Consider the following 133,493-nt stretch of genomic DNA (forward strand, 5'->3'; position numbering starts at 1 on the left):
ATCACCAGAGCTGAAAAATATTCTTATAGTAAAAATGAAAGCAAACTTAAATGTTCACAACTACATTTCTTTAATTTTTTTTTATTGATACATTGTAGTCATACTTCTTAATGGGGTACAAGATGGTAGAGGCATACATGTATAATATAATCATACTAGAAATAAAAAATAACAAATTTCCCAAAATGTTAAACACAGTATTTAAGGCTATCCCTTCAGTCAGAGGAGAGAGATAGAGGTAAGGAATAGTAAGCCAAACACAAACTGAATTCTTTGCAGGTGTTTTTATAATGGTATGGTTAAACCAATTCTGGAATTAATAAGTATAATAATGTAAATATTTTGATATTGCTCAATACCAGAATTCTGACTATAAAAGAAGAGAGATATAAACAGAATGGGGGAAGGCAAGAAAAACTCCCTGTAGGTTGATTTGATTTGGAAGTATCAGTAACAACTCAAGATTTCTTATCACTTCAAGATAGATAATTAGGGACTTCCGGGAAGATGGCGACGGAGGAAAGCGGCACTTACAAGTCCCGCTAACAATCCAACTCTACTACCTCAAAACCAGCGCCTTTCAGAGCCAGAAAACACCACAGCAAAGAAATAAAAACGGTAAATACAAGGGACAGAGAAAAAGGGCTGGAAAAGCAAGACACCGGAAAAAAACCAGCCCGAAGTGCCGCGCCCACGCGGCGCGGAGTGGCCGGAGCAGCCGGAGCGGCCAGAGCCGCAGCGCATATTGGGGGGAGCTACGGAGCGGAGCAGCCTGAGCAGCCGGAGCAGCCAGAGCCGCGGCGCGGAACGGCCGGAGCGGCCAGAGTGGCCAGACCCGCGGTACAGAGCAGCTGGAGTCGCGGTTCCGAGCAGCTGAGCAGAGCGGCCAGAACAGCTGAGCGGAGTGACCAGAGCAGCTGGAGCGGCGAGGCCAGAACAGGCGGAGCAGCCAGATCCGTGTCGCGGAACGGCCGGAGCGGCCGGAGTGGCCAGACCCACGGTGCAGAGCAGCCAGAGCTGCGGTGCAGAGCGGCCGGAGCAGCCGGAGCGGCCAGAACCGTGGTGCGGAGCAGCCAGAGCCGCGGCGCAGAGCGGCCGGAGCGGCGCGGCCTACATCTCCCCTAGCAACACCAGGCTCCAGAGAGGAGGGAGACTCAAAACAGAGCTCAAATCCAGAGAGGAGGTACTCTGGCCTCGCGGCCTAGGATGCAGAAGCAGCGTCTTACTGCTGGCGGCAGCGGCGAGTTCACCGGATGGCCCTAGACCAACCCACTCAACCAGCCACCAGGTGCCTGAGAGGAGGGGTGGACAGCGAGCCGAGGTGAGCAGGTGCTGAACAGCCGGGCTGCAGTCAGCAGTTTTGTTGGTGCAGGGAACATCTAAAGCTCCCAAGGGCTGGGCGCAGCACAACTGGCAAGGACTCAGAGCAGAGTTCAAAACCAGAGAAGAAATACGCCGCATCACGGCCAAGGGTGTGGCAGTGGTGCCATATTGCCAGTGGCGGCAGCAGCGAATCCACCGAGTTCACTACAGCTCCATCAGCGCACTCAACAACCGTGAGTCAAATTGCGGCCCCTAGGGGAGAAATCCCAGTACTGCACTCCCAGGGACTTGCACAGATAGTCTCCCTGGGTCGGAGATTTTAGCAGTGCAGCCCAGTGAGGGAGTGGCAGTGGCAGAGATATCATACCATAGTCACAACTCCCCACTGGAGAACGCCCAACTTGGCACCCCCCCACAGTCTAAGCAGCCTTGATTGACTCCCTGGGTCTGAGACTTTGTGATACAACACAGTAAAGGAGTAGTGGTGACTGAGATACCATAGACTAGAGATCCAGAGCATCTTAAGTGAACTCATAGTGACTCAGGGAAGAACCCAGAGAAGGCACAAACTTCCAAAATCATGGGAAAGAGAAATAACAATGGAGCAGTGAATGCCAACAACACCACAACATCAGAATCTGATAACACAGAAACCCAAAGATCTCTAGAAGATCAAATTAGGAAAATAACTTAAGAAATAATAGAGGACTTTCGAAAAGAATTTAGAGAGAGTCAAAAAGAGATAAAGGATGCAATTAATGAAGTAAAGGCCTCAATTCAAAGTATAAACAACAGATTAGACCACATGGAGAATAGAATCTCGCTTCTTGAAGATGATCATTCTAAAAATGAACGCATAGTTTCTAATTTAGAAAAAAAAACCCGACAGCAGGAATCTGACATTGAAGAAATATGGGCCCATTTCAAGAGAGCTAACCTAAGAATAATTGGAATAGAGGAGGGAAAAGAAGGTGAAACCAAAGGGATCAACAATCTCTTCAAGGAAGTAATAGCAGAAAATTTTCCAAACACAGAGCAAGAGGTCGATACACAGGTCCAGGAAACTTATAGAACTCCCTTTAGACAGGATCAGAGAAGAGGATCCCCACGCCACATAATTGTCAAAATGATTAATGTGGAAGCCAAGGAGAGAATCTTAAAGGCAACAAAAACAAAAGGCCATGTGACATACAGAGGCAAACCAATTAGAATCACTCCAGACTTCCCAAACCAAGTTATGAAAGCCAGAAGGGCTTGGAGTAACATATTCCAAACTCTGAAAGAAAACAACTTCCAGCCAAAAATTTCCTACCAAGCAAAACTATCCATCAAATTAGATGGGGAAATAAGAAGCTTCCATGACAAACAGCAACTGAAGGAATTTATGTCTTCAAAACCAGCGCTAGAGAAAATACTCAAGGAGATTAACTGCAAAGAGGAAATGGGTAATTCACGCCAGAACCAAAGAAACAAGAATTCCCATCCAGCAGACAACTAAGAAAAGAAGAATAAACAGTACCTCAAACAGAAATAAGATCTTAACATGTTGGGAATTAAAAATTATCTCTCTATAATCACACTGAATGTAAACGGCCTCAACTCCCCAATAAAAGGACATAAAGTGGCAAAATGGATTAAAAGCCAGAATCCATCCATCTGCTGCTTACAAGAAACACACCTCACAAGTAAAGATAGGAACAAACTCAAGGTAAAGGGCTGGAGCAAGGTAATCCATGCTAATGGTACTCGAAGACAAGCAGGAGTAGCAACTATGATATCAGACAAGTTAGACTTCAAACCCAAACTTATTAGAAGAGACAAAGAAGGTCACATTTTACTGGTAAAAGGAATAGTCCAGCAAGAGGAAATAACAATAATCAACATCTATGCCCCAAACATAGGGGCAGCTACTTTCATAAATCAAACTCTTTGTGACATGAAGCCACACATAAATCCCAACACAATAATACTGGGAGACTTCAACACACCTCTCACAATACTAGACCGATCTTCCAGACAAAGGGTCAGTAAAGATGTCTCAGAACTAAAGAACACCATTAACCAAATGGACCTTTTGGACACATATAGAATATTTCACCCAACTACAGCAGAGTTTACATTTTTCTCAGCTGCTCATGGAACCTTCTCCAAAATAAATCACATCCTGGGACACAAAATGAGCACTAGCAAATTTAAAAAATGTTACATACTTCCCTGTGTCATTTCAGACCATAATGGAATGAAACTAGAAATCAACTATAAGAAGACCCAGAGAAACAACATAAACATGTGGAGACTGAACACCACACTTCTGAATGAAGAATGGGTCATAGAAGATGTAAGAGGTGAAATCAAGAAATTTCTAGAAACAAATGAAAATAAAGAAACAACATATCAAAACCTCTGGGACACTTTGAAGGCAGTATTAAGAGGAAAATTTATAGCACTGAGTGCTTACATAAGAAAAACAGAAAATCTTCAAATAAATAGCCTTATGACACACCTCAAAGCCCTTGAAAAGCAGGAACAATTGAACCCCAAAGCCAGCAGAAGACGGGAAATTATTAAAATTAGAGCAGAAATTAACGAAATAGAGAATTAAAAAAAAAATACAGAAAATCAACAAAACCAAAAGCTGGTTTCTTGAAAAAATTAACAAGATTAATAAACCACTAGCCAACCTAACTAAAAAAAAGAGAGAATCAACCCAAATTATGAAGATAAGGGATGAAAAAGGAGACATTACTACTGACAGCGTAGAAATCCAGAGGATTATCAGAAACTACTTTGAAAAACTATACTCCAACAAAATGGAAAATCTGGAGGAAATCGACAACTTCCTAGATAAATACAACCTTCCCAAACTGAGTCAAGAAGATATAGAACACTTAAACCAACCAATAACAATCAAAGAGATTGAAATAGCAATAAAGAGCTTACCATCAAAGAAAAGCCCAGGACCAGATGGTTTCCCAAGTGAATTCTATAAAACCTTTATAGGAGAACTAATCCCAATACTACTCAAACTATTTTGGGAAATAGAAAAAACCGGGACTCTCCCAAATACATTCTATGAAGCCAACATCACACTAATACCCAAACCGAATAAAGACAGTTCAAGGAAGGAAAACTACAGGCCTATATCTCTGATGAACTTGGATGCAAAACTATTAAACAAAATACTAGCAACACGCATTCAAAACCACATCAAGAAAATCATTCACCATGACCAGGTAGGGTTCATCCCAGGGATGCAAGGCTGGTTCAATATACGAAAAACAATCCATGTAATTCATCATATAAACAGAATCAAAGACAAAAACCACATGATCATCTCAATAGATGCTGAAAAAGCATTTGATAAAATTCAACATCCATTTATGATAAAAACACTGCAGAGAATTGGAATAGAAGGAACATATCTCAACATTATTAAGGCAATCTACAATAAGCCCACTGCCAACATCATATTAAATGGGGAAAAACTGCAAGAATTTCCCCTAAAAACTGGAACGAGACAAGGATGTCCACTATCACCACTTCTCTTCAATATAGTACTAGAGACTCTAGCCAGAGCAATAAGGCAAGAAAAGGAAATCAAAGGAGTACAAATAGGAAAAGAAGAACTTAAGCTTTCACTATTTGCAGGTGACATGATACTATATTTAGAAAACCCAACAAACTCAACCAAAAGGCTTATAGAACTGATCAACAAATTCAGCAAGGTATCTGGATACAAAATCAATCTTAAAAAATCAGAAGCTTTCCTGTACACCAACCATAAATCCACTGAAAAAGAAATTCAGAAAACACTTCCACTCAGGATCTCCCACAAAAAAATAAAATACCTAGGAATAAACTTGACCAAGGAAGTAAAAGATCTCTACAAAGAAAATTATAAAACACTGAAAAAAGAAATCGAAGAAGATCTTAGAAGATGGAAAGACCTTCCATGTTCATGGATTGGCAGAATTAATATCATTAAAATGGCCATCCTCCCAAAAGTGATCTACAGATTTAATGCAATGCCCATTAAACTACCAAGATCATTCCTCACAGACATAGAAAAATCAGTCCTTAAATTTATCTGGAATAACAAAAAGCCCAGAATAGCCAAGGTAGTTCTCAGCAACAAAAACCACGCAGGAGGAATCACAATACCTGACTTTAAACTATACTACAAAGCCATTGTAATAAAAACAGCATGGTACTGGCAAAAGAACAGATATATAGACCAATGGAGCAGAATAGAAGACCCAGAAACAAGTCCACACACTTTCAGCCAATTGATTTTTGACAAAGGGGCCAAAAACATACACTGGAAAAAAGATAGCCTCTTCAACAAATGGTGTTGGCAAAACTGGTTAACCATATGCAGAAAATTGGATGTTAATCCCACTTTTTCACCCTGTACAAAAGTCAACTCATGATGGATCAAAGACTTGGAAATTAAACCAGAGACCTTGAAGCTCCTTGAAGAGGGCATAGGTCCAACACTACAACACATAGGCACAGACAAACATTTCCTCAACAAGACCCCAAAGGCACAACAAATTAAAAGGAGAGTCAATACATGGGATTGCATGAAACTGAAGAGCTTCTGTTCAGCAAAGGAAACTATCAAGAACCTCAATCGAGAGCCAACAGAATGGGAGAAGATTTTTGCCACCTACACCACTGATAGAGGACTAATATCTAGAATATACAGAGAACTCAAGAAACTCAACACTAAGAAAACAAAGCATCCAATAACAAAATGGGCAAATGAACTAAATAGACACTTCACAAAAGAAGAAATTCAAATGGCCAATAAATGCATGAAAAAATGCTCAACATCACTGGCAATCAGAGAGATGCAAATCAAAACTACCCTGAGATTTCACCTAACTCCAACTAGAATGGCCATCATTCAAAACACAAACAACAACAGATGCTGGCGAGGATGTGGAGAAGTGGGAACTCCAAGACATTGTTGGTGGGATTGCAAATTAGTGCAACCACTTTGGAAAACAGTATGGAGAATCCTCAGAAGAATGGGAACAAATCTTCCATTTGATCCAGCAATACCACTGTTGGGTATCTACCCAAAAGAAAAGAAACCAAACTACCAAACTAATGCATGTGTATCTATGTTCATAGCTGCACAATTCACCATAGCCAAACTATGGAACCAGCCAAGATGTCCATCAACAGATGAATGGATTACAAAACTGTGGGATATGTACACAATGGAATTTTACTCAGCCATCAAAAAAAACTCAATTACATCATTTTCAGGGAAATGGATGGAACTGGAGGACATTATGCTAAGTGAGATTAGTCAGGCACAAAAAATAAGAAATCAGATGCTTTCCCTAATATGTGAGAGTTAGGGAGAAATGGGTCATAGGAGGAACTCTTGGAAGAGGATCAGTAACTTTTAACTCTGTTTACATTGTCTTTGGATATACAATATTTTTTTTTATTTTTTAGGGAGTTTATTTACTCTTTTGTTGCCTGTGCCATTGAAATCATATCCAAGAAATCACTTCCAATTTCAATGTTGTGAGGTTTTATGACCCAGATTTTCTTCTAAAAGCTTATAGTATTAAGATTTATATTTAGGTCTTTTATCTATTTTGAGTTAATATTTGTATATGTGTTAGGTAAGGGTCCAATTTTATTCTTTTTCATTTATTATTATTTTTCAACAATATTTAGTTAAAAGACTAGTATTTCCTCCACCAAAAGTTCATGGAAACCTTGTCAAAAATAACTTGACAATGTATGGAAGAATTTATCTCTAGGCTTTTATTTAGCTCCAATGGTTTATATATCTGCCTTTAGAACAGTACTACACTGTTTCAATTATTGTAGCTTTATATGGTTTGAAATCAGAAAATATACATCTTCTAGCTTCATTCTTCTTTGAGACTGTTTTGGGTATCTAGAGTCCATATTCCATATCAGGATAGATTTTTTCTGAAAAATAAATAAATAAATGTATGATAGTTTCACCTAAAAAAAAAAAAGAAAAAAATATTCTCTGGTAAGAAAGCAAAAAGAAATATTGAAATGTTATCTTTAAGTCATCAAAAGTTTGGTACCAGACAAATGAAACTGTTATGTGAGATTATCAATGTTAAAATTGTATAAATTGCTATAATACTAGATGTCAACCAGTAAGCCAAGCGTGGGAAGGAGGGATGGGGAGGGAATGAGGTGGGGATCGTGGTAGGGGCTAACCGGGCGAGATGTGCATGTATGTCTACAAAAGTATTTTCTTTATACCACTATGATGTATGAATACATTGCACCAATAAAAAATAAATTAAAAAAAAGATAGATAATTAGATTCTACAATACATTATACATACATATTATACAGGTCTTATATGTATAATAGAGTAATACATGCACATATATGAGGCATGTTAAAATGACAAAACACTAAGTAGGGATTCAAGCCCAGCATCAGCAACTTAGTGAGACCTTCAAAATAAAAAAGTAGAAAATAGGACTGGGGTGTAGCTCAGAGGAAGAACACCCTTGGTATTCAACCCAGTACCCTCCCTCCCCAAGAAAAACGGGAAAGACTAAAATGAGAAAATAGCAGCTACACAGTAAATATATTAAACAACAGTGTTCAAAATTAATTTCAATTATGAGGGGCAGATATACCAGAGGCTTTCAAAAGTGATATCCTCAGAAAGACAGAGTATCACTAAAGGATGTTTCAACCAGTGATTGTTAAATTAAATAGAACCATAAAGAAGCTTTAGACTAACCAAAATGAAGATTACGCTATTTCATAAAGGGCCTGTATATTTCACAATGTCAAAGTCATAAAAAAAACTAAGAAAGCTGAAGAACCATTCTAGAAGAAAATAAACTAGAGACATGAAAACTAAATGTAATGCATGGTCCTGAACAGAAGGGAAAACATGCTATAAATATTTATATTTACTGAATTTATTAAGCTTGTATATTCATTTATTCTTCATATTTCCTGATGAACTGACAAAGTAGAAAAGGTATTAAACTCTTATACTAATATTAAGTGGCTTTTCTGTTGTTGTTTTATTTTGTTGATATCGAGAACCCAAGGGTATTTTAACTACAAGCCACAACCTCAGCACTATTTTATTTTGAAGTGGGGTCTTATATTGCAGAGGATCTTGCTAAACTGCTGAGGTTGGCCTTGAACCTGCAATCCTCCTGTCTCAATCTCCTAAGTACTAAGATTACAGGCATTCAACACTATCCTCAGCTTAATGTAAAGTTTTCTGAAGGTGATAATGATACTATGTTAATGTAAAATATCCTTGTTCTTAATAAATACACCCTGAGTATTTAGGGACAAAGCAGTATGATTTGTGCAAATTATTCTCCAATGGTTCAGAAAATTAGATGGATAGATGATGGATAGATAGATAGATAGATAGATAGATAGATAAGGTTAAATTAGATAGAAGAAGCAAACAGTACAAAATATTGGAAAATTTCTCTATGATTGATCCATTTGTGTAAGTAGGAAAAAAGAATATAAGATAAAACAGAAAATCAAATAAACATAGAAGCATATTAAAATATATAAGGAGGGTGTATTCATTCGAGTCATCCCTCCATGCCAGTCTGGTATGGAGCTATACCTATCCTCTGTATTTCTATCTTTTAATAAACTTCTTTAAATCTTCAAAAAAATAAAATAAAATATGCAAGGAGAAACATTAGAACAGGTAACATGATTAAAATTAAGTTGTGGGGGAAAGTAAGGAATAGAAGAGGAATTAACCATCTTGAATGGAAGCATAATTTAACTTCAATTTTTATCAACTAAATTTACTTTTAACTGATACATAAAAATGTATGTATCAATAGGGTACCAACTGGTGAATGTTTAAATCAAGTTAGACATATCTCTTTAAACAATTATAATTTTTTATGGTGAAAACTCTCAAAGTTGTTTCTTCTAACTGAGATATAAAGGACATTACTGTTTTCTATAGTCACCTTACTGTGCTCACCACAACTTCTTATTCCTGTCCCTGACTTCATATCTATTGATCAATCTCTCTCCCTTCCCCTACTACTATAATCTACAGCCTCTGGGAATCACCATCATACTCTCAGACTCAAAGAAATGAGAGCAACCTTTTAGATTTCACATATGAGTAGATCATGCAGTACTTGTCTTTCTGTGCCTATATCATTTTGCTTATAATGATCTTTAGTTCTATCCATGTTTTTTGCAAATCATAGTATTTAGTTCTTGTTTAAGGATGACTAGTATTCAGCTATGTATATGTAGCACCTTTTCTTTATCAATTCATTAGGTGATAGACACTTTGGTTGTTTCCATTTCTTGGCTATTGTGAATAGACCTTTAAAATTTTAAATCATTATTCTTCAAAAGTAGTTCTCATAATCATTTCCTTATATACACTAATGGTAAAACTTGAAAAAAACACCTGTGTATATTTCTATGGTTATAGCATTCATTAAAGATTTTTTTTACCAAAACTTTACTTCAAAGTTTCTTATATTGAACTTTTCAAATAATTATTGTATTTATAAATAAACTGATTCTTTCTTTTCTCCATGGACAATAATCAATATTTGGGAAGGGGGATGAGAAGTATATGTGATAGAATAAGATTTGGCTGAGGACCAAAGTCAACTAATAGTAACTATCTGGAAATAAGTAGGGTTTTTATGCTGTTTCCCCTGATGGATTTTATGTTTTCTTTATTGTATGATTTGCCACTTGTTTGGTCATACTCCTCCTTTTAGTCACTTGCGAGCTCAATGTCCTCAATATCATCAACAAGCACATATAGTATAATTTAAAAATTAATAGATAATCATTTTTACCTTTCATGTATTACATATTTAAACTTAATATTGTAGTTTCTTTATTTAAATTCAACTATACAATTGCTATTTATCTTTTTTTTTTTTTTTTTTTTGGTGGTGCTAGGGTTCCTGGAAACCCTTCTATCTCTGGGCTACACTCCCAGACCTATTTTATATTTTTATTTGGAAACAGGGTCTCTTAAGCCAGCGAGGCTGGCCTCGAACCTGCGCAATCCTCCTGTCTCTGCCTCCCAAGTGCGGGGATTACAAGCGTGTGACACCACGCCCGGCAGCTATTTATCTTTTTATCACTATCACAACGATGTACTATTTCTGGTGTTTAATATAGAAAAGACAAAGCTATTTAATATGCCAGATGTTCTAATTTATTTTATCAAAATTACAGAATAGCATCAGAATAGCATTATATTTCTTTCTATCTTCCTAGATAAATTTGAAATTTATATGATTATCACAAAGGTTAAGATAAATAAGTGGCATAAATGATGCCAAAGATTGGATTGCAGAATGTAACAAAAAAAAAATCTTCTGTTTTTTTTTTTCAATTTTTTTTTCAATTTTTTTTTCAATTTTTTTTTCAATTTTTTTTTTTTTTTTGTGTGTGTGGTGCTAGAGATTGATCTCAGGGGCATTCTACTTTCGGGTACACCTCCATCCATTTTTACTATTTTTTGCTTTGAAACAGGGTTTTTCTGAGAGTCTCACTATATTGCTGAGACTGTTCTAAAACATTTGATCCTTCTGTTTCAGCCTCCCAAGTACTAGGGTCATAGGCATATATCACCATGCCTGGCTTCTTCCTGGTTCTTGATTTTCATGCTCCTTCCCAATGTATCTTTCCTCTTAAAAGCACAAGATTTATGGCTCTTATTAAGCATATCAATTATAGATTAACTATGAAAAATTTTTATCTTCAGTACTTATATTTGACAATTTTTCCACATCCTAAAATAGTCCAGACAGATACAGACTTACTTTAGGGGAAAACACTATACAATAAAGAATTGAAATATTTCAAAATTAAAATAGAAGCTAGATCTATTTAAGTATATATAGTCTGAAGGACACAAAAACGTAACAAATTAACTTATGTGTAAGCTCTGAATAACTATACACTAAACTATAGAACCATATAAATGAGAGCCATAGCCAACAGTAAGTAACTAGTGCTATAGTTGAAGAGTACTTCAAGGTACATAGACGGATATCTCAAGTTGATAGTCATTGCATAATATTGTCAAAAGTAGAATCACCAGTATGCATTTAGTATGAAAAATAAGTAGGATAAATGTATAAAATACTATATTTCCAAAATAAGTGGGCAATTAAATACATCCCTACATTAGGATGAATTTCTTTCTCAATATTATTTATTTATTTATTTATTTATTTATTTATTTATTTATTTATTTATTTATTTGTGGTACTTGGGTTCCTGGAAGCCCTTCTACCTCTGGGATACACTCCCAGCCACCTATTTTTTATATTTTTATTTGGAAACAGGGTCTCTTAAGCCAGCAAGCTGGCTTCAAACCTGTGCAATCCTCCTGTCTCCGCCTCCCAAGCGCAGGTATTACAAGCGTGCACCACCACACCCAGCTCTTTCTCAATTTAGATTAAGTGTTATGTAGAGAAATAAGACTTTGTTATAATGTCAGATGCTGCTAAACTATCAGTGTCCATCTTCCTACTCCTATTCCTTTCTTGTTGCACCCCACTATTTCATTCACATATTTTCATAAGTGTCAAATTTTTGAGAATTTTTATGCAATATGATTATACATCATAGTAATATTCAAAGTGATACATTCATATATGCACACAACATCTCATGGTGTGATTCCCTCCTAACTCCACCCCACTACCCCCTTCCCACCTACTCCTACATGCCAGTAAGGTTGTTAGTGATGCCTCTATATATGAACATAGTACTATTTAGCCAGTTTCCTTTCTCAGGCCTTTTTAACATTTTGGTAGCACAGTATACAGAGAGGTGGACACAGCTACAGAAAATGAATCATAGTTAATTCTAATCAAATTCTTTGAGTAACTCTTTAGTGGTGGGTCTATGACTCTTCTAGCCAACAATTATTGATAGGAAGTTAGTGGGATATGAATCTGGATAAGATTTTCTTTCCTAATTAAAAAAAAGCCAACAAAACTCTCTTTATTCTTAATTTGTGATTAGGTTACTTGAAACTCTGATACCTGGTACACTGGCAGTCATATTTAGACACTAGAAGATAAGAAAAAAAACCAAACCTCTGAAGCTAGATGATTGAAAAGAAGGGGAATGAAGAACCTTGGAACATGAACCATCAGTTAACCAGCAGGAGTGCTGCTTGCCTCCAGACCTCTTGACATGTAAGATAGCTGACCATCTATTACATGAGTCACTGTTTGTTGAGAACCCCATTACTTGGAACCAAAATATCTCCTACTACTTGGTATTAAAAACAAGTATACTTTAGGGGATAGTTATACCAAATCAACTGGTATCAAAACAGATCTACTTTTGGAGATAGTGAGTGTACCCATGGAGGGGCTTGAATAACCTAAAAGTCATACAGGGTGCTGGACTCAGCCAGGAATGTCAGGGAACTTTCACCTACAATTATCCCTTTGCAAATAAGTAACAGTTGCCTCAATCTAGAATGACAGATATCAAGTCTATTTCTCAAAGTTTTTGAAAAATAAAAATCACTTTAATTAAATTACAAATCTGGGTGGCCCAACATGCCTTCCTGAATGTGTTCATATTTCTGTGTCCTCAGATCAAATAAAAGTTTCTATGGTATTCCATGACAAAGGGCACTTATGAAAACCCTAAAGTGACATCATACTTAATGTTAAAAGAATAAATGTTTCCCCTTGCTATCGGGAAATTGGCAAGGATGCACACCCATATATCTCTAATTAAAAAGTTAATTGTTACTAACACTAGAACTGTTTAACATAAAATATATATATTAGGTATAATTATGAAACAATCTCCAAAATTCCCACATCCTGTTGTACATTATTTATATAAATACCTCCCATTGAGTGATAAGACTGCCAATATCACAGATTACCTGCTGTGATTGTTACATTTGTGGCAAAAGGAAATTTGCAGATTATGAAAATCCCAAATCAGTTTATTCTAAGTAAAATGGAGTTTATCTAGGTAGGTCTGACTTAGGCAGAACTCTTAAAAAGCATGAGTAAAAAATCTCTCCTATCAATGTCTAAGATAGAAACCACATGAGTTCTACAGCTACAAGGAATTGAATATTGTTGACAAGCTGAATAAGCTTAGAAAATCATTCCAAGCCTCTGAGGGGAAGACAATCTTGACTGTAGCCATGTAAGCCTCCAAGCAGTACATCTCACTTATGCCTGGACTCCTGACCAGTGAAAACTGTGAGATAAAATCTTAAGTCACTAAGCGTATGGTACTTTGTTATTCAGCAATAGAAAATTAATATACACACAATTAACAAGACCATCAAAAATAGGAAACAACTGGGCATGGGGGTCCATACACACAATCCCATTACTTAGGAGGCTCAGACAGGAAGATTGCAAGTTCAAGGCCAACCTCCACAACTTATCAAGACCCTCTTTCAAAATAAAGGGCTGGAGTGTAGATCAGTGGTATAGCATCCCTGAGTTCAACCCTTAGTACCATGCACACACAAAATTAAAGTCTTGGAGATAAAAAGGGCAAAGTTTGACCATGCCAACAAAAGCTCCAGTGAAAGCTCCAGCCCAGCACCACCCTCAAGGACTCAACCAGCTTTGATAAACTCCCTGGGTCTGAGATCTAGCAGTTCAACGCAGTGCAGGAGTAGGGGTGGCAGAGATTACTACACCCTAGTCACAGTTCCCTGAAGGAAAGCCCCCAGCCTGGTGCCCTCAGTGTCTGGCACAGCTGCGACTAACTCCCTGGGTCTGAGACTTTGCAGTACAACTCAGGGAAGGAGCGGTGGTGGCAGAGATTACCACACAACCCAGAGACCCAGAGCACAATAAGTGAAGTTGTGGTGAACTGCAGAAGAACCCAGAGAAGGTGGAAGTGGGATCTGCTATTGATCATATCAGAAGCTTAGACAGACTCAGGCTCAGATCAGTGGAAAGTGTGGGGGGACTCTTACACTTAACTCTAAACCCAGTGAGTAGGATTGATGGGAATACCACAGGCATTTCAATTGAGGTGAACAGGGAGGAGTCAGACTAGCCCAGCTCTAGCTGTGTAGAACTGAGACTCCTACATTGAGTTTGGTCTCAGAGGCATACACTACCAACAGAGGCAGGAAGAGACCTAGATTCCAAGTTTGTGGAAAGTTTGAAGGGTGACCTTCACTCAATATTAAATCCAACCCCATTGATATCACCAGCCTGCCTAGACTGAGAAGACTCAGAGAACCAGACTCACAGAGGGAAAGGTGCCGGTAGCACTCGGTATTACACAGAGAGAGAGAATGCTGAATTTAATTGTAGTCGCATCAATTCATCGTTGGGATTGTTTGGGTTTTTTCGTTCTTGTGTGTGTGTGTGTGTGTGTGTGTGTGTGTGTGTGTGTACTCGATTGCTTTTTTTTTTCTTCTTTTTTTGGAGGAGGTTTGTGGGTTTTTTGTGTTTTGTTCTTATGATTTTTGTTTTGCTTTGTTTGCTTGTTTTTTAACCCTCATATCTCTCCCAAGCTTCTTCCCTTGTACAAATATACACTCTCCTCTCTATCCCTCTTCTATCTTTTCTCTTCTTTTTATCACTCCCTAGTCCTATATTGAATCCAATTCATATCACTATGCCAGAAACTATACATTGGTTACTAGAATTCTACTACATTGGTACTATCTCTAATCTCTAGTATATATTACCTTAACAAACTCATACACTCATACTATTCGACCCTATCTGAGACCTTACCCTATTCTTCCATTTACTCTTTCACTTCCCTCCTTACTTAACCTTCACTGTTGAATACAACTTGCCCTTGAATATACCAGCTGAATCTAGAGACTGAGAGAAATCTACCAAAAGCAACAGGTACAAACTTCTGAAATCAAGGGAAGGAGGAACAACAATGGAGCAATGAGCTCTCACAACCCCACAACAACAGAACCTAGTAACAGAGAAATGCAGAGATTTCCAGAAGATCAAATCAGGAATGTATCTGTAGAAATAATTCAGAATTTTAGAAAAGAATTTAGAAAGACTCTGAAAGAAATAAAGGATGTAATCATTGAAGTAAAGGCATCAATTCAAACAATAAACAATTGATTAGACCACATGGAGAATAGAATCTCACTCCTAGAAGATGATCACTCCAAAAATGAACACATAGTTTATAACTTAGAAAAAACAATTCATCAACATGAATTGGACATTGAAGAAATATGGGCCTATCTTAAGAGAGCTAACCTAAGAATTATCGGTATAAAAGAGGGAAAAGAAGGTGAAACCAAAGGGATCAAAAATCTCTTCAAAGAAGTAATAGCAGAAAATTTTCCAAACACAGAGCAAGAGGTCGATAAACAAGTTCATGAAACGTATAGAACTCCCTTTAGACAAGATCCAAAAAAAAAGGTTCCACACATCACATAATAGTCAAAATGACCAATGTAGAAGCCAAGGAGAGAATCTTAAAGGCAACAAAAACAAAAGGTCAAGTGACATTCAGAGGCAAACCAATTAGAATCACTCCAGACTTCCCAAATCAAGTCATGAAAGCCAGAAGGGCCTAGAGTAACACATTCCAAACTCTGAAAGAAAACAACTTTCAGCCAAAAATTTCCTACCCAGCAAAACTATCTTTCAAATTAGATGGGGAAATAAGAAGCTTCCATGACAAACAGAAGCTGAAGGAATTTATGTCTTCAAAACCAGCACTAGAGAAAATACTCAAAAAGATTAACTACAAAGAAGAAACAAGTAATACACACTAGAACCAGAGAAATAAGAATTTCTTTCCAGCAGACAACTAAGCAAAAAAGAAGAAAACGGTATTTCAAACAGAAATAAAATCTCAACATGTTAGGAATTAAAAAACATCTCTCAATAATCAAACTGAATATAAATGGCCTCAATTCCTCAATAAAAAGACATAAATTGGCAAAATGGATTATAAAACAGAACCCATCTATCTGCTGCTTGCAAGAAACACACCTTACAAGTAAAGATAGAAATAAACTTAAGGTAAAGGAGCAAGGTAATCCATGGCAACAAAACTCAAAGACAAGCAGGAGTAGCAACTATGATATCATACAAATTAGACTTCAAGCCCCAGCTTATTAGAAGAGACAAAAAAGATCATTTTTTTTTTTACTGGTAAAAGGAACAATTCAACAAGATGAAATAACAATAATCAACATTTATGCCCCAAACATAGGTGCAACTACTTTCATAAAACAAACTCTCTGTGACATTAAACCACACATAAATCCCAATAAAAGAATACTGGGAGACTTCTACACCCCTCTCACATCATTAAACCAATCTTCTAGACAAAAGGCCAGTAAAGATGTCTCAGAACTAAAGAACACCACTAATCAAATGGATCTGTTGGACACATATAGAATATTTCACACAACTACAGCGGAATTCACATTTTTCTCAGCTGCTCACAGAACCTTCTCCAAAATCGATCACATCCTGGGCCACAAATTGAACAATAGCAAATTCAAAAAGTGTGACATACTTCCTTGTGTCTTTTTAGACCATAATGGAATGAAATTAGAAATCAACTATAAAAAGACCCAGAGAAACCACATGAACATGTGGAGGCTGAACACCACACTACTGAGTGAAGAATGAGTCATAGAAGATGTAAGAGGTGAAATCAAGAAATTTCTAGAAATAAGTGAAAATTAAGATACCTCTGACAAGGTAACAGGGTCCATTTCTGGTGAAGGCCTGCACTCCAGTTTATAAAAGGAGCAAACAACTCTCTATGACCTAATAGCCTCCCAATGGCCACACCTCCCAAGATCATCACAGTGGAAACTGGGTATGAAGTATTGTGAAGAGCATTCAGACCATAAAACCCATTACTTTATTCAGTTGTTTCATTTCTAAGTATGTACCTAGGAGAAATAAAAATATATGTCTATGCAAAAACTTGTACAAATATTTTATAGTAGCTTTATTATAACATCAAAAAATTGAGAACCATCAAAATATTCAGTTATAAAAGGCTCATATGTTGAAGGCTTGGTCCCTGATATAGCAGTGTTCATATGTGGGAAGACTGGGAATTGATTGATCATGAGAATCCTGACATCAGTAAGTTAACCCATTGATGTATTAATAATTTGAAAGCATTCTTGGGAAGTAATGGAAACTGTAAGAGGTATGGCCTTGTTGGAGATGTGTCTTTGGAGGCATGCTTGTAAAAAAAATATTTTGCTCCCTAGGGAGTTTCTCCTCTCTCTGCTTCTCAGCCGCAAGGAGTAGTTTTCTTCCTCCACACCCTCCGCCATGATGTCCTGCTTCACCTCAGGCTCAAAGCAATGGAGCCCACCGGCAGAGCACAGGCTGAAACCTTGAATCCTTTTTTCTCTTAAAATGTTTTTCTCAGGTATTTTAGGTTAAACCTAAAATAGTGATGGTTCAACCCCAAGTGATGAAAAGCTGGCTAACATATTCATCAACTGGTATATGGATAATAAGCCATGGTATATCCATTCAATTGATTACTACTCAGCAATAAAAATGGGAAGTATTGATACATGATACAATTCAAAATAATTGTGCTGACTTAAAGAAACAAGATTAACAAAAGCATTCATTTTATATAACAGTGTTACATAAAATTCTAGGAAATAAGCCAGGCGTGGTGCTGCATGTTTGTAATCCCAGCATTGGGGAAGTTGAGACAGGAAGATCACGGTTCAAGAATAATCTCAACTACTTAATGAGGCCCTTCCCAACTCAGGGAGACCCTGTTTCAAAATAAAGAATAAATAATAAGGCTGGAGGAAACCAGAAACCCAGAAGTAGAATGTCCCTGGGTTCCATCACCACTACCACAAAAAAAAGTTATAAGAAATAAAACCTAATGCAGAATATGTTTAGTGCCCAGATATTCATTTATAACTCCATTTATCAATTTAAAAATCAAACTTCATGGGAAGAATTGGTGACTCTAGGACAGAGATGATACATTAATCAGCTTTCCATCACTGTGACAAACTACCTGAGATAATCAAGTTAAAAGGAGAGAAGATTATTTTGGCTCACAGTTTCAGTGATTTCAGACCTTTGTATTTGGATCCACTGCTTATAGGTCTGAGGTGAGGCAGAATATAATGTTGGAAAGGCTGTAGCAGAGCAAAGCTATTTTCCTCATGGCAGAGAGGAAACCGAGAGGATGTATCCCCGTGGCTGACTTCTTCCAATGAGGCTCTACCTCTTAAAGTTTCTACTGCCTCCCCAAAGAATCATCAGCTGGATGCCACACCTTCAGCACATGAGCTTGGGGTGACATTAAAGATCCAAACTGTAACATTCTTCCAAGAGCCCTCAAAGGTTCATGCCTATCCCACAATGTGAAATACATTCAGTCTATCTCTAAGAGTTCCCGTATGCATAAGTTCCCAAAACTTATTTGGCATATTTCTTCCTTTTCAGAAAAAAAAAAAAATCAGCACCCTCCCACTGGAAATCTACCCTGTTAAGTGAATAAACAGAAAGATGGAGTGACAATTTCACATTTTTAGGCATCTATAATTCATTTCAGTTCCTCTTGGGGAGAATGATTGAGTTTGTGATCCTATGCATAGTCTTAAGAGATTTAGAACTGCTGAGAAGTCCAAGTCCAAAATCTCCTCTGAGACTCAAGGCAAAATCTTAGCTATAAGCCTCTGTAATAAAAAATAAAGTAAAATAATAAAAAAGTTATGTGACTAAAACCCAGCAGACAAACATTAGATTCCATAACTCCATGTTCAGCATCCAGTTCATGCAGTGTTATGATGTGAGCTCCATCCAAATGGCTTGAGCACCCTCGCTCCCCAGTGGCCCTGCTGGCCACAGTTCACATGGTCTTTCTCTTGAGCTGGCTGTGCTTGATGCTTGCATCTTCCTTCAGCAGACACTTCACATCCCTAGCATCTCTAATTTCCAGGGATCTTCACTGTCAACTTCACTCTCAACTTAATTTATCACCTTGTCAGGGGGATGTCTGCAGGTACTCTAGCTTTACAACATACTGCCTGTTCTCCAAGGCTTTCCTTTGAAATCTTGATGGCTGTCTCCACAATCCCACAATTTTTACATTCTGTATGCCTGTAAAGCCAGCACCACATGGATGTTTCCAGGGTCTGCCACCTGCTTGAGACATAACAAGGCCCACTTGAATATGACTGTAGTGACATCTGATACCCCAGATGGCTGAACACAGGAAAAGGAATCCTGTGGAAATAATTTTCTGGTGTCCCTCCCCAAGCATCATATGCAAGAGCTCTTTTTTCAAAACAAAATCTTTATACTTTTATGCTCTAGAACCTGAGATGGTTGATGTATTGCTTATTACTAAGATGCTTCCAAAGCATTTTTTCTATTGTCTCCAGTACAAAGTCTTTTTTTTTTTAATTGAACCAATCTCTTTAGCAATCACACCCTCCTTGGCTTTCTTCTTTTCTGGCTGAGCTGCAAGTTTTTCAATACTTTTGGCTCTGTTTTTTCTTCCTGATTCTCACTGTAAATCTAGATAAATGATGCTAGTAATACCCATGCCATTGTTTGAATATCATGCAGCCTTGAAATTTACTTTGCCAGATTAATTAATCTGTCACCTATTAAATTTGGCCTCCTAAAAAGTCTTGGGGCATGGAAAAATGTAGACAAGCTATCTGCAAGACTATAACATGAGTGAGATGGCCAGTAGCATCCTCATTTACACCTGAGGCCTCATAAGACTGGCTTTACTCTTTGAATTCCTAACAGCATTCTGGTCTCCTGAACCTCTATCAAATTCACCCATTAAGCTCTGATTACAGCTCTGTACATTTTTTATAGCCTGTCTCTCCAACCCTTTCTAAGTTACTCCCACAAACCAACTTTCAGGGTTTCTGAAGAACATTATCAGGTATAGTCACAGCAACAACCTTTCTTCTCAGTTCCAATTTTCTATATTAGTTAGCTTTCCAACACTTTGATAAAATACCTGAGATAATTAACATAAAAGGAGGAAGGAGGATCACAGTTTCAGAGGTTTCAGTCCATGGACAGTTGGCTCCATTGTCTTGGGACCTGTGGTGAGACAGAACATCAGAGTGCAAGACATGTGGTGAAACAAAGTTGTTCATCTCTTGGTGGCCAGAAATCAAAGAGAGGGAAAGGGGCCACAGTCCCAAGAGATACTTCTAGGGTATACCCCAATGACCTACTTTACCCATCTAGGCCCCACATCCTACTTCCTCCCCCAAAGTGCCATCAATTGGGGACCAAGTCTTCAACACCTGAGCTTTGGGGAACATTTAAGATCTAAACCATTCCAAGCAAGAAATACATGAGTCCAGAGCATCTTTTAATATCAGAAAACAAGGAAGCATTCAAAACACACTAACTCATATACACAATAATGGGAGTATGTCGAGATGGGAAACAAATCAAAGGGCTCCCAATACTCAAAGCTGAAACATCTGAAGCAGTTAAAAGAATCCACAAATCCAAATTTGACTTTGATTTGATTTATGCCAGTAAATATTTGATGCTGACATAAATCAAACACTGAATAAAACAGTAAACAAGGAGAAAAGGTAAATCTTTCATGAATAAAATGAAATGCATTATGTAGATACTCCACCCTAAAGGATAAGGAGCACAAATCCCTACTTCCCTGCACTCCCTTAAGTGACTCATAGTGACTTCCTTTCAAAAAGCACAGTATGGAAAGAAGAAAAAAGAATAACTCCAGTAGAGTAACTTGACAAACATTAGTTCAGCCAGGTGGTTAAGGTCAACATCAATAGTTATAAATCATATTGACTATAGGTACCCATGTGATGATGCAATGAATATTGTACTTTATCTCTTTAATTTTCCTCCCCCAAACCCAGGAACCCAGTATACTTAGAGTGTCATCCTACAACACTTAGGACTGGCATGGTAATGAAATATAAGGAAAGTCTGAGAAACTTTCATAACTAAGAGGAGCATAAGAAGTCATGACAGCAATGGAATGTCATGTCCTGGGGGGGGGGGATCCTGGAAAGAAAAATGGACATTAAGTAGAAACCAAGGAAATATGAATAATGTACCAACATCAGTTCACTAATCATAACACATGTACTCTGTTACTTCAAGATGCTAATAATAGGAGGAACTACAAAGAATCTTTGGGCACTCTCTACTGTTGGCTCAAATATTTCTATAAATCTAAAACTGTTCTGAAAATTAAAGTATATTAATAGCAAATTCAAAGTAAACACTTAGATCTTGAAAATGCATACATATGCATATATAGATGTATATACATAAATATATAATTTATTATAATGTTTATTAAATAAGATATGAATCTTGAAAAAAAACTAATAGTGGCAGAAAGTAGATCGGTGGTTGCTTGGGGATCAGCCAAATAGAGGAAATAGGAAAGAGCAGCGTGACAGGACTAAAACAGTGTGTGAACACAGTTTTGTAGGCAAAGGTTGAGCTTACCATCCTGCTCATGGCAATGGCATAATAGATAAATAAATATATATCTGTGTGTGTATATATATGTATATATGCATATATCTATATATTTAGAATATATTTATTCCAAAACTTAACAATTTGTATAGTATTTTGGGGGTATGGGGAATTGAACCCAGAGAAATTCTACCACTGAGATACACCCCAGTCTTTTTTTTTTTTTAAATAGGGTCTTGCTAAGTTTCTGTGTACTGGCCTCAGATCTGTGATCCTTCTGTCTAGCCTCCCAAGTACTGGGATTACAGGTGCACCATCACACCTGAATCAGATTGTAAAATTTAGATATATGCAGCTTATGTATATCTTAATAAAACCTTTTTTAAACTATAGGATAATACTTTTGATTTTAAATTTTCTTCTTTAAAATTTGTCCTCAGGAATCTTTGGTATTACCTCATCACCCTTGATAACCAGTGAAGTTGGTTTCATTAAAGATTAATATATTTGGAAAGTTCCTGTGCTAACAATGTTAATCATCCAATGCCAAATTTTATGGAGTAATGGTGTATTAGGATACACTGAATATTATTATTATATTCTCTCACTTAAAGATTTTCATTTTTATGGAAACAACCTAGAAAGTATGGGTCCAGAGAGTTTTTATAACCAACTAAAATTAAGCCAAATATAGTTTGTCAGATTGAAAACGAGGCCAACTTAATTTTATGGCAGCAAACTAGAAACCAAAGTCTAAGCCATGTGACACTTAAAAGTACATTCATACAAAAGCTAGCATTTGATTGTTTAGGTTCAAATCTGGTGCTACTACTTACTATCTTTATAATATTAGATAACTATGTGTTTCACATTTTTTGTGTGTGGTACTAGGGATTAAACACAGGGGCATTCTACCTTGGAGCTACACCACAGCCCTATTTTTAGTGTGTGTGTGTGTGTGTGTGTGTGTGTGTGTGTGTGTGTGTGTGTTACTGGGGGTGGAACCCAGAGCGTTTTCTACCTTCAGGCTAAACTCCCAGACCTAGTATTTTATACTTTATTTGGAAACAGGGTCTCACTAAGTTGCTGAGAGCCTCACTAGTAGCTGAGGCTGGCTTCGAACCTGTGCGATCCTCCTGACTCAGACTCCCAAATTCTGGGATTACAAGCGTGTGCCACCACGCCTGGCTTATTCTTTATTTTTTTTTAACAATTTTTTATTGAACATAAGTAGTATACATTTATACTATATTTGGTGCCCTCTCCCCCCCGCCCCCTTCCCCCCCCCACCAATGGTTGTCCAGGTTAACCATGTCTTATTCATAATTTTACACATATTCAGGTGTAGACCCTCATTAATCCAGATCGGCCTTTCTCCTCTCCTATCTTTCCATTAAAACTTAGCTGGTATTTCCCCTCTAATATCTGGGGTCCTACTGGTATCCTTTGTGTTTTCTAGTTTGGGCATATTAGAGGAAACATGTGTATCTTCTCCTTCTGTGCTTGGCTGATCTCACTTAACATGATGCTCTCCAGGGCTTTCCATCTTCTTGCAAATGATATAATTTTGTTCTTCTTTATGGCTGAATAGAATTCCATTGTGTGTATTTCCCACAGTTTTGCTATCCATTCATCTGTTGATGGTGATCTGGGTTGGTTCCATATTTTGGCTATTACAAATTGTGCTGCTATGAACATAGGTATGCATATGTTGCTGTATTTCTCTGAATTCAACCCCTTTGGAAAGATACCTAGGAGTGGTATAGCTGGATCATATGGTGGATCTATTCCCAACTTTCTCAGGAATCTCCACACAGATCTCCATAGTGGCTGAACTAGTTTGCACTCCCACCAACAGTGTAAAAGAGTTCCTCTTTCCCCACATCCTCGCCAGCATTTGTTGTTGTTTGATTTCTTTATGCTTGCTACTCTGACTGGGGTTAGATGGAATCTCAGTGTAGTTTTGATTTGCATCTCCCTGATGGCCAGTGATGAAGAACATCTTTTCATGTATCTATTAGCCCTTTGTATCTCTTCTTTTGTGAAGTGTCTATTTAGTTCATTTGCCCATTTCTTGATTGGGTTGTTTGTTTTGCTAGTGTAGAGCCTTTTGAGCTCTTTGTATACTCTGGATATTAGCCCCCTATCAGAATGGTGGCTGGTAAAGATCCTTTCCCATTCTGTAGGCTTCCTCTTTAGGTTATTGATAGTTTCCTTTGATGAGAAGAAACTTTTTAGTTTGATGTTGTCCCACTTGTTTATTCTTGCTTTAATTTCCTGAGCTTTGGAGGTTTTGTTGAGAAAGTTACTGCCTGTGCCAATATGTTGTAGTGTTGAACCTATGTTCTCCTCTACTAACTTCACCGTCTCAGGTCTAATTTCTAAGTCTTTAATCCATCTTGAGTTGATTCCTGTGTTAGGTGAGATATAGGGGTTTAGATTCATCTTTTTACAAATGGTTAGCCAGTTCTCCCAGCACCACTTGTTGAAAAGGCTGTCTTTTCTCTAGCGTATGTGTTTGGCCCCTTTGTCAAAGATTAATTGACTAAAGATGTGTGGGTTTGTTTCTGTATCTTCTATTCTAATCCACTGGTCAGTATATCTGTTTTATTCTTTATTTTGAAACAGGGTTTCACTTAAGTTGCAGAGGGCCTCACAAGTTGCTGAGTCTGCCCTTGAATGTGTGATCCTCCTCCTGTCTTAGCCTCCCAAGTACTGGGACTATAAGCATGCACCATCAGCCTAGCTCACTTTTCTCAACAACAAAATAAGATAATAGCACCCATTTTGTGGTGTATTGAAGGATTAAATAAACCAATACATGTAAAGGGCTTAGTAGATTACCTGGTGATGCTGGCTAGATTCTACAAATTCTACAGCTATTGTGGCATTAGCATTAGGGAAATATAAACTAAACCCACAGCATGATGCCACTTCACATATTAGAAGAGCTATAATAAAAAAAAAAAAAAAGACAGATGCCTAGGATGTGGAGCAACTGGAACCCCCATACACTGCTGGTAGGGATGTAAAATGTAGTCACTTTGAAAATCAGTCTAGTAGTTCCTCAAAAGGTTAAGCCAGAGCTGGGCATGGTGGCACAAGCTTGTAATCCCAGCATTTGGGAGGCTGAGATAGGAGGATCGCAGTTCGCAGACAGCCTCAGCTACCTTTTGCAAAGAGGTAGAATGTCCCTGGGCTCCATCCCCCAGTACCACAAAAAAAAAAAAAGTTAAGCCAAGGGCAACCACATGACCCAGTAATTACAGTACTGGTTATACATTCAAGAGAAATGAAAACACATGTTTGCACAATAACTAGTAAATGAATATGCATTGTAGCTATTTTTCATGATAGTTAAAAAATGGAAACACACAAAAAGTTCAAGAAACAATAAACACATAAAATATGATATATCTATAAAATGAGATATTGATTGGCAATAAAAAGCAACAAAGTATAGATATGGGTGCAACTGGAATGCATCTTGAAAACAATATACCAAATAAAACAGTCAAAAAGACCACATGCAGTAGATTCCATTTATATGAAATGTCCAAAACAGGCTAACCCAAAGACGTGTACAGTAGATTAGTGACTGCTAGGAGATATGGGGGAAAATAAGAGGAACTGCTAGTGGATACAAAATATCTTTTTAAAGTTATTTAAATGCTCTAAAACTGATAATGGTTATGGTCTCACAACTACAAATATATTAAACACCATTGAATTATACACTCCAAGTGGGAGAGCCTGAATTACAGCTCAATAAAGCATGCCATGTGTTTTAAGATGGCCTAGAAAGAAGAGTCTGAAAACAGCAACACTATGAAGGATAAAATTATATCACCTCTGTAGCTGCTTCTACATCCTTCCCACACTTACTCCACCCTCTATCCATAACACCTCCTTGTAGTTTCCATATTGTATTTTCCTATTTGAAACTTTATGAACATACTATTTCTGCTTCCTGGAGTTCTCTTTACCCTTCTTCTGCCTCCTAATTCTTATGTATCTGAAATTGGTCAGAGTTAACTAATTGCTGGAATAATCATGTCCCAAATCCAGTGGTCTAACATGATAAAGGTTTATTTATCACTTACGTAATGACTGAGGGATCCAGGCTTCTTACCTCTAGTGACCTCACCCATCCTGGAGTCTGGGAGTCTCCAGTGTATCCTCTATACCTAGGTGTGAGAAACCAGGAGACATCAGCACAGATAAGTTCTATGATTAACTCTGATTTGAACAGGGTGCATTTAGATGATGTCAAGATGCATAAATGACCTTGAGTTTAGACCAGAGATTGTTAGATTATAACTCTATACCTGAAATACGTATTATAATACTATCCCCTTTCTTTATAGTTTCTTCATTTAAAGATGATGGGTTGTTTTATTGTTGTTGTTGTTTTTTTTTTTTTTTTTTTTTTTTTACAGTGCTGGGAATGGAACCCAGGGGCATTCTACCTCCGAGGGTCACCCCCAGCCCAATTTTTTTATTATTATTTTTTTAAAGTTACACATCTTTTTATTTTTTTTAAATTTGTTATTGAACATAAATGGTATACATTTAAACTATACTTGGTGCCCTCTTCCCCCACCCTGCCCCAGTTTTCCCTTCACCCTCCCACCAATGATTGTCCAGGGTAACCATGCCATATTCATAATTTTATACATATTCGGATGTAGACCCTCATTAATCAGGTTCAATCTTCCTCCTCCCCTATCTTTCCATTCAAGCTTTGCTGGTATTTCCCCTCCATTACCTGGAGTACCACTGATATCCTTTACGTTCCCTAGTTTGGACATATGAGAGGGAACATATGTACCTTCTCCTTCTGTACTTGGCTGATCTCACTTAACATAATGCTCTCCAGGACTTTCCATCTTCTTGCAAATGGTATTATTTTGTTCTTCTTTATGGCTGGGTAGAATTCCATTGTGTATATTTCCCAGAGTTTTGCAATCCATTCATCTGTTGATGGAGACCTGGGTTGGTTCCATATTTTGGCTATTACAAATTGTGCTGCCATGAACATAGGCATGCATATGTTGCTATTTTTTATTTTTTTAAACAGGGTTTCACTGAGTTGTAGAGGGCTTCACTAAGTAGCTGAGGTGTCTTCAAACTGTGATCCTCCTTTCTCGGCCTCCCAAATGCTGGGATTACAAGTGTGAGCCACCATGCCCGGCTTTAAAGATGATATGTTTTTAAAACTAAAAAATAATTATTTGTGCCAGGTGTGGTGGTGCACGCTTATAATCCCTGCACTTGGGAGGCAGAGACAGGAGGATCTCGAAGGTTCGAAGCCAGCCTTGCTGGCTTAAGAGACCCTGTTTCCAAAAATAAAAAAAAAAGTATAAAATAGGTCTGGGAGTGTAGCCCAGAAACAGAAGGGCTTCCAGGAACCCCAGTACCACCACCAAAAAAAAAAAAAAATAGTATTTGTCTGTGTGTGGTACTGGGGATGGAACCCACTGGCATTCTACCTGTAAGCAACACCCCTAGCCATATTTTATTATTCTATTTTGAAACAAGGTTTCACTAAGTTGCAGAAGACCTCTACACAGTTGCCAAGGTTGGCCTGCAAACCTCCTATCTTACCCTCCCAAGTACTGAGATTACAAGTGTGTGCCATTACACCTAGCTAAAAGTATATTTTTGTGTGTGGTACTGGGGTTTCTGGAAGCCCTTCTGCCTCCAGGCTACACTCCCAGACCTATTTTATATTTTTATTTGGAAACAGGGCCTCTTAAGCCAGCGCAGCTGGCTTTGAACCTGCACAATCGTCCTGTCCCCGCCTCCCAAGCGCGGGGATTACAAGAGTGTGCCACCACGCCCGGCTAAAAGTAATTATTTTTAGGGCTAAAAATAAACCATGTGTTATGGTGAACACCTGTAATCCCAGTACTTGGAAGACTAAGACAGGAGATTGCAGGCTTGAGACTAGCCTCAGCAATTTAACAAGTCTTTGTTTCAAAATAAAAACTAAAAAATACTGGGTTCAGTCCCCAGTAGTTCTCCCAAAAGAATAAAAATATTAAGGTGAGAAAATACTGTTAAACATTTCTACTGGGAATCTTTTACGAGATAGTACAGGGTATAAGCTAGAGCTAAAGGAAACTCCCCTTATTTTCTATTGGTGCATTGTAGCCATACATCTTAATGGGGTACAGGATGGTAAGAGACATACATACACACATCACTCATTTAGCCCTTCTTCAATTCCCTTAAATTGATATTTAAAAATTAAAAAAAAATTGGTAACATTCCTTAATATAAAGGATGATACACGATATCCTGACGTCTTTCACAGGTAAAGAGGAGTTACCAATTATCACATCCAAACTGTTAAGTCACATTTGGGACCGTTCAAGAGGAGCATAGCATAGCATGCTGGCTGTAGGAAGAAAAATTCCAAAGCATTCATTTTTCTGGAACGCAAAGGGAGAAAATCTCTTTAAAATTTAGGGCCATCTTTGATACACCTCTTCTGAACCATCATGTAGCCAAGTATCTTCCTCCACGTTCAATCTTTACAAAACTGAAATCCTGAAATGGCTACGGAATCTTGCTTCTGTTTGAAAGTATCCGTTTTTCCACTTAGATTAGTATAATTCTGCATTGGCGGTACAAAATCTAATGTGCTTATGAAATAGCATCCCAAGCACCTGGAATTCAGGCTACTGGGTGGAATTCCAACTGGAGTTCAGATCTGGTCGGTAATTGGGTAAGGAGGGGCTTTGGGCGGGCCTCCCTAGAGGGAGGAGGCGAGGCGAGGCGTTGTTAGAAAGCTGTGGAGCCAGCCTACAGCTGTCATACTCCGTTAAGCCTTGTAGTATTTGAGAGTGTGAGAATTCTGACGTGTGGATGGCGTTCGCGAGGAGCACCAGCCTCACCTGCCACTGAGTGGAATCCGCAACCAAAGGCGGCTTGTCCTCCCGGACTGCCCAGAACTGGGATGCTGCAGAGCAGATAGCCACCTGGTGTGGACAACCCGGAGGCGAGCCTGAGAGCGCACTGTCCGAAGGGTCCAGCACCCTCCGGGTTTCAGGGAGGAGGGCCATGGGAAGAATTCAGGGATTGGCTGCTCTCCGGCATGCCGGTGTTTGAAGCCCGAGGAAAAGTCGGGAGATAGAACCTGGAGTAACTGAATTGCTTGAAATAGAACTTCGCGTAACTGAATTGCTTTTCGCAGCTGCAGCCGCCCGATGCTGGACTTGTGAGTACCCTGAGTTCCCCCGTCCACCGACCCAAGCCGAAGCCGAAGCCGAAGCCTGGGAACTTTCTCGGAGAACTCTCGCAGTTAGGAGACCGGATCCCTGCTACTACCTTTCCTCTCCTCCTCCTTCGCTGCAGGGACAGAACGACTGCCACCCTCGGTCTGACTGACCACGGGATGGAGGGCAAGGGCCGGAGCTGACCAGCACCGCCCCTCGCGACTCGGGAGGTGGAGACCCCCCCCACCCCCGCGGTCCAGCCAAACTCAACACCCTTTCTCTCCTCCCTCTGCCCCTATATTACCAACACCCCCTCCGCCTGCCCCTCTCCCTCCTCCCTAAACGCAGGGGAGGAGAAAAGGGGAGTTCAGGTCGTCATGACTGAGCTGAAGGCAAAGGATCCCCGGGCTCCCCAGGCAGCGGGCGTCGCGCCCTCCCCCACCCAGGTGGGATCCCCCCTGCTCGGTCGCCGGGACCCTGGCCCCTTCCAGGGGAGCCAGGCCTCGGACATCTCGCCGGTGGTCTCGGCCCTACCCATCTCCCTGGACGGGCTGCTCTTCTCCCGGTCTTGCCAGGGGCAGGACCCCCCAGACAGCAAGACCCCGGAGCCGCAGTCGCTGTCCGACGTGGAGGGCGCGTATTCCGGAGTGGAAAGCACAGGAGGTGCAGGAGCCGGCGGCTCTAGACTCCCGGAGAAGGACAGCGGGCTGCTGGACAGCGTTCTGGACACGCTCCTGGCGCCCGCGGAGCCCGGGCAGAGCCACGCCAGCCCTCCCGCCTGCGAGGCCATCAGCCCCTGGTGCCTGTTTGGCCCCGAGCTTCCCGAGGACCCCCGGGGCGCCCCCGCCTCCAAGGGGGTGCCGGCCCCGCTCATGAGCCGGCCCGAGGGCAAGGCCGGCGACGCGGGCGCCAAGCTCCTGCCGCGGGGCCTGTCTCCGTCCCGGCAGCTGATGCTGCCCAGCCCGGCGCCGCCCTGGGCCCGGCCGGCGGCGGAGCTGGGGCCCGAGGACGGCCCCGAGCCCGAGGGCTGCGCGGGGCCGCCGCTCAAGGGCCGCGCCCGGGCGCCCGGTGGCCCGGCGGGCGGCGCGGGAGCACCCGCCGCGCTCCCGCCCAAGGAGGACCCGCGCTTCCCCGCGCCGCGGGAGCCGGAGGCGGCGGCGGCCGGGCGCGCCCCGCTGGCCGCCGCGGTGGTGGACTTCATCCACGTGCCGCTGCTGCCGCTCAACCATGCCTTCCTGGCCGCGCGCACGCGGCAGCTGCTGGAGGGCGAGGGCGGCGAGGGCGCGGCCGCCCCGGGCGCCGTGGCGCCCCCGCGGGGCTCGCCGGCCGGCGACTTCGCCGACTGCGCCTACCCGGCCGACGCCGAGCCGCGGGACGACGCCTTCGCGCTGCTCGCCGACTTCCAGCCGCCCGCGCTCAAGATCAAGGAGGAGGCGGAGGGCGGCGAGGCCGGCGCGCGCTCCCCGCGCCCGCGCCCGCTCCCGGGCGCCCTGGCCGACTTCGCGCCCGCGCCGCGAGCGCCGCCCTCCCGGCCGGCCGAGCCCGCGCCCGCCGCGCCCGCCGCGCCTGCCGCGCCGCCCGGCTCCGCGCTGGAGGGCGCGCTGTTCCGCGCCGAGCCCGCGCCGCCCGCGCAGGGCCCCTTCGCGCCGCTGCCCTGCAAGCCCGCCGCGCCCGGCGCCTGCCTGCTGCCGCCCGCCGCGCCCGCGCCCGCGCCCGCGCTCTACCCGCAGCTCGGCCTCCCGCAGCTCGGCCTGCCCGCCGCCGCGCTCAAGGACGGGCTGCCGCAGGTCTACCCGCCCTTCCTCAACTACCTGAGGTGAGCCCCGGGGCGCGAGATGCCCTCTTTGGAGCGCGCTGTCTTGCCCCCAAAGCATATTTTAAAGAAACTTGCCCATTCCGATTTAAAATGTGCGTCACATCACACAGAGCAAAAAGGCCCGGAGAGTTAGGGGCTCTTATAAAATGCTTCTTTTCTTGGAAGACAGACGTTTACGGGGAAAATCCTTGGGAGAGTTAGGAAGGTGTTCCTGGGAGGGCCAGCTGGCCGGGACCCATGGCAGGAAACCTTAGGGATTTGGACACTTAAGAGGCCCAGTAGTCATAGAACCTCAAGATTAATATGAATTTTAAGCGTGACCTGTTTAAATTGTGAATTTAAACATCAGGCCTCACTGTGTGCAGCATCCTAATATTGTTTCAGGTTCCCTGTAACTTTTTTTCATACATATTTTCAAGAACATTTTAATTTGCATGCCGAAGTAATGGAATGTAAAAAGAAGAAAAAATACTCTGGGTTTGTAGTCTTTTCTTGCTGCGAATAGGCAAAACGGTGTTTGTGTATCAAACAAACACTGTATATGTATATACCAACAGTGTGTCTGTATGTGTGTATAGGTATATATGCAGTTGGTTGTGGAAATAGGGTTCTCCACATTTATATAAAATTATATATGCACATATATACATATGTATGCATGCACAGTTGTTGACATAAACAATCATTACAGAGTTGAGTTTTCACAACTTAAAACAAAAGCATTGCTAAGTGCAGTTGAACTCGTGTGTGTGTGTGTGTGTGTGTGTGTGTGTGCGTCTTAGATGTTAGACACTTATTTCTTAAAATTTTGGAGGCTAGGAAGTCTAAGATCAAAGGTAATCAAACTCTTTATTGTTTCCCATTCTACAGGAATAGCATAACATTCCACTTATTGATTCCATATAAGGAGTTCTGTAGAAAAATTTATATTTAGATGATAAACTTTAGCATTCCTGATCATAATAAGGTGATACACTAATTATTATTTTTTATGTTGATACTTCTGATGAATGACTATTAATTCACAAGTACAATTAATGTACTTATAGGCAATTTATCATATCAGGTTTATTTTGCATGTGTTTTAAGTGTATAATACAGTGCGACTCTCCTTTTTAAATCTTCTCTTACTTTGTTAGTGCTGGTTTAAGAAACCTTTAGTATCCTATAGTGGTGCACCTAAAAGTAAATAGAGTACTTTGTTTTGCACTTCCAGGCAAGATTCAGAAGCCAGCCAGAGCCCACAGTACAGCTTCGAGTCATTACCACAGAAGATTTGTTTAATCTGTGGGGATGAAGCTTCAGGCTGTCATTATGGTGTCCTTACCTGTGGGAGCTGCAAGGTCTTCTTCAAAAGGGCGATGGAAGGTAGGCTCCTTTCCCTGATTCTTTACTTTGATTTAACTGTCAATAGAGACCACCTAACAGGTTATAGATTTAAACTGTAACTTGCTTCCTCTAGCAGTAGTATTTCTATGTCCTATAAAATGTATGGTTACATTTGAACATTATGTTTTTACTGTAATGCTCTACAGTGAAGGTGGTTGGATAATATAACTTTAATAATCTGACACTGTACCACTTTGAATAGTAGATACAAGTCACAATAATTTTGAGGACAATGCTGCTCTATTATTGAGTAACTATTTAGCTTACAAGAAACATCTTTGTGGAGCGGAGAGTATATTTCAGTGGTAGCACATGTGTTGGCATGCATGAGGCCCTGGTTCAATCCCCAGCACCAAGAACAAAACAAAACAAAACACTGCTTTGTTTTAATGGTATTTTAACATATCTATTATTTATACAAAGCACTTTAAAATTTTGATCAAGAGAAAAATGATTTTAGTTGAAATTGTATGTGTATAAATGTATATGTGTATGTACACATTTAAATACAAATATAACATGTTGCAAGTTACAAATATATAATACACACATATATATACATAGGTGTACATACATATTATGTGATTTTAATCTTTTCCTTATGTGCATATTTATGTAATACATATGGCAATTCCAAACATTTTTATTTACCCTTCTGTTTCATATATGTATATATTTAAGTGTAGAACAGGATAGGAGCCATTTGTTTGGAACAAATGAAAAATTTGGACAGCATAATAATAGTTTCTAAAGAATATTTTGCTTTAAGTAAAACTTGCAGATTTTAAAAATCATTCTAATGATTTTGGATTGGCTTTCGAAGTATCTTTCATAGAAAGCAGTTTTAATTTCTTTTTCTACCTACACTCTAAGCAGCCAGACACATCTTGAGGAGATAAAACTACACTTAAATATCATTTCACATTTTTGCAATAGCAATAAGTGTATTTTACAGCAAGGTGAAAAGAGTTCTTCCTTTGGCTGAGGAACCAAAGATGTGAATGAAAGATTTTTTTTGTTTACTGTTTCTGAAATTTTCTAAATTCAAGAGTGTTCCACTTATAAGCAGCAAAGAAGGGAAGAGAGGGTTTTCATTTGAAGGGGCTTTCAAAGTTCTTCATAAAAATGTTTGTTTTGTATATTTTGGAATGTATTTTTCATAAAATATGAGTGTATTAAACTGATATAGAACATATTCCACTTCAGAAAATTTCAATTGCCTTTTAGATTAATTGAGGCACTGTTAAAAGTGGGTGCTTGAGCACACAGGGCAGGTGAGAGTGGCCTTCACTCTCCTGTGGACATGATGTAGTCCACTACAGATGCAAGTTCTGTGTGGAAAAGTTATTTCTCCAGTGAGTAATTGGGGTTACCATTCTTGTCTTAATTTGGCACTGGTTTTGTGAACATTCCTTTGTATGTTATGATGTTCTTAGTGGTTAGAGTCTACTTATAATAATTTAATTTTATAAGTGAATGACCCTTGAGAGTCCTCAAAAAGTCAGTTTATTCTAGCCTCACCATTTTTTTTAATAGATAAGCAAATCTTAAAGACATAAATCTGAGCTTTTGAAACGTACACAACTGGTTAGTAGCTTATTTTTAGTAAACATAGGTTATGTGTTTGTTTGTTTGTTTGTTTGTTTGTTTGTTTTTGGTGGTACTGGGGGTGGAACCCAGAGGCTTTCTACTTCTGGGCTATACTCCCAGACCCATTTTATATTTTATTTGGAAACAGGGTCTCACTAAGTTGCTGAGAGCCTCACTAAGTAGCTGAGGCTGGCTTAGAACCCGTGCGATCCTCCTGTCCCAGCCTCTCAAGCACGGAGATTACAAGTGTGTGCCACCATGCCCAGCAGGTTATGTGTTTTTATATTGTAATGCTTATTAAGTTAGAGATAGGGGGCACCGAGAGCATGTGCATATATGTCATTGTCAACATGATTTACATTATGATGTGAGGCTATAATGCATCAGTGAAAGCACAAAAATAAGTCAGAGATAAAATGCATAATTAGATATGTACTCTCTTAGAAGTTTCTTCATTAAGTGCACATATAAAATGAAAAGCACTCTTAACTGTAAAATATACGTTCACATCATTATTATCAGAATAGTATCCAAAACCATAAAAAATGCTTTTCTAATGTACTCTTAGAAGGCACTTGTTAGACTACTATTGTTGGCCTAGTCCTGGTTTAGTCTTGAGTGATAGAAATGAAGCACTCTTATTTAGCAATATTTATGAAGAGGGACTTAAGATGGATATTGATAAATCATTCATAAAGCTAGAGCAAGGTCATAATACCTTATAAGTAAGTTCATTCATTCAACAAGTCTTATATACCTAAGAGGTATGTATTTAGAGGTATATCTGGATTTCTATCAAGGATATTCTTTTCCTGACTGAATCTTCCTTAAATATTAAATGAGCAAAGCAATGGTGGATATTTTTTAGGCTTACTGTAAAGATTAAGTGAGTTAATACATACAAGGTACTTAAAAGAATACCTAACATATTGTCAGATTCCACTGTTGGTGTCTTTTACCTTTGAGAAACTTATATTTTAGGAGATAATATATATGCATGTGAAACATTAAAGCATCTTCATTAAATGTCCAGAGAATCAGTTCTGTAGTGTAAGAGATTTGTGTTTTGTGTGTTTGGGCAGAGGGGAAGTGGCTATGGACTGGAATATGTATGTTTTAGAATGAGAGAAGACATTGTGGAAGATATGAACCTTGCTTTGTTATTAAAAGGCAAATATGACCTCCAGGCATTGAGAAGAGCTTTAATTGTACACATTTGAAGAAGAGTGAAGAGACTAGGATTACACTGACTAAGATTTGGAGGCTCATATAGGAAAGTGTGAGAGTTATAGATTGGGAAGTAAAGTTGCTAATGTTAGGGAGCATTGGAAGAGAATTAGTGGTAGAAGGCAAGAGATAAGACAAAGGGTTCCAGGGGCTTTCAGAATGACAAAGAAGAAAGGGAGGACTCTCATTTGTAGTTGGAAAGAAATGCCAGGTTTGAATTAGAGTAAAGCTGAGCTGTGCAGTGAGCTGGTGCAGGTTCCACTCTGTGTGGATGTCAGTGCAGCCAGAAGTTTCAAGTCAGTAGGCAACAATTTGCATATTCATGTTACCAAGGATAATAATGGCATTATAAAGTGCTTTCTGTGTGTTGGTGACTGTTGAAGTGTTTTATAGGTCTCAACTCATTTAATCCTTATAGCATAGGCATTATCATTCTTCCCACTTGAATGAGGAGGACACTAAGCTAGTTGCCTTAATCACAGGAAGTAGTAGAGTTGTCTCATAATAGGAGAGGTGGTCAAACATGTTTCCAAAGTGATGATCACCTAGAGAGGTAAATCCTGAGGGAGGCTGCGAGCCTGGGGTGATGAGAAGTGGTGATCTGATGGCTAGATCACATTTACTTCGCATTTAGGGCTGCAATAAGAAGACAGAGCATTCCCCACCTCTCTTCCAGGCTACGAGTCAGTGATAGGAAAGCCTATAAAGTCACCCAGGAAAACTTAATTTTGTTTTATAAGAATGACTCAGAAGAGATAAGAAATAGAGAAAAGAGTACCATTCGGGAAATAGGGAGATGGGAGTGGGAAGAAAATATTTCTCTTAATCGAAATGAAGTGTTTAAAATATATTAGCCTAAACAGAGTTGGTTGAATAGCCCACTGCTTTCATTTACCAAGACTTGGAGGGTTGGGGTGAATTGGGCAGTGGTCAGGAATTGCTCAGTGCCTTCAAAGGCGATGAAGTTGTAATGACCTTCCATCCCCAGAGATGCAGGCTAGTGACCTGGTACTATGAAGGAAAGAGCCATTTCTCACTGGCTTACCTCTGTATACTATGACCAGCTCAGTGCTAGAAAAATACTAGACTTTGAATAAATTACTATTTTTCTACAAGTACTAATCATCATGACTAAGAACACCTCACTCTTCTTTGGATGCTATGCTCTGTGACAGCATTTGTAGTGAACACATTAGACATAATATGGTTAAACAAGTGTTATAAAATATACTTTGAAATGTATTAGTTAGAAGACATGAGGCTATGTAGTCATTGATGGATTTTAATTGTATTGTTATCCTTCTTATAGTTGTGTATTAATTTCTCATGAAATATCTTAGTTACATTAGTTTGTGTATTAATTTGTTGAGCACCTGCTATGCTTAGGAACTATACTAAGTGCTAGTTAAAGAGCAATAAATAAAACAGGATAGATTACTTAGCACCAGCTAGCCACTGTTCTAGCAAACAAAGTGGTGTAAAAAGAGACATTTTACCAATTTGCATGCATACAATTAATTGCAGATACATAGGTGATTAGTTTGTGTGGTGCTTATAAGACTAGAAATTTGACCCTTTACTCGAGATTGAGGATAGTGCACAACGTCTTTCCGAATTAGACATCATCATAAATAGCCACAGAGGAAACTGGACAGAAATGAAAAACTTATATGAGCAAGGTTGAGTATAATTGGTGTCATAGGCATACAGTGAAAATGGATTTAGTAACATAATTCCCCTTGATATGGCTTTAGGAGGAGAAATATTAAACATTCATATTTTCATTATCAGATTGTATGAGTTTATTTCTTGTCTCTAGAGCTCTTCAATGCTTTATCTTTTATGGTCCACCAAATTATACAGTAATCCCTTCCACTACCATTTATTTATTAGTATTTGGCTTCTTGAGAAGACATTTTACCAATCATCATACTTAATTGAATTTACTCTCCAGTAGAATTTGCCATAGAATTGGCAATTTTCGATTGCCCTAAAAATAAGTACAGTAATTCACTAGACTTCATTTCAGAACTCTTCAGCCAATTTCTTCTCAGGCCTCAGGTCTCTTACCTTAATATTTAATATGATTGAACAATATGACACTATGACTCATTGGAATAGCCTTTGCTATACTGAAAAAGTAATCACAAAGGGGGCATTTGGTGTCTGTTCAATATTTGGTTATGAAGGGATCCCAGATTATTAATGCTCTTTTAGAACCTGTATATTAGTACCACTGCAAGGATTGGAGAGGAGAGAGTGGTTTGAGAGATCAGGCTAGTGCTGATAACATTGTTCTTGGTTTTAATTACCTTGTATTTTAATTACTCAAGTAACACAACAATACATTGTTCTTTAAAAAATTAAAATATTAAAAGTAGAGCTTAAGTCCTCTTTAATCAGTACTACTAATCTTTTCCCTTCCTGATGATTCCTTTGTACTGTTATCTCTATTTTTGCATGTGTATATGTGCATATGTAATATATTGTTTGGGATATGTTGATACATACATAGTATTGTATATTGTCATATATGTATAATTCTTTACTTTTTCATGCAATTTTTGAAGGCCTGTGTATGTTTACATAAGTGTATGTGTGTGTGTGGTTCTCACTTCTTTTAATCAATACATAATACTTTGGAGAATTAAAAAACTCTTATCTAGGCATTACCTGGATAACACTTCCTGAATAAGCACCTCTTGCACCTGTCTCTTTGGTATATACTATGTTCTTCTTTCTAGGATATATTGAATTATTTTCATACAGCTTTAAATGAACTAGATGAATAACTTCTATCCTGCTACCAAAATGATTTGATTCATTTATTTATTAACTCGTGTATATATTATGTATATTTATCCACATACATATAGATTTTGTATATGACAATGTAGGTAGGTAGGTAGGTAGGTAGATAGACAGCCAGACAGACACCACATTTAAAAGTTACATTGGCTGGGCGTGGTGGCGCATGTTTATAATCTCAGTACTTTGGAGGGTGAGACAGAAAGATCCAGGTTTGCATACAGCCTCACCTATTTAGTGAGGCCCTTTGCAACTCAGTGAGACCCTGTTTCAAGATAAAGAATAAAAAATAGGGCTGCAGCATAGCTCAGAGGTAGAATGCCCCTGGGTTCAATCCCCAGTATTGCAAAAAAAAGTTGCTCACATTGGTACTAAAAACATATATATAACTGGGCATGGTGACTCATGCTTGTAATCCCCGTGCTTGGGAGGCAGAGACAGGAGAATTGTGCAGGTTCGAAGGCAGCCAGCCTCGCTGGCTTAAGGAGACCCTGTTTCATATATATATATATATATATATATATATATATATATATATATATATATATATGCCTGGGAGTATAGCCTGGAGGTATAAGGGTTTCCAGGAACCCCAGTACCAATATATATATATATATATATATATATATATATATATATATATATATATATGATTTTATATATATGAGAAGACCTTTACTTTGACAGGCACAAAATCAGGGAGAAGAAAATAAAATGAAAATTTTGTTATATTACTAGTGAACAGTAGAATATTTTGATATGAGTTATGTCAAAGCTCTAGCAGACATGCAGTAGTATTCCATTGGGCAGATCCAGGGCAGTTTGTCCTGCTGACATATCCTGATGTTGTGCAAGAGGCTTACGCACTTCACAGGCACTTAACTGGCCTTGACTATGACCCAGGCACTGTCCCAACTGCTTCACTCTGTTAACACACTTAATCCTTGTAGAAATTCTATGAAGTAGAGGTTCTATTCTATCTGAATGTTACAGAGGGCATACAGACAGGCTGCTTAATCTCATTCCTTTTTCCACCTACATAAGCTCTGTATTCATCCATTTATTTGATTTGTACTTCCACTCAAGATTCTATTGAAATATAGGATTCTCAGGCAGCATTTTAAAACCACCCCTTGATAATAGGGAAGCCTTAAGTATCAATCAAAATCCTGTTCAGGTACTAGAACAAACCAGAGCAGTTTTTATTTTATTTGTTGGTACATCATGGAAAGACAAGATGACCATTTGGTCAAGATTTAATGTCAAGCTACTCCATATTTTAATAGAGTATCAACATTATCCCTGAAAATCACATCTGAGATAATGGATCACTTTTGTCAGCAAGACAAAGTATCTCAAGGACTCTTTCAATAGTAACTTCTTTAAAGGACAGACTGAATTGGTTGACTTAAGGTAGAAACTCCAGAATAGACACACTGATCACTTGTTACTCTTGGTTTTAAAACTTTATCTTCATTTACAGTCTTAGAAACTCATACTTTCTATGCCTCTTCCATATCTGCCTAGTTTATGGAAGGGTATATGTACACAATATCCTTGTTGCTGGATGGCCTTCATATAATTGTGTAATGCATACTTCATATAATTTACTATCAGGAGTTTTTCGCCTCTGGTGAACTGTTGGCTACCTGAAATGACTATGTTATAAAACATATTATATTTCTATTTTACTTTAACTCCTACAAATCAAAGAAACAATTTCTCATGCTCAGTTTTTCAAAAATGTTACTAATGAAGCTTTTTTATTTTATTCTCAACTGTTGTTATATTTCTATGATGCCTTTTGGTAACATTTTAAGGAATCATATACTTTACTTTTTCTTGAAGCATACATAATACTTAATTACTTTCTATTTTTTTTACTCTTTGGTGATCATGTGGTTTATTAATGAAATTGAACAAATACATAGTGAATATGGACCATGAATGCAAAACTATGCTGTAGCACTTATAGAAAACATAAACATAAAAGTATAAGAATAATGATTATCATTTATTGTTTACTAAACTCAGGGACTCTGCTAATCTCTCTACATGGACAAAACTATTTAGCCCACAAAACAACCCTGTGAGGCAGCTTCTATTTTCCTCATTTTATGACAGAGGTTCATTCAGTTGGTGAACAGTAGAGCAGAACTCTGCTCCTGGAGCCAGTGCCCTTCACATCTGCAGGATATTGCCTCTGCAGCAGAAATACACTGTTGGTTTCCAGGATCTTGGAGTACATGGGAGAGTGACTGGTTAACAGATACTGGTGCAGTACAGTGCTGGATTGCATTGTGTGATGTACACTTGGTGTCCAGTAGGTTGAACAAGGAAAAAAGTACCATAGTTGTCATCACTGACTACCTGTGTATACAAGAAATCATGCTAAATGCTTTATGTTTATTTCTGCTATTCTTTCCAACTGTTATTAACAGTAGAACTTATCTCTTCTTAGGTAAGCAAAGACTCAGATATTAATTAACTTATCCAAAATATAGGTAGCATTGGCAGAGATAGTTTTGACCTACAACACTTAGTAGTTTATGAATCTAATAGGATTTTTCATAACCTGTTAAAAAAAGAGAAGAGGGTAAAGAAGACTTTGTTTTTAGATGAATCATTCAATAAATGGTCTTGCATGTCCTGTCTTATTATACAGACAAATTTCAGGCAGGTCAACTATATAAGTGTAAATACTATATAAGTGCAAACACACCTAAAAACTCAGAAAGAATAGATGGAGGTATGTGCTTACCATCTTGGGGTGGCATACTTTTTAATATTGACATGAAATCCAGAATTCAAAGCCAAATTTGCTCAATTTTCTACATATATTTAAATTTTATTTAATTTCAAACAAAATTCATAAAATAAAAACAGATTTAGAAACTATTTGTTACATTATGAGTAAAAAAGTTGTAACTAATATGCAAAATATCCTTATATGCATTACCAATAAAGAAAAATAGCAACAAAAATGAGCAAAAGATATTAAGACAGTTCACAAAGTACGATGTCTAGAAAAGTATGAAAAATGCTCCACTCACCAATAATCAATAATGATTAAAATAATAATGATTATTCCAGCAGTCAGATTGATAAAATAGTAAGTGATGGTCACTGGGGAGTCTGAAGATGATTTGCCATTACTTATTAAAAGTATTTGACATTAGCTATTAAAAGTATTTTTTTGCCCCCCAAATTTTGCTTATAGGAACTTGGCATTAGAAAAACTCCAGAACTGATTAGAGGTATCTTTAGGAGGATGTTTATTGCTACAGTATTTGTGACACAGTACAGAGAAATTCAAAACAGCCCAGATATTTGTTAAAAATGGTTAATAAATTATGGCACATTCATGTAATGAAAAACCTCTTGTGTTATTTAAAGAATGAGCTAAGTCAGGCATGGTATGGTCACACCTGTAATCCCAGTACTGGGGAGGTTAAGACAGAAAGATTGAGGGATCAAGGACAGTCTCAGCAACCTAGCAAGACCTTGTTTCAAAACAAAAAAATAAATAAAAAGGGTTTGGGGTATATGTAGCTCAGAGATAAAATGCATCTATGTTTAATCCCCAAAACCACAAAAAAATAAATAAGTAAACAAGCAAAAAAATAAGAGTAAGATAGTTGTCTATATTACAAATGTGAAAAGCTCTAAAATACATGATCTTATGAAAAATAAGCAATGTTATTATTCTAGGAGAAATACTCTCACCCATAGAGTATACTCTATATAGAAAAATATGTGAAAAATAAAAGAAAAATATAAAACTTCTTATTGTCAGGATAGTGAGGGACTTAGTTTCTAGTAATGGACTTTATTTTTTTAAACAAGTAGTCTGCTGTCTATATTCACAGGTTCTATATCTGAGCATTTTACCATGAGCAGATTGAATACACTTTTCTTAAAATTTATAACTTTATTGAGCATATGTAGATTTTTTGTCATTGTACCTTAAACAATGCAGGACAATAATTACATAGCATTTACATTATATTATGCATTATAAGTAATCTAGAGATGATTTAACATATACAGGGATATGTGTGTAGGTTATAGTAAACACTACACCATTTTATTTCAGGGATTTGAAATTCTACAGATTTTGGTATCTGTAGGGGGTCCTGGAACCACTCCCCAACAAATATAAAAAAGACAACTTTGTTTACTAAGGAGAGGCTGTTGCACATCTACCCAGATCTTGACTTTTCTCCACAGTGGCTCTGCCTACTTCAGGTAGCCTCTGCTTTCTAGCACTAATGGTCGTATGTGCCTCCTGACTTTAGATACCCTAGGATGTCAAAAGAGACCAACAGAGAATGAAACTTGTGATGGACAACTGAGGAAGAAAGCTTGAAATGACCCTGCATCAAGGAATCCAGCCAAACTAGGTGGAACCAAGAACAGGCACCTTCCTACACTTCCTCTCTCACCATCTCAGTGTCCAAAAGCTCTTCAAACACCGACTTCTGTTACAGCCACTTAACAACACCTGGCCTGACATTCATCTGGCAGCAAACCCTGATCTTATCTCATAGGAAGGCTTTCAGTAGTCTATGTGAACAGTGGCATATTTTGCTGCATAAATATACTGTGTTCTGTTATGAAATGCTGCTATATTTTATATTTTTAAAGCACAAACAATTATTTTTAACCATATCTGGCCCCAAAAGGAAAATGTTTAGGAACTGAGGACTGAACCCTCATGAATGCAATTAGTGCCCTTACAACAAAGAGCCTAGAGAGCTAGTTCATCCCTTCTATGAAGCGAGGACATAACAAGAATATGCCATGTATAAACCAGGAAACAGGCCTTTAAAAAATGCCAAATTTTCCAGTTTCTTGTTCTTGGGCTTTCCAGCTTTCAGAGTAGTGAGAATAGATTTTTACTATTTATAAGCCACTTCATTTATTGTATTTTGTTATAGCAGACCTAATGGGTATGACAGGTTGGTACTCAAACCTCAACACAAACCCTGTAATCTTTTCTATAACGGTTAACTCATGTGATACACAGTTTAATTGTCCACAAAATTCATTTAACCAAATGAAAACCGTAGCTTCCTTTGAAACTTCCTAAGTAATAATGACAGATAAAAATCCATGTACTTGATTTCTCGCTCTTCCTACCACAGTAAAAAATGGCTGAAATAATACATGTAGAACAAGTAGGTGGCAAGCTAAATGCATTCAGCAAACATTTCTGGATGACACCTAGGAAATGCTGGAAACTATACAAAGAAGTAATTATTAGGGAGAATTATAGTCTGGAAGGCTTACTAGACAGATTAAAAAACAGTTTCATGTGTTTTGATTTCGATTGTAGTAAATTATTGCCACAAGGCCATCATTGAAAAAAATCAATTCAAGCCAGGTGTGGTGGCACACACTTGTAATTCCAGCATTGGGAGGCTGAGACAGGAGAATCACAGTTCGCAGACTACTTAGTTAGACCCTCACTACTTAGTGAGACCCTTTGCAACTCAGTGAGACCCTGTTTCAAAATAAAGAATAAAAAATAGGGCTGTGCGTATAGCTTGGAGATAGACTACCCCTGGGTTCCATCCCCAGGACTGAAAAAAAAATTAATTCTGTAAAATGTGAGGCTATATTACTCTGAGGTTAATAGAATGGTTAGGCATGTTTTTGCATCGTAGTTGCTGGACATTCAGGGTCCATGGTGCATTCCAGATCCACCTGGTCCCAGCTAAAGCTTTAGATCATGCTTCAATGCAGTAGAAAATATTCTAGCCACCTGGGTGGAGAGTCTAGAAAATCTCCTGCTTATTTTGTACAAATTTTGCCAGCTCATCTGGGGAGACTGATGCAGATTAAGACTGTTAGGGAGCTAGGTGTGGAGGCTGAGACAGGAGGATTACAGGTTTGGGGCCATAACACAGTAATTTATGGAGATATTGTTTCAAAATAAAAGATGAAAAGGGTAAGGGCTAATTGGGTGATGTGTGCATGTATGCCTCCACTATCTTGTACTCCATTAAGATATATGACTACAATGCACCAATAAAAATAAAAAAAAGAAAAAAATATGAAAAGGTCTAGCAGTGTAGATCAGAGGTAGAATGCATCTTGGTTCAATCCCAGTACCAAAAAAAAAAAAAAAAAAAAAAAAAGACTGCTAGGGCTTGCCCTGCTTTTTGTCTGCTCAGCCTCTCCCACCTTTCCACTTTTGAGAATAAACCTTAGCTAGAGAACAACAGATATTAAGGGGTTGGTTATTATATTTTATCTCAGTTACCATGACCACAGAATGCTTTATATAGAGTTTTGCTGGTTGCTAGTTTCTGTTTGAATGATGAAATATATATATAAAAAAATACTGGTTTTGATGAACCAATAAAGGAAAAATGTATGGAAAAGATACAATCTCAATAGTAATTGCTTTCTGTATTATAAAAAAAGTTTTATGGAAACACCGCAGAAGGTTGATAGTATTGTAAAAGATGTTAAATTAAGGTTATCGGGAACATCACATGCAAGATCCCTTTTCTGCTTCCCTCACAGGCAAATTATGTGTCATAGTAGATAAGTTGAATCCTTACGTGAACAAAAAACTCTGCAAAGTCTCATTACTGTGGTTAAATTTTAATATGAAGCTTGGGAAATATGGTAGAAGTTTAGTGACACATCGCAACATGAGGAGGCATGATCATGAATAATCTTTTACCACATACTAGTTTTACTCACTGCACAGGACTTAGAAGAATATTTATTTATTTATTTATTTATTTATTTATTTATTTTTAATTGGTGCATTGTAGTCATATATCAATCACATTGGAGTACAAGACTTGAGAGGATATACAAGCACACATCATCCAATCAGTCCTCATCCAGCCCCCATTCCATTCCCTTCCCCTCCCTCGATCCCATGCTTGTTTGGTGATTAACTTTGATACATTTGTTTATGTACCTCCTGCATTTTAAAGAGGCTCTGTCCTCCACTATTCCATACCCTCTGATTGGTCACGTTAGTTGCTTCACTATAGGGCCCTTTCTATAGCTCAACCTCTTCCTGTTGCCCCTTTCCTCCTAGTTATTGCTGATTAGGGGAAGCATCTGATTTATATTTTCTGTGATATTTCTCTGTGCATGCCGCATTGCAAGTACCGATCCCACTCTTGACGGCCCCAGCAGTGGCCTGGCTACCCGGTGGACTGATCCAGACCTCGCTGGCTCAAGCAGCGGCCTTGCCTCATGGGAGGCCCCGATTCTGGTCTCGCTGGCCCTGACACCAGCCTAACCCCTCAGCTGGCTCCGATCCCGGCCTTGCTGGCCCCAGCACCGGCCTAACCCCTTGGCAGTCTCCGGTCCCGGCCTCAGAGGCCCCAGCACCGGCCTTGCCTCATGGCAGGCTCTGATGACGGCCTCGTTGGCCCCAGCCCCGGTCTAACCCCTCGGCAGGCTCTGCTCCGGCCTCGGAGGCCTCAGTAGCAGCCTTGCCTCACTGAATACTCCGATGCCGGCTGCTGCTCTCAGCACCGGCGTAACCCCTCGGGCAGGCTCCAATCCCGACCTCGGAGGCCAACTTAGAAGAATTTTTAAAGATGAGATACATGTTTTTCTTTTTATGTGTTCTAAATTGTGAACCTCTTCTTGTGATGGACAGGTATCTTAGTTAAATGCTACTTAGAGGACATTTAAAAGATGGGACACTTACTCTGACCCTTCAAGCCATTGACAATATTCTTGATATTGAAAAAAAGATAGAAAAAAGAATGTAACTCCCTTTTGAAAGACATCTTTGTTAATTAGAGCATTTTGAAAAACAAGTGTTTGGAGATGATTCTATTATTATTTACTTTTTCTTGAAAAAGCATTATATTAAAATGAAAAGTTTTATAGCAACATACTTAGTGGGAAATATGATTTTCTAAACTTGGAAAAAATCTAGTTTCATTAGTTAAAATTCTAAACATATTTAATAATAATAATAGCATCATTTTATTTTCTATTGGTGCATTGTAGTCATATATCTTAATGAGGTACAATATGGTAGAGGCATGCATGCACACATCACTCATTTAGCCCTTCCTCAATTACTGCCCCATTCCCTCCCCCTCCCTTCTTCTCATGTTTGGCTTAGTGATTGACTTTGATATTTTTGTGAATGTGCATCATGTACATTAGGGAATTTCCCTCTTCCCCTCTCCATCCCCCTCAGTTAGGTCACCTTATTTGCTCATCTGTAGTTCCACCTTCTTTATCTAGAGTTCCTCCTATGACCCATTTTCTGCCTAGCTTCCACATATTTGGGAGAGCATCTGATTTCTTACTTTTTGTGACTGACTAATCTCACTTAGCATAATGTTCTTTAGTTCCATCCAATTCCCTGTAAATGATGTAATTTTGTTCTTCTTTATGGTTGAATAAATTCCACTGTGTACATATTCCATAGTTTTGTCATCCATTCATCTGTTGATGGACATCTTGGCTGGTTCCATAGTTTGAAAATTGTGAATTATGTGACTATGAAGATAGATATGCATGAATTAGCTTGGCAGTTTGGTTTCCATTCTTTTGGGTAGATACCCAGAACTGGTATTACTGGATCATATGGTAGGTTCGTTTCCATTCTTATGGGGATCGTCCATACTGTTTTCCAAAGTTGTTGCTATAATTTGCAATCCCACCAACAATGTATTGGAGTTCCCAATTCTCCACATCCTTGTCAGCATTTGTTCTTGTGTTTTTAATGATTGCCATTCTAGTTGGAGTTAGGTAAAATCTTAAGGATAGTTTTAATTTGCATCTCTCTGGGAAATTCTTGCAGTTTTTCCCCATTTAGTATGATGTTGACTGTGGGCTTATTGTAGATTGTCTTTATGTTATTGAGGTATGCTTCTATTCTTATTCTCTTTAGTGCTTTTTACATGAATGGGTGTTGGTTTTTGCCAGATTCTTTTTAGTATCTATTGAAATGATCATGTAATTTTTGTCTTTGGTTTTGTTAATGTGATGAATTACATGGATTGATTTTTGTATGTTGAACTACCCTTGCATCCCTGAGATGAACCCCACTTAGTCATGGTGTATTATTTTCTTGATGTGGTTTTGAATGTGTGTTGCTAGTATTTTGTTAGGCAGTTTTGTGTCTTAGTTCATCAAAAATATAGGCCTGTAGTTTCTTTACTTGAGTTGTCTTTATTTGATTTGGTATTAATGTGATGTTGGCTTCATAGAATGTATTTGAGATAGTTCCATTTCTTTTTATTTCATTAAATATATTGAGGAGTATTGGGATTAGCTCTTCTATAAAGGTTTTATAAAATTTACTTGGGAAATCATCTGGTCCTGGAGTTTTCTTTGATGGTAGGCTCTTTGTTGCTGCTTCAATATCTTTGATTGCTATTGGTTGTCTTAAATTTTCTATATCTTCTTGACTCCATTTAGGAAGGTTGTATTTATCTAGAAAGTTGTCAGTTTCTTCCAGATTTTCCATTTTGTTGGAGTGCAGTTTTTCAAAGTAGTTTCTGATAATCCTCTGGATTTCTCTACTATTGGTGAAAATATCTCCTCTTTTATCCCTTATCTTCATAATTTGGATTGATTCTCTCTTATTTTTGGTTAAGTTGGATAGTGGTTTATTTATCTTGTTACTATTTTTTGAAAAACCAACTTTTGGTTTTGTTGATATTCTGTATTTTTTATCTCCACTTCATTGATTTGTGCTTTGATTTTAATAATTTCCTGTCTTCTACTGGCTTTGAGGTTAGACTGTTCCTGTTTGTCAAGGGCTTTGAAGTGTGTCATTATGTTATTTTTTTGGTGATTTTCTGTTCTTATGTGATCACTCAGTGCTATGAATTTTTCTCTTATTGCCTTCAAGGTGTCCCAGAAGTTTTGATATGTTTTATTTATATTTTTGTTTGTTTCTAGGAGTTTCTTGCTTTCACTTCTTACTTCTATGACCCATTTTTCATTCAGCAGTGTGGTGTTAAGTCTCCACAAGTTTATGTGGTTTTTCTGGGTCTTTTTAGAGTTGATATCTAGTTTCATTCCACTGTGGTCTAAAAAGACACAGGGAAGTGTCTCACATATTTTAAATTTGTTAGTGCTCACTTAGTGGTCCAGGATGTGATCTATTTTGGAGAATGTTCGTGAGCAGTTGATAAAAATGTGGACTCTGCTATAATTGGGTGGAATATTCTATATGTGTCTAATAGGTCCATTTGGTTTATGTTTTTTTTTTTATGTCTGAGGCCTTTTTACTGACCTTTTGCTAGAAGATGGATTTAGTGGTGTGAGAGTGGTATTGAAGTCTCAGTATTATTATATTGGGATTTATGTGTGACTTAATGTCACAAAAAGTTTATTTTATGAGTGTTGCTGCACCTATGTTTGGGGAATAAATGTTCACTATCATTATTTTCTCTTGCTGGATTGTTCCTTTTACCAATAAAAAATGACCTTCTTTGTTTCTTCTAATAAGCTTGGGCTTGAAGTCTAACTTGTCTAATATCATAGTTGCTACTCCTGCTGATCTTCCAGTTCCATTGGCATGGATTACCTTGCTCAGCTCTTTACCTTTAGTTTGTTACTATCTCTATTTGTAAGGTGTGTTTCTTGCAGGCAGTAGATAGATGGATTCTGGTTTTTAATCCATTTTACTATCTTATGTCTTTTTTTTTTTGGTGGTGGTGGTATTGGGGTTCCTGGAAACCCTTCTACCTCGGGCTACACTCTCAGACCTACTTTTTATATTTTTATTTGGAAACAGGGTCTCTTAAGCCAGCAAGACTGGCTTTAAGCCTGTGCGATCCTCCTGTGTCTGCCTCCCAAGCGCAGGGATTACAAGCGTGCGCCACCATACCTGGCACCTTATGTCTTTTTATTGGGGAATTGAGGCCATTTATGTTCAGTGTGATTAGTGAGAGATGATTTTTAATTCCTAACGTTTTCAGTTTTAACTTCTGTTTGACGTAGTTAGTGGTTATTCTTTTTGCTTACTTACTTGGTTGATGAAAATTATTGTTTCTTTAGTTCTGGCATGTATTACTTATTTAATATTTACAATTAATCTATTTGAGTATTTTCTCTAGTGCTGGTTTATAAGACATAAATTCTTTCAGCTTCTGTTTGTTATGGGAATTTTTTATTTCCCCTTTTAATTTGAGAGAGTTTTGCTGGGTAGGAAATTTGGGGTTGTAAGTTGTTTTCTTTCAGATTTTGGAATATGTTACTCCAGGCCCTTTTGGCTTTCCAGACTTGTTTTGGGAAGTTTGGAGTGATTCTAATTGGTTTGCCTCCGAATGTCACTTGTTCTTCTCTTTTTGTTTCTTTTAAGATTCTCTTCCTGGCTTCTACATTGATTATTTTGACTATTATGTGCCATGGTTTAGTAAAACCTTTCTCTGATCTTGTCTAAAGGGGATTATATACATTTTCTTTACCTGTGCATTGATGTCTTTTACTATGTTTGGAAAATTTTCTGATATTACTTCTTTGAAAAGATTGTTGCTCCCTTTGGTTTCACCTTCTAAAATTCCTTCTTATAGGCCTATTATTCTTAGGTTATCTCTTTAACATAGACCCATATTTCTTCAATGTTCAATTCATGCTGTTGAATTGTTTTTTTCTCTAAATTATATACTATGTGTTCATTTTTGGAGTGATCATCATCTTCTAAGAGCAATATTCTGTTCTTCTCATGGTCTAATCTGTTGTTTATAGTTTGTATAGACACCTTCACTTCAATGATTGCATCCTTTATTTCTCTCAGGCTCTCTCTAAATTCTAAATTCTAATTCTAAATGTATAGAATCCCCTTTAGACAATTTGGAAATCCTGTATCATTTCTACTGTTAAATTTCTAATTTTTACTTTTAACAATCTCTACAATTCTGTGTTATCAGGTTCTGTAGGTCTGCCTCCATGCTTTTCACTGATACTGAGCCCATGTCTCTCCCTGCCTGTGTAGGTGGCAGACGCCTCTGAGACCAAACCCAGTGTATAAGAGTTGCTGTTCTCCACAGCTAGAGCTGGGTTGGTCTGATTCTCCTAGGTCATCATGATTGGGTGGTTTGTGGTGATCTTGGAGGTCCTACTAGGGCTTTGAGCCCTGGAACTGAAGGTCTTTTGGCCTGATTGTCCCTAGGTGCTGTCTTCTAATCTGATCCTCTGCTATGTCCAACAGCGGACTACTCCCACCTTCACTGAGTTGAACCGCAAAATCTCAGACCCTGAGAGTTTATTGCTTCTTGTGCAAGTCCCTGAAACCTCACTGGGAAGTCTTTAGTGGGGACAGTGGGTTCACTTGTAGTGTTTTGAGTGCTGCTTCTCTGGATCTCTGGAGGGCATGGTGAGTTCGGCCGCCACTGCTGCAAGTCATAGCTTTTGTTCGTGCAGGAGGAACTGACAGCTTACAATTCTGATGAGCAGCAGTGTCTTACTTTGTTTCAAGTCATTGGATTTTTTTCTTGTGGGTCTCTGGCACTCTGGTGGGGTGAGACAATATGGTGCTGCTGTAGTGCCCAAGGCTACAGCTTTTAGAGGTGGGCGAGGTCCTTTTCTGCTCTCTGATCTTCCTTCTAGCCATTTTTCTGTCTCCTTTCACTTGTCGTGCTCTTTTTAAATTTATGTTGTTTTCTTTCTTTTGTCAGAATGCTGTTTTATGGCAATAGAGACCAAGTGTCAGCAGGACCAATATGTGCTGCTTCCCTTGGTCTTCATCTTCCCGGAAGTCCTCAATAATAGTGGCATCTATTGAACACTTATTACACGACAGGAACTTAGCTTTGAAGCACAAAGAGATTAAATCACTTGCAGAGGCAAACAGCAAATAAATGGCTGAGAGTAGAGAGCTGAGAGTAGAGCCCAGAAAAACTTCTTTTTTAATCATTGCATTGTGTCTCATCCATTATCTAATGACCCTTTGTATCAATTGTTTGTAATGAAAATTGTTTGAGATCTGGGAGGGTAGAAATTTTCTAGCTTAGTATCTCAGAGAAAGAAACTGCCCAGCTGGGAGGTGAGATTAAGAAAATGATTATCATGACTAAACAACCTGCCCTGCAAACACTCTGGTTTTCAGTCTTCCTCCATGGATTCTGGATGCCCCCTCCAGCTTTTCTTCTCAGCCGTCCAGCACTCTCCTGCCTTACTTTCAGATGATGACCTTGCTTCCTAATTTTTTGAGAAAATTTTCTAATTCTAGAATGAACTCTTGTTCTCTTTTGGTATCTAATGCACACTCACATTTCATTCTGTACTAGAGATCCATGCGCTTCTTCCAAACAAGCCTTCCCTCCTTGGGCACCAATTCTAGGCTCCCCCTATCTATTCAAGGTCAAGTGCCTGAAATGACTCCTTCCCCCAAATCATTTTTCCTCCTTTATAATGGATCATTCCCATCAGCATACAAACATGCTGTCTGTCTTAAAATATGACCAGAATATTCCTGTTGATTTTATTCACCCTTCAGCCATTAACCTTTGCTTTTTTCTTTGCTTTTTGCAGCAAACTTCTAAATTTTCTTCTCCTATTCTGTCTTAAATCTAACCCAATCAGCTTAGCTCCCCCACCCACGCCACCATAACTTCTCTTCTCAAGGGGACTTCAGTGCTAATACTAGGTATTTTCAGTCTCATGCACTGGAAATCTGACAGTCCATCAAGTGTGCCAGTGGGAGTACTTTTACTAGAAATACTTTCTTCACTTGATTTTCAGGACACTACACTCTGTTAATTCCTCACTGGCTTCCTTTCAGACTCCTCCTCTAGCATTTAACATCTGAGGACCCAGTGCTCAGTCATTCCAGGGAGGCTGCAGCTAAGATTACTTAAAATATTCTGTGATAGAGTGGGAAGGAGCCTTCAGTACTTAGCTGAGAAAAACAAAACAAAACTACTTTTTTTTCCTAAAGCAGTGAAGTGTCAAAGGCAGGTTACCTATTGCCCTACAAAGAATGCTCCTCATCCAAAATAATTATAAAAAATATGAAAGGATATGGGGAGGATGGGGAATAATAATTTTGTGTCCTTATTATATATCAAGCACTATAGATCTATTGTGATATATTCATTGTCTCCTTGAATTCTCAGGAGTTATGTTAGGAGTTACTACTATTTTCTCTTTTCAAATTAAGAATTGAAACAGAGAAGGAAGATATTGTCCCTAATGTCACAGGAACGAAGCTGATAACCAAACTCAGTTTCTCCCAACACCAAATACTAAACTATCCTTACTGTGTTGTGTTTGAAGAAGACATTGGCACTGTATTTGAAGCAAGATCTGGTAATAACAGCCATTTAAATGATTTATTAGAGCTGGGCATGGTTGAGACAGGAGGATCACAGGTTTGAGGATAGTCTCAGCAAGTATCAAGACTCATCAATGTAGTGAGACCCTGTTTCCAAATAAAAATAAAATAGGGTTACAGGTATAGCTCAGAGGTAGAATGCCCCTGGGTTCAATTCCAAGTGCCACAAAAAATAAATTAAAAAATTAGAAAGGACTTAAAAAATCTCTTAGTAATTCAGTCTTATATGTTTGGAGGCCCAGACCTAAATGACAATTAGAAAACTGACAATTAATTATACATATAATTTTACTTTTGTACAAGGCCAATTTCAAGTGAAGCTAGGAGACTGTAGAATTATAATGGAATCTTAAGACATCTCAAACACTTGAGCAAAGTTTGATGGAACAATGAGGGTGAATATGGGTAAGTTCAAGTTTTCTATGCTAAGGAAGAAAGCATAAATTGCATGAGTATGAGAGAAAGAATTGACTATTTAGATGTGTGTAAATGGTTTTACTCCTCCATCAGAGTAGCACAATGATTTAAGCTGCCTTGTGGATGCATAGTTTTGTAAGTTGATCATATTTTTATATAGATGACTTAAATTTCTTTCTCACTGGTACTATGGTCAACAACTCTCGTGTGTGTGTGTGTGTGTGTGTGTGTGTGTGTAATAAGTACTTCTTAGCATTTTCTAAATGCCTGCTGATTAGCTAAATATATAATTATAGGTGTTGGGTATAACTAATTTGATTTTACATATGATATGGTCTTTTCAAAGTATATATATATATACATATATATATATATATATATATATATATATATATATGAATAATTAGGAGAAAATTTGGAAGAGTGGAAAAGGGATTGTTAGGCTTAGAAAAAGAAGAGTGAAGCTAGCTTCCGGAAGGATGGATGAGAAGCTGTTCTACAGACAGGAAGAAAGAAATTTAAGAAATATTCAAGGAAAAAAGAACAAAAAATTTGGAATGATACTATGGAAGGTTTAATTCATAAAAAAAGAAATATTGCAATGTGTCATTATGTAGATTTTTATAAACTTCTTGTCTTGTTCTTAAGAATATGTCCTAAATAGGACTCCTCATCACCATCTCCACAGATTACTTTGTTTGAAGCTACAGTTACTCCCTTTTGGATTTATCACAGTAGTCTCTTGAGATGGTCTCATTTCTACTCTTTCCTTCTAGATTTGATCCTCATCTTAGGTCTGAGCCCTGTTGAGGTTTGATTTTTACTTTCTCCTACTATTCTCCCTGGCTCAGTCAACTGTAACCTTACTAGCCAAACAGTTCAAGCCATCTCTCAGCATCTTGGCAATTGGATCTTTCTTCCCAAATTCTTTTTCTGGCCCTCTCCACTCATTTGGGCTCATTCTAAATTTATCTCCAGTCAGTATTCTAAAACTCATCCTATTTTGGTGGTTGCCAATCTCTCATTTAACAGTCATATGTGTCCACTTGAGTTCTTCCCAGTTCTTTACTTTAACACTTCTATCAGTAATAAGTGCATTTGATGTTAAGAAAAGCATATTTAAAATGTATTTGTTAAAAGTAACAGAAGGAGGCCCCTGGAGAAACCAGGCCCAGTAAGACGCTGGGTTCTGGGCGGGGGTCGCGCGCGGCACACAAAAGCCAGGGCCCGGGTCGCGGGACCCTGGGCCCTGGGCCGAACTGCGTGTAGCACGCCAGACCCCTGGAGAAACCGGGCCCAGTAAGACGCTGGGTTCTGGGCGGGGGTCGAGCGCAGGGCACACCAGCTTGGCCCCGGGTCGCGGGACTCTGGGCCCCGGGCCAAACTGCGAGTAGCACACCAGACCCCTGGAGAAACCGGGCCCAGAACAGAAAAAGATAAAGAAAAATATCGGAGAGGAGGTAAGAAAGCCGTTATGAATGCCAGGACACTGGAGATGCAGACAAAACTTATCTAAATGCACTGGAACTTATGGAAAAATTCGCCGTGAAAGAGGACTGCTATTTCTCTATATTGTTAAGAATCTCAGACATCACATATAAGGAGAGAGTTTAGCGGAGACCAAGGAAAAATGCAGTGTTGAAAGAGTTCTCCGCGATGGTGGTGGAGACTTGTATTCAGGAGAAGCAGAAACCGGATCTTACCAACTTTATTTTTTTGGAGAAATTACACCAAATGTCGAATGCTACCATCACGCATGCTTAGGAACACTGGACAGCATTCAGAGTGGAAAAAGAGCCTGGGAAGGATTTGAAACGGTGGAGGCAGTGGCAATGCCAGTGGCCAATATTCGGGGGAGGCAGAGATCTGATACATTACAACTGGAACCTTTGAAATAATAACCACAGAGACAGTGATCGGAACCTGCTGAGGGGTTAGGCGGGCGCCGGGGCCAGTGGCCGACATCGGAGCTTGCTGTGAGGCAAGGCCAATACTGAGGCCTCCGTGGCCGGGATTGGAACCTGCAGAGGGGTTAGACCGATGCTGGGGCCAGCGAGGCTGGCATTGGAGCCTGCCATGAGGCAAAGCTTGTGCTAGGGCCTCCGAGGTCGGGTCCGGAACTTGCTGAGGGGTTAGACCGGTGCTGGGGTCAGCAAGGCTGGCATCGGAGCCTGCCGTGAGGCAAGGCCAGTGTTGGGGCCCCCGAGGACGGGACCGGAGCCTGCTGAGGGGTTAGGCCAAGTGCTGGGGCCAGCGAGGCTGGCATCAGAGCCTGCCATGAGGCAAGGCCTGTACTGGGGCCTCCGAGGCCAGGATAAGAGCCTGCCGAGGGGTTAGGCCGGTGCTGGGGCCGGTGAGGCCGGCATCGGAACCTGCCGTGAGGTTTGACCAGTGCTGGGGCCTCCGAGGCCGGGATCGGAGCCTGCCGAGGGGTTAGGCCGGTGCTGGAGCCAGTGAGGCCGGCATCGGAGCCTGCCTTGAGGCAAGGCCGGTACTGGGGCCTCGAGGCCAGGATAAGAGCCTGCCGAGGGGTTAGGCCGGTGCTGGGGCCAGTGAGGCCGGCATCGGAGCCTGCCTTGAGGCAAGGCCGGTACTGGGGCCTCAAGGCCAGGATAAGAGCCTGCCGAGGGGTTAGGCCGGTGCTGGGGCCAGCGAGGCCGGCATCGGAGCCTGCCTTGAGGCAAGGCCGGTACTGGGGCCTCCGAGGCCAGGATAAGAGCCTGCCGAGGGGTTAGGCCGGTGCTGGGGCCAGCAAGGCCGGCATCAGATCCTGCCGTGAGGCAAGGCCGGTACTGGGGCCTCCGAGGCCAGGATAAGAGCCTGCCGAGGGGTTAGGCCGGTGCTGGGGCCAGCGAGGCCGGCATCGGAGCCTGCCGTGAGGCAAGGCCGGTACTGGGGCCTCGAGGCCAGGATAAGAGCCTGCCGAGGGGTTAGGCCGGTGCTGGGGCCAGTGAGGCTGGCATCGGAGCCTGCCTTGATGCATGACCAGTGCTGGGGCCTCCAAATCCGGATTGTAGCCTGCCAAGGGGTTAGGCCGGTGCTGGGGCCAGTGAGGCCAGCATTGGAGCCTGCCTTGAGGCAAGGCCGGTACTGGGCCTCCGAGGCCAGGATTGGAGCCTGCCGAGGGGTTAGGCCGCTGCTGGGGCCAGTGAGGCCGGCATAGGAGCCTGCCGTGAGGCAAGGCCAGTACTGGGGCCTCCGAGGTCAGGATAAGAGCCTGCCGAGGGGTTAGGCCGGTGCTGGGGCCAGCGAGGCCGGCATTGGAGCCTGCCTTGAGGCATGACCAGTGCTGGGGCCTCCGAGGCCGGGATCGGAGCCTGCCGAGGGGTTAGGCTGGTGCTGGGGCCAACGAGGCCGGCATTGGAGCCTGCCATGAGGCTAGGCCGATGCTGGGGCCTCCGAGGCCGGGATTGGAATCCTGCCAAGGGGTTAGACCGGTGCAGGGGCCAATGGCCAGCATCGGAGCCTGGCGTGAGGCAAGTTCACTCCTGCGGCCTCCAACGCCGGGACCAAAGCCAGCTTAGGGGTTAGACCGGTTCAGGGGCCAGCGAGACCAGAACTGGGGCCTCCCATGAGGCATGGCCGCTGCTTGAGCCAGCGAGGTCTGGATCAGTCCACTGAGTAGCTAGACCACTACTGGGACCATCAAGAGTGGGATTGGTACTTGCAACGCAGCATGCACAGAGAAATATCGCAGAAAATATAAATCAGACGCTTCTCTTAATCAGCAATAACTAGGAGGAAAAGGGCAACAGGAAGAGGTTGAGCTATAGAAAGGGCCCTATAGTGAAGCAACGAATGTGACCAATCAGAGGGTATGTATTACTGGAGGATGGAGCCTCTTTAAAACGCAGGAGGTACATAAACAAATGTATCAAAGTAAATCACCAAAAAAGTGTGGGATGGAGGGAGGGGGAGGGAATGGGATGGGGGCTGGAGGAGGGCTAATTGGATGATGTGTGCTTGTATATCCTCTCAAGTCTTGTACTCCAATGTGATTGATATATGACTACAATGCACCAATTTAAAAAATAAATTAATTAAAAAAATAATAAAAAATAATAAAAAATAAATAAAATTCAAATTTTATTTACAAAAAAAATAAAAGTAACAGAAGAAAAATGTGAACTATAATTTACTTTGAGTTATTATAAAAGATAACACACACACATGGGAAATAATGAATATCTTAAAGAAAGATGAGATGAAAATATTGGCTGGATAAGACAAGGAAATATGACAGTAAGATCCAAAACTGCAATGATGAAGTTAAAATACATACTGGAGGCTAAAAGAGCAGAAAATAAAAACAGTTATATAGAACTTTTATTTTAAAAATTACTCCATGAATGGGGAAGGCAAACTGATAAAAATTACAAGCTCTGACTTATTGTTTTCATTATATACCAATCACTGTAATAACTATTCTCTAATTTAGCCCCTTTAATCAATATAGCAGCCTTATATAACATTTATCTTTACTTGTATATTATAGGAAAGCAGACAGATAAGGTAATTTTTTTCTGATGGAACATAATTTGAATGAAAGTCTATTTGACAGTAAAGCATGTGCTACCACTTTTTAGTTGGAAAACAAATATGATTAATAAAGAGCAGATATCTAACCCATTAAAGTCAGTGTACCTGAAGAAAAAAACTAAAAACAAATCCAGTAAAAGTATTTATTAGTTATGAAATGTGTTCACTTGTATTCATATTTACAGACGATAGAATATAGACTGCTCATTTTATAGGTACTCTTTTTCTAGTTTATATTGAAAAGGTTTTATTTCAATTGAAATGGAATTTTATTTGTCAAGTACATAAAATTTTAAGTGACTAGGCAATTATATAATCACATTTTAATTGAGATTTTACTTTCACATTATTATCTTTTTAATAATAACTCTTGGAAGTTACATATACAGAGCAATTAGAAATAAAATATAGCTGGGAGCAGTGTCACACACCTATAATCCCAATACTTGAAAGACTGAGTTAGGATTGTACATTTAAGACCAGCCTCAGCATAATAAGAACACAGATTAGGGCAGAAATAAATGAAATAAAGACTAAAAAAGCAATATAATGGATCAATGGAACATGAATTGGGTTTTTGAAAAGACAAACAATTGACAGACCTTTAGCTAAACTCTAAAAAAGAAAAAAAGACACAAATAAAATAAAATTAGAGGTAAAAGGGAGAATATTACAACAGATACCATGAAAATTTATAAGATTATTAGGGAATATTTTGAAAAACTATATACAAATAAACTGAAAAATATAGAAGAAACGGACAAATTTCTCTATGCATTTGACCTACCAAAACTGAATTAAGAAGATATAAAAAACCTAAGTAGATCAGTAATAATAAATTAGATTGAAGCAGTAATAATTCTTTCAATTAAGAAGTGCCTAGGACTAGACAGATTCACTGCTTTATCAGAATTTTAATGAACACTTTATAACTTATTCCTTAAATTATCATAAAATAGAAAGGAAAGGAACTCTTCCAAACTCATTTAACCAAGCCAGTATTACCCTCTACCAAAACCCAATAAAATACAACAAATAAAGAAACCAACATCCGTCATGAACACAGATGCAAATATTCTCAATAAAAGATTTGTGTAGTATCTGGCTGTCTTGGAACATGGCTGTAATTCCAGTACTTGGGAGGGTCAGACAGGAGGATCGAAGGTTCAAGATCAGCCTCACCAACTTAGCAAGACTCTTAACAACCAAATGAGACCATGTTTCAAGAAAAGGGGGAAAGTTATCTTAGAGGTAGAATGCCCCAGGGTTCAATTCATAGTAACACACACACACACACACACACACACACACACTCACTCACACACACCCCAAATACATAAGTACATTAAAAAGGTCATGTATCACAGCCAAGTCAGTTTCCTTCCAGGGATACAAGGATGGTTCAACAAATACAAATGAATGAACAGTAAACATCACATAAATAGAATCAATGATAAAAATGACACAATCATCTCTATAAATGCAGTAAAGCCTTCATCAAAATTAAACTTCCTTTCTTAATAAGGTCCCTGAATAAACTAGATATATCATACTGAATGTGGAAAAACTGATAGCATTCTCTCTAAAATTAGGAACACATTTGTCCACTCTTACCATTCTTAGTCAATATAGTAGTTGAAATTTTGGCCAGAGCAATTAAGCAAGAGAAGGAAATAAACGTATATAAATAGAAAAGGAAGAAATAAAATTATCCCCCTTCATAAATTATATAATCCCATACTTAGGAACTCTAAACACTCCACAAAAAGAACCTTAGAATTCACTTAAAAAAAAATTAGTAAAGTAGCAGCATGCAAATTCAACATACAAAAATAAGTTTCTTTTTATATACCTATAATCAAGTCACTGAGAAAGAAATCAGGAAAACAATCTCACTCCCAATAGCTTAAAAAATATTGGAATAAACCTAACCAGGAGGTGAAAGACCTCTACAATAAAAATTACAAAATACTGATAAAAGAAAATGAATATGACACTACAAGAAAACAAGACTTCTCATGTTCATAGATTAGGAGACTTAATATTATAATTGCCATACTGCTGGCAGTAATGTAAAGAGTTAATGCGATCCCAATCAAAATACTAATGATATTCTTCACAGAACTATGTAGAAGCACAAAAGACTCAGGATAGCCAAAGCAATTCTGAGTGAAACAATGCTATAGACATCACAATATCTGATTTCAAAATATACTACAGAGCCATAGTAACCAAATAACATATATTAGTGTAAAAATAGATTTGTAGGCCAATGGTTTAGAACAGAGAACCTGGAAATAAACACACACACACACACACACACACACACACACACACACACACAAACACACACACACCTATAGCCAACTAATTCTCAACAAGGGTACCAAAAACATAGCTTGGAGAAAAGACATTCTCTTCAACAACTGACACTGGGAAAACTGGATATCCATGTGTAGAAGATCGAAATTAGAGCCCTGGCTCTCTCCCTGTATAAAAATTTTCTCAAAAATGGATCAAAGATCTCAGTGTAAGACCTGAAACTTTGTAAGTACTCGAGCAATAGGGGAAACTTTTCAAGATATTGATACAAACAATAATTTTCTGAATAGGATGTGAATACCTCAGGAAACAAAAGCAAGACCTGGCAAATGGGATTATATCAAATTAGAAATTATCTGTACAGCAAGGTAAACCATTGCAAAGTGAAGAGAAAACCTAAAGAATGGGAGAGAATCTTTGCCAGCTATTTATTTGATAAAGAATTAATATCCAGAATATATGAAGAACTAAAAAACTTAGCAATAAAAGGAAATCAGATCAAAAAGAGAAAACGCAAGTGAGCTGAACAGATACTTCTCCAAAGAAATACAAATGGCCAATAAATTCATGAAAAAATATTCAGTAACTTAAGCCATCAGGAAAATACACATCAAAACTGCATTGAGATTCCATCTTACCCCAGTGAGAATGGCTGTTATCAAAATAAACAAAAACAACCTGAAGTAGCAGCAGAGATGATGCTGGATACACAACCACCAAAGTTTAATATTTTGTCTATTTCCAGGATAATGTTTTCAAAATGTCAGTGCACTTGTGCCTTAACATTCTTCACCTAAATATACAATGGAATGACACATGTAATGAGGTGGCCCTTTATGTGCACCTTTCATATATGGTAGCTCTAAGTCCTGGCCAAGAATCATGGCACTGAGGCAGTGCCTAGGCTCTGGGACAAGTTATTTTAGCCATAGTCGGAGCTGCCTATCTGTAACATTTCTTTGGCCAAATTTACATTGAAAAGAATAGCCTAACTATACTCCTTACATGTTGCTTGTGTGACAATCTATCTAGTTTGCAGTTTCGATGGCCCAACTTTTAGTGTTAAAGATGACCATAACTTAGCAGGGACTGAACCTCGGTCTCTTGCAGCCATTCTACTCTGTTGCAGGCATTCCGCAGTGATAGTTGTGCCAACCTCTCAAGGTGGTGAGAGACTACCGGAAATTTCCTTTTCAGCTCAAACATTACATGTTTGATGACTAAGCTCTTTATTCCCCTCAAGACTTAGAAGAATTGCATTCTATTTGGTAACTATAATTTTCTTATTTATATTAAATTTCCTTGTTTATAGTAAATGTATTTAGTACTTCTCCTTGCTTAAATTTATTTAGTACTTCTCCTTGCTTCATTCTGGCCCCTTAGCCATCAGGAAAATGCAAATCAAAACTGCATTGAGAGTCCATCTCACCCCAGTGAGAAGGGCTGTTATTAAAATTAACAAAAACAACCTGAAGTAGCAGCAGAGATGATGCTGGATATACAACCACTAAAGTTTAATATTTTGTCTATTTCCAGGATAATGTTTTCAAAATGTCAATGCATTTGTGCCTTAACATTCTTCATGTTTGGTAGAGTTCTGAGCAGGTTTGTAGCATCACCAACACTGAGTGACACTGAGAGTCAGACTTGCCGATGCGCATCTATCCTTTAAGTTTAAGTTGTTTTGCGTAGAATTTCCAGTCTTTCTACACTATTGTAAATAATTTCTACTCTTTTCATTCTGTAGGACAGCATAACTATTTGTGTGCTGGAAGAAATGACTGCATTGTTGATAAAATCCGCAGAAAAAACTGCCCAGCGTGTCGTCTTAGAAAGTGCTGTCAGGCTGGCATGGTCCTTGGAGGTAATCTTGATGTTGTCCTCAGTAATGTTTTGTCTTGCATGCATACTATAACACTGTGTCAGAAATTTTCTTATTCACTTTTGTTTTATTTTTCTATCTTGGTGATGGTGACTCTTCACACTTGAATATATGAATGAAACAACCAGTATTGTCACATTAAACTTACAGCTTTCCAGCAGGTTGAAGTCTGTTGTGAGAAGTAGGAAAACTCCATTCATCTGTGTTGCCTATGCACAGGTGTTATATGTAGTGCACTGACCTGTCATAAGTAACATGGTGGAGGCTCTGCCACTCACTCTTGTGTGGCCTTGAGTAAGGCACAAACCCCTTCTATGCAGCAGTCTCTTATCTGTAAAATGAGAGCAGAGGTTCCTTTTGCCTAAAAATCCAATTCTGAAATTGGTCAAGAACATTGCTTCCCAACTATGAAAAGCAACTAACAGAATCAAGATTACTGATACCAGAGCCAGATGTGGTGGTGCACACCTATAATTACAGTACTTGGGAAGCAGAGGCAGGAAGATTGCATATTCAAATCCAGCCTCAGCAACTTATGACGCCGTGTCTTGAAATAACAAATTAATTAGTTAATTAATAGAATTGGGATGTATTTCAGAAGTAGAGTACTCTTGGGTTCAGTCCTTAGTACAAAAAAAATTGGCATTGGGATGAAAAGCCATTTGAAGGATAATTATATTAGTGATTCCCTTCCCATATCTTTGTTATTAGAAACTCTGAAGCATTTATTAATATGGTACAAGTTGAAAAAATCAAATTCATATTTTAATAAACGATTTGAATGAAAATAAAACAGAGTAAAGGTAATCAAAGAAGCCAGGGCGTTGAGAGGCAATGCTACTCTTTTACTGTCTTTTCTTTTTTTTTTTTAACTTAGCCATGTACTATACAGTAGAGTCTGGGAATCCGGGAACCATGGCTTTTATAGAGATAATGTTTCAAAAATATAATGAAGTCTGCACATACTCGTTGAAACCAAAAAGCTGTTTCTTCTTCAGTGCATCATTAAAAATGCCTTGTGTTCCCTCAGTATTATATTTATACCAGTATTTGTCAAATTTAAAGCCTACTTAGGTGTTTGCTTCTTCCTATAGTTTTTGCAAACATGCTTGGACAAAATTAATCACCCAGGCAACATGCTGAGTACTTTATAGTAACTCAATTATATCACTAATGGCATTTTATAACTTCTTGATTAGACATTTGTTTTTCCTAAATAAAGGGTGGTTCCTAGGTTATCAAATATACATCATCTTCATCAATGCCTAGCTTAGGGAGGTGTGAGTAAGCACTTACTAACTGATTACATTCTTTCTCTCAGCTAATTGAAGGTTTTTGCATCCTACATCTCAGTTTCCTCCTTTTTATGTTGCTCTCAGAAGTCTTTACTAACTCGTAAACTTAAGAAATTAGAACTTTCTCACAAATTACAAATCTAGTTCCTGTTGGAGCTGGAGAAAGACCTGGAGGTTCTCTGACTCTGGACACAGGCATTGCTTTTGCCACAGCATGCTTGCCTAAGAAAATAACAGAATCTCTAATGCTGAGACTTCGATTTCATCAGGACATTTCATCTTGAATGTTCTCCCAAAGGCTTTAAAAGATTCTTAAGTTTTATCACAAAACAGAAATGGCAGAGTTTGGTACAAAATCTTCAGAATATTCTTGGAGATCAGTGATGTAACCTAAAAAATTCTGTGTTGTCTCATAATATTGCAGGGCTTTCACCTATCTCCCAAGTTTCTATAATCTTTCATTATCTTCATTATCTATACTCTTTATTTCTTTTGTTTACTATGCCAGAGCTTCCCCAACCACACTCAACCATCTTCACAATCATTGCCAAATTTTCTTTTCTTTTCTTTACTTTTTTTTGGTGGGGCTGGGGCTGGAACCCAGAAGCATTTGACCTCCGCGCTACAACCCCTACCCAATATTTTATTCTTTTGAAATGGGGTCTCACTGAGTTGCGAAGGGCCTCACTAAGTAACTGAGACTGTCCGCGAACCATGATCCTCCAGTTTCAGCCTCCCGAATGCTGGGATTACAAGCGTGTGCCACCACGCCCGGCTAAATTTTCATCTTTTATGTTATCACTTATTTCATGTTTCTTCCTTCCTTCCTTCCTTCCTTCTTTCCTTCCTTCCTTCCTTCCTTCCTTCCTTCCTTCCTTCCTTCCTTCCTCTTTCTCTTTCTCCCTCATTTCCTCTTTTCCTCCTTCTCTCCCCCAATCTTTTTCAATAACTATATGCTAAGTACTAACTATTAAGCAGGTACTCTTCTAAGTTCTGTGAGTATAGCAGCAAATAAAATAGAGTATATTAATAACATCATGGGGTGTATCTCTGATTCAATTTTATCACAGAAGTGGCAGCGTTTGCTCTGGAATGGGGAAGAAAGGAGTGACATATATGTCAAATGATGATAGTGCTATTAAAAAATATTAAACAGGGTCTATTTATAGGGAGTTTCAAGTAGAGAAACCATCCCTGATCTCTTTATACTGGTTAATGTTTCCATTTCAGTTAGACATTTTCTATGCAGTAATAATGCTGAAATCTTGGTTATAATGTGCCAGTTAAAATTTTCATAAAACATTAAAATACGTTCATAATTATTTAAATATATATTTAATGTAGTTCATGAAAAAAACTCATATACTATAAATAGTATGTGTTCCACTAAGGAAAGAATGTATCCCACAATATTTGTGTCCACTCTGGTAAGCACCCTATTTAGTGTGTTTATTGCTATATTTGAGTACAGTAGTCTAATATTTTCTCTTTTTTGTGGTAATGGGGATTGAAGTCAGAAATTCTACCTCTGAGATATACCCCCAGGCCTATTTTATTTGCTTTTATTTTTTATAGGGTCTCACTAAGTTGTTGAGATTCTCATTAAGTTGCTGAGTCTGGCTGTGAACCTTCAGTCCTTCTGTTTCATTCTCCTAAGTACTGGCATTACAGGAATATGCCACCATGCTCAGCCAGTCTAATATTTAATAAAATAATTATAAAACAAAAAATAAGTGACCAAAGAGAGGTACCATGCCTTTGCCAAGAGAAAAAAGGAAAAAATAAATTCTGAGAGAGCTGACATAAATGGTATGTCATAAATTTCTTCAGAGAGGAGATGCTCCAAATGTGAATAGGTGCTTTGTAAGTGGAAAGGGGGGTATTTATAATGAAAATAGTGTCTGAAAAGTTATTTTACATTCTAGTGATGATTTTTCTGCAGAGTAAGTTATGTAGTCGGAACATAAAGAAGTGAAGCTTGAAAGTTAGCTTGGGCCAGCTGAAATGTGGAGTTTGAACTCTGTTTGGTAGAAGCAGTAAGCCATCCTTGATCTCCTTGCACATGAAGACCACACTTGCAGGCACAGCACTGGGGCCTTCATCACCTGAGAACTGCTCCCCCTTCGTGGATCTGGCTCTGGGTCACTTACTCTCACCTATCTTTGCCTGTGTCTTACTTTGCCCCCACTCTCTTTTACCTATTGATGAACTTGGACTTATCCTTCATACCAAGTCTCTGTGTGGCAATCTTGGTGAAATATCTCATCTCTCAACTCACTGCAGGGGTGGGTGTTCAGCAGGGACCTAGTCTAATACAGTGTTTTCCCATCTGAGGAGGCTGATGGCTTTTGAGCCAATGTGGATGGGAGCTTGCCCTCATTGTTTTTATTTTAGCACTCCTGTTCTTGTAATGGAAGATTGAGTAAATGAGCCACAGTGGTAATGTTGAGGGATGCATGGAACCTATCCTTGACCCATACACACACACACACACACACTCTCTCTCTCTCTCTCTCTCTCTCTCTTCCCATTTGTTCTATACAATCTGATTTTAGTCTTTACTTAATTGCTTTGTAACTACTTATTTACTAGTACCCAATTTGAGGATTTTTCTCTTTATCAAAGACTGAATTATTTGCAAGCAAAAAAATCATTTTAGTCTTCTCACCATCAAAGTACATAATTTAAGAAGTGTTCTATCTCTCTTTGTGATTTTCATTCAAAATCATTTTAAGTACAAGTCTCTGTATATTCCTGAACATAAAGTCCATCATAAAGTAGTGATTTCCAGGATACACAAAGAAATAGGATATGGTCTAATGTACTGTTTTTCATTTTGTAGAAAAGTGATAACCCTTGAGGCAACCTTGTATCTATCATTATGTTTCTTTTAATGTTCTTACATTTCTAATGGAAGAGTGACCAAAATGGCCAAGATGAAAGTGATGAGACATGTATCCATAAAGAAACGAGGGTTATTTTAGAAGAGCAACTTGAGTTCCAGCCAGTTATAACAGATACTTAGTAAAAATTAGCGTATCAAAAGACAGTGAGCCAGGCATGGTGGCACATGCTTGTAATCCCAGCATTCGGGAGGCTGAGACAGGAGGATCACAAATTTAAGGCCAGCCTGAGCAACATAGCAAGACCTTGTCTCAAAATTAAACATAAAAAGATAGAAAGAGCTGGGAAAGTGGATTGTTGGATGAACAACCCTGTGTTTAATCCCTAGTTCTAAACCCCTCTCCTCAATACAGAGAAGACCCAGGACTTGGATGAAAAGGAAAGATTCCATTCCATGATCAGAGCCAGCAGCAAGATCAACTGGGTGCAAAGGTGTTGTTGACGTCAGCTTCTTTCTATTTCTTCTGCTTAGGGGCAGGCTAAGTTCCATGGTACTAATAAAAATTGACTGAGAATGGAATGTCCCCAGCTGCAGAGGTGAGATGAATGATAGGCATTGCTATGAGCAGGGCTGGCCTTGTTGTCCAGGTATCACTGGCCCTGGTTTGGTTTTCTTTCTGTCACTTTATCATGTTTCCCCTATTGCCATCTTGTGCCTCCATTCTCCTGAAATCTTAGTGATTTTCCTCCCTTCCTATAACCTGTCTCAATCTACTTTATATGTCTGATAATCATAAAATTTGTTGTTCAAATCAGGATACTTCTGAGAATAAAAAGAAGCACTATTGATAATTAAACTAGGACAACAGTGTAAGAGAGGTATTTTTAGGCCAACTGGCTTATGGGCAAGGCCCCCATTTTCCTAATTAAAAGATGCAAAGTGTCTAAAACAAATATATAATCTTCTGGGGATGATGTGAAGGAAATAATCAAATGCTTACTTATACACTATTTAATATGTTAATTCAGTTAAATATAAATATTTAAATTGAATATGAAGATATACTGATTTAGAAGTATTACTTTTCAAGTCTCACATTTTATGAACAGTTGTATTCATAATAATTTCATGCATCTTCTTTATAAGGGCCTTGATTTCACAAGAGTCACCTTTTAAACTGGCTAATCAGTTTAAGAGTTCATCATTGTTTTATCAAAAATATTTGTTATGCAGCACTTTTTGAATCCATGTATATAACTGGAAATTTACCATATGGCAAAATATCCAATGTTTTGGGGGGTTTTGTTGTATTTTTTGTTTTTGTTTTTGTTTTGTTTTGTTTTGTTTTTGGTCCTGGGGATTGAAACCAGGGGCTTTCTACCTCTGAGCTGCACCCTAGCCCTATTTTATTATTTTATTTTATTTTAATTAATTAATTTTTTTTTGCGGGTCTGGGGGTGGACCCCAGGGGCATTCAACCTCTGAGCCACAACCCCTGCCCTATTTTTTATTCTTTATTTTTAAACTGGGTCTCACTGAGTTCCAGAGGGCCTCACTAAGTAGCTGAGGCTATCCGTGAACCATGATCCTCCGGTCTCAGCCTCCCAAATGCTGGGATTACAAGCGTGCGCCACCACGCCCAGCTTATTTTTTTTTATTTTAAAACAAAGTCTCACTCAGTTGTGGGAATGCCTCCCCTATTATCCAACATCTTCATACTTGGACTTCATGGGCACGAATCCTGAAGTAATCTAGAATACTTTGAATATTTTAAACTGTATATACATATCTCTCTTACATGTACTTCTTCAACTTGCTTTTTTCACTCAGTGTTGTCTATTTAGATGTATTCATATTTGTACACTTAGATAGGATCTCATTTTTATAACTTTGTGACATTTTATTTTGTGAATATACCACAGTGACTTTTTTATTCTTGTTTTAATTGTTATTTATAATTCTTCACAATTATAAAATGTGCTGCAGTAATTTTTTTTTGTGTGTGTGTGTGTGTGTATGTGTGGTACCGGCGATTAAACCCGGAGGCATTGTATCATCGAGCTACACCACCAGCTATTTTTAGTTTTTTGGTTTGAAACAAGGTCTTGCTAGCTTGCTGAGAGAATCACTGTTTGCTGGTTTGTCATGTTGCATATTTTTTCACCATTGTCATACCATCTTAAATGCTATAGTTTTACACATCTTGACAACTAGTAGAATAAGTCTCCACATATTACACATTTTCAAAATTGTTACCTCTTCTTGGCCATCTGAATTGTTCTTGCAAGGTGATATTTAAAGGCTTATTCACAATGATCTTTAATATTTAAAGCTATGTATCCATTTTTAGTCCCAGGAATAATTGAATATATATTAAACTTCTTTGCCTCTTTTATCAGTCTGATAGTCTTACTAACAATAGCCCAAACTACAACTAATTGATGTTATTTCATTTTAATTTGTCTTCCTCACAACATACTGACATTCAAGATAATTCAGAGAGTTTCATAATATGTCGTACAGGGACTAACATATAATGCAATATCTTATTTTGAGTGATAATTCTAATATTTTTTATAAAAACTTATTATATCTTAAGTTTATTTGATAGAAAGATATATCCAAATCTAATAATGTACTGTGGCCACTATCACAAACTGAGAAATATAGTAATGGTTTGTTTATTTTATAAGTGGATCTTCACAGTTTTATTATGAGAAAGTGAACAGCATGCCTTGATATACTGTGGTTGTAATATTGTTTTGCCTGGGAGAGTCAGTGTCAGGAGTCTGTGGAGTAAATAATACAACTTTTATAAATTAGGAAGAAGTCAGTCGATTTATCAGATTAGATTCAAATTGTCAGTGCCACATTTGATTTCTGGAGTAAAAAGGATTGCACATGTGTCTGTTGAAAATGTGAATCCTCTTTTGAGTGATAATCTTGGTTACTCATGTTTGGATACTTCCACAATTAAGAAGAAAGTATCAAAGCCGGGCCTGGTGGCGCACGCTTGTAATCCCCGCGCTTGGGAGGCGGAGACAGGAGGATCGCGCAGGTTCGAAGCCAGCCATGCTGGCATAAGATACCCTGCTTCAAAAATATAAAAATAGGTCTGGGAGTGTAGCCCGGAGGTAGAAGGGCTTCCAGGAACCCCAGTACCACAGAAGAAGAAAGAAGAAGAAGGAAGAAGAAGGAAGAAGAAGAAGAAGAAGAAGAAGAAGAAGAAGAAGAAGAAGAAGAAGAAGAAGAAGGGAGGAAGGAGGAAGGAGGAAGGAGGAAGGAGGAAGGAGGAAGGAGGAAGGAGGAAGGAGAAGGAGAAGGAGAAGGAGAAGGAGAAGGAGAAGAAGAAGAAGAAGAAGAAGAAGAAGAAGAAGAAGAAACAATCAGAGAAGATTATAATAGTGGCTAGCATTCTACTGAAAATGGACCCTTTGTCCCATCCCTTCCCTCCCTCATTCATTCATTTACTCTTATTACTCTTTCTTGAACTTTCTTGTTTCTGATATACAGACCATTTGAATATATAAAACATAGGAAAACACTGGAAAAAAATTTTAGAGATTGAATAAAATCTTGTGGTAGAATATCAGAAGCAAGAAATATGATTTTGACATGCTATGACATAGACTTTGTGAATGGGCTGTTTTTTTTTCCTATCTGCCTCAGTGGACATGTTCTAGTTACAAGTCATTTGGTCTTTTCATTGCATATGATTCTTATTTTTAATGAATCACTTCCCTTACAGGTCACAGTGAACTTCTGCATTTAGTTCATTGGTGTGTAGTCCTGAGTAGGATGATGGTTACACCCTTAATAATGGTAATATATCTTCTAATTTAGGTGTTCTGCTTCTAACTTCTTGCCTTTGTAAAACCTTTCTGCCTAATGACTCACACACACACACACACACACACACACACACAAATTTTGAAATGAATACAGCTCTATATTGGGCATTTGTAGTAAGAATGCTGAATTATTACAAAAGTAATCAGCTTATTTCAAAAATAAATAGCTTCCTTTGTAAATGAATAATTAAATTAACAATCATGGTTGCATTTTTTAAAAAGCCAAAGACTTTTTATGGGATTTTATTGTGTTGGATAGACAGTTTCTCTCCTACTCATCCTGCTGCCTCCTCCACAGTCACCTCACTTCTCTTAGCAAAGAGAACAGCTTCCTGAGTGAGACAGTATGAGTTGTAGCAATTTTTTAAGTTTTTTATTTTTCTCCTTTACACTTCACAACCAAAAAAGCTTCAATACTTTAAAAAAAATACCAAAACTTTTTTTTTTTTTTTTTGGTGGTACTGGGGATGGAACCCAGGGGCTTCTACCTCCGGGCTACACTCCCAGACCTATTTTATATTTTTTATTTGGAAACAGAGTCTCTTAAGCCAGCTGAGGCTGGCTTTGAATCTGCACAATCCTCCTATCTCAGCCTCCCAAGTGCGGGGATTACAAGTGTGCACCACTACGCCCGGCATACCAAAACTTTTAAATTTGTGAGACAGCAGTACTATCTCTGAAAGCATAGAGACCTGTTCCGTTCATTTGATTACTATAAAAATTGGAGCCAGGCGCCCTCTCATTAAAGGAAGAATTGCTGTGGGTAACGGCTGCCACATACCTCTTTAGACATCACAGTCTTCCTCATATGAGCCTCTTCTTTCTACCCAAACCTTGGCATTCAACACTTCCGACACTGTTCCCCAGTTCTCTGCACTGAAGCCTGCAACCACATGATGTCTCTGATGACTGGGGACAGTTCTTATTCATTCTCCCTTCTTTGCTTAAAAAATTTCTGTTTAAATGCAGTTGCTTTTATGGCTGCCAGCTACAACTGTTACTAGTACCAACCAGCATCTACTATTTTCTAGGGCTAATATAAATGCAGATTGAGGGGTTCAAATTCCTCTTTCATTTGCAGTTTACTTTTATTTTAAAGACTGAGACAGACACATACCTTTAAAAACCCATTGCAGTATAATTTTTAGCAAATACTTTCACATTATATATTTCATTATCTATCATCTATATTTTCTTTGACACATACGTTCAGGCATACTCTGTTTTGATCTGGGCATTGCATATGAAGGCTGAAAAAGAGAAACAATCTATGTTGGTTCAGAAGAGATCTGTAGAGCCCCGTCCCCTGGTCGAGGCTCTGGTCCCAACATTGCACCATGGTTATCATCCTCTTGTTAATCTGAAGTAATAAAGTGTATATAAACATTATTTTATAATTCTGTGGGTGCTGTAGAGATAATTACCTATAAACCAACCAAAACTAAAGCAATGTCTCTTATGACCCTCATCATGTCAAAGGATTTATACCAGTCATTAATTGCCTGCTGATCTTTATCCTCTCTTTCCTTGTCTGTTTCCCAGAAAGCTTCTGGCTACCATCAAACTTACATTTTAATATTCAATATAATACTCTTCCTTTTTTTTCCACACAACAAATTGAGCGCCATCACATAAGTGTCTTCTGTCCTTTATTCAGTGTAAACTATTTTTACTAGAAATAAAGACAAATAGCAAAAGGAGGAGACAGCAAACAACATTAATTTCAGTACAAGATATAGAATTAACTATCATTTTTATTCAGTCTATTTACCCACATTTGAGGATCACAACCATCCCCATGTTCTTCAAATATTACTTTCTTCCTTGTTCCTTTTCTACCTTCAGAACAATTATACATTGAATTATCCCATTCTATGCTCAATATCTTCTCTTTTCACTTTGTTTTAATCTTTAATATACTTTTACTGGTGCATCGCAATCACAGATCACAATGAAGTTCAGAGTGAGAGGGACACACATGCACACAGCACCTGCTGAGCTTCCCCGGATCCCACCCCGTAGTGGTTTGGTGGTAGAGTCCTCCATATCACTTGATCCTTTTGACTATTTCCCATAGCATCATTTGCTATCATCTCCATAATTTATTCAGTTCTGTTTTTCAGGTTTACCATTCTTTCTTGTGCTATGTCCTTTAATATTTTTTCATTTTACTGACAGTATTTTTAATATTATACATTCTACTGGTTTCTTTTAGAGAAGCTTTTTCATTCTTCTGTTTTCATTTCTTTAATAAATATACCCATACTTATTGTAAATCCTAATTTTCAAGTCTCAAAATCTAGTATCCAGTTATGTCATTGTAGCATATTGGAAAGCCAGATATCTTTCAAAATTAATAAAGTAGAAATATCTTGAATATTTGTAGTATTCCCAATGATAGTGGTGTAAATATTCCCATCTGATTTCCAGTGGTTACCAATAGTTTTAACAATGGACTCTGAAAATTCTGAATACTTGTAAGTTCTCATAGGCCAATATGAGCCAAATCCTACACGCAGCTTCTCACTCATTGAACCTTTTGAAATTTTTGTATTATGAGCTTGTATTTCATAGAGTTTAATTTAAAAAAAAATTCTATGTGAACTGGGCATAATGGCACTCACTTGGCAATCACAGTACTTGGGAAGCTGAGACAGGAAGATTGCAGGTTCACATTCAGCTTTAGATACTTAGTGAGGCCCTCCACAGTGAGACCTGGTTTCAGATGTAAAGAATAAAATAAACAGTTGGGGTGTAGATGGGAGTAGAATGCCCCTGGATTCAATCCCCAGTACTGCAAAAAAAAATTCTTATATGGCCCTAATTGAGGGTATTTATTTCCAACAAAAGTGTGCATTTTATTATCTAGGCACCTTAGGGATTTTACAAGTGAAGAATTACCTTTACACTTTTTTCTAGATTTTCCAGACCCTGCATGTCTGGTAAGGAAGTCTATGATCAGAGGAGATCTGAAAATTAATTTCAATTCTAAGATGTCTGCATTGATTTTAAGTGTTCCTACAAATAAATAATTAAAAAAAACTTTAGGACACAAAAGTGTGCTTTGTGTTAAAGTTAAATCTTTGTTTTGCCCGTGGTAATGTTTGTTTAAATTGATTCAAAACATAAAAGATGTGAAGTCACCATTTGTTACATCTCTCTGCTCACCAATTGCTATATTATAGATATATTATTTCATTTACCATCACATTAACTCTCAATATAAATGCTTAATAGAAAAAGAATAGAGATGATAGGTTCTGGTGCATACTTGAAACTCCATAGTTATTAAATGTAGAATGAGAAACTAAACGTCAAAATTTCTCACTCTCTATTCTTATTCTTTATTACAATGCTTCACCATAGCCTTCAAGGGTGTTCTGAAAATCCTTTTACATCTTACAGATAAAACTTCAACTTTTTTTTGTGTGTGTGTGGTTCTGGGGGGTGGAACCCAGAGGCTTTTCTACCTTCAGGCTACACTCCCAGACCTATTTTTCTACTTTATTTGGAAACAGGGTCTCACCAAGTTGCTGAGAGCCTCACTAAGTAGCTGAGGCTGGCTTCAAACCTGTATGATCCTCCTGTCTCAGCCTCCCAAGCGCTGGGATTACAAGCCTGCGCTACCACACCCGGCTTAAAACTTAAACTTTTAAGGATAGAGTTAATATATTTGCTTAAACAAGACATGAAATTCTATATAAACAGTTGCTGGCAATATAGATGATTAGGTATTTATAAATGTTCTCCAGAACATCTAAAATTATAGATAAAACGTGATGTTTTTAAGTGCATATCTAAGCTCTTCAAAGTCAACAAGATATCAAGGGATCCAAAAAGGAAAGAACGCCTCTACCCACTAACACTGGGACATAGGAAGGAAGCATGTCTGTTTCACCTTGGCTGAGGGAGTGGAAAAGGAGTCTCCTCGGATCATCCTTAGTCATACCTCCTTTACCCAGCCAAGCAGTGAGCAATTAGCCTACTTGCAGGATGTAGAAAACCTAAAGGGAAGCGTAAAGATAATCCTTCCCTTGTAAAACCCCAAGGTGCCTGGAATATAAAATGCAGAGAGTGAGAAAATTTGGAGTTTAATTTCACACTTCACACTTAATAGCTGTGGAGTTTCAAGCACATACCAGAACCTTTTACTCTCTTACACTATTAAGACTACACATAAAGAGTTAATGTGATGGTAAATGAAATAACATAACATATATTGAAAGTATATAGCTTAGCAATTGGTTTGCAAAGAAATTTAATAAATGGTGGCTTCACATATCTTTCATGTTCTGAATCAATTTAAACAAATATTACCACTGGAAAAACAAAGATTTAACTTTAACACAAAGCACATTTTTGTATCCTCAAAAAATTTAAATTATTTATTTATAGAAGCTTTGAAAAATCAAGGCAGACATCTTGAAATTATGACTTTAGAGTTATTTAATTAAACTAATTGTTGGATATTGGTACTATATATTATTTATTATTGTATTTATATTATGTTGATGGTACTGTTATATATATTTTATACTATATATATATTGCCTATAGAATCAAATTCTGCAGTACAATGTGTACATTTTCACATAAGAGAAAAAATCTTCTAAATGTATGAACATATTTATCAGTTGAAAATTTTCCCATAGAGAACATCTAATTTGTTGTAATTTTAGAAGAGCCTTTGATAAGTGGTATGAGGCAGAATCTATGACTACAGGAACATGATGAAGTTAGAAAGAAAAAGTTAATTAAATTTATTGGAGACAAAAGAAAAGGTGAATTTACATAGTTTAAGATGGGATAGAGGGAAGTAGAAATGAGGTGAAGAAGAGATGGGAGAGTGAGATGCCTACAGAATGTATGACTTCCTTGACCTCCCAAATCTTCATTGAAGTTTTATGAAAACAAAGAAAATGTATATAATGGGCCCTTTCCTGATGTCTTTAGGCATCTGATACAACCTACAGCCGAACAGAAACCTGAGAATCTACTCCCCCTTTGACTGATGACTTGCTTCTTCTAGTTAAATGTCTTTTAATCCTTAAAGTTCAGTAACTTCATCAGGACTTTGCTCTATCTTATTCTATTAATTTTTCTTTAAACAGAGTAAGCTACTTTTTAACTAAAAATTCAAGTCTTCATATACACAAGAAAAATATTCCTTAATATTTGCCTTTACATATTTTTCTTTCCATAATTTCTTTCCATCTTCATGACCCCAATAATAATCTGTATGTTGGCTCTCTATTGTCATCTTTTTCTGCTAACTTTACTTTTATTCCTTTAATATTTCATTTGGTGTTTTATTATCTAAACTTCATGTTACTGGTTTAGCTTTTTACACTGATACCTCTTCTCTTTTAGTTGTTTGTTTGTTTGTTTGTTTTGTTTTTGGTGCTACTTGGGATGGAACCCGGGGTCTTCTACCTCTGTGCTACACTCCCAGACCTATTTTATATTTTATTTGGAAACAGGGTCTCACTCAGTTTCTGAGGCTGGCTTCAAACCTGTGTGATCCTCCTGTCTCAGCCTACCAGTGCGGGGATTATAAGCATGTGCCACCATGCCCAGCTTCTCTTTTAGTTTTTTAATAAAGTTTTTAATTTATAATGGCTTCATATTTCTCTCCATCATCTCATTTTGTCTTATTTTGTTTTCTAGTTTTATCTGATACTTTGTTTCTCTTTGATTTCTTGAATTGTAGTTGCTAGTTTATCTTTGACATGCAGTGAAATTCTTGCATAAGTCCATTTCTCTACAACTCTTTCAATGTGTATTCATTTGATTTTTGCTTTTACATTCCCAAAAATATTTTTGCCTAGATTCCATATTATATGGCAACTTATATATTGCACATTTACATCTGGGTCATTCTCTCTTGACCTGTTATTTGACTTAGTAATCATTAGTTTGTTTTCCTTGGGCCTTTTCTTGTTTTCCCAAGCCTTATTTTGATTATCTCCTTAAAGCTTAAAATCTCAGCTATTTGGTTAAATATGGACAAGAAGGAAATAGTGACTGGGGAAGATGTGTAGCTCTGATAGAAAGGTACCAATCGCTGAAGTTTACAGAAGCCTGTGAAATATGTGAAATATGCTAAGCTGACTTTCCTAGATTGTGGCTTTGACTGAAGGAAAATTCCCCTTGGATTTCTTCCCGGACTTCAGGGAGAAGAAATTATATGGCAAGAAGCCAGATTATTTTGGAGCCCTTGCGGCAGACAGGATTTTTCTTGTTGTACAGTTACTAATTTATTCAGCAGAGTTGTTGGATATATATATATATATATATCATGAATGAGGTTATACAACATAATCAAAAGTTATGTTTACTTAGGATAGAGATAGTGCCAAAATAAATATGTAACACAAAATATCATTGCCTGATAAAATGGTTGACAAGTTCCAAGAACAATATCATGTCAATTTGGATGAGACAAGGAAAAGAATATGAGAGACTGTCTATTCACAATTTTGTTGGGCTTTATAGAGCTCTATAAAGAATTTGAAGTTCATTCTTAATAAGACTGGAAGTCATGGAGAGTATTGAGCAAGGAGTGGCATAGTCTCATTTGAGTTTTTTGTTTGTTTGTTTGTTGTTGTTGTTTGGTGGTACTAGGAGTGGAACCTAGAGGCTTTCTACCTCTGAGCTATCCTCCCACACCTATTTTATATTTTATTTAGAAACAGGGTCTCACTAAGCTGCCGAGAGCCTAAGTAGCTGAGGTTGGCTTCGAACCTGTGTGATCCTCCTGTCTCAGCCTCCCAAGCGCAGGGATTACAAGCATGCGCCACCACGCCCGGCCTCACTTGAGTTTTTAAAGGATCACTCAGTTGTGCAGAGAATAGACTGTAGAAGGTGAAAGCTGGCAAACCAGACGGCCTGTGTTGTGGAGGTTCATCTATGATACTGGCGACCTACATCATTTTGGAGGCAGTGGAAATGAGGAAAAGGTTTTGACTCTTCATTTTCATGGTGATATTCATGATACACTGATGAAGTAGATAGGAGATTAAAAAATAAGTAAGGTATCAATAATGTCTCTAGAGTTTGGGGCCAGAGCAAGTGAATAAATAGAGTCCCCAAACTGGAAGTTGCAATTTAGAGCCAGCTCATCAAAGTCCTAAATTTATTAATACATTAAATTTATTTAATGTATTAATAAATTTATTAATACATATTAACAAATATATGTTAATACATTTATTAAATATATTAAACTTCAGAGGTGTTTTCACAGAAACACATATGGAGATGCTAAATGTACAGCTGAATAGTGCATTAACTCTCAGAAAAAGAGTCTAGAATTCTCAAAAAGTTAGAGCTGGAGTTATAAATTTGACAATCATTAATTTCTACATGGTAGTAAATATAAAGGACTAGAGGCAAACACCCTGAAGGAAAATATAGATATCTAAGAGAAGTTTGATATCTGAGGTCTGTACACATCAAAATTTATAAATTGATTAAAAGATTAAAAGAGCCAGCGGGAAATATTGAAGGAGTGGTCACAAGAGTGAGATATGTGGAAGCCAAGTGAGAGGAAAGTTACAAGATGGAAATGATCAACCGTGTCTAGTATTTCTGATAAGTGGACTGAGACAAGTACTAAGAGCTGACCATTGTTTTGTTTTGATACTGGAGATTGAACCAGGGGTGATATATCTCTGATTTAGATTCCCAGCCTTATTATTTTTTAATTTTTTAATTTTGAAACTTAATCTCACTAAGTTGCTGAGGACTTCGATAAGTTGATGAGACTGTCCTTGAACCTATGATCCTCTTGCCTGAGCCTCCCAAGTATTGAGATTACAGGCATTCCCCACCACGCCTGACTCATTTTTGTTTTTTGACAAGTGGAATCATTGGTGACCTTCCTGAGAACAATGGTGTTGGATTATAGAGAAGCACCTGATTGGAGCTGGTTCAAGGGATAAGGGGTGGAGAGAATGCACACCTCTCCATGCAATAGAGGATGATTAAGATGGACTATTAGACGACACAGATGAGAGGCCAGACAGACCTAAAGAGAAATCCTTGAACAGGTAAGAAGGAATGAGAACTGTGCTAGAATGACAGTAACACAGATAGCTCATATACTATAACAGGGACCTTCTTAGCCTCTATAAATCATTTCCTCTGCTTCTAATTCCACTCTTCAAAACATCATCTGTTAGGTTGGATAACAGACAACTCCTAACCCTTTCTCTCCTTTCTTATCCCTTCTTGCCTACCCTTAACATCTAATCCCATATTTCCTCTATCCAGCAAAACTATGGAAATATATATATATATATATATATATATATATATATATATATATATATATAATTTCCTGATGATGGATTAGACGGAAAGTAGGAAATTACTGGCTCTTCATGCTTAGTCTTGATTGTACACCCCAATGCACAAGGCACTATTATTTTTCAGAAGTCTAGCTAGGTGTAGTGTCCCACACTTGCTTGTTATATTCATACTTGTGAAGCAGGGACAGAAGGATTACAGAGTCAAGGATATCCTCAGAAAATATTAAGACTATCAACCTAGCAAGACCCTGTTTTAAAATAAAAGAAAATAAAATAGGTCTTGGGGTGTAGCTCAGAGGCAGAATGCCCCTGTGTTCAATCCCCAGTAACACACAAAAAAAAGGAAATACAGGCTGTATTGAAATCCATCCAAAGTAATTCTAAAATGTTATTCAGTTCTGAGTACTTTTGCCATTTTCTATTTTTTCAATCAACAAATGCTAAAATTGCAATTAAGTGTTCTATGATTTGTTTGTTGTATTGTTTGACAGTGATCCTTAAACCTGAAGACTAGCAATCACTTCATTGAAAGAATAGCCTATATAAAAATGTTTTAAGTCAATAAAAATGTCACATTGCTGCTCATCTTCCCTTTTAAGTGCTCTTGCTGTGGTAATCTTATGGCAAGCTCTTAAGCTGGGTCAAAACAACAACTTCAGTAACTAACTAAATATGTATTTGGTGTTCCCTGTATGGTTGGCAATTTGTAAATCTTCAGATTTACATTGGTGAATAAAATAGACCTGGATCCTATCCCCTGGGCAGCAACCCTAGTGGAGGAGGCTGTGTGCTGTGAAGAAAATAAATATAGCAAGAGAGAGGAATGTTGGGGAGGTGGCTCAGAGTAGGAGGTGAAGAAGACATAACGATGCATGCATGCATTTCTATAGCAGACATTTATTTATCGAGGCACTACAGGACACTGAAGAAGACCTGTAAAAATGATAGAAAAGTGGCACTTCTAATGAAGTTCACATTTAAGGACAAGGAAACTATAACCATTTTCATCTCTTAATATTATCATCGCTGGGGTGTCTGAATTATGTTTTAACTTTGTATGTGACTCCTAAAATTATGTATCAAATTTCTGGAGAATATTATGCTAAGTGAGATTAGTCAGTCACAAAGAGTAAAAAATCAGATGCCCTCCCTAATATGCAGAAGCTAGGGAGAAAATGGGTCATAGGAAGAACTCTAGACAAAGAAAAAATTTAAGCACAATTCTCTTAGTGTGCAAAGCTCTCCTTTGAAATATACCACTTGATTAGATACCAAGGAATCATTAGCCTGCAAATTTTAAGATGCAGTAATTGAAAAGGCAGCATAAGATTTTGTGCGACGAGTACATGCTTTGAGATTACTGAATCTTTCCCTGACCATAGTTTTTTTAAAATACTTTTATTGGTGCTTTATGTTCTCACATCACAATGTAAGTCACAGTGGCATATATGCAAACAGAACTTGGTGGGCTTTCCCCCAGCTCCCACTCCATTCCCCCCTTTCCCCATACAGGATATTGAAATTGACATTTTTATATACATAATGTCAACGAGAGTGATTCCTTCACTGATTCTCTCTCTCCCAACACATTTCCCCTAGACCATCTTCCTGGCTCCACTGGTCTTTCTCCTCCATTATCTAAAGTTCCTTTGGTATCCCCATTACTTCCTAGCTTTTGCATATGAGAGAAAATATTTCACTCTTCACTTTCTGTAACTGGCTAACCTCACTTAATACAATATTCTCTAAGTCCATCAATTTTTTTCTTCAGACAACATAATTTTCTTCTTTCTTGCCAAGAAAAGTTCCTTTTGTGTGTGTATCACATAATTTTGCATTCCATTCATGTATTAATGGACACCTAGGTCGGCTCCATATTTTGGCTATTGTGGATTGTGCTGCTATAAACATAAGCAAAGTAGCAGGATACAAAAGCAATCTAAAAAAAAAACCCCAAACAATAGCTTTTCTATATGCCAGTCATGAATCCACTGAAAAAGAAATCTGAAAACGACTACATTCAAAATAGCCTCATAAATAATAAAATACCTAGGACGAAATCTAACCAAGAAGGTAAAAAGACCTCTACAATGGAAATTACAGAACACTAAAAAATGAAATGGAAGAAGCTCTTAGAAGACGAAAAGATTTCCCATGCTCTTGGATAGGCAGAATGAATATTAAAATGGCCATACTACCAAGTCATGTACGTTTGGTAGTATGAGTCAATGCAGTTCCTATTAAAATACCAATGTCATTCTTCAAACACCTAGAAAGATCAGTCAAAAGACCTAGAATAACCAAATAAATTTTCAGCAATAAGACTATGCATGAGGTATGAGGTATCAAAATTTTTGCTTCAAATATACTACAGAGCTACAGAAAGTAAAACAGCATGGTATCTGCACAAAACAGACACATAGATCAGTGGCATAGAACAGATACAGAAACAAATTCACACACTTATAACCTATTTATTTTTTACAAAGGTGCCAAACACATTGAAAAAAATACAGCCTTTCAACACATGGTATCAGGAAAACAAATTGTCCATTTATAGCAAAATGAAATAAAACTCCTACCTCTCATCCTCCATAGAAATCAACTGGATGGAGCAAAGACCTGAAAATTAGACCAGAAACTTTTAAATTACTAGAGGAGGTCATAGGTTCAACACTCCAACATATAGGAACAGGTAGAAACTTCCTCAATAAGACCTCCAGAGCTCAGGAAATTAAAACAAGAATTAATTACTAGGATGACATTCAGTTTATAAGTTTTGTTCATCAAAGTAAACCATCAAGAATCTCAAGAGAGAGCCTGCAAAATAGAAGATCCTTGCCAGCTATTTCTCTGATAGTGGACTAATATCTAGAATATAGAGCATACTTAAAAGGTTTAACACTAAAAAATCAAATATCCCAATCAAGAAAAGGGGAATTGAAATAAAAAGACATTTCACAAAAGAATAAATACAAATGGCCAATAAATGGGAAAAAATGTTCAACGTCATTAGCAATCAGAGATATAAATCAAAACTACACTGAAAGTCCATCTAACTCCAATCAAATTAGCAAGCATAAAGAAGTCAAACAACAGTAAGTGCTGGAAAATTTATGGGTAAATAGGGACTTTTATACCCTGTGGGTGGGATTGCAAATTAGTAAAAACACTAGGGATATTAGTGTAAAAATTCCTCAGAAAATTGGGAACAGATCTACCATACGATCTAGTTATACCACTCCTAGGTATCTTTCCAAAGGGACTAAAATCAGAATATTATAATAATATGTGAATAACATATATTTGGTAAAATATATATATATATATAGTATAGCATACATAATATAGTATATATTTATAGTAATATATTCATAGCAGTACAATTTACAATAGCTAAATTATAGAACCAACCAAGGTGTCCATCCACAGATGAATAGAGTACAAAATTACGAAATTTACACATAATGGGATTCTCCTCAGCAATAAAGAAGCATTTGCAGAAAAATGGATGTTATGTGAGATTAGCCAGTCACAGAAAGTGAAAGGTCATGTTTTCTCTCATATGTGGAAGCTAGGAAGTAGTTGTGATTCCAGAAGAACTTCAAATAATGGAGAAGAAACTCCAGCGGAGGGAGGTAAGTGGTGTAGGGGAAAAAGGGAGATGGAGAATCAATGAAGGAATCATCTCCATTGACATTATATCCACATGTGAGAATACCAATGTCAATCTCAATATCCTGTATGGGAAGGGGGTTGTAGTGGGGATGGGGCCAGAGGAAAGCTCATCAAGTATGTCATTATCACTATGAATACATTATGACATGAGACTATAATGCACCAATAAAAGTATTGAAAAAATGATCTTTTTACCAAAGTGATCAAGAGAATCAATGCAATCCCCATGAAAATATAAGTCATTCTTTTTAGATATAGAAAAATCAGTCCTAAGTTTCATGTGGAGAAACAAAATCACTAATCACACTTTGAACCCTGTTTCCCTCAAGTCACCCTCCATTACTACACATGTATTTGATTAATAACACATACCGTTAGTAATAGCTCACTCTTTTATTAAAGGCCTGCTCCATCTTCTACCCTTTACCATCAGAATGTAGATTCCACAAAAGGAGACACTTTATGGTTCCCTACTATACTCTTTTTCAAAGGGTTGATCAATAAAATAAAATACTTAGCTCAATATTAGCCTACTTTTTTACTTTTCTTTTATTGTGTGTTACCCCCTTGTCCCTGGCACTCATGAAAAGGCTGGGTCATGGGCAGAACTGCAGATACTTCCTAAATTGACTCAAATAACATTTTATATAATCCACATGTTAGGAAGTTGTCTGGGAATTTTATTTTGGATAGAATACTTGCTAAAGTCTGATCAATGTGTCAAGTATTTGCTTTGGTTTTGAAAGAGACTCCAGCATTTCATAATATAATCAACTCCTGATGGAAATGGAACCAAAAAGGTACGAAAAAGAAAAGAAGTTAAAGCAAATTGGAGTAAAAAAAAAAAAAAAGCAAGGGAGGAATTTCCCTGAAAGGCAGGACAGTTTTCTTTAGAGAGGAGATATGGTTCAAGAGCGTCTTCTTGCACCTTTCTACCTCCTGGTCTGGGTATTTGCTTCATAATGATATGTAGCTATACATATTCAATTGAGTTTTGTTATAAATCACAATAAAGTTTTTTCTTAATAGAAAAGTTTTAAAATGGTTATGTGAAGAATATGCTTATAGGAAAACTAGATGGGTATGACTCTCTTAATCTTAAGCTCCTTTCTAGATTTTTTTTACTATATAGTTTATTACATTTAATATTTTCAGTTTGAATTACTATACCAGTAAACAATAATTCAGTTATCTACTTGAATTAGATTACTTCCAGAAATTTTGATTTTATATATTCGATTTATATAGCCTTCCAGAAGATAGAAAGACTTGAGACTTGTTTTAAGTTCAAAAATATGTCTTAAGTATAAATACTGATTTTTCTTTATTTTTTTAAATTTTTTATTGGTGCATTATAGTCATACACCTTAATGGGATAAAAGATGGTGGAGACATACATGCACACATAATTCAGTTAGCCTTTACCCAATGCCTGCCCTCTTCCCTCCCTACCCCATCCTTCCCCTGCTTGGCTCAGGGATTGACTTTGATATGTTTGTTTAAATACATCATGTGATTTAGAGAATTTCTGTCTCCCCCCCTCCCATCTCCTCAGTTAGGTCGCCTTATTTGCTTATCTATAGAATCTCCTTCTTCATCTAGAGTTCCTTCTGTTACCCATTTCTCTCTAGCTTGATTTTTCTTTAGAATCCAACATTCTGTTTAAAGTTTCACTTTGAAGCCCTGCTAGTTGGCTTAGGTAATTAAATATTAAGCATTAATTATTATAAATAAAATAAAAATAAATTGGAAGGAAAGCCATCTTGGATTTATTATTTGGGGTGGGAAGGGTATTCTGTCTTTTCTTTTAATCATAGTATTTAGGAATTGGAACCAACCTTAAGAAAACATTGAATTCATATTTTGTGCTTAAAACCACTATCTTATGCCAAAACCTCTTCACTAGAATCCCACCAAATGAAAATTCAGCTCATGCCTGAAACTCAGGGAGATTATTGTGGGGACTACAGGGGATTTGTGGTTTAGAGACACATGATCTGAGCTCTACTTCTCTATTATTGGGTGTAGCATCTCCTCTCTTTTTCATTTTCCAAATCTACAAATGGAGTAAATGACTTGCACTTTTTAAATCTGTTGTGATGCTAAATGATACTTATATAGAATTTCTAGCACATAGTCATATAGAACTACACAAATGAGTCACTGAATAGAATTCCTTCCTATTCATCAACTCAATCCTTTCCCAGTGAGCCTATTCGATCTCTGCTCATAATTCAGAATTCTTTTTTTTTTTTTTTTTTTTGGTGGCACTGGGGTTCCTGGAAGCCCTTCTACCTCCGGGCTACACTCCCAGACCTATTTTTACATTTTTATTTGGAAACAGGGTCTCCTAAGCCAGCGCGTGCAGCTGGCTTCGAACCTGCGCAATCCTCCTGTCTCTGCCTCCCAAGCACGGGGATTACAAGCGTGCGCCACCACGCCCGGCCAGAATTCTTTTTATGTATTGATTCTGACCACTGTTCTCCCGTCACCAAAAAGTTCTAGCTCAGCTCCTTGGGATTGTATAGGACAAGTGAACTCCTTTTGCTTTATGACAATACCTGATCCCACAAACCACAAAGATGAATGTTTTCAGAGACCAGCAATTGGGTAGAGTGGCAAGACTTAGGCCAGATGACAATTGGTCTACCACTAGTCCATGGAGGGAGCAAACTAGAGTGCACATGCCTTATCCAGAAGCAGCAGTGCACCTCAGCTGTAACAGATGGCTGCCATACAACTAATCAAGGGGGATTTGAGCAAGCAAAACGTGTCCATGAGCCAGACCAGCACCAGAGACAACAGATTACTCTCTCTGGCCAGATCATTGTAAACAGAAATCCAACCTCTCTTCACTAAGGAGCTCAGCCACTTCATGTAGGTCAGCAGATCATGCCTGGCATGGAGCAGGTGAGGCTGAAACCTGCCATGCCCTGGTCACCAAGACTTCCTCTAATTCACCCCAAGGCATCTGTGAAGTAGCCTGTGAAGGATCCTGGTCTCCTTCAGTCTGTCCTACTGAGGTACAGTCTTCTCATCTCACCAAAAGGACTTCTTTTCCCCCTTCTTCCTAACACACTACAATTCATCAAAGTAGGAATTCTTAAAATTCCCAGAGAGCCAAATGTGGTCTGACCAGCACAGAAAAAAAGGGTGAAATCTGTGTCTTCCCTTAATTTAGTATTCTTAAATTTGGTCCCTCATATCTCATAATACTCCACTGTTTGATTTCAAGAGATCTGTGAGCCCACTGTAAACATATAGAAGACTTTGTGGAGTTTACATATATGCATAGCTCTTTACAGATTCTTAAAAGAATAACCCACCCAATCTGGGCATGGTGGTGCACACTTGTAATCCCAGCATTTGGGAGGCTGAGACCAGAGAATCGCAGTTCGCAGACAGCCTCAGCTACTTAGTGGGGCCCTCCACAACTCAATGTGACCCTGTTTCAAAAAAAAAAAAATTGGCCAGGAGGTGTAGCTCGGAGGGTGAATGCCTTTGGGTTCCATCCCCAGACCCGCAAAAAAAAAACAACAACAACAAAAAAAAACCCCACCCCAAAGACTCAACAACCACTTTAAAGTATGCTTTAATCTATGTAGTTTATAATATTACTTTGGGAAGGTGGTACTGGCAGAAGATTGATCAGTATTGAGTCTGGACTACTAAAAGCTACTTGTCATTCATCTTTTATACAGAGCTTCAAAACCCCCTGCCAGGTCCTGATGTAATGACCTACACCCCACTAACTCAGTGAAAGCTGATGCCATTATTTATTCCAAATCCAAGACTTAATGTTTGGATTTTATTTCACACTATTAGATTGATGCTAAAATCTATAATTCTGTAGTTCTAAGGCTTAAGAAAAATCATATACTGCCAGATATTTAGTTCATATGCATTGACATGAACATCTTTGGTTCTTTTTCTTTCTTTCTTTCTTTCTTTCTTTCTTTCTTTTTTTTTGTTCTCTATAGGTCGAAAATTTAAAAAATTCAATAAGGTCAGAGTTATGAGAGCACTGGATGGTGTGGCCCTCCAACAGTCAGTGGGCATTCCAAATGAAAGCCAGGCCTTGAGCCAGAGAATCACCTTTTCACCAAGTCAAGAATTACAGTTGATCCCCTCGCTGATCAGCCTGCTGCTGAGCATTGAACCAGACGTGGTCTACGCAGGACACGACAACACAAAACCAGACACCTCCAGCTCCCTGCTGACCAGCCTTAACCAACTGTGTGAGAGGCAACTTCTTTCAGTGGTCAAGTGGTCTAAGTCGCTGCCAGGTAATAATAATTTATACATACTTAGCAGGTGATGGAAATTTTACTGTTTGCCACACTATTCGATTGTTAAGTAAAACAGTCTACACAGTCAGTTAACTGTAATGTAAACAGCATGTTATGTTTCAGCAGTTCAAAATCTTTGCTAAAGACCCCAGTATGTGCTCTGGAAATATAATGGAAGTAAATCATATGTTGTCTTGTAGATAATACACTAAATAGGCAAGAAATAGCCATGTGTCCAATCACATGTGTCCAATCACATGTGTCCAATCACAGATAGTGTAGTAGTTCAAAAAAGATGTATTGGCTGTCTTCTTAAAATGTCTAGTTATTTTAAAATATAATTGAATCAGCTTCAATTGGTCAAAAATAAATATCTGTATTCACATAATAAATAAAAATAGTGTTCAGAGTACAGTTAGATATCTAAGGTTATTTTTTGTTGTTGTTGTTTTGGGTGGTACTGGGGTTCCTGGAAACCCTTCTACCTCCAGGATATACTCCCAGACCTATTTTATAATTTTTTATTTGGAAACAGCGTCTCTTAAGGCAGCGGGGTTGGCTTCGAACCTGTGTGATCCTCCTGTCTCCGCCTCCCAAGCACGGGGATTGCAAGCATGTGCTACCATGCCTGGCTTAAGGTTATTTTAAAAACCAAAATTCACAAACACAAATAAGTTATTTTAACATAGAGAAATGAACCTCCAATAATTTCTGTAATTTATACTCAGAAAAAGGAGTATGACCATCTTGAATTGACTCTTGCATTTTCAGGGAAATGGATGGAACTGGAGGACATTATGCTAAGCAGGATTAGTCAGTCACAAAAAGTAAGAAATCAGATGCTTTCACTAATATGTGAAAGCTAAAGTGAAATGGTCATAGGAGGAGCCCCAAGCAGCATGGGAGGGAGGGTCAGGGAGGGAAAGGGGTGGAGATTGAATGGGGGCTGACTGGGTGATGTGTGCATGTATGTCTACACAAGTCTTTTTTTATTATCCCACTATGATGTATGAATATAATGCACCAATAAATAAAAAAGAGAAAACTTATTTTTAATATAGTGAAGAGAATTAAATCTGATCAGTTCAATCTTGGTAACCATTAAAAATATTATAGATTACACTGTTACAAGAAATATTTCTATAATCAAATTGAATAACTTATCATATGTTACTCATTTTTATTTAATTGCATTTATTTTAATGAATAAAATGCATTCAGTAATTTTCAAAAAAAAAAAAAAAAAGGCTTGGGAGTGTAGCTGGAGGGTTGAAAAGGACATATGTGCTTTTAGTCCCCAAGCAAATTCAATAGCTTTTTAAAAAAGATAATTTCTTTCCAGTTTGCCTTCTTAGTTTATTCTACTTGTAAAGTTTGAAATACAACACATGAATTATTCTTGAACATTTAAGGTTTCATGAAACAGAAAAGTAGATTCCTATTTGTTGCATTCTTTTTAAAAAAAAAACACAAATTAAGCAAAGTTAGTGAAATTCAGTATTCTAATGAAGATGAAGTAATTTTTTAGAAACATCAAAATGCTCAGGTTCTTATTAGTTTTATTCCAGCAAAAAGGCCTTGGACAGGTAATATGAAGGTTGTGAATGTTTACACTTTATTGTAAGTTTATCAAATTTGATAGAATTTGATAGATTTTTCTACTAAGTAAAACGTCATAATATCACTGATAAAGTTGTTGTTTTAAAATATGAAAATTTAAATGTGTTTTAATTCCCCTCAGTTTTTATAGTTTTGGAAATAGCGATTTCTTTGATTTTTTGGATATAGGTCATATTCCTTTGTTTTGAATACTGAAATTTCTTTGTTGTTTAAAAAGATTCTACCATCAGCTGAAAATTTAAAAATTAAAATTATAATTAAAAGGATACTGTATTCACTTTTGATAAAAACTAAGTAATATTCTTGAGTTGAAACAGTTACTGAACATGAATTTTTGTCTTGCACACAACCTCATAAAAGAATGAAAGGAATTTTTTATATTGAATTTGGTGGCAACTTTTTTAATATTGTGAAACATTTATATTATAGCAAAGCAGAATGAGAGCATTACAAGTATGATGTATACTGTTTACATTAACTACAAACAAGGGGAGCCTTGCAATTATCAAAGCAGAGTGTGGCCTGTGGTTTTCTTAAACCAAATGTACATAGACTGAATTTTGGGAGTGGCGCTACTGAATGAGTAATGAAAATGATTAATGAATAGACTGTATTGACCTCTGATAAAGGGCTCAAAGAGACATGTGATCCAGTATCATTAGCTACCCCAAACTGATTCCAGTCGACTTTAACAAGGCTGCAGTTTCTATTCACTGATTCACTCTGTAAAAGTCTATTACATTTCTGCTGTGTGCAAGACCTAACAATTAAACAGCACTATTAGAAAGAAAAGCCAGAAGGCTGTGCTCATGGTGTGAATGCATTTTGGTGCAGTGCATCCTAGCATGTGACATCAGTTTTGCAAGTAAAAGAAATTTATTTTATCTATTCACTCATGTGTAGTAAGACTAACAAACCAATGGGAGACGAACCTTTGCTAAAGGAGGCTTTAAAATCAATCAGAATGTGAATATGAATTTAATTATTTACAGTGCTATGTGCATGCACACACATACATACACACAGAGTTAGGAAAACATATTGACAGATCATATTTAACAAGAAGGGAAGTATTTCATATAGAGTAAAGGTGTGGCTGGTGTAAGAAAATGAAAGGAGGAGGACATTAGTGAGTAATGAATTAATAATAAAACAATAGTTTACAATCTTTTCAAATGTGAGGATCCCTTCATAACATAAAATGTATAGCATTCACTCATCCTACAGAATCATAAAGCATTTAGTAGCTGCTGACTGAAAAAAAAAACACATCTATGCATTTAGACCCTCAAAGACTATTGCATTAAGTACTGACCTTCTGTGAGTTTCACCATCCAAGTATTAGAAAACCACAAAAGACAAATTTATAGTGGGGCAAGTCTTGGAAAGTCAATTTGGAGATTTGAATTATAAGCTGATCAAGGTGTCTTAAAAGTCAAAATAGGATTTAGAAATTTAAATTTATTTGAGGTAATGGGGTTGGAACCCAGGGGCTTTCTACCTCTGGGCTACACTCCCAGACCTATTTTATTTGGAAACAGGGTCTCGCTAAGCTACTGAAAGCCTCACTAAGTAGCTGAGGCTGGCTCTGAACCTTCATGATCCTCCTTTCTCAGCCTCCCTCGTACTGGGATTAAAAGTGTGCACCATCACGCCCAGCTTAGAAGTTAAATTTATAAGTACTCATTTCCCAATTCAATTTCACCTTAGTCTTCATCTTGTATGTTAATGGTAGCAGAATTGAGGTGACAGAAAAATTTGTGGAAAACATTTCTTTTTGTAAATTTTGTCTTCATTTTTTTTTGTTTGTTTGTTTTTTGGTGGTACTGGGGATGGAACCCAGAGGCTTTCTACCTCCGGACTATACTCCCAGACCTTTTTTTTATATTTTATTTGGAAACAAGGTCTCACTAAGTTGCTGAGAGCCTCACTAAGTAGCTGAGGCTGGCTTCGAACCCGTGCGGTCCTCCTGTATCAGCCTCCCAAGCACGGGGGCGGATTACAAGCGTATGCCACCACGCCCGGCTTGTCTTCATATTTCATTGGAGAAATATCTATTCAGGTCCATGCCTTGACATTTTAAACATTGCATTTTTGTTTGTTTGTTTGTTTTTGTTTTATTTTGTTTTGTTTTGCAGTACTGGGGATGGAACCCAGGGGCATTCTACCTCTGAGCCACACTCCCAGCCCTATATTTTAGTCTTTTTATTTTTCTTGAAACAGGGTCTCACTGAGTTGTGAAGGGCCTCCCTAAGTAGCTAAAGCTGTCCACGAACTGCAACCCTCTGATCTCAGCCTCCCAAATGCTGGGATTACAAGCATGGGCCACCATGCCCGGCTAACACTGAATTTTTTAATATATACCTTTTACTTGGTTTCAGTTAGTCAGACTACTTAAATTATCATTAAAAGACTGAAACCGTATTTCAGCTCATTTTCTGGCTTTGAAGCACATCAAAACACCTTCTAAATCGGTGACAGTCGTTGCATCTCTAAGATAGGGTTTTTTCATTCTCTTTTTAAATAAGTAAATCAAACTATTGCCTTCCAAAAAGCGATGAGCAAGATATGAGAGTGGCTTGCTAGAAGGAAAGTTAGTTGATAAGGGCTTTGATGAAGATGTTCAAAAACCATTTTCTAACACTCTGCCCTACTAAAATTACTATTGCCAAAATCTTTTTCTTGTCGAATCCTGTGAATTTTTCAGCCCCTAACATGACTCACGGGCCTCCTACTTGACAAGTAACCATTTCTGGCTGAAACTCTTCCCTTGGCATTCATCATGTCCTTGCAGGTAGATATGTATAATTCACATTCGTCCCCCCCTATTTTTTTAGTCCTTGGTTTTTCTCTTATACATTACCATAAATTTAACATGTCCTGAGTTCTTTCCTCTACTCCGTACTTTCTCATTTTATACAGTCTTTATGAGCTCATCATAGTCTTGTCTTTTATAACAGTGGTACTCCAATGTCTCTTAAATACACAGCATCAGCCTAGACCATCTACTAAGTTATTAAACCATACATCTCAAGTGGTTGCTATGCACTTTACCCAGACCAACTTCCAAGTCAGCACGATCTTCTGCCTCAGTAAACCATTTTCTTGTAATCATTTCTTGCAATGACCCCTAAGCCAGAGCCTTGGGGAGCATTTTTAGCTCACTTTCTCCTAAATTCCCTGTCCCTTTAGTCGTCAGATTCTGTCAGCTCTGCTTATTCAAATATATGTCACGTCATATGTCACTTCCGTTGCTACTGCCCCAATTTAGTGTGGTCATCATATTTTACCTGTATTCTGTTCTTCAAACAGTCCTCTATTCTGCCCTAAGAATCTTCTAAAACAATTATATTTTTCCAATTTATTTTCAAAGTCAAAAGTCCTTAGTCTAACTAGTCTTCCTATCCAAGGCCCTTCTGGGATCTGGCTTCTGAATTTGCAACATTATCTCATTATCTCTCACCATTCATTTCTTCTGGCAACTCTAAGGTCCAGGTCCCCAAAATGTCCTCTACTCAATTTCCTACCCCCTTCTTTGCCCATATTATTTTTCCTACCTGGAGGTCCTTCTCTCTCCCACATCTTCCCCTGGTTGATCCCTGTGGAGCCATCAAGATTCACATCATCCATCACAATAGACCAATGATGGGACCAACCCAGGTGCCTGTCAACAGATGAATGGATAAAGAATATGTGGTATACACACACACAATGGAGTCTTGCTCATCCATAAAGAAAAACAAAACCATCTCATTTGCAAAAAAATACAGAGAACTGAGAATATCATGCATGCTAAATGAGACCAGCCAGTATCAGAAAGCCAAGAATTCTATATTCTCTCATGTTTAGAAGCTAGAAAGAAGATAGGAAACAAATGGAACGTTAAATCCATGAGGAGAGAGGCCAGTAGAACAGTGGAAGGGGACTGGGGGGAGGGAGGTGTGGAGGGAAAAGAGGATTGAGGAAGGAAACATGTCATGAGGAAGGAAACATATTGAGGAAGGAATTAATGTTATGGCCGTATATGAAGGTATCACTACCCATTTCACCTACATGTTTGGGGAGCAAGGAGGGAGAGTCAGATAGGATCTGGAAGCATACCACACCAAATTCTGCGTGCATGTATGTTTGTATCACTTTGAGCCTCACTACAATGTATAATTCACATTGCACCCATAAAAATGTGTATATAAATATATTCACGTCATCTAACACTTCCCTTGGGAAGATTTTGAGACCTCTCAGATTGAGTCAAGGGACCCTTTACTCTCCCTTGGCTCTCTTGCATTTGTCAGCCATAAGGTTCTCGTTCTGCGTTAAAATTGTATTCTTACTTTCCTTATGCCTCACCAGACCATAAGTGTTAATGGCAGAAGCAGCATCCTTATAATCTGTATGCTTATTTATGAGTATAATGTTTCACAATGAGATGTTTAAAATGACTTACAGAAATTTAAAATATGGAGTTGATATAAAAAGAACTATACAGCCAGGCATGGTGGTGCACACCTGTAATCCCAGCACTTGGGAGACTGGGACAAGAGGATAGCAATTGAGGCCAGCTGCAGCAACTTACTGAAGCCTTGTTTCAAAATAAAACATAAAATTGGGCTGGGAGTATAGCTCTGAGTCAGAATGCCCCTGGGTTCAATCCCTAGAACCACAAAGAAAAAAAAAAGAACTATATGATACTGCATTTGATCATTAAAACAGCAAGTCTTTATTCATAAATAGCTCATCAAAATGTGTTTACATGCACTGTACTGGAGCTTCTCTGTGCTCCTCAAAGTTCATTCTTGTGTGTGAAAGTTCTTGAGGCAAAAGATGCTTGGGCACCCAGAGCTCCACCCTTGAAAATTAGCTGTTTCAATTAAATGACTTTTTTTCTTTCTAACAGAAACACAACCTATATATTATGCCAGAACTCTGGAAATAATATCAGAAAATATAGTAGGTGATACATGCTATCTCTTTACTGTATACTTTCTCTAATTTGGTTTAAGCATTATGAAATAGCTTGTAACCAGAGTTTTTTTAGTATTATGTTAAGTACATTAAAGTGAAAGGTTTTAATACTAATTCTTAAACACAATTAGCATACATCACTTCTTTATGGGAAGGTTTTCCATTTTGATCATCTGCTCAAATGTAATGAATTCACCTGATCAGCCTCACCACTAGGAATTCGATCTCAGTGTGCCCATCTTTGTTTCACTAAAAAGAATGGAATGGTGTTACCGTTAATGGGGGGAAAATTGAAATCCTGTTCCAAGAATGTTCAAGTCCATTTAATATTGTACATTTATCACAGATAAGCCCTCTGAAAGGTAGAGTCAATAGAGCTTATGTTCTGAGTTCTATTGTGTTAGGTAGAAATGTGCCTTCTGCTATAAGTATTGGGAATTGGGTAAGTTGTAAGATATTTCAACAAAATTTGCATTTTATAAGGTCTCCTTTATTTCAAGTAATTAATAACCCCAGAATGCAAATCCAAAATGAAACAAAAGAAAACAGAAAAGCAAAAGCTAAAACAAAGAGCAAGCAGAAGTGAGTGTAAGCATGTAAATATATGCAGAAGCTCTGTTTTGGAAAAATAAAATGGAGTATCTGTTATATAATTATTTAAAATTTTGATAAGTTAACATAAAACAAGGCCTAATGTGAAAAATATTACATGGTTATGTCTAATAATTGTGATAAAATATTTTCTTTAGAAAGTTATAAAAGCAATCAAAATATATAAAGAATAATAAATATGTTCTTAGAGATTTAATGAATTAATATTTTCATACATAGAATTAGTTGACTAACTTTCTACAATCCTGCCACTTAAATGTATAGCACTTACTTGCTGTTATATAAATTTTGTGTGTGTGTGTATATATATATATATATATATACACACACACACACATATATGTAATTCATTATATAATGTGATATATATGAAGTATATATAATATATTTTCTGCAAAAAAGTATTCCAGGTAGAATACTTAATTTATCTCTTGTATTATTGCCATTAATAATATACTTTAGTTGTATTATACATGTTTTATAATATTAAAAATGCCTCCTAACATATAATTTTGATCTCATTATGTTTTAATATTAGAGACTTCCTATCAGACTGATTAATGGCTTTCTTAGAGCCATGACTCCAGTAAGAAATTTTGCTACAGAATGAATCCCTGCATAGTGCTCTACAACACACATAATTATGCTGAGTCTTCTACCAACTCATTGAATTAGTTATCATTATCATTGTGATTTTTACCTATGAAGAAATTTTAACCCAGTCATTTTAAGTGGCTTACCAAGAATGGTATTCAGCAAGTGGTAGAGATGTGATGGGAAATTAAGTCTTCTCTGTAGAACTCCTTGTACTGTGAGCAGACAGGCCATAATAAAAAGGCTAATATGTGCCTACCTTTAGGAAGTCTTCCTTTTTTATTTATTTTTATTTTTATTAATTTTTTTCTTTTATGATTAGGGTTAGGGTTAGGGTTGGAATTAGCATTAGGTTTAGGTTTAGGGTTGAAATTAGGGTTAGGTTTAGGTTTGGAATTAGCATTAGGGTTAGGGTTAGGGTTGGAATTAGGGTTAGGAAGTCTTCCTTTTTAACAGGCAATTTCACACACCTCTTATCAAATGATTCCAATTTTTATCAGAGTAGTAACTACCCATTTTTTGTAAAACTCATTAAATATTGAATTAATAAGCAGCATTTGTTATAGATTTTGTGTGTGTGTTGATTCATATTTTTTCTAAAAGAGAAGTAATATATAGACATGTATTTGAAGGTACATTTAAGGCATATGAAAATAAATTATTGTGAAAACTGCATGAACAATTTTTCTTGGGTAGTTATTTACAGAATCTTTCTGCACCTGAGTAAATCATAAATATTGGAAGCCAACAACAACAACAATAAAACTATTAATGATAAAAAATGAAAAAACCATCTCTGATTGTCAAAACCAAAAGAAAAAGAAAAAAAAGAAATACTGGGAGTTCATCAGGGAGTCCCTGAAGAGAGGCTAGAAGATAGACTTTGAATAATTAACATAAATGAGAGTTCTCTAAAAGGCCAATAAAGCCAACATCACAAACCACTCATTAGATCTCATCATCAATGGCACCACCACCACCAAGAACAAGTAACCATATCTTTGCTTTACTAATTCTAACTCAAAGTCCTAGTAGCACCTGCTCCATATGCCATAACCAGGCCACAAGCCCAGGGAAGTGGAGGCTTTTGCCAGCTTCCTTAGAAGAAAGTGGGGCACTTGCTGTCACCAAAAAAATAACTGGTGGAAATCTCTATCCACACAGAGAAATCAAGGGAGAAAGGGAGGGAGGGAGATCAGGCACTGAAGAACCTACAACCTTTCCCAGAAAAGAAAAAAACTATTCCAATATCCCTAGATATGACTATGGAGTGGTGTTTTCAGTCCCAGTGAGGTTAAAAGTCCTCAGAAGAGAGCAGCAGTCTCCCTACCCTTCACGTAAAGACAGGGCCATCTAGTATTTGAGAGAAGAGAGCCTTTTCTCCTACAACCATGAAATTTTCTTTGCTCTTAGTATCCAGTGAATTAAGTTTTGCTTTATTTTTACTTTTGAATTAGGTAATTGGTAAGTTGATTTCAATGGAATTTTAGAGAAATTAGGTATTATTCAAAGAGCTTTAAGGAAAGTGGCTGATGTTTACACCAAAATGCACTTTTTCTTCTAGCCACTAATAAAAGATTTCATTCACTGTCCATTTCAACTATAATCAGATACTAATACTTTCCAAATTATATTTTTTACCCAGATATATCACCATCCACCCTTATTATTCACATTCCCATCTGCTCTCTGGATATTCCTGAGGTCCCTCAAGCATGCCCAAACTTTACTTATTTCCTGCTTATCCTGTTTCACTTCCTTTATTTTATCTTAGCAATGCTGCTATAACCATATTATTTAGGCAAAAATGTTGACAGAAATATTGGAATCTGTTAAAATATTTTTCTAATATATTCTCTCATTTCCATTCATATGTCTTGACTTATCTTGGGCTTTTATCATATCTACCTGCTTTTGGCAATACCCCAACTGTTTTCCCTAACTCCAAGATGTTTCCCCTTAAATTCACTGTCCACATAGCTAACAAGGGTCTGTCGATAACATATATAAAGCTACATTCTTCTCATTGTTCCTAATAGATATACAAGACCTTCCATGATCTGATCCCAGCCTCTATCTCCAAAGACATCTTAGCTTCTCCTTATTGTAATTTCCTTAATGCTGAACTGGTAATTGTCTCTTCAGATGGGAAGAGTTGAAGGGAAGGACCTGTGACCATTAAAGTCAGAATACATTTGCCTTTATTCACAGTCAAGAAAGATGTAAACAAACGTGAAGATGCAATATTAAATTATAACTGCATAGAATTAACTGTAGTACATATTGTACAACAGTAATGGTTCTGTAGCTACCTTCTGTTGCTATTAGCTGAGGTCAAGTGTCACATCTGCTTAAAATGCACATAATGCTCACCACCTCCACATAACAGTTCTCATCTAAAATAGGGTTGGGGGTGTAGGTAGAATGCCCCTGGGTTCCATCACCAGTACCACACACACACACAAAAAGACATTTGCCTTTACTTGTCATTCCCCTCCTGCAACCAAAAAAGGTCCAAAGAAGAGTGAAAGGTCAGTGCATTCATACACACACATGCACACACACATGCACACAGAGAGACACATACATGAGAGTTAAAAAGTGACCAAAAAACTGAAATTCACCAAAGACATATTAAACAATGTTAAAGAAAAATTAGATATAGAACAATGTATAGAAGTGGTTTTACAAACTAGAACCAGTTTATATTTAGATCCCCCTAAATTGAGATCACTCAACACACTGAATACATTCTACCTGGGCATCGCCTCTGACTTTGAGGAAGTTTTTCAGACCTGCCTTCTGACTGACTGGCCCACTCCCTTCTCTGTCACAAAGCTTGTGACAGGCTTTTGTCCCAGTTGAGTGGGAACTTTCTATTGAAGGCTAGAATTGGGTCTTATTCCTTGTTGTGATTCTAGCATTTTAACACCGTGCCCGGCACACAAATGGGTCTCGGGTGTTGCCTGAGTGAGTGATGGATGACTGATTCAGTTAGCAAATTTCCAGACATGCTAAATCACAGTGACTAATTTAAAATGACTTCCAAAGTTGCTGCCCATTTCATTTTTTTTCAGGCTATATTATTTATTGATGTTACCTGGTTTTGAGGTAAAATATATTGAGATTGAAAAAATATTACCATACTTAAATATACTTTCAAATTTCTGTGTATCTTCAGATTTTTTCTTTAGAACCAAGTGATTTTTGTGATCATTTCACTTTTGTTTTGTAGGCTTTAGAAACTTGCATATTGATGACCAGATAACTCTCATCCAATACTCTTGGATGAGCTTAATGGTGTTTGGACTAGGATGGAGATCCTACAAACACGTCAGTGGGCAGATGTTATATTTTGCACCTGATCTAATACTAAATGAGTAAGTAGTAAATTTTTGTGTTTTTGTTTTACCAAGCACAGATGTAGAACAATTTTGAAAAATTATATTTAAATAAGTGATCATACATCTAGTGCTCTAAATAATATAATTCTTCTGAAAATTTTCTTAGTAGTACCTCAGGATACAATGGATATTATAATCTTATTAAAATTATATTGTTCCAGGCATGGTGGTGCACGCTTGTAATCCCCATGCTTGGGAGGCAGAGACAGGAGGATCGCGCAGGTTCAAAGCCAGCTGCGCTGGCTTAAGAGACCCTGTTTCCAAATAAAAATATAAAATAGGTCTGGAAGTATAGCCCGGATGTAGAAGGGTATCCAGGAACCCCCAGTACCACACACAAAAAATTATATTGTATCTGCTATTAGATATTTGGAGCTTTTTTCTTGTTCTAATATATATAATTGTCTCAAATAAATTTTTTAAATTTTTCAAAATTATCAATAAACATAGTTAAAAGCAAAATTTAATGTTTAGCTTATCAAATTTAAATTTCATACCTTGGTACAAATAAGGATAAAGAAAAAATAGAAATATTTTGTTTGAAAGTATTGACTTATCTTCAAAAATAAAAATGCTATCTTCTTACAGTAAAAACTAAGCTGGTGATTTATTTTAAAAATTTAAAAGATAAGTATTTCAACTTTCTTCATTGTGTTTAATTACTTTTCTACATATAACCTTTAAATGAGTAAGGATCTTTCATGGCAGTTATCATAACATTCTAATCATGAATGCTGATTTATAAGAATTTAAATGAATAATTTCCACTCAAACAAATTGTTATAGTTTACAATAATTTTATATGTTTTATTTTATCCTATAATCCTTTGATTGTAAGGAATTGGGATCCTTCATTTTATAGTTTGGGAAACTCAGGAGAATTAGATAATCTGCCAAAGAACCTGAGCAACAGAATTAATCTTAACTCCCTTTTGTCCTGACTAACAGGATTAATCTTTAACTAGAGTTAGAGTCTAGTCTTCTTTTCACCATTCCTGTTGGCTGCATTTGACAAATGTGTACAATATAAAACAGCACATGGCTGGGAAAATACCTTACATAAGTATCCTCAGGTCTAGAATTTGTGTCCAACCTTTTCAGTTATCTAATGCTTGCTAATGGTCTCATTTATTCCTTTTTATGTCACCATACATTTCCCCTAGAAAAGGTCACAGTGTGCTAAGTTTCTGAGAACTGAAGCAATTCTCCCATAAAACTGCACACAAAAGTGTATTTACATACACATACATATGTTTTCACAGGAAAAAAAAAACTTAACAGTAAATAAAGCATTTCTGAGCATCCCTCAGCTCCACATTCTCAGCTCCTACAATTTTGTTCTCCTTTCTAAGTTTAGGTATTTAATGTGTGATAATTAAAGTGAGAAACAATATTAATCTTGGTCAGTCTGTATTTAATATCATTTTCTTTTTATACTTCTATCGGTACATGATAGTCTCATATCATAATGTAGTTTATAGAGATAGTGACATACTTTTGAAATTTCTTAAATATTTATTACCATACCATTAAAGAGTTTAAAGATGTTTAAAACTTAAAATATTATTATATTTTTATTTTTTGGTGGTACTGGGGTTCCTGGAAGCCCTTCTACCTCCAGGCTACACTCCCAGACCTATTTTTTATATTTTTTTTAATTTGGAAACAGGGTCTCTTAAGCCAGCGCGGCTGGCTTCAAACCTGCGTGATCCTCCTGTCTCCGCCTCCCAAGCGCGGGGATTACAAGTGTGCACCACCACGCCCGGCTAAAACTTAAAATATTAAGTTTGCTTATTAAGAACAGTAGTCATATCAGTAATATGGGAAATCATTACCAAAATCATGTTCCCGGTACATTACATAAACTGGCTGAGACATTCTTTTTTATTTTCTTTTACCTCTTGCTTTTTCATGTGTACATTGTGTGTGGTGCAAGGCAGAGGATGAAAGAGTTGTCCTTCTATTCATTATGCCTTACGATGTGGCAGATCCCGCAGGAATTTGTCAAGCTTCAAGTTAGCCAAGAAGAGTTCCTCTGTATGAAAGTATTACTACTCCTTAATACAAGTGAGTGAGCACGAGTAACTTAATAACTTTAAATCCATCATGAAAGTTTAAAACAATAGCGTAATCATATACATAAGGTACCAGTATTAGGTTGTAACTGCAAAGGACAGAACACCCACTAGATTGTCACAGATATTAATAAAATTACTTAATTTTTTTATATGTTGCCAGCTATATAATGCTAATCTTTTTAGTATTATAGTATAATTCCTTTATGTTATGGCATATGCAGACACAGATCAGACGGATAAGTAGAAGAGCTAATAATCCACCAAAATGGAAGTTTTTCCTCATGGGATCTATGTGAAGAACATGAGGAGAGATATTGATATGAGTGGGACTCCTGTATTCTGAGTCAAAAGAGTCAATTGGAATACATTTAGTATTGCAATAATTAATTCCTGCCCTTCAATGTTATTGACAATAATGAATCCTATAAGTGGTTGTGTCACAGGTGGTCCTACATCTCCCTACTTTATTTATACAACAACGTAATTCTGCACTTATGGATAGGCAGTACTGTGGGGCACCACACAGCACCTCTAGCTGAAGGTCAGCCTGAGGCCTCACCTGGAGGCCTCACCTGGAGCCCAGGCAAACAGAAGCTGCATCTTGACATATGCTTCCAAGACCACTAGAGCAATGTGAAGAAAGACAGTGAACATGTTTGGCTTCCAAGCACCCTCCACTGAAAGCAAGATTCTGAGCCACTTGTACCTCAAGAAGAAAGACAGAAACACTTGATGAATAGTATTTACTTTTTCCATGTATCCTAATAAAAATGTTAATGAGCTTTTGGGTAGCAAAGAAGGGAACTTGCAAAAGCTATTGAAAGTTCACCTGAAGTATAGGAGGATAAATATGTTTGTAAATATGAAGGCAATTTGAAAGCCACACTAATTATTAGGAGAGTGTGGAAGAAGAATGGATGCTTTGAATTGCTTGGTCAAGTCAGAAAAGTGTTATGTTAGAACTCAGATTCTATAGTGGAAACATCACAAATCAGTAAGTATGAAATGGGACCAATATTATAGAAGTGCAAGCAAAGAAAAAAATGAAGCAAGGAAGAAATTGGGACTCAAGTGGTAGAGTTGCTGGTGACATCAAGCAGGACGTCTTAAAGAAGTGACAACAGAAGGACATAAAAGATATGTGAAAAACAATGGTGAAATTGATAATGTAGTACAAATATAAGAATTAGCTGTTGTTCCTAAGATTTAGGAATTAAACTTTCCAGAGGTAAATATCTAAATTATTAGTTAACATCTCAATGGGAATAAGTGGCATTTCCATTCAATCAAGAATAAACTATGAGTATCTGCCATTACTATTATTAATATTGTTCCCTAAGTGCTGAACCATTGAATGAATTGTGAAGCAGAATGAGAACAATGATTAGAAAGAGAAAAATGAAAATATTTAGTATTTTAGTATACAAAAAAAACTAAATATCTGAGAAAATTGCTTGAATTAAAAATGGTCTGTAACTCGGTGGCTGAATATAAGGAAATATTCAAGTATTGATAGCTTTTTCCTATAATAGCAGGAAGGCCGTAGGAGACTTAGTAAAGCAATGTTAAAATGACAACAAAAAGAAAATTATCCAGGAATATTCTTTTTATTTTTATTTTTTGCAGTACTGAGGATGGAACTCTACCTCTACCTGGGAATTCTACCTGGGTAGAATACCCAGGGGCATTCTACCTCTGAGCTACACCCCAGCCCTATTTTTTTATTGTTTATTTTGAAAGAATAAGTAGCTGAAGCTGTCTATGATCCACAATCCTCTTGTCTCAACCTCCCCAATGCTGGGATTACAAGCCTGTGCCACCATGCCCTGCTTCCAGGAATATTCTTGATGAAAAATATTTGATATCTTTATGAAGAAGAAAAGATTGCAAAGAAATCCAAGCATTCATTAAAAGAAAGACCTAGAGTGTAATTATACACCAAATCAAACTAGGAATTGGAAAAAAGATTGAAAAATAATGTTAGGTGCTCTTTTGAGCAAATAATAAGTTAAATATATAACTCATGACACATCTGAAACACAGAAGGTGAAATGTTCTTTAATATACCTAGTTTTCTTATATTCTTCTAGAATTAATTTCTCTATCTTCATGCTATCAATAGCACTGTCTTTTTTCCTATGTGAAATGTGTGTTTTTTATCTAGAATTACACATTAAAGCAAGTCATTTAGCTAAAAAAATTATATTATGAATTATTAGTGTCATCTTTTAAACATAACTTCCACTTGTCATCGTCTTCTTCCAGTTCCTTTGGAAGGACTGCGAAGTCAGAACCAGTTTGAAGAGATGAGATCAAGTTACATCAGGGAGCTCATCAAGGCCATTGGTTTGAGGCAGAAAGGAGTTGTCTCCAGTTCACAGCGTTTCTATCAACTTACAAAACTTCTCGATAGTTTGCATGATGTAAGTATTTTGTTTCCCATGATATCAATAATTATTCTCTGAATTTTTAACTTTTAAAATGGTAAATATAAATGTACTTGATGTGGTTTCTTAAATCCATATGTATTCTTGTGTTTTAAGAGTATTTGTATTATACTGCTCAGAATTTATATTATGCTTTTGAAATTTTCAACGAAGATCACTCAACTATCCTTTTACTACTATTTGTATCATCTGAGAATAATTTAATGACTGATAAAAAGTATGATATAATTTTAAAAATATGTTCTAAAATATTTTTATTTAAAATAGAAAAGGTTTTATGTATACAGTAAAAGCAAAAGTATGGTTGTATCAAATAATAATCTTGAACCATTTGGGGTATTTCAAAATAACACATTGGAAATAAGGCAATAAATGGCAGAAAAGTTTACATGCATTTAAAGATTTTATTTCTTAAGAATTTATTTTAAATAAATATATATTAAATAATTTTTAAGGAAAAATTCTAAGTTCTTTAAATTCTTTCTGGGTTTTTTAATCTGTTGTGGTAGACAACCCAGAAATGTGCAACACCAGAACTGGATTAATAAAACAAGATATATGTGGTTAGTCAGGGCATATTGAATATAAGTTTTTATTGCTGCTATGTTCAAAAACCACATTAAAATGACAGTCAAGGCATAAAAAAAGCTATCTACTTACCAGGCCAACTTTTGAGTACTTACTCTTGAATATAAACAGACTGTCAGGATTATGAGCAATTTCAGTAAAGCCTCTAAAGTGGGAAGTAGGCAACAAAATAAGCAGAAAAAACGGACTTGAAGGAAAAATCACAAGTAGAGAAAAAAAGAAAACTTTAAGACTCTCAGAGAAAAAAATACATTGTTTCCAAGAAAGAAAAAAACAAAAAACATTTAGAAGAATAATGAATAACCAGATAGTTTGATACTTAAATACAGAGGAACATAAGTTAAAAATTCAAAAGGAGGGATAAAAATGTAAAGAAGACTCAGAAAAAAATTAAAAACAAAAATAGGGAAATTTAAGCCAGCATGATGGCACAAGCTTGTAATCCCAGCATTCAAGAGACCGAGACTGGAGGATTGCAGTTCGTGGACAGCCTCAACTACTTAGTGAGGCCATCAGCAACTTAGTGAGACCCTGTTTCAAAATAAAGAATAAAAAATAGGGCCAGGCGTGGTGGTGCATGCTTGTAATTCCTGTGCTTGGGAGGCAGAGACAGGAGGATTGCTCAGGTTCGAAGCCAGCCGCGCGCGCTGGCTTAGGAGACCCTGTTTCCAAATTTAAAAAAAAAAAAAAAAAAAAAAAAAATATATATATATATATATATATATATATATATATATATATATATATATATATATTGGGTCTGGGAGTGTAGCCTGGAAGTAGAAGGGTTTCCAGGAACTCCAGTACCACCATATACATATATGGTGTATGTATGTATGTACATACAGGGGGTGTAGCTTGGAGGTCAAATGCCCCTGGGTTCCATCTCAGACCCACAAAATATATGGAAATTAGAGAGAAGAGAAAAAATTTAGGGGATTGATCCAAAGAGTTTCATCCTCCAATTAATAAAAAATTTCAAAAGAAATGATAAAGGAAAATCATGGAGAGGAAATAACAAAAGCTGCGAGAAATGAAAAATATGAGTTTTTTAAACTGTAAGAGACCAGTGTATAGGCACTGCACAATTAAATGTTACATTACTATAAAATTTCAGCTACAGCAATAGAGTATCTTAAAGATACCAATGAGAAAATAAACTAGCAACATACAAGTCCTCAGCATTCAGTTGGACTTCTCAAAAGCAACACTGGACACTGAAATACAATAGAACATTGTCTAAGTAATGCTATCAAAATTTTGCTAGGAAAGAAAATCTTCAAAGAATTAGATACCCAGCCAAACTATACATACAAGGACACTATAAAAGTATCTGTACACATGCAATCTCATAGTCTATCTCCAATATTACCTATCTTAAGAACTACTACAAAATGCATTACAACAAAAGAATAAGCAAAAGAAGTAGAGAATCTAACTAAAGAGAGATGCAAAGTGATGTCCCAGCACTATAACTGTGAAGAGCAATAATTAGTCTAAATTAGAGCAAAAATGCAGAGTTCTGGGATTCAGGAAAGAAAAGAAAACTGGGAGACTGCCAGTAGGCATGACTATTATCAAGGTTACTCCATAATTCTGTCAGAGAATTTAATATAGCTTTGTGACAGATATGGAGAAAGCAAAGCAACATGAACACCAGGTGGTGAGCTCTTGCAAAAAGAAAGTCATGTAAGAAAGAAAATGTACCTTGGTATCATTCTAAAAGAATTTAGGTCAGAATATGATAGTGATGTTTGCATACCCATGTATATAACAGCAAAATTCTCAATAGCCAAATTATAGAACCAATCTGGTGTCCTTCAACAGATGAATGGAAAATGAAAATGTGATGTATACACAGAGTGGAATTCTGCTCAGCCATAAAGAACAAAACTATGTCATTTGCAAGAAAATATGTTCAATGGGATCATCCATTCTCAGAAAGTTAAGGGTCATATATGTCTTCTCTCATATGTGGAGGTTGGAAAATAGAAAACAAAAAGAACTTTATATGAATAAGGAGAAAGACCAGTAGAAGAGTGGAAGGGGTTTGGGAAAGGGTATAAGAAAGGGAAAAAGGAAGATTGATGAAGGGAAAAGTCAACATATAGTGACATGAGAAAAAGATTAACACATAGAATTCATAAAATAATGCATTTAGATAATATGTGAATCGTGTTGTATAAACTTGTGTATAAAATGAAATGCACATGTACATAAAAAAGAAAAAAGAAAAAATACACCAAAATGTAAACTTTAATTGTACTGTGGGAATAAATAGGATAGCTTTCATTTCCTTAAATCTTTCCATATTATTATAATGTCCCATCATGGATGTGGTAGGAGTTATTCTCATTTTGGTAAGCAGAAATATTGACAAGTATTTTTATTATTAGAAATAAATTATCATGTTTGAATAGGATGTGAATGTATTTATTTTTTTACATGTTCTCTCTTCATTTGCTAAACCAACAGCTTGTCAAACAACTTCACCTATACTGCTTGAACACTTTTATCCAGTCCCGGACACTGAGTGTTGAATTTCCAGAAATGATGTCTGAAGTTATCGCCGCACAATTACCCAAGATCTTGGCAGGGATGGTGAAGCCTCTCCTCTTTCATAAAAAGTGAATGTTCTATTTTTTTTTCAAAAAATAATTTGTGGTATGTCTTTTTGTTTGAGTTGGGATGATGAGGTCTTGAGTTTTTTAATATTCTTCTGAAAGCCTTACATTTATAACATATCATTTTGTGTAAATTTATGGGAAAATTGTGAGATTCTAATTTTTCTTTGTAAAGCATATTTAGAATTTTTAAAGTGTTTTTGTGTATTCATATTTTCTTTCAGAGTTTACAAAACTGAAAAAGTACTAAAATTTATTGTTGAAGTAGACTATATCCTATCTGTATTATTTCATACCATTTAGGTGAGGATTTTAAATTTTTTCATCTAACAAATCTTTTACTTTAGGGAAAAATGTGCTTATATATAATAAAAAGCTAGTATTATATGCTACTTCTCAGTAGCTCCCCTCATCTCCCTGATTATATTTATAAAGATGAAGATTTAAATGATAGGCAAAGTTAAACATTTCTGTGAGGAGGAAATTCATACCCTTAACCAAGTTTCAGAAGTGTTTTTAATGCAAAATGCCACTTAAATAGATTGATGTTTTCTAATCCAAGCAAAACAGCTCATATGTTAAGACTATTTCCCAAATTGGAAACACAGATCTCTAAGATAGTTAATAGGTAACCATATCATCATGATAACAGTATTTGATCTTTTTAAGGCTTTTTACTAGACATTTGGGGTGAGGGTTGTCTTGAAGGTATCATGAGTAGAAATAGAAGCCAGAATCAGCCTAATTCCTTACTGTCCGTAGCATGTGCAAAGCCATTTAACCTTATTGATTCCCAATTTCCTCACCTTTAAAAGAAGTACAAAATTATCTTTCTTGCCAAATGTTTTTTGTCCAGAGCTTCTTATTAACATCTTCACAAACCAAAGGTAGGAAGAAATGAGGAAGAGAAGTTGAGAGAGGAGGGAGGGAAGGAGAGAAAGACTGCTATGTTCTTTCTCTACTGCTCAGACTGTTAAGGATGGTATTCTTTTTCAATGAAGCTAATAGGTGAATCTCAGGTTGAAAATTCTGTGAGTGCCTCTGATCCAAATCTAAGACATATGTTTCAGGAAATAGATGAATCTCAGGTTGAAAATGTTTGAGTGCCTCATCCAATTCTAAGAGAGCTGCTTCAGGAAGTATTAGTGGCTTAAGACAGTATGCTCAATTAAAAATTAACTACAAAAATTCACATTTTTACTTGAACTGAATATAATACTTTGGAAGACAGAAAAGAATTCTTTTCTGAGTTTAGTCACTGAATACCCCATTTTTTAAAAAGAGAAAAAATATGTAAAAAAGAAAAAAATGTATAAATTTGGTATATGTACCACGTTCATACCACTGGTGAAACTCAATCAAAATCAATTTTTCTTGTCTTTTTGAAGTAATTTATATCAGTTTTAGGCATATTTATGTGTATATAAAATTTTAATTTAGAGATACTGGTAAAAAAGCTTTTTCTAAATTAAAAGAGAACATATTGCCATCTTACAAATAAAACATGTGCATATTCACAGTTGTTGATGAGAAAATTAAACTTTGAAAATGATATCAAAGATTTTATATGGAAATTTCTGGTTTCTTAATGCATGTTAATTACCCATTTATTCAACTGAGAAATACTTGCCGTTTACCAATGGACAATAACATAAAAATAGTCTTAATAAATACTGGTATGATTCTCAAAACAAAGTAAAGTGGTTTCATTTTATCAAAAATTGGCATAATTATATTACCATAAATGTTTCTAACAATAAATTATTCAATTTAAAAAAGAATCTGTCATAAATAGTATTTATACATAGCAAAGTATAATCGGGCATTAAAAACAGAGATTAAAATAAGCTCCAGCCAGGGTTCGCTAAGTCTATGTGAAAAGTAAATTAGGTAATATGTACATTAGTAATGCTTGGCTATAATAATATTCAATGAGAGGTTAACCCAATTATTCCACCTCTCCATTCATATAATAATGGTCTCTTCCTGTTTCTATATACATATCTTTCTGGAATATATAAAAAGTACATTATACTTTTGACTGGTACTTGGTTCTTTGTGTCTTCATGTATATGCCTATGTTCTCTCTTTGCACTTCAGGCCAAAGGTATCTTCCTAAAAAGGTTCTAAGTATGCCATTTCCTCAGTGGAAAAACAATGTGCACTGACTTTCACTCATCTATCGCTCATCAGTGCATATTAGTATTTACATGGGAGATTGTTAAAAAATACCATTACCTTAAATACCATTATGTTAAAAAAAAAAGCCTCTGCAGTAGTTACATTTTAATTGGTCAGCTTGATGCACTCCTGTTGTTTCAGCCATGTCCATCTTTGACCATCCATTTTTCTGCCAAAATTTCTCTTCTTGGTACCAGTCCTATGCATTGATCAACATTTACAATCTCGCCAAATATCATTTCTACCAAGTCTTCCCAAGTCTTTCAGGTAGCAATTTACTTCCTCCTAGGATTCACCTGCTACTTTGTGCACTTTGAGTAACAATGGCATATTGTACAAATCTAATTCTTGTACACGTCTGGGAGCCCTTTTGCGTTGGGACGTAGCTTGTTGACTGAGAGTGGAATGGCATGCTCTGTGCTGCAGGTCACCAGGACCTCTGTCACCATTTGGTTGCATTGCTGAATGTCTAGGTACTCATGGCTTCATCACTTTCTCAAGTCTCTGTTTTCATCCTTGTCTTCATTTTCATTTCGCATCACTTTTAAATATTCCATCTTTTCTCTTACTTTGTGAGATCTTGTTCTTTGTGTTTATAAGATACATACATCTTACATATGGAAAGAACAATACATTTCCTACACTAAATTTTTGTGTGTGTGTGTGGTACTGGGGTTCCTGGAAACTCTTCTACCTCCAGGCTACACTCCCAGACCTATTTTATACAATTGTTTTATTTGGAAACTGGGCCTCTAAAGCCAGCGCGGCTGGCTTTGAACCTGCGCAATCCTCCTGTCTCCGCCTCCCAAGCGCAGGGATTACAAGTGTGCACCACCATGCCAGGTGTCCTATACTAAATTTTAAGACCTAATAAATGGAATATTACTTTATTCCCTAAGAAACAGTAATTCTGGGGCCAGCAAGGCCGGCATCGGAGCCTGCCGTGAGACATGACCAGTGCTGCGGCCTCCGAGGCCAGGATCGGAGCCTGCCGAGGGCTTAGGCCAGTGCTGGGACCAGCGAGGCCGGCATCGGAGCCTGCCGTGAGGCAAGGCCGGTACTGGGGCCTCCGAGGCCAGGACAAGAGCCTGCCAAGGGGTTAGGCCGGTGCTGGGACCAGCGAGGCCGGCATCGGAGCCTGCCTGAGGCAAGGCCGGTACTGGGGCCTCCGAGGCCAGGATAAGAGCCTGCCGAGGGGTTAGGCCGGTGCTGGGGCCAGCGAGGCCGGCATCGGAGCCTGCCTTGAGGCAAGGCCGGTACTGGGGCCTCTGAGGCCGGGATCGGAGCCTGCTGAGGGGTTAGGCCGCTGCTGGGGCCAGTGAGGCCGGCATCGGAGCCTGCCATGAGGCAAGGCCGGTACTGGGGCCTCTGAGGCCAGGATAAGAGCCTGCCGAGGGGTTAGGCCGGTGCTGGGGCCAGCGAGGCCGGCATCGGAGCCTGCCGTGAGGCATGACCAGTGCTGGGGCCTCCGAGGCCAGGATCGGAGCCTGCCGAGGGCTTAGGCCGGTGCTGGGGCCAGCGAGGCCGGCATCGGAGCCTGCCTTGAGGCAAGGCCGGTACTGGGGCCTCCGAGGCCAGGACAAGAGCCTGCCGAGGGGTTAGGCCGGTGCTGGGGCCAGCGAGGCCGGCATCGGAGCCTGCCTGAGGCAAGGCCGGTACTGGGGCCTCTGAGGCCAGGATAAGAGCCTGCTGAGGGGTTAGGCCGGTGCTGGGGCCAGCGAGGCCGGCATCGGAGCCTGCCTTGATGCATGACCAGTGCTGGGGCCTCCAAATCCGGGATCGGAGCCTGTCAAGGGGTTAGGCCGGTGCTGGGGCCAGTGAGGCCGGCATCGGAGCCTGCCTTGAGGCAAGGCCGGTACTGGGGCCTCTGAGGCCGGGATCGGAGCCTGCTGAGGGGTTAGGCCGCTGCTGGGGCCAGTGAGGCCGGCATCGGAGCCTGCCGTGAGGCAAGGCCGGTACTGGGGCCTCCGAGGCCAGGATAAGAGCCTGCCGAGGGGTTAGGCCGGTGCTGGGGCCAGCGAGGCCGGCATCGGAGCCTGCCTTGATGCATGACCAGTGCTGGGGCCTCCAAATCCGGGATCGGAGCCTGTCAAGGGGTTAGGCCGGTGCTGGGGCCAGTGAGGCCGGCATCGGAGCCTGCCTTGAGGCAAGGCCGGTACTGGGGCCTCTGAGGCCGGGATCGGAGCCTGCTGAGGGGTTAGGCCGCTGCTGGGGCCAGTGAGGCCGGCATCGGAGCCTGCCGTGAGGCAAGGCCGGTACTGGGGCCTCCGAGGCCAGGATAAGAGCCTGCCGAGGGGTTAGGCCGGTGCTGGGGCCAGCGAGGCCGGCATCGGAGCCTGCCTTGATGCATGACCAGTGCTGGGGCCTCCAAATCCCGGATCGGAGCCTGTCAAGGGGTTAGGCCGGTGCTGGGGCCAGTGAGGCCGGCATCGGAGCCTGCCTTGAGGCAAGGCCGGTACTGGGGCCTCTGAGGCCGGGATCGGAGCCTGCTGAGGGGTTAGGCCGGTGCTGGGGCCAGCGAGGCCGGCATCGGAGCCTGCCATGAGGCAAGGCCGGTACTGGGGCCTCGAGGCCAGGATAAGAGCCTGCCGAGGGGTTAGGCCGGTGCTGGGGCCAGCGGGGCCGGCATCGGAGCCTGCCGTGAGGCAAGGCCGGTACTGGGGCCTCCGAGGCCAGGATAAGAGCCTGCCGAGGGGTTAGGCCGGTGCTGGGGCCAACGAGGCCGGCATCGGAACCTGCCTTGAGGCATGACCAGTGCTGGGGCCTCCGAGGCCGGGATCGGAGCATGCCGAGGGGTTAGGCCGGTGCTGGGGCCAGCGAGGCTGCCATCGGAACCTTCCGTGAGGCAAGGCCGGTACTGGGGCCTCCGAGGCCAGGATAAGAGCCTGCCGAGGGGTTAGGCCGGTGTTGGGGCCAGCGAGGCCAGCATCAGAGCCTGCCTTGAGGCATGACCAGTGCTGGGGCCTCCGAGGCCGGGATCGGAGCCTGCCGAGGAGTTAGGCTGGTGCTGGGGCCAGTGAGGCCGGCATCGGAGCCTGCCTTGAGGCAAGGCCGGTACTGGGGCCTCCAAATCCGTGATCGGAGCCTGCCAAGGGGTTAGGCCGGTGCTGGGGCCAGCGAGGCCGGCATCGGAGCCTGTCGTGAGGCAAGGCCGGTACTGGGGCTCTGAGGCCAGGATAAGAGCCTGCCGAGGGGTTAGGCCGGTGCTGGGGCCAGCGAGGCCGGCATCGGAGCCTGCCTTGAGGCATGACCAGTGCTGGGGCCTCCGAGGCCGGGATCGGAGCCTGCCGAGGGGTTAGGCTGGTGCTGGGGCCAACGAGGCCGGCATTGGAGCCTGCCATTAGGCTAGGCCGGTGCTGGGGCCTCCAAGGCCGGGATTGGAATCCTGCCAAGGGGTTAGACCGGTGCAGGGGCCAATGGCCAGCATCGGAGTCTGGCGTGAGGCAAGTTCACTCCTGCGGCCTCCAAGGTCGGGACCAAAGCCAGCTTAGGGGTTAGACCGGTTCAGGGGCCAGCGAGACCAGAACTGGGGCCTCCCATGAGGCAAGGCCGCTGCTTGAGCCAGCGAGATCTGGATCAGTCCACTGAGTAGCCAGGCCACTACTGGGACCATCAAGAGTGGGATTGGTACTTGCAACGCAGCATGCACAGAGAAATATCGCAGAAAATATAAATCAGACTCTTCTCTTAATCAGCAATAACTAGGAGGAAAAGGGCAACAGGAAGAGGTTGAGCTATAGAAAGGGCCCTATAGTGAAGCAACTAATGTGACCAATCAGAGGGTATGTAATACTGGAGGACGGAGCCTCTTTAAAACGCAGGAGGTACATAAACAAATGTATCAAAGTAAATCACCAAAGAAGTGTGGGATGGAGGGAGGGGGAGGGAATGGGATGGGGGCTGGAGGAGGGCTAATTGGATGATGTGTGCTTGTATATCCTCTCAAGTCTTGTACTCCAATGTGATTGATATATGACTACAATGCACCAATTTAAAAAATAAATTAATTAAAAAAAAAAAAGAATCAAAGACAACACATAGGCCAAACATGAGAAAGAAGGAGGGGAGAGGGCATGGGGTGTGAATTGGGGAAGGGCTAAATGAATGATGTGTGTATGTATGCCTCTCCATTTTGTATTCCATTAAGATGTATGATTAAAATGCACCAACAAAAATAAATAAATTAAAATAAAAAAAAATAAAGTAAAAAAAAAAAAAAAAAGAAACAGTAATTCACAGTTATAATTTTTTTATATTTAAATAATCTTAAATTAGCCGGGCGTGGTGGTGCATGCTTGTAATCCCAGCATTCGGGCAGCTGAGACCGGAGGATCGCGGTTCGCGGACAGCCTCAGCGACTTAGTGAGGCCTCTGCAACTCAGCGAGACCTGGTTTCAAAATAAAGAAAAAAAAAAAAAAAACAGGGCTGAGGGTGTAGCTCAGAGGTCAAATGCCTCTGGGTTCCATCTCAAGACCTGCAAAAAAAAAAAAAAATTATAATAATCTTAAATTGTTTTGCACTGTAAACAAGAAAAGAAAAATTTTACTCATTTCAGCAAGCACTGGTGTCCCAACTCAAAAGGGCTCCCAGATATGTAAAAGAATTAGATTTTATTCACCAAATACTTTTTGAGTACCAGCTATTAGCATAAGAAAATGTGTTGATAAGCTTTGTGAGAATTTGGAACTGAAGAAAGACTGTAACTCAAGAAAATTATAGCAAAGTAGCAGGTATAAATTAGAGTGTCTGATAGAGGATCCAGGCACGGTGGTGCATACTTGTAATTCCAGCATTGGGGAGGCTGAGAAGGGAGGATCGCAGTTCGCGGACAGCCTCAGCTACTTAGTGAGGCCCTTTGCAACTCAGTGAGACCCTGTTTCAAAATAAAGAATAAAAAATAGGGCTGGGGGTGTAGCTCGGAGGTAGAATGCCCCTGGGTTTCATCCCCAGTACTGCAGAAATATAAACATAAAAAGCAATTAAATATTTGTTGAATATAAATTTTCATTCATGAGATTAGATACAAGACATTACTTACATATAGTTTTACTGAGACAAATATAGTACAAAGGCACTACTTTTAAAATAAATATTAACTCTTTAATCCAGTCAAATGTCAGTAATTTGTTTTCATTAAATTGCAAAAATTTTCAGTATATTTCCCCCACCTATGTCATCTCTGTAAAAAGTATTCTTACTATATCCTGTATACTGTAAGGTGAATCTACTTCTGTGTATGCGGTACCTGTTAGAATGAATTATATGACATAATTAAATGAATGTAAGTATGTGAACCAACAAAAACAATGTCATATTCCTCTACACTCAACTAATGGACCCAGGGAACAGTTGACAATATTATCATTTTATCTCCTTTTTAAATTTATTTATTTATTGCAGTACTCAGTATGGAACCCAGGGGTATTTTCCCTTTGAGCTATACCCCTAGTCCTAATTTTTATTCTTTATTTTGAGACAGGGTCTCACTGAGTTGCAAAGGACCTCACTACATAGCTGAAGCTGGCCTCGGACCTCAATCCTCCTGTCTCAGCCTCCCGAATGCTGGGATTACAAGGAAGCACCACCACACCTGGCTCATTTTATCTCCTGATTCTTTTTATTTTGTATTAAAACAGTAATATGATAGAACAAATCCTTTTCCACCAGAGCATACTTAATTTCTAAAGTAATTTTAAAATGTCTTGATTTGACTCAACTATGAGGAAATAAAATGTGTTGGCCACAGGATTGGGTTTTATAGTAACGGTTATTGTTTTGCAACCTCCTAAAAATGCTTGATATTTTTTATGTTCATCCTGGTCCACAATGTGGGTGTCTAAACACTTGGATTTAATATGTAAGGCTAAGAAAAAAAAAGAGCATTCCAAAAAGAACATGATATTACCAAGCAGGAGATATCTAATCTCTAAATCTTTTACTTTACAAATTCCTACTACTAATGTCTCCATTACTATAAAGTCACTATAACCTTTATGTTTGTGCAGGTCATGTTCTTTTTTGGTCACTCTAAAGTAAAATTAAATCATAAGAAGACAAGTTATATATAGGAAATACTTGAGAGTTAGTAAAAGAGATGCTTGAGTTAATAAAAATATTTCCCTTTAAAAAAGTTTGAAAAAAGCCAGTCGAGACTGAAGCAATTATAGTTCCAATATCAATTACTATGACATTTTCTCATGTTTAAAGACCTGGTACTTTTACTTCAGAGAGTTTCCCTCTTCCCCCCTCTCGTCCCCTCAGTTAGGTCGCCTTATTTGCTCCTCTATAGGGTCTCCTTCTTTGTCTAGAGTTCCTCCTGTTACCCATTTCTCCCTGCTTTCGCATATTAGGGAAAGCATCCGATTTCTTATTTTTTGTGACTGACTAATCTCACTTAGCATGGGGTGGGGATTGGGTAAGGGCTAATTGGGTGATGTGTGCATGTATATCTCCACAAGTCTTTTATCCCATTAAGATGTATGACTATAAAGAACCAGTAAAATATTTTAAAAAAGAAAGACCTGGCACTTTTAAATTGGGCACTACTATGCTATTCTATTTTCATATTTAACATTAAAACAATCGAAAGCCCACCAACTGCTGTATGCATGTCTGCCACTATTACTAGGAATTAAATTATGATGTGAGACTACAAAGTATTAATAAAATTACAAAAGTAATCTATCCCTACACAGATGATATGCAAATATGATAGGTAATGTGTTTTTTTCCCAAACAAACTTTTAAAATAACCATGGCATGTTGACCTGCACCTTTCAAATCATTCAGAGCTACAGTGATATATTTAATGAATGCAGTATAGGAAGAGCCGCCCAGGGCTGTGCCCCACTTCTCTGCCTTGCTAGCTGGGTGAGCGGGAGCAAGTCATGTCAACTCATTAAACTTCACCCAATCGCTTTGCAATTGATAGAGATGAAGACAAAGTAGAGGTGTTCAGAAACAATAATGATCATAATTACATTTTCATTAAGTCATCATTCTTGCTCTAATTTATCAAACTCATCAGCTGAATCCCCCAGTGAAATCGGGAATCTGGACAATCAAGTTGCTTTACTTCTATTACTAGGTACTGTGATTTATTTGACGAGAGGTATTCAATTAATTTGTTTCCCTAAAAAATATAGTTGTTTGAGTTTGGAACCTCTTTTATCAGAAATACAGAAAGCCTAGCACCCTTTTATTATAAATATCAAAGCATGATAGTACTGGCTCCAACATTTTTTTAACTCTCTTTAAAGTTTAGAAAGCAAAACTAACACACAGTCCCTTCAGAAATACATGCTCAAATTGTATTTTATTATGGCAATAACTTTACCAAAGGCAACGACAAAATAGCCTAAAAAAATAAATAAAATAACATTCCTATTCCAAGAAGGTTGTAATAAAAGAGTTTTCATGTTTGCTTTACTCTGATATCCTATATTCCTCTTTTGGGCAACTATTACTGTTTTAGTTTCTGCTACTAAAATTAGTTTCTGAGCAATTCTCTGATGTATCCTTACTTTTTACACGTGAGATTTCACTATGGAATATGAATCCATTTGAATATCTTTAAAACTTCATAGCCTTGTATGAAAGCAGCACTAAAACTTGAATATTTTTTCAACTTTAAATATATCTCATATTTTTAATTCAGTAACTCAACAATCATATTCTCACTGATAAAGTGAAACAGAAAAGGGATGACTTGGGAAAAGGAACAACTTTCTTTCTTTTAAAATATGCCATTGGATGTAGGGCATTGCCACATCTCTTAAGTTTTAAAGAAAATACATAACAAAACCTAGGGGGAAATGTCTTGGCAAAAATTTGGATAGTCCCAAATGGTTTACTCTTACTAGGCTAAGTCATTAACTTATTTTAATTAAAAGTGTATCACCTGAGCTCTGTGGTTTAACTGTTTTCCTTATTCATGGTTGGACAAAAAGGACAATTTTTATCTCTACCTAGCATCTACAATCTATTTAAAGTAACATTATTCCATATTCCCTGACCCTTAAACCCAAATAAAATAAAAAGCAGTAAAACAATTGACTACTCATCCCTCCTATGGAAGACAGTCCAACCTGGCTTGGTCTACATGTTTTAATATGAATAGAAGCTTGAACTGAAACTACATCATTTACTTCAGGTTGGACTACATCCTTATTCAAAATCCTTCAGACCACCAGTTACCTGGGTCAACAGAACTTACACCTCCAGAGTTGGGGCTGAGCTGGGCATGGTGGCGGCCACCTGTAGTCCCAGTACTTGGGAGCCTGAGACAAGTGAATCACAGGTTTGAGGCCAGCCTCTTCGCAATTTAGTGAGACCCTGTTTCAAAATAAAATTTAAAAAAAAATAAGGCAAGGTGGTGTAGCTCAGAGGTATAATTCTCTTGGGTTTCATCCCCAGTACCACACACACACACACACACACACACACACACACACGCGCGCGCGCGCGCGCGCGCGCGCGCACGCACACAGAGCTGGGCCTGAATCAAAGTAGGCTTACACATTGAAAATACAAAGCAGAGTAGTTTCCTTTAATAATTTATCCTCTCAGTCACTGGAGAAGATTTAAGAATTTGGGGGAACACTGATGATAAGTTACATAGCAGCAGTTTATAGCAGCAACTTGGTTGCTGCTAAGGGGAGATAAACACGAAGGGACCTGTTCCCTCCTTGCAGTTGACCGCATTCCAAGACAGAGCTCTGGGCACAGGCCTGGACTCCGCCGGGGCTCGTCCGTGCTCCTTGCAGCTGCGGAGTCTGGAAAACTCTTGCAGGATTGCTGGACCGGTCCCAGAATGTCAACCTCGTTTTCAGTTTACTGGCCCTTGTTGCTTTATGTCACGCTGACCTTATTGTTAAACACAGGTTTGTTTGCTTTCTTATCACTCTCAGAGAAATGGGAAAGGCATTATTTTTAAGCCGGCTGAAAGCTTTAACTGACAAAGCACCCTTAGAGAAATGTGAACCAGGCAGCTAGGAAAGCAGACTCCATCGCTTTGAAGAAAATGCACAGTGCTATTAACTCTGTAGTGTGACGTCAGTATTGTGGTCCATATTTGGACAGATATGAATGAAATATTTAAATAGCATTGTAAGTAGTTTTCAGGACACACACTGTGGCTTACTTTTACTATCTTTTGAAATTGCTCTTAATATATCAAGTCCAGATGTATCCAACTTATGAAATATAAATTATTCTAAATAAAACGCATTCAAATGTTTTTTTTTTCTGGTCAATTATATATAAAGCCTAATATCTTTTTTGTCTGTGGTGTTTACTTTCCTATGAGTTTTTATTACAAACTATTTTAGGCAAAAGTGGTTTTAAAATTTTTCCATTAAAGATGCCTTTTGTTATCTTCCTTTTCCAAAAAGAGTTTGTATTCTTAAATATCTATCCACCAAACTGTGCTACTATTAAGATATCATGGTTTTGTTTCTTTAATTTTTTATTCAAATCATAAAAATTAGAAGATATTGAACTGTTCATAATTATGTTCATACTGGGGTTTTTTGTTTGTTTGTTTGTTTTGGTGGTACTGGGGTTCCTGTAAACCCTTCTACCTCCAGGCTATACTCCCAGACCTATTTTATATTTTATACTCCCAGGGGCATTTGACCTCTGAGCTACACTCCCTGCCCTATTTTTTATTATTATTCTTTATTTTGAAACAGGGTCTCACTAAGTTGCAGAAGGCCTCACTAAGTAGCTGAGGCTATTTGCAAACTGTGATCCTCTGGCCTCAGCCTCCCGAACGCTGGGATTACAAGAGTGTGCCACCACTTCCAGCTTACTTTTTTTTTTTTTAATTTGGAAACAGGGTCTCTTAAGCTAGCTGAGGCTGGCTTTGAACCTACGTGATCCTCCTGTCTCCGCCTCCCAAGCGCAGGGATTACAAGTGTGCGCCACCACGCCCGGCTCATACTGAATTTTTAATGCAGCCTCCATAACTTGGTAGACACAAAATTTTATTGTTTTTTTAATAGCAAAATGACCAATCAATTTATGTTATAGATTTTCAATCTAGTTTCTTAACCAGAAATTTAAAGTCGTTATATATTATATAACATTAGGTTTTCTTCTTCTAAGGGCTTTAAAATTCATGAGAAAAACCAATAGATATATGGAGAATTAATACAAATATATCATGTTCTTGTCAAAACAGAAAAGCAGCTCTGTTTGTTTTCCATAGGGTAAAAATGCCACCCAGAATTTACTTTAAACAATATCAAATATGACTAAAAGTAGAGTAAGATTTTCAAATAGCAGCCTGTAAAATTCATCACTTTAGCCAATAAAGTATCTCCTTTTGACTTTAGTACTCTGTGTATTTTTCTGAGATTTGCATATTCATAAGAAAAATCATAGCAAAGAGGTTTTTACTAAAATAATTTAAGAAAAAATTTTCATTGACATTTTAAAAAACCAGAAGAAAACATAAAAGTTATCTGTTTTGGAAGTAGATATGACTTAGAGAAGTTAAATGGAGAGCTCTCCTAAATAGTAACAAATATTTTTCCTTGATTATTTGTCAATAGCCACTGTAAGGATGATGTTATTTAATAACAACAAGCTAACCACTGGAGAATTTATCACTCACTACCCAAACATAAAAGGTAAATGTGCTGAGAGGCTTGCTTGTTGCTTTTTAAGATAATTCTCTTTTTTTCTAACTTGAGGCTTAAATGGTTAAGAAAAAAATCTTTATAACCTCTGCTTAGCTGTCACCTGAGTGTCATAAGATCTTAACACATTTGCTTTTTTAAAAAAGAGAAACAAAAATCTAAAGCACAATTATCCATCCAACTTTGAAAATAGAATCAAAGTATCACTTTCAACTCTGAAGCCCCAATCTTTCTTAATAGTTTACATCAATATATCATAGCCAACTCTGTTATCTATGTTAATGTAAGAAAAATATGCCCTAAGCCGGCGTGGTGGCGCACGCTTGTAATCCCCGCACTTGGAGGCAGAGACAGGAGGGTCACACAGGTTTGAAGCCAGCCGTGTGCGCTGGCTTAGGAGAACCTGTTTCCAAATAAAAATGTCTGGGAGTGCAGCCCGGAGGTAGAAGGGCTTCCAGGAACCCCAGTACTATATATATATATATATATATATATATATATATATATATATATATATATATATGCCCTAAAACACATAAGCAAAATAATGTGGTTTCGGTAAAGTTGAAAATAATTCCTTTAGTCACAGTTTTATTTTTCAGCAACTAGCTGCGAAGCATTTGCTGTCTCTGGGCTAGACACCTGCCAGGCTGTGGTGATGACTAGTGGGTATATTAGAGACCCCTCTCCTCTGAGCTTGCAGGTGGATGGCAATAGACATGGTGAATAGTTATATCATCCAGTGAGTGTTCTGATGGGAGAACTACAGGGAACTAAAATCCTGGCAGCTCGAGGGGCACCCGGCTTAAATTTAAGAGTGAGAAAAAGGCATCATGGGAAAAGTCAAGCCCACCAGAGCGTGGGCTGAGGTTGGTGATGCAGTTGAGGAGGAAAGGCTCAGAACATCAGTGGTGGTCTTGGGCACCATACTGAGGTGGACAGAGTTCATTCTGTTGAAAGAAAGCAGCATAATTTATACAAATATATTGGAAAATTCTTCCCTGCTACATTATGAACAGTAGGGTGGGAGACAGACGATCGTAGAGACAGGGAGAACAGTTTGGAGGGCAACTTGCAATTTTTCAGTGAAAATGATAGTCATAAACATGGAGAGCTGGAGGTGATCATGACCTCCTCTCTAATTTTCTGGAAGATTTTTTTTGTTATAAGAAATAACTTAGAACTGACAGAGTGATGAAAGTAGATGAAGCACACCATATAAATTGCCAAACACTCGGCCAGATGTCTAATTACTCTGCTTGTGTTGAAATGGCATATTTTTCACCCATAAAGAAAAAAAAAAACACTGAAGAACTTAAATTTACCAAGTTCTAGAATTCTATGTACCCAGTCAAATCATCTCTACCCCTCCACCAACAACCCCACCCACAAAATCCAGGGCTGTGCACTGCGAGTCTGTGTAAGACTGGGACAGCTCTGGGTTTAGAAAATGGGTAGAAAGTGAAACTGAACTGAACTCATAGAAAACAAGCACAACCTTGGCGTGGATTTTTCTTTGGATGCCATCATGTAGTAGAATTACAAATGGGGTAGACAAAAAAAAAAAGCCTTAATTTCTCATAGAGGATCTTGACTTCATGAGTCCTCCAGAGTGTGGAGAACTGAGAAGGGACAGCTGATGAGTTGTGAGGCAAACTCCTTGCAGTTTGGAATCTGTTCAAAGCACAGGCGTGGTGGTGCCAGCTTGTAATCCTAGCATTTGGGAGGCTGAAACCGAAGGATACAAGTCTGCAGCCAGCCTCAGCTGTGCAGCGAGGCCCTTTGCAACTCATTGAGACCTTGTTTCAAAATAAAGAATAAAAATAGGCTGGCAGTGTAGCTCGGAGGTAGAATGCCCCTGGGTTCCATCCCCAGTACTGCAATAAATAAATAAATAAATAAATAAATAAATAAATAAATCTGTCCTGTCCACCCCTTGGTTTAAAGGAAACTCATGTTTGCTTACCTCATTCAATTTCCACCAAGGACTAGTCTTCTTTTTTGTCTGGTTAACATAACCAGACAACAGCTAGGAAAGGAGGAAGTGTACTGCATGCCACACCGGTGGCGGGATAGAGAGATTCTTTCTCCTGGTCTCACTGGCCGCTCGACTCACTTGCATGCCCATCATGCCCAGTGCTATCTCCTCAGACATAAATCTAAGGATGGTGAATTCGCCTTTCTTGCCACACCAGGACTTTGCTGGCTTGTTACTTTCCATTCCTTGCTTGCTCAGTAGATTCCTCATCTGTTCTCCGCTAGGAGTCACCTCCTACAGGAGAGGTGTTTCCTGAGCCCTCTGCCCAGGTGGCACCATTCAGAACCCAAGTTATGTGCGTACTCTACAGCTACATGAAAGGCACAGATGTTTTGGATTCCCTCTTATTTGTCCAGATATCCTATTGCTCACCTCACTTCATTCGAGTCTCAAAATGTGTGACTCTGTTCTCCTAATTCTACCTCTTCCTTCTTCTGGATCTCTGTAGCCTCTCACTCCCTCTTCCTCTTAGTTGGAAACTTCTTCCTGGTCTTAGACTGAATCCTTGTCATCTAGTCTTCGTAGTGGCCTATGACGAGTCCATCTTTTGAGGAAACCCTTGAGACTTAGAACAACATTCTCTCTTAGAAAGTCCTCCTCTCCAGAAGGCTGAACTTAATGAGGGTCCACATCTGAATATGTGTAAAAGTATGAATATGGCATGGTTACTCTGGACAATCATTGGTGGGAGGGGGGAGGGAAAACAGGGCAGGGGGAGAGAGGGCACCAAGTATCGTTTAAATTTATACCATTTATTTTCAACAAAAAAATTGTATTAAAAAAAAGAAAGTCCTTTTCTCCAGCCTTGCCTCACTGTGATTCTCAAAGACCAACTGAGGAAGACAAGCTAGACATCGACTTCCTTTAAGCACTCTACAACCACAAACCTAATTCTCCTTGAAACCACACGCCATTCTCCAAATGGAATGGACAAGGGTCAGGTACCAAAAAGAAAAACACGGATGTATTTCAGTAACTATCTACTATGAAAATGTTTTGGGGATTCATATGAGATTTTCTGTCAAGAAAGTGATACTCTCTCCATCTGTGTAAGTCTCAAAGTCTTCCTGCACTGGCTCCTGCCAGATGCAAACCCACAAACACTGTGTGATGTTATCACATAAGAAACGTGAGGCTTTTCTGTGACCATAAAGTCTGCAGCTTCTTAGAGAAGCCTCGATTTTGTGTTATGCCACATACTTGTTTTAAATGTAATGTTTTATATGCTTCCTAAAATAATTTGATGGCTTCAAACACAGATTTTCAATTTCATGCTGAAGTTGATGAAATATTTAAAGCGCTCTGTTGCTTGTTAGTAAAGCTACCGTTGTAGTTGGCAGAAGATGCAGGGAATCGTTTCTCCCTCATGACCCACACCCTTCTTGGTTCTCTTTGCTCCTGCTCTGTTTTGAGTAAGGAGATGACCACTAAGTACCTTCACCACTCTAAGACTTTGAAGTGTTTAAATGTGTATGCTTCTTGCACCTAATTCCACACATTTAGCTTCACATTTCTGAGTGGAAAAGATAATATTTGAAAGTATGTTAGATATGGAAAGGTTTTGCCAAGAAGGTGAAACTCTCCATCTTCATAAGCCTTACACTGGTTCCCTGGAGATGATTAAATGAAAAATCTGTTTAAAATTAGGTGATAGTGGGTACCTAACATCATCATCATCTACTTAATTTAATCTAATGTTAAAAATTCCATTTCCATTTTCATTTGGTTTGTTTTTGTGGCACTGGAGATTGAACCCAGGGACGTTCTTCTTCCAAGCTATACCCCTAGCCCTGTTGTTTTATTAAAAAACAAACAAACAAACAAACAAACAAACAGGGCCTCACTAAGTTGTGAGGCTAGCACCTTCAATTCTCTTGTCAAGCTCCCAAGTACTGGATTTCAGACATGCACCACCACACTCGGCTTCTGTTTTTAAACTAGAAGTGGATTTCAGACGAAATAGTTTGTGATTCACACAAGAAAACTGAGTCTGCACAGCTTGATAGGTGTCTTAAATTAGCTGGTGTTTTGATATGAATTATCTATACATAAAATGTTTATTTTTTATTTTTTATTGGTACATTATATTCATACATCATATTGGGGTAAAAAAAAAACTTGTGTGTACATACATGTACACATCACTGATTTAACCCCTACCCAATTCCCACCCCATTCCCTCTCCATCCTTCCCTCCCTTGCTTGGCTTAGTGGTTGACTTCAATATGTTTAAGTACATTGTGTGTTTTAGAGATTTTCCTTCTTCCCCCCTCCTTTCTCCTCCTTTAGGTTGTCTTGTTTGCTCCTCTATAGGATTTCTTTTTTCATCTAGAGTTCCTTCTATGACCCATTTCTCCTTAGCTCTCACATATTAGGGAAAGCATCTGATTTCTTATTTTTTGTGACTGACTAATCTCAATTAGCATAATGTCCTCCAGTTCCATCCATTTCCCTGAAAATGATGTAATGGAGTTATTTTTTTTTTTAATGGCTGAGTAAAAAGATGTCCATCAACAGATGAATGGATTACAAAACTGTGGGATATGTACACAATGGAATTTTACATAATATGTTTCTTAAAAACAATGTTGGGAGTATAAATAATTCATATTGTTACCCTATATGATAATAAAGAATAAGCTAATTTCTCTTTACTAATGAATTAGACACCTCAAACCTCAATGCAATTACAAGCAAGATGTATATGAGTCATCAGTACACTGTTCTTTGCTACTTACTTTAATATTAATCAACATTTCAGTTTGTACCATACTGTATAGGACATAAGGGCAGATATTAATATGGATAGTTTGGCAGTGTAGATCTTTGTGTGTGCATTTTAATAAAGCGAGGAGTGTTTCTAGTGATTAAAACCAACTAGTTGTTTATAAAACAATGAGTAATTATAATGATTAAATCCAACTCATTGGTTAATATAGTGACAAAATATCAATGCTTATCTAGTAAAATGTAATAGTTCACTGTTTTGGTTATTCACATTAGTTAATAAGTTTTATATTTATTCTATAGACACTAATTTACATATGAAATTTGGTGCATTTAGCCGGGTGAGGTGGTGCACGCTTGTAATCCCCCCCCCTTCCCGCTTGGGAGGTGGAGACAGGAGGATTGTGCTGTTTTGAAGCCAGCCGCGCTGGCTTTAGAGACCCTGCTTCCAAATAAAATATAAAATAGGTCTGGGAGTCTAACCTGGAGATAGAAGGGTCTCCAGGAACCCCAGTACCAAAAAAAGAAAGAAAAGAAGTTTGGTGCATTTAACATTAAAGACAGAGAATGTAGCCTGTTAATAATAAACAGTATTTCAGACCGTTGTTGGGTATTGTAATACTACTTAGTCGTGTATTAAAAATTTATAAGTATGCTTCCTTAATAAATAAGTGTCAAGCTGGGCGTGGTGGCGCACGCTTGTAATCCCAGCATTTGGGAGGCTGAGACCTGGAGGATCACAGTTCAAGGATAGCCTCAGCTACTTAGTGAGGCCCTCTGCAACTCAGTGAGAGCGGGTTTCAAAATAAAGAATAAAAAATAGGGCAGTGGGTGTAGCTCAGAGGTTGAATGCCCCTGGGTTCCATCCCCAAACCCGATAAAATAAATAAAATAAAATAAAATAAAATAAAATAAAATAAAATAAAAAGTGTCTAGAGAGTATAAAGAACCATGTTGGTTCTCTGAAAACAAACAAAAGAGTAGGACAAATTTCTTGCTCTAAGTTCCAGTTGATAAGATGCCAGATATTACTAGTTGTTTGACATGTATATATAAGTTCCTATTCAATCAACTAGATTTGGAGTAGTCGGGAGAAACCAGAATTTTTTTTGTGTGTGGGGGTCTAAAGATGGAACCTCGGGGGTTCCGAGCTACACCTCCTACCCTGTTTTTTATTCTTTATTTTGAAACAGGGTCTCACTGAGTTTCAAAGGGCCTCACTAAGTAGCTGAGGCTGTCCAAGAAACACGATCCTCCGGTCTCAGCCTCCCAAATGCTAGGATGACAAGCGTGCGCCACCACACCAGGCTCAAAACCAGAAATTTTTATTGGATCATATTGACATGAAAATGTTCCCACAGCAAAGTATTTATATAGCCGGGCGTGGTGGCGCACGCTTGTAATCCCCGCGCTTGGGAGGCGGAGACAGGAGGATCTCGCAGGTTCGAAGCCAGCCGCGCTTGCTTAGAGACCCTGTTTCCAAATAAAAAAGTATAAAATAGGTGTCTGGAAGTGTAGCCCGGAGGTAGAAGGGCTTCCAGGAACCCCAGTACCACCACCAAAAAAAAAAAAAAAAAAAAAAAAAAAAATATATATATATATATATATATATATATATATATATATATACACACACACATATATATATGTATACACACACACATATATATATGTATACACGCACACACATATATTTCTGGTTTTAGTATGTTTTTCATTTTCACATTAAACATGTCATATTTAGATTTACAAAATTAAATAATTTTTTGAGATTTCGTATGTCCTTATAAAACAATATGCTGTTTCTTATAAACTTGATGGTTAACATTGGTGGAGTATTTCTACCTTACAGTTAACCATTCCATGAATAAAGAGGAAATGTGTCTGTGGATGTAAATGCCTACGGGACTGTTTGCTGGTGTTACCATATGGCGACATTGTCATTCTCCCAAGCTAGGGTGTGTAGCTCTTTATGCACTACTAATGTGTGCCTACCTAAGGTCTAAATATCTGCTTTTGAAAATATTTTATTTATATAGTAGGTTGTTAGAGTTGACTGATCAGAAGAAAGCAAATCTTATAAATATCTAATTCAAATGAATAGAGTTAACTATAAAATGCAGAGATCTGTCTTCTGTATTTTTGTGAGAATTTGGAATTTATAACAGTTAAACAACTTAAGCACTTTATGAAGCAGCACACTATTTTAATATTAAGTTTTATCAGTACTCTATGATTGTGCTGTGATGTAAGAGAAAGAGCACAGCACGGTGTGCGAGAGCGTGCAGGCCTTGCAGACCCTCCGCGCGATCCTCACGCCCCAGTTGATAACTGCCTGGCTTTGTAAACGACTTCATCTCTCTGCCTTAGTTTTATTATCATTAAATTGGGTTTTCATAAACATCAAATTAGTATAAGTACTTAGATCAGTCGCTGCCATGACAAGCACTATTTTGGTGTTTTGTCCAACCGAAGTGAGTTTTTTTTTCTTAATAGATAAATGAGCAGGTTCACAGAGGATATTTAAAATTTATCTTACATAAATTTAAGAAAAATAAGTCTTAATATTTTAGGTCATGAGAGATTCTATGCCATCAAAATTTACTCATCAAAGTAAAAGTCTTTCAACAAAGGAAATTGAAAATGGCTGTTACAAGTGGGGGAAAAAAAAAAACAAATGTAATTCAACATAATTATTTTACAATTCCTGTGTCTGAAAGAGTTTCTACATCTGGTAGATTGGACTAACCATATCTTATTTCAGGTATGTAGTCCCACACACACAAACACACTAAATAATTTCTTAAAAGATATATATGTAGAAAGAGAAAGAAAAGAATTTTAAATTTATTAGATATACTTAATAAAACTATAATAGTAAAAAAGCTGTTCATAAAATAGTTAAGATTAAATTATAAATCTAGAGTTTTAGTTTGTTGGCACAAAAAACATCAATATTGTTTATATCTTGAAAATCATTGTGGGAACTAAAGAAAGGGCTTATATTTTGAGGAATACTATTTTGAGTAGTTCCTTTTGTGACACATTATAAACATCCAGGAAATTTGAAATAACTCTCTTTTTTCCACAATAAAACTTGAGTCAGATGTATGAGTGAAATATGTTCAGAGGATAATGTAATAAAATCCAGCATTAACCATTTTAAACCGTTGTATCATAATGTGGTTAGAAAATTTCTTGATTTGCCTAGTGTATTTTATTTCCTTCTCACAGCAGAAATCAACTGCAATTTATTTTTATAGGTATTTTCACATTTTATGGTCTCTAAAACCAGGATTCATCTTATAATTCATGTTATCTTGAATGTTACTGGCCAAGTGTAAGTCATACACAGTTCTGTAAAATCCTTTCCTTGTTACTATTGGTAACATCATGATATAATGCTAACATCTTAGTATCTTGCACTCAGTGAAATACAGTGTGACCTGGCAAGATGGCTCACACTGTAATCCCAGTAATTGGGAGTCTGAGACAGGAAGATTGCAGGTTCAAAGCCAGTTTCAGCAGCTTAGCGAGACTCTCAGAAACCTAGTAAGACCCTGTTTCCAAATGTGTGTAGCTTGGAGGTAGAAGTTACTTCTGAATGAGGGCTTACTTTGAAATTATTCAGGAAACATAAGTATCTGTTATTAACCCTGCATGTATGCATGCATGAACAGACAATGGAGAGAAAGTTACAGCCACGTCTCTTACAAAAACAGAGCAAAAATACAGGGAAAAGTTTGGGAGCTTGAGTGAGAAAATGTGAGTTATCCCATTTGAGCTTGTGAGCTAGTGTGAGCTACCTATATGCACATTTTTACAAATTATAGCACTATTCTACTTCTATGCCTTATCCTTATATAAAAATCTGGACAAGAGAGATTCAGTGGAACTTTCAGTAGATTTTTGTTTAAGGTTGCTCTATAATTTTTTAGCAGTTGTACTTGTTTAACCTCAAGCGATTTGAATTTAAATAATTCCATTTAATTTTTGGAAAATCATAAAGATGTCCATTTTCTTTTTATTCCCTATATATCTGTCAATAATCTGAAGTAATTTAATTTATGACACTAATAAAAATTTCCTCCAATAATTTACCCTAATTTTATGCATGCCGCTAGAAAATTAGATAGGAATAGTATATAACACTAACAGATCTTAAAATATTGTTACTCTGATTTGTGACACTTCAAAACAATGCAGTTTCCCCTGAGTTTTTTTTTCCTGTATTCTGTTTTCTGTAAATTTGAATGATTTTTAAAAAATAAATTTTTGTTTGACTTGCAAAAACAAGTCTTTTCATTTCCTCTCTACCCATTCTTATTAATACAGCCTTAATTCTGAAAAACAAATATCTTCCATTGTATTTTCCTATAATTGAATTTGACATAACAATTTAAAGTGTTAATTCGTACCTTAATTAACCCAACCATATTCAGAGAGGCACATCTTTTATCTTTTAAAATAATAAGCAAATAGCTTCACACTATACTCCAAGGATAAGTTGTTTAAACAGAAAGACGGATCTTTTATTAATTAAACTGATTAATTGTGAAATAATTTTAATTGAATATTTTCACAGTATGCATGCTAAATGTAAAAAAAAATCTTAAAATAATGCTCAAAATATGTATTTCTAATTGACAAAGTCCTCTGTATTGATTTGAAAGTCCTTTTGCATCTTTCTGTTCTTTGAATAGGTACCTTTTTCTATACGCTGTTTGAATGGCATGAGAAGAACACGTACTGCGAGAGGATACACAAGTTAATTTATCTGTATAACTAGCGATCGTGTCCCGCAAAGAATTCCTGTAAAAATGCACTGTTCGCTCTTTTATTCACTTGTGTATATTAAAGTCACTGTCATTTTCACCACATCCAAAGGCCACAGCCCTAGGGTCACCTAATTGACCCTTAACCATATATATGTTGCACTTGCAATATCTTATTGCTGATAAATATTATGTGTCTTGCTTTGTGTGATTTTTGGTCTCTCAGTATACTATTTAAGCTGATTTAAAATAAAAATATGAGCCGGGCGTGGTGGCGCACACTTGTAATCCCCGCGCTTGGGAGGCGGAGACAGGAGGATTGCGCAGGTTCGAAGCCAGCCGCACTGGTGTAAGAGACCCTGTTTCAAAAATATAAAATAGGTCTGGGGGTGTAGCCCGGAGGCAGAAGGTCTTCCAGGAACCCCAGTACCACCAAAAAAAAAAAAAATAGAATAATAATAAATAAATAAAATAAAATAAAATAAAATAAAAATATGAGCCTGGCATGGTGGCGCACACCTGTAATTCCAGTACTTGGGAGGCTGAAAGAGTAGGGTCACAGGTTCAAGGACAGCCTCGCAATGTAGCAAGACCCTCAGCAACCTATCAAGACCCTGTTTGGAAATAAAAAAATAAGAAGGGCTGGGTACGTAGCATGGAGGTAGAATGCTCATAGCATGGAGGTAGAATGCTCCTGCGTTCAACCCTCAGTATCCAAAAAATAAGCCATAAGTAAAATATGTTCAGAGAGTCAAATGGTATCAGAGTTATACAGGTTTCTTAGAACCATCTGGTCCATGGGTTGTTTGTGGTCTGAGACCTGGCTTTGAGGCAGCTGGAGTCCCATCACAGTCTTGCGTAGCTGCAGTGTGTACATGTTTCCCATCACTCTCACAAACTTCTCAGAGGGCTCAGCAATGAAAACTTGTCAAGGAGCAAATCAACTCCACCATCTTACGTTACAAATATAATATTGGGCTATATGGGGGCAAAGAAAACACAGCCCAATGGCAGAGAATAGGCTTTATCTAGGAATAAAACCTGGAAGGAGGCATCTGACCAGGCAGAGAGCCCACAAAAGTCAGAAAGCCCACCTCCTTACAGGCTAGGGGCTTTTTATGGGGCAAGGAAGTGGGGATACGGGAGTAGTCCTGTAAGCCACTGGTTGGTGTGTTAGTGGCCAAGTTATCTTGGGACAGACAATGGTGGTGCGGTATTTCTATTTGCTTGTTTCTGTGTCTGTGGTCCTCCTCTAGCATGACCTCGCGGCCAGACCTCACAGTGCCCACATGTAGCACTTGAACTGTAGGTTCAAAGCCAGCCTCAACAGCTTAGCGAAGCCCTCTGCAACTTAGTGAGACCCTGTTTCAAACTAAAAAATAAAATAGGCTGTAAGCATAGCTCAGAGGTAGAACATCCCTGGGTTCAATCTCCAGAAACCCCTTCTCCCCCCACACATATATAGCACTTGAGACTCACAAAAGTCTATGACTAATCCAAGGTCACAGAGGGTATGACTGTGAGCGTTGCAGCCAGGTACAGCCACAGACAGCTCCCACCGTGGGCGCCATTCTTGGTGGTGAGTCTCAAGGTCCCCCACAACTTACCTGACTTGTTCCCCAACTCCTTTCTCAGGTACAGTGCTTCACTAGCTCACAGAACTCTTTTGTTTACCAGCTTATTATATAACAAAGGGCAAAAAAAACCATACAGACGAAGAGGCACATAAAGTAAGGTTCAGCTGAGTCCCACATACAGGAATTTCTTTCTCACTGATCTAAGTTCTGCCAGCCTCCCAGCAAATGGATGCGTTCACCAACCCAGACACTCTAAACCCTGTCCTTCGGGGGTTTCTGTGGAGACTTAATCATGTAGACATTATCTGGTTATAAGCTGAACTCCAGCTCCTCTTCCCAAAACCCCAACCTCCCAAAATAATAAGTAAAGCTGAAAATTCTAAGCTTCTAATAATGGTTTAGTCCAGGAACCTACTGAAAGTCACCTCCTTAAAACCAAAGATGTTCTTGTCACCTAGAGAATTCCAAAGATTTTGGAGCTCTGTATCAGGAAGCTGAGTCTAAGACCAACTATTAGAATAAAAGATGCCCCTAGCATCCCTATTGTCTAGAAAATTAGAAAGGTTTTAGGAGCTGTATGGCAGGAGCTGGGGAGAGAATAAATATATATGTATGTGCATACATACATATGTACACTCATATGCATATAAATATATATGCATTTACATATATACATAAATATATGTATTTATATAAAGAAGTATATATATTTCTTATGATGACCAGGCTGATCGCAGAATGTTATTGATCTGGTAATGCTCCCAACATAAGTGGATCTTCAGTTGACACAGAGGCTGGGAAATTGTGGGCTTCCTTTTATGTGTTTCACATTTACGATTAAATCGTAAATTTGATCTACCATTTCAGTTAGTACTGCAATATTATTATACTATGGCCATAATTTAATTGTAATTTATAATACATATTTTTTTTAATTTTTTTATTGGTGCACTGCATTCATACATCATAATAAGATACATACTTTTGTAGACATACATGCACACTTTTCCCAGTCAGCCCTCACCCAATCCCCACCCCATTCTCTCCCTATCCCTCCCTCCCATGCTTGGATTAGTAGTTGACATCTAGTATTATGGCAATTTATCTAAGATTAAAAATGAAAATCTCACATAACGGTTTCATTTGTCTGATACCAAGCTTTTGATGACTTAAAGATAACATTTCAATATTTCTTTTTGCTTTCTTTCTTACCAGAGAATATTTTTTTCTATTTTTTTATGTGAAACTATCATATATTTATATATTTATTTTTCAGAAAAAATCTATCCTAATATGGAATATGGACTCTAGGTACCCAAAACGATCTTGAAAAAGAACAAAGCTAGAAGATATATATTTTCTGATTTCAAACCATATAAAGCTACAATAATTGAAACAGTGTAGTACTATTCTAAAGGCAGATATATAAACCATTGGAGTTAAATAAAAGCCTAGAGCTAAATTCTTCCCTATATTGTCAAGTTATTTTTGACAAGGTTTCCACGAAGATTTGGTGGTGGAAATAATAATCTTTTAACTAAATATTGTTGAAAAATAATAATTACATGAAAAAGAATAAAATTGGACCCTTACCTAATCCCATATACAAATATTAACTCAAAATAGATAATAGACCTAAATATAAATCTTAAGACTATAAACTTTTAGGAGAAAATCTGGGTCATTAAACCTCACAACATTGAAATTGGCAGTGATTTCTTGGTTATGATTTCAATGGCACAGGCAACAGAGGAGTATACAAACTCCCTAAAAAAAAAAAAAAATTGTATATCCAAAGACAATGTAAACAGAGTTAACAGTTACTATGTTAGTCTTTTACCTATCTCTAAAGGGTATAATACATATTTTATTCCTTATACATTTAAGAAAAATTGAAATGAGTTTCTCATATTTGTGCAGATGAATATTTCTGAGCACAATTACTTTCCATCCATTCTTTTTATTCTTTGAAAATAAATGATAGAAATTGGCATTCTATCTGGGCATGGTGGTGCACGCTTGTAATCCCCGCTCTTGGGAGGCAGAGACAGAAGCATTGCACAGGTTTGAAGCCACCCGCACTGGCTTAAGAGACCCTGTTTCAAAAAAAAAAAAAAAGTATAAAATAGGTGTGGGAGTGTAGCCCGGAAGTAGAAGGGTTTCCAGGAACCCCAGTACCACCAAAGAAAGAAAGAAAGAAAGAAAGAAAGAAAGAAAGAAAGAAAGAAAGAAAGAAAGAAAGGCATTTCTGCTTCACTGATTATGGTCTTTAACCTATTCACTGGGAATTAGGATACAACACACACATACACAAGTCAGAATATAGTTTAGTAAAGAGTTTATCAAGCCAGGCGTGGTGGCACATGCTTATAATCCCAGCATTTGGGAGGCTGAGACAGGACGATTGTGGTTCGTGGACAGCCTCAGCTACTTAATGAGGTCCTTCACAATTCACGAGACCCTGTTTCAAACTAAAGAATAAAAAATAGGGCTGGGGGTGTAGCTCAGGAGTAGAATGCCTGTAGGTTCAATCCCCAGTACTGCCAAAAAAAAAAAAAAGTATCAATTCTGGAACTCTGTGACTTATCTATGTCTCATTACTACTATATATAAAACTGTGTGGAGTGATTCCAAACAGAGAATAAGTAGAAGATATTTGTAAGATGCATTTTGTTTTCAAATATTTCAAAGCATGGCTTAGTAGGCTTAGAAGAATAACACAACTATATTGTCTTTTTAAAATGACCATTATCAAAGCAACAGAATCAAGTTGTCAGCCAAATTTTTGATCCAGTAATAGTCAAAACAGAATTCAATTTTAAAGAATGAAGACTTGCTTTGGCTGAACATGATTAGGGAAAATGAGATGGGAAATATTTCTTCATATAGGAAATATTTCTTCATACTAAAAAGAAACCTAAAAATAATGACAGAAAAGAATGTTCCTCACTGTTCCTGGGAACATCAACCATTGTGCACAAAGGGCCTACGATGTGTCATTCAAAGTAGAAGACAAAGCTCACACTCAGCTAAATCACGGTTTTATGAGATGAAGAATGTAACATACATCAGAAAAGTTCAAGGAAACTTAAGCCATAATGTAAATACATCTTAAATAATGGGCATCAATTCCAGTGTTGGAGTTGAGAGAAGAGAGAGACTCATATCAACCAAAAGAACCCCATCTGGAGCTGACAGGCTGGGTTTGGTTAGGTTGACCAAAGGGGAAATAGCAAGTCTAAGTCACAGTATGAAACTATTCATGGTTTCAACTCAAGTTTTTGGAAAACCAAGGCAATGAAGAAGCCAAGCAAATAAGAAACAGCTTCAATGTCTAGTCGTGAACTTTATTTTTAAAAACTACGGTGAGCCAGGTGTGATGGCACATGCTCTTAATCTCAGTACTTGTGAAGTGTGTCTCTCAGAGACAAAATGTCCCCGAGAGCCGGACGTGGTGGCGCACGCTTGTAATCCCAGCATTTGGGAGGCTGAAACCTGGAGGATCGCGGTTCGCCGACAGCCTCAGCTACTTAGTGAGGCCCTCCGCAACTCAGTGAGACCTGGTTTCAAAGTAAAGAATAAAAAATAGGGCAGGGGGTGTAGCTCGGAGGTCAAATGCCCCTGGGTTCCACCCCCAGACCTGCAAAAAAAAAAAAAAAAAAAAGTCCCTGAGTTCAATTCTCAGTAACATTAAGAATAGGAGGAGGAGGTGGTGGTGGTGGAGGAGGAGGAGGAGGAGGAAGAGAAGGAGGAAGAGAAGGGGAGGGAGCAGGGGAAGACAAAGGGGAGGAGGAAAGAAGAGGGGGGAAAGAGAAGGAGGAAGAGGTTTAATCTTAGGACAAGTTGATAGTGTCACAAAAATGATATTAAACAAATAAGAAAACTGGGAAAATTATTGAATGACACTTACAAAAAAAATTCAACATGTAGTATCACCTCTCAATGGCATAGTAAATAAATCCTGTCCTTGCAAAACACATACAAGTGCATTTCACTTAGGAATTATTTAGCTGCCAGTTCTTTCTTATAACTCTTTTGTGTTTTTGTTGTAGTTGCTGCAGTACTGGGGATTAAACCCAGGGGCATTCTACCTTCAAGCTACACCTCCCCACCCCCAATTTTTTTATTCTTTCTTTTGAAACGGTCTCACTAAGTTTTAAATGGCCGCATTAAGTTGTGAAGGCTAGCTTTGGACCTACAATCCTCCTGTCTCAGCTTCTCAAGTACCAGGATTACAAACCTACATCACCACACCCGGTTACTCTGTTCCTTTTATTATAACATTTTTTGTGTTTCCATTTCCAAATAAAAATCCTGGCAACCAAGAAAAATCAACTCAAAGTAAATCAAGAGATATATATTCATGTAATATTTTAAGAATCTATGATTTGCATCTGGATAATGGCTGGCTAATGATAAAAAGATGTAGCCATCTACTGGTCATTTATATCTCTTCTTTAGTGAAGTGTCTATTCAATTCAGTTGCCCATTTCTTGATTGGGTTATTTGTTTTGCTAGTGTAGAGTCTTTTGAGCTCTTTGTATATTCTGGATATTAGCCCTCTATCAGAGTTCTGGCTGGTCCAGATCTTCTCTCATTCTGTAGGCTTCCTCTTTAGGTTCTTGGTGGTTTCCTTTGATGAGAAGAAACTTTTTAGTTTGATGTCATTCCACTTGTTAATTCCTTCTTTAATTTCCTGCACTTTGGAGGTCTTGTTGAGAAAGTTACTTCCTGTGCCTATATGTTGGAGTGTTGAGCCTATGCCCTCCTCTAATATCTTTACAATCTCTGGCCTAATTTCTACGCTGAGATTCCATCTAACCCCAATCAGAGTGGCAAGCATAAAGAAATCAAATAACAACAAATGCTGGAGAGGATGTGGGAAAAGAGGAACTCTTTTACACTGTTGGTGGGAATGCAAACTAGTTCAGCCTTATGGAGATCAGTGTGGAGATTCCTTAGAAAACTGGGAATGGATCCACCATATGGTCCAGCAATACCACTCCTGTATCTTTCCAAAGGGGTTGAAATCAGAGAACTATAGTAAC

At 38.0% G+C, this 133,493-nt stretch overlaps 1 protein-coding gene across 1 annotated transcript; it reads left to right on the forward strand.

Annotated features, from left to right (window-relative positions):
• Positions 1 to 29,398: 29,398 nt before the first annotated feature.
• PGR (progesterone receptor) lies at positions 29,399 to 104,510 on the forward strand (the record flags this gene model as incomplete). Its single annotated transcript, XM_080697113.1, has 8 exons — positions 29,399 to 30,837; positions 32,054 to 32,205; positions 61,167 to 61,283; positions 85,263 to 85,568; positions 96,598 to 96,742; positions 98,703 to 98,833; positions 101,110 to 101,267; positions 104,355 to 104,510. The coding sequence occupies 8 exons, from the start codon at positions 29,399 to 29,401 to the stop codon at positions 104,508 to 104,510; spliced, it is 2,604 nt and encodes an 867-aa protein (XP_080553239.1).
• Positions 104,511 to 133,493: the final 28,983 nt, after the last annotated feature.

The sequence above is a fragment of the Muscardinus avellanarius genome (assembly GCF_963383645.1).
Source record: "Muscardinus avellanarius genome assembly, chromosome: 1".
Classification (NCBI taxonomy): Eukaryota; Metazoa; Chordata; class Mammalia; order Rodentia; family Gliridae; genus Muscardinus; species Muscardinus avellanarius.